This window comes from Felis catus, chromosome C1, assembly GCF_018350175.1.
Source record: "Felis catus isolate Fca126 chromosome C1, F.catus_Fca126_mat1.0, whole genome shotgun sequence".
Lineage (NCBI taxonomy): Eukaryota > Metazoa > Chordata > Mammalia > Carnivora > Felidae > Felis > Felis catus.
Genome location: NC_058375.1, coordinates 125,107,355 through 125,226,992, shown reverse-complemented (window position 1 = coordinate 125,226,992; position 119,638 = coordinate 125,107,355). Strand labels below are relative to the sequence as shown.

Below are 119,638 nucleotides of genomic sequence, written 5' to 3'. Positions count from 1 at the left end.
ATTTGGGGCAGCAGAGCCCCAGGAACCACTGGCGGGGACCAGATCCCATCCATCTGCCCTCAGTCACCTTCCTCGGGTACTTATATGGGGCCGTCACTGACTTCACATGCTGCTGCAGCTCCTGGGTGAGCTGGTCCTGGTCATGGGAGAGGAATTCAAGGGTCAGGACAATAAATGCCTTCACCACTCGCAGTGCAGAACCAGAGTGGAGTCTTAGGGTGAGTGGCAACCAATTGTATAGTTTAAAAAGTAAATGTTTATTAAATAAATGGAAAAACAACACTTGATTCAGTATGTGTTTATGCCAGGAATGAGCACATAGTTGCAACTATAGCTTCAATGTTATGAAATACAAAGTAAGCTTAAGTACACCAGATTTTTCCAGGGCACATTCTCAAACAAGTTTAGGTTTTTTTTTTCTCAAACCATACTGTTGGGGCGCCTGGGTGGCGCAGTCGGTTAAGCGTCCGACTTCAGCCAGGTCACGATCTCGCGGTCCGTGAGTTCGAGCCCCGCGTCAGGCTCTGGGCTGATGGCTCAGAGCCTGGAGCCTGTTTCCGATTCTGTGTCTCCCTCTCTCTCTGCCCCTCCCCCATTCATGCTCTGTCTCTCTCTGTCCCCCCAAAAATAAATAAACGTTGAAAAAAAATTAAAAAAAAAACCATACTGTTAAGTTTTGGAGTCCAATGATTCAAACCAAATATTAAAGAGTAAAAACAAATAAGAAGTCATTCTCATCAAAAGAACAAAATGAGAAGCCACAGACTGGGAGAAAATATTTGCAAAAGACACATCTGTAAAGGACTGTTATCAAAATACACAAAGAACTCTGTAAACTCAACAGTAAGAGAACAATCTAATTGAAAAATGGGGCAATGACCTTAAAAGACACCACACCAGAAAGACATACAGGTGGCAAATAAGCATATGAAAATGCGCTCTACATCATATGTCACAAGGGAAATGCAAATTAAAACAATAGAGAGGGAGCACCTGGGTGGCTCATTTGCTTGAGCATCTGACTTTGGCTCAGGTCATGATCTCATGGTTCATGAGTTCAATCCCCACATTGCTGCTGTGAGCACAGAGCCTGCTTTGGAATCTCTGTCCCCACCACCCACCCCACACCTCTCCTGGTCTCTCTCTCACAAATAAACATTTAAAAAATAATAAAATAAGACAACAGTGAGATACCACTACACATCTGTTAGAATAGCGGCAATGCAAAATGGTACGGCCACTTTGCAGACAGTTCAGTTGTTCTTACAAAACTCTTCCCCTACAGTCCAACAATTGATTGTGCTCCTTAGTATTTATCCAAACAGCTGAAAACTTTTATCCACACAGACACCTACACATGGATGTTTAGAACAGTTTTATTCATAATTTCCAACAGTGGGATTTAACCAAGATGTCTGTCAATAGGTGAATGGTTAAGTAAACTGTGGTATAGCTAACAATGGAATATTATTCCTGTAAAGAATATTATTCCTGTAAAGTACTGTAAAGAAATAAGCTATCGGGGCGCCTGGGTGGCTCAGTCGGTTAAGCGTCCGACTTCGGCTCAGGTCATGATCTCGCGGTCTGTGGGTTCGAGCCCCACGTCGGGCTCTGTGCTGACAGCTCAGAGCCTGGAAACTGTTTCAGATTCTGTGTCTCCTTTTTCTCTGACCCTCCCCTGTTCATGCTGTCTCAAAAATAAATAAATGTTAAAAAAAATTTAAAAAAAGAAAGAAGCTATCAAGCTCTGAAAAGACATGGAAGTGGGGTGCCTGGGTGGCGCAGTCGGTTGAGCGTCCGAATTCAGCCAGGTCACGATCTTGCGGTCCGTGAGTTGGAGCCCCGCGTCGGGCTCTGGACTGATGGCTCAGAGCCTGGAGCCTGTTTCCGATTCTGTGTCTCCCTCTCTCTCTGCCCCTTCCCCGTTCATGCTCTGTCTCTCTCTGTCCCAAAAATAAATAAACGTTGAAAAAAAAATTAAAAAAAAAAAGACATGGAAGAAAACCTAAAGAGATGTTATTAGGTGGAAGAAGCCAATCTGAAAAGGCTGCATACACTAGGATTCCAATTATATGACATTCTAGAAAAGGCATGATGATGGAGACAGTAAAAAGGTCAGTGACTATCAGGGCTTAAGGAAGAGGGAGGGGGAGGGATGAATAGGTGCAGCACAGAGGATGTTTAGAGCAGTGAAACTAGTGGGTATGAAACTATAATGGTGGATACATGTTATCAAAAATTTGTCCAATCCCACAGAATGAACAACCCAAGAATCAACCCTAATGAAATCTGTGGACTTTGGCTGGTAATGATGTGTCAATGTAGGTTCATTTATCTATTGTAATGAATGTACATCTCTGGTGGGAGACATGGATAGAGGGGAACCTATGCATGTAGAGGGCAGGAAGCATATAGGAAACTTCTGTACCTTCTGCTCAATGTTGCTGTAAACCTAAAACTGCTATTAAAAGAAAAAAAAAATAGCCTCAGACTTCTACTTCTTGGAAATCTCTGTTCTTAATTCCATTTGTGTCTTCCTATGTTCTTTATGCACAATCAAGCAAATAAATATCTGTATCCCCTCTTACACAAAGGTAGCCAATCTGTACGCTAATTTTCACCTTAAAACAAGGTGAAATTGTGGGGATATGGTATATGCATCTTTAATTTTATTAGACTGCCTTCCATACCTAAATTGTTTACTTGTTTGTACAGTTTATTCATTTTTAAGAATTTTTTTAAACATTTATTCCTTTTTTGAGAGACAGAGACAGTGTGAGCAGGGGAAGGACAGAGAGCGAGGGAGACACAGAATCTGAAGCAGGCTCCAGGCTCTGAGCTATCAGCACAGAGCCTGACACAGAGCTTGAACTCAGAATGGTGGGATCATGACCAGCTGAAGCTGGTGGCTCAACCGACTGAGCCACCCAGGCACCCCATGTACAGTTTATTCATTTTTGTATTGAAGTATAATCAACATACAGTGTTATGTTGTTTTCAGATGTACAGTATAATGATTCAAAAATTCTATATATTTCTCGGTGGTCCTCAAGATAAGTATACTCTCAGTCCCCTGTATCTGTTTCACATGTCCCTCACCCACCTCCCCTCTGGCAACCACCATTTTGTTCTCTGTATTTCAGAGTCTGGTTTTTTTTGTCTCTTTTTGGCTTGTACATTTGCTGTGTTTCTCCAATTGCACATGTCAGTGAAGTCATATGGTATTTGTCTTTCTCTGACTTATTTCACTTAGAATTATACCCTCTAGTTAATAAATTGTTGTTTTACCAATTTATGTTCACACTCCCACCAGCAATGTCTAAGAATGCCTGTTTCCCCTAAGTCTTGCTGACAGTGTGATCAAACTTGTGCATTTTCTGTATACCTAAGAGGTGAAAATGACATCTTAATTAGTTTTAATCTGTATGGAATCAAAACACCAAAGTGTTTCCCTTAGCAATTCCCACAAGGGGACAGAGTACACTGGGACCTGACCCCTCCATTCATTTTTGAGCTTGTCTTATACTTGCTACTGTCCTTTTTCAAACTGCAATGAGCTAAAGCCCATTCAAGGGACTTTTCAGGCAGGCAATTTCATCTAAATACAATTGAATATCATTGTTCCCTTCCCTGTTTTGGTTCCATTTTAGCTTAGGGTTTTTTTGTTTTTTGGGGTTTTTTTTGATGCTTTTTAATGGTTTCTTTTTATTTGCCTTTATATCAGTGATCCAAACTTTATAATAAATTCTCTGATTTTATTTATTGTATGCAAATTATATATACTTTAAGTTTTTAGTTTTAATTCCAGTATAGTTAACATGCAATGTTTTGTTAATTTCAGTTGTCCAATAGAGTGACTCAACAATGCTATACATTACTCAGTGCTTATCATGATAAGTGCACCTTTTAATCCCCATCACCTAATTTACCCATCCCCCAAGCAACTCCCCTTTGGTAACCATCAGCTTATTCTCTATAGTAAAAAAGTCTGTTTCTTGGTTTGTTTCTCTCTCCTTTTGTTCCACCCTTTGTTTGTTTCTTAAATTCCACATGTGAATAAAACCATACTGTATTTATCTTTCTCTGACTGGCTTATTTCACTTAGCCTTATACTCTCTAGTTCCATCCATGTTGTTGAAAATGGCAAGATTTCATTCTTTTTCATGGCTGAATAATATGGCTGTGTGTGTGTGTGTGTGTGTGTGTATATATATATATATATATATATATATATATATATATATATAACTTCTTTACCCATTCACACTAAAAGACAATCTACTGAATGGGAGAAGACATTTGCCAATGACAACTCTGATAAAGCAATCATATCCAAAATATATAAAGAACTTCCACAGCTCAATACCCAAAAAACTATAACCAGTCTTTTAAAAAGTGCTGAGCTTTAAAGCAATACTTTTTTAAAAAAAATTTTATACATTTATTTTTGATAGCGAGAGCATGCGCGCACAAGTTGGGGAGGGGCAGAGAGAGAAGGAGACACAGTATCTGAAGCAGGCTCCAGGCTCTGAGCTGTCAGCACAGATCCCAATGCCGGCTTCGAACTCACAGAGTGTGAGTCACCTGTTAATTTGTCACCTGTCATGAGCCAAAGTCAGATGCTCAACAGACCTAGCCACCCAGGCACCTGGGGATACATTATTTTTAAGCACACGTCATATGTTTACAAAAGTTTTTTTTTTTCTCATTTAAATTTCAGTTAACATAAGGGTGCAATATTGTTTTCAGGAGTAGAATTCAGTGATTCACCACTTACACACAACACCCAGTGCTCATCACAAATGCCCCCCTTAATACCCATCACTCATCCAGTGCATCTCCCACCCGCCTCCCTCCATCAACCCTGTTTATTCTCTATTGTTAAGAGTCTCTTGTGGTTTGTTTCCCTCTCTCCTCTTTCCCATAGTTTGCCCATAAAGCAAGTCTAAATATATTTCAAAAGAATGAAACCCACAGAGGATGTTCTTGGAACATAATTGCAAATGTGCAGAAACCGATAGATTATATTTTATATATATACACATAGAAATTGATAGAGTATTTCTGTATATATTTCTCTCCCTATATTTACATTTATTTTGTGTATTTATACATCTATATATTAATATTTATAATTAATTATATTTCTTATAATTATTATATTGATTATAATATACCATATTAAAATAATATATATTTGTGATAAATCACATACACAAAATACATAATACATAATTATAATATATTAATAAGTATTAATATAAGTGTTATTATAAAGTATTAATTTTTATAAATAACAATTCTGTATGTTAATATATTATGCATTAGATTTTAAAATTTATTTATAGTATTTGTAATATTTGTATTATTTACATTTAATTATATATAATATTAAAGTTTATATTTTGTATTCCCTAATATCTACTAGGAAAATATATTAAAGCATATTTTATTGTATCTATTTTAACTATTTATTTAACATATGTTTATATATACTACCTACATATATTTCTATATATGTCTATGTATATAATCTATATTAAGATGGCTTCCTGTTCAAATCTTCTGCATCCTTACTGATTTGGGGTCTGCTCATTATCAGTTGCTGAGAGAGGGCTGTGAAAAAATCTCCCACTCTGCTTGAGGATTTGATTCTTTTTGCAGTTTTTGGTATACTTCCCTTTATATGGTTGGCAGCCATGTAATTGGGGATGCACAACTTTTCCTTTCTTGGTGAACTATGCCTTTTATTACTTTGCACCAATTTTCTTTATATCTAGCAATGCTTTTTGCCTTCTGTATATTTTATCTGATATTACTATACCCAGAGCAGCTTTTCTTTGATTGGTGTTTGCATACTTTAGTTTTTTCCAGTGTCTTATTTTCAAAATGTCTATGACCTTGCATTTTAGATGAGTATCATGTCACCAGCTTATGGTTGCTGGTTGGTTGGTTGGTTTAGCTAGTTGTTGATTTTTAACAGGATCTTTTTATCCAGTGAATTCAATGTGACCTTCTTCTCTTGGACTTTACATTCACCACCAATATGTGAATTCTATTTGTCTATACTTTTCTGTTTTTTCTTCTCTTTTCAAAATCTTTTACTGTCTGATATTATGCCCTTCACACTGACCCTGCATCATGAGCCACATAACACAGCCTGGTTTCTTTGTAAGTTAGTTATTAAGTTCACTGTGGTTCCCACAGTCCATTTCCTATGCCCCAACATTATTTCACCCAACAACTTTAGCATCTACTGATAATTGGTGGCCAAATTGTTAGAATGATGGTTTTTAAAAGGTGATTTCTTATCTCCATTTTCTATTTCTACCTTTATTTGTGTGTAATCTTTTGTAAAGGTATTTCTCTTTTCTCCAATCCCCATTTAAAAAATGTTTTTTTAGGTATCACTGTAGACTCATGGATTGTTTATCATTCAGTATTGGGAAACCATTCTTGCCATGATTCATTTTGATGTTCAGGTTGTCTTGATCTGATCAGTGGCAATCCTTTCAGATGGTTCCTGTGTCTTTTTCATATGTCCCATCTACTGTTGAAGATTACCTTATTCTTGGGCACAGCCAGAAGTTCAGGCATGGAAACAAAGAGAGAGAGGAAGGATCCATCCATATCTGAATGATACAATGATTTCTCAGTCAAGTACCTCTAACTGACTAAGAGATTGTTATATCAATCAGAAATGGATCCTCCCTGTGGCTCCAAAACAGTATGATACTGAAGCAAAAACAGACACAGAGATCAATGGAACAGAATAGAAAACACAGGAATAATCCCACAATTATTGGATCAGTTAATCTTCAACAAAGCAGGAAAGATGATCCAATGGGAGAAAGTCTCTTCAACAAATGGTGTTGGGAAAACTTAACAACAACATGTGAAAGAATGAAACTGGACACTTTCTTACATCATACACATAAATAAATTCAAAATGAATTAAAACCCTAAATGTGAGACCTGAAACCATAAAAATCCTAGCAAAGAATATAGGTAGTAACTTCTTTGACATTGGACGTACCAACTTCTTTCTAGATACGCCTCCTTAGGCAAAGGAAATTAAAGGAAAAATAAATTACTGAGACTACACCAAAATAAAAACCTTCTGCACACCGAAGAAAACAATCAATAAAACTAAAGGGCAACAGACATTGGGCAACATCTTCTCCAAAGAAGGCATCCAGATGGCCAACAGATACATAAAAAGATGCTCATCTTCACTTATCATCAGGGAAATACAAATCAAAGCTACAATGAGAGGGGCGCCTGGGTGGCTCAGTCGGTTGGGCGTCCGACTTCGGCTCAGGTCATGATCTCGCAGTCCGTGAGTTTGAGCCCCGCATCGGGTTCTGGGCTGACAGCTCAGAGCGTGGAACCTGTTTCGGATTCTGTGTCTCCCTCTCTCTCTGACCCTCCTCTGCTCATGCTCTGTCTCTCTCTGTCTCAAAAATAAATAAATGTTAAAAAAAAAAAAAGCTACAATGAGATATCATTTCCCACCTGTCAGAATGGGTAAAATCAACAACACAGAAACAACAGGTGTTGGCAAGGATATGAGGAAAGGGGAACCCCTGTGCACTTATTGGTGGGAATGCAAACGTGGTGCAACCACTGTGGAAAAGAGTATGGAAGTTCCTCAAAAGGTTAAAAATAGAACTACCTTATGATCCAGCAATCACATTACTGGGTATTTACCCAAATAATACAAGAACACTAACTCAAAGGGATACATGTACCCTTATGTTTTTAGCAACATTTTTTACAACAGTCATATTATGGAAGCAGTTCAAGTGTTCATTATTGCTGAATGGATAAAGAAGGTGTGGTATATATAGATATATGCGATGGAATAGTATCAGCCATAAAAAGAATGAAATCCTGCCATTTGCACCAACACGGATAGACCTACAGAGTATTATACTAAGTGAAATAAATTAGAGAATGACAAATACCATATGATTTCACTCACAGGTGGAATTTAAGAAACAAAACAAATGAACACAGGGAGGAGATGGGGTGGGGAGGAAAGAGAGAGAAACCAAGAAACAGACTAGAAATTATAGAGAAACAAATGGTTACCAGAAGGGAGGTGGGTGGGAGATGGGTAAAATAAGTGATGGGGATTAAGGATTGCATTTCTGGTGATGAGCACCACCAGGTGTCATATGCAAGTGTTGAATCAGTATATTGTATACCTGGGGCTAATATTACACTGGATGTTAACTAACTGGAATTTGAATGAAGACTTTAAGTCTTAGATGTAGCAAAAGCTGATATAAGAGGGTAGGTTATAGCAATCAGGCCTACCTCAAGAAGAAAAATCTCAAAAAAACAAAACAAAACAAAACAAACAAACAACAACAAAAAAAAAAACAACTAACCTTAAGCCTAGAAGAACAAAGCCCAAATACAGAAGGGAGGAAATAATAAAAACTAAAGCAGAAATAAAGGAAATAAAAACACACACAAAAATAGAACACATCATGAAAACCAGAGCTGGTTGTTTGAAAAGATAAACCAAATTGATAAACTGTTATCCAGACTCATTAACAAAAGAAGAGAGGACAACAATAAATAAAATTAGAAAAGAAAGAGGTGAAATAACAGCCAACACCCTAGGAATACAATGTCTTAACATCAACTTCATATTATCCCCCACAGTAATCTATATCGCCCATGTTGGTACTATTCTTTTATTGTCGTTTTTGTCTTTATGAATACTAATTAGCCAATGCCATGGTAGGCACAAACTTTATAGAAAGTGCATCAGTGACACACCCATTCTAGATCAGAAATAATTATATATCATATGTTGTATATGTTTTATTATCTTAACATAAACTATAGAAACTAGATGTTTCTGTTTCTGTGAATTACATAATACTGTGTATCATTCAGTTTTCTATAACATAAATGTTATTATTTAAATAATAGTAAGAACTATAAGAGTAGATACTAGTCACTCAGGGCAGGACTAATTATGCCATATTATGTGTTAAAAACATAAACCAAGATTACTAATAAACTTTTAATTTTACAATAGGTTTGATTTACTGAATAAAAATTGTGGGGATAGTACTGAGAGTTTTCACATACCTAAGACTCAGTTTGTTGATTATTAATGTCACATGAGTTGGTATAGTAATCAAATATTGATACAATCGACCAATGTCTATTTTACTCAGATTTGCTGAGGTTTTAACTTTTCCTGTTCCAGACTCATCCCAGCTGGCACATTACATCCAGTCATCCTGTCTCCTTAGGCTCTACCTGCCTATAACAATTCTCAGACTTTCCATATTTTTCATGATCTGCAAAGTTTTGAGGGGTACTTTTGTAGAATGTATTTTGTGGGATGATCCTCAGTTGGTATACGTCTAATTTTTTTTTTAACGTTTATTCATTTTTGAGACACAGAGAAAGACAGAGTGTGAGTAAGGAAGGAGCAGAGAGAGAGAGAGACACGGAATCCAAAGCAGGCTTCAGGCTCCAAGCTGTCAGCACACAGCCCAATGTGGGGCTCAGACCCATGAACTGTGAGACCATGACCTGAGCCAAAGTCTGATGCTTAACCGACTGAGCCAACCAGGTGCCCCTCTAATGTTTTTTCAAATGACTATACTGGAGTTATGTGCTTGGTGGCACAAGATCACAGAGGCAACATGCCATCCTTATCGATTCATATCAAGAATGTTTACTCTCAAGATGGATTGCCACTGTTAATTTTATGTTTCATCACACGGCTGAGGTAGTGCTTTTCAGGTTTCTCCCCTGTCCATGATGTATGTTCTCTCTAGAGAAATAAGTGTACATCTCAAGAAGTGGGAAGTTACATGTCACCTCTTGGAGGACTGGGTATCTACATAATGCAAATGCTTTCAGCTTTGAAAATACTCATTTATTTGGTACCATATGGACTCTTTTTAAAATAAATCTAAAACTGTAATAATATTAGGGGCGCCTGGGTGGCTCAGTCGGTTGGGCGACCGACTTCGGCTCAGGTCATGATCTCACACTCCGTGAGCTCGAGCCCCGCATCGGGCTCTGTGCTGACAGCTCAGAGCCTGGAGCCTGTTTCCGATTCTGTGTCTCCCTCTCTCTCTCACCCTCCCCCGTTCATGCTCTGTCTCTCTATGTCTCAAAAATAAATAAACGTCAAATAAAAAAAATTTTTTTAAACTGTAATAATATTAAAAGTATATGAATAATCATTGTTTTAACACATGTAACTGCATAATGAGTTCTGTTATTTACTAACAGTTGACACTTATTCATTTTCATGATCTTACTGCTGTCTTATTTAAATAATAGCATGTATGTTATAAAAAATTGAATACACAATAAATATAATCGACAAAAGTAGCCATTTTACATATTTTACACTAAGATGATAACATATATGCCACATTGTATTCTATAGTATGGAATTATGTGTTTTCCTGATTTTCAAAGAGTGTGTCACTGGTGGGCTCACTATAAAGTTGGTGATCCTACAGCATGGACCTATTTAGATTCTGGATGATGTTTTGCACATCATGGCTTAACATTTTCCAAAAATGTACAAATGGCCAGGTGTTTCATTGTGACTAGCTCACTTATTCTAAAGAATCCTTGTTTTTAATTTGTTTCCATGCATCTTTTTAGCGGCAATACAACAGAATCAAATAATTCCAATTCAGAAAAACATTCAACGTTGGGAAGAATGTACGGTTGAGTTTAAGAGTTTTCAGGCTGAAGGAGAAAGATGTGACCATGAGGTGGCAGCAGCATGCAGGCAGCATTATTTGGGCCACCCTGACAGGTCTGCATGAGGGGAGGTCCTTCACAGCATCTGACCTTCCAGTGGCTACCACCCTGAAGTAGAAGAGGGCAAGGTAGCGTCTTAGGAAGAGGTAATGTGGAGAGGGTACTTACATGCCTACGTGTTATCTCTCAGCAGCCTGGCTGAGGGACTCGAGTTCAGAAGTCACCAGCAGCTTAGGGTCTTTGACAGCCAGAGGTGATCTTAATCTCTGATTAGCAGATGTTTGTCGTAATTTCACAGGCATGAAGATCAGGCAGACAGTGAAATGGCAAAAAAACAAAACAAAAAACAAAACAAAAAAAACAATTTATGGCTACTTAAAAAAAATTGTTTTAATGTTTATTTTTGAGACAGACAGAGAGAGACAGAGAGAGAGAGAGAGAGAAGGGGAGGAGCCAAGAGAAAGGGAGACACAGAATCCGAAGCAGGCTCCAGGCTCTGAGCTGTCAGCACAGAGCCCGACACAGCGCTCAAACCCATGAACCGCAAGATCGTGACCTGAGCTGAAGTTGGAGGATTAACCAACTGAGCCACCCAGACGCCCCTAGGGCTACTTAAAAACAACAACAACAACAACAACAACAACAACAACAACAACAAACTGGATGTATAAACATTTGAGCTTGGCACCAACAGGATATTGAGCAAATGGGACCAGCCTGCCAATATACAGCAGCCATTTTTAATTCATTTATATTACAGAATGGAAGAAGAATTAACATGAAGATATGATGCTTCATCAATATGTTTTTCAAACAGAAGTGTTTAAGAAAATCACTTAAAATCACAGTTTACGGGGCGCCTGGGTGGCGCAGTCGGTTAAGCGTCCGACTTCAGCCAGGTCACGATCTCGCGGTCCGTGAGTTCCAGCCCCGCGTCGGGCTCTGGGCTGATGGCTCAGAGCCTGGAGCCTGTTTCCGATTCTGTGTCTCCCTCTCTCTCTGCCCCTCCCCTGTTCATGCTCTGTCTCTCTCTGTCCCAAAAATAAATAAACGTTGAAAAAAAAAATCACAGTTTACTAGATGATGGTTGCAAGGGAAAAGATCATTTTTAAAATGAAAGAATGCTTTGGGAGTGATTGAGATGTTACATTTTGTGCAATAAATAACTTACAGTTTAGAAGATCACAAGAACATATTTGAAGCCCAAATACTAGGATGTTTCCAAATTTAAAGTAATTAGAGATTGCTATAATGAAGATCTATCTAACATATAGCTAGTGATGGGTGAGATTTGGTCATATTTTGTAATTAAATTCAAAGGAATTATAATGCTACTAGGAAATTATGTTACACCTGAAACGCTATTGAGAATATAAGAAGAAAAATACTTCCCCTAGATATTGATTTTAAAGCAGATGCAACCAATCATGACAAAATGCTTCCATTACAAGAGGACATCATAATAAGAATACTGTCATGCTGATAAATGGATAAAGAAGAAGTGGGATATATATTCAATGGAATACCACTTGGTGATCAAAAAGAACAAAATCTTACCATTTGCAACGTGGATAGAACTAGAGTTATTATGCTAAGCAAAATAAGTCAGTCAGAGAAAGAGAAATATCATTATGACTTCACGCATATGTGGAATTTAAGATACAAAACAGTAGAACATAAGGGAAGGGAAGCAAAAATAATATAAAAACAGAAACGGAGACCAACCAAAAGAGAATCTTAAATACAGAGAACAAACTGAGGGTTTCTGGTAGGGTGTTGGATGTGGGGAAAGGTTAAAGGGGTGAGGGGCATTAAGGAGGACACTGGTTGGGATGAGCACTGGGTGTTAAAGGTGTGATGAATCACTATTCTATTCCTGAAAAAAAATATTTTGATTAAAAAGTTTTTAAGTAAAAATATAAACTTAAAAATAAATAAGCAAATAAAATTGGGCAATCTATTTGGAAAAAGAATACTGTCATGAAGGATGCTGGGAAGATGGCAGTGTAGGAGGGTCCTAAGCTTACCTCATCTCATGGATGCACCTAGAAAACAGTCATATCAGGAGAACTAACCTAGAAAACAACCCCAAACCTGGCAGAGTGACTGTCCACACTTAATCGCTCAGAGGAGCTACACTGGAAAGGGTAGGGAAGCAGAAAAGCACGCTGGTACCGAACTCTTAAGGAGACCAAACACAAATGGGAGGGAGACCACAAAGACAGAGATGGGAGAGGAAGAGACCCCTCACCATGCATCCCAGATACGGGGAACCTCCACTGAGAAGATGAATCCCCATAATATTCGGCTTTGAAAATCATGGGGCTTAAATTCATAAGTTTATACAATCAGTGGGCCTTAAGTCCATGAACTTTAAAAATCAGAGGGCTTAGCTCTGGGAGAGCTGGAGAGCCATAGGAATCCCCTCCCTTTAATGAGCCACCATAGCAAACATCCAGGCCAGCAAACGCAGAGGCAGCCCTTTGAAAGGCGGCAACACAATAGAAGATTTGTTTACTCATCTCAGAACATGCCCAGCAGGGGCAGGGGTCTCCAGCCGACTTCTCCAAGAATGAAAGACCAGGTGGGTGCCATTTCTTGACCCTGCCCAAGCCTAGATATGCAGACACTTGCTGGAACCAGTGTGAACGCTCTTCACCTCCCTTGCTACACCTGGAGCCCTGTCCTGCATTCTCCCGGGGACTGTGCCATCCAGTCCCACCCAACCCAGCCAGAGTCCCTGCAAAGCTATTCTTGACATGACTCTTTCCGCAAACATCTCTGACAGCCTGTCCTGGCGCAGGGAGAGGGGAAGATAACCATGTACACCAGTGGGCTGCAGCCCCCGCAGTGGGCTGGAGGCAGACATCTGATGTGAATGCCGGCCTCAGCCACCAATAAAAACTTCAAAGGGGCTGCACAAGGAGAAAGTGTTGCACTTTGGGGGTCACTACAACCCCAACAGACAGACTGGTGGCAGATATCTGGGCTGACTGAAGGCTCTACTGACTAATGAGAGTCTCTCAGGGACAGGAAGAGCACCCTGCAGTTAGGGGTGACCATAGTCCCAACAAATGGATACATCTGGTCAGACCCAACTACAAGCCCAAGGCAGCAGCAGACTGGAATCTTACCGTAACAGGGACCAAACCCTGCTCGGAACAGGCAAAGTGGACCATTGCAGCTGACTGGGCTGAAAGCAAACATCGCTCAGCCACGACCATAAGTTGCATGTAACAGGCATATGAAACACCCAGGAAGTGCATGGTTCTGGTGAAAAGGGGATTGTCTGAACACATTAATTGCCTGACCAAAAAGAGGAAAACAATGACAATAACATTGATCCCACAAAGTTGAGGCATGGGAGGAGTCGGCCAGGCCAGGAGACTGGAGTGTGGAGTGTGGAGTGTGGGGTCATCCTCCCTGTGTTATTTACAGAAACACGCAGGAAAAGCCCTAAGGTCTTCAACCTGTAAGTTCTTCGAGATTCTAAACTTACCACAGAAAGACAATAAGCTGAATGAAAACAGAGAAGCCTGTGGGCTCCTGGGTTATGAGTGTGCATTTGGAAAACAAAGAATTAAACAGACATACCACACAACATGCAAAATGAGACAAGGCCAGGAGAGTGTGCTGTACAGAAAGAGGAGGGTTTCCCGAAAGACTTATAACTGAGAATGGCCCCAGCATTTACCTTGTCCTTGTCTGCATTCTTGGTACAGTCAGAGCTGCTGTAACTCACAGAGGTTTCAGAGTTTCTGGATCTACTAAAGACCCTAGAAGGGACAGAGGTTTATTCTGCTTTTAGAGGACTGTGCGGAATGAAAACAATCTCTCCTCTCATTCCTCAAATATCTTAAATTTTTCCCTACACGCAGGTCCCTGACCAGAGGCAGAGGGTATCCCACATGCCTCAGGTGACCCCCAAGGATAAGGGGGAGAACCATCCCCTCACCTTGATAAAGACCTCATGTTGCCTTAGTTCATGTTGTTTTGTAATTAATCAAATAACTGTGGACAGGTCAGGCTCAACTAGCAATCTAGAAGTCATCACTAAGACAGAGGTTTCTCAGTGTACATCATGGGAAATCACCATTCCATTACCGATTAAGAACAAAAATGAGGATGCCTGGGTGGCTCAGTCCGTTAAGCATCTGATTTTGGCTCAGGTCATGATCTCACAGTCCGTGGGTTCGAGCCCCACGTCGGGCTCTGTGCTGACAGCTCAGAGCCTGAAGTTTGCTTCAGATTCTGTGTCTCTTTCTCTCTCTGCCCCACCCCCACTCACACTCTCTCTCTACAAAGTAAATAAACATTAAAAATTTAACTAAAAAAAAAGAATACAAATGAGAGTATCGATTGGCGGATAACATCAAAGAACCCTCAATGGAAGAAAATGTGTGTGTTTCTTCTGGCTCCAGGTGGATTGTTCAATCCTTCAGCTTATATGTAAGCTGCCTTCTACATGTGAGCAGTTATTATATAACTATGTCTGAATAGAAATGTACTTAGACTAGTCTTATACTAATGAGAGAAGGAAAACTACAGAAATTTAGCAGTGCTGCTAGGGCACCAGAGGAGAACACCCTCCTGTCACCCCTTCAGACCACCTGCTATCCTTAGGTAGTGCTTGTGGTTCTGTCCAGGCCACACAATGATCACTGACAGGAACAGGCTTTGCAGTAGAAATTAGGCCAGTGCATGTCACAATGTTCTCCTTACCTCTCCTTGGAGGGTTCTGCATCTTTGGTCTTCCAGGCATTGGTTTCTGTCTCATGTGTCCCTCAGGCAGCCTCTTTCCTTCCATAACATCCAGTCTTGGATAGAGAAAAAGGATGGACTTCTGAAGAGTTACAACACCACATCCTCTACTAGATACTAAACAGCACAGCTGGCATCCCTTGAAATACCCATAAAACCACACGTCAAGGGGCGCCTGGGTGGCGCAGTCGGTTAAGCGTCCGACTTCAGCCAGGTCACGATCTCGCGGTCCGTGAGTTCGAGCCCCGCGTCAGGCTCTGGGCTGATGGCTCAGAGCCTGGAGCTGTTTCCGATTCTGTGTCTTCCTCTCTCTCTGCCCCTCCCCCATTCATGCTCTGTCTCTCTCTATCCCAGAAATAAATAAACGTTGAAAAAAAAAAAGAAAATTAAAAAAAAAAAACACACGTCAAGCTCCCACACCTGTTTCAAGTGGGCGACCTCCCTGCTCTGTTCTGCCATCTCCCTGTCCCAGATCTGAGTCTTGATCTGGGGGAGAAAAAACACATCCACCTTCAGTCTTGCCAGACGGTGCACCAAAGAAAGAGGAGGAAACAAGAAAGCACCAAGTTGTGCTGAGCATTCTTCTCATGAACTGCAATCTGAAAAAGCCAACAATGAAAAGCCCGTGTTTAGGGATTCCAAGGGCCACTACACTCACCTGCATGAGGTGCTTAGGGTTCAGCATGTCAGGCAGAACTCAGATTACCTGGTGTCTGAAGGTGAGCTCTGCCTGCTGCAGCTGTTCTTGTGTTTGTTCAATTTGCTGCCTGTGAGTTACAATTGCTTTTGTCAGATAAGGCCCAATATTGGGTATAATTTTAAATAATCTGCCCACATTCCCATCAACCTTATATCTGTCCCCTGATACAATTTATTCTTACATGACTATAAATGTACAGTAAGATCAAAGCTATTGTTACATCCTTTCCTTACTCATTATTCCATGCCTATAGGGTTCAGAGTTCATAGAATTCCTTCCCATTTTTAATCTTTCCCTAATTCATCATGTGACAAGTGTCTTTCATCATAAAGCTCTTTGTCCCTTAACATATATCTTCACCATATTTCCCAAAAACCAGGGCCATCAAATGGCACTACCATGTTGATGGGTATAATTCATCCTACCACACACTGCTTTCCTATAGATTATGAGAGTTGACACCACCCCTGAGGAATGTTGGCATGGATGAAGTTTCCACATGGTCAGGCCAATACTGGAGTTCTGGAAATGTTTAGTAACTTGACTGTTTTTTGTTCTTTCTAAACCTTATCTTTTTCTATCTGTTCATTCTCTATGGATATGTCCTCTGAATATGTATTTATATTACTTGTTAATTGAGTCTAAATTTGTACAAATGCGAAAAACAAGAAATGGACAGGGGTTTCATGAGCCACTGCTAATTAGTATCTGAACTCACTTGTACTTGTATATTTCCTCGTCAGCTATTTTCAAATTTTCCTCCGTAGCTTCAAGTTGATTCTCAATTGCCACCAGTTCACATTGTGCCATTTTCAGTTTCCTAAGATGAGAAAGATATATCCCTAATCCAGGAGCCAAGGTCCAGAAATTCTTCCTTTTTTACCTCCCAGCACTTTTGAAGGCCTAGATTCAAATATCCCTTCCCTCACCTCTCCCATAAATGCAGACTGACACCACAATCAGAGAAATGAACTGAACACCTCATTTAAGTTAAAATCAACCTCTGTCTGCTGCCACGTCTCTGCAATTGGAGGTGGCTTTCTAGTTTTCTGCTTCTACTCCTTCATCACAAAGTCATCAAATAACATTGCACTTTGTGCCTTCCCAGAGTTGGTCTTTTGTTTGGGATGGTGAAGACTCATTTCAGTTCAGTGTGAAAAACCATGTCTGATCAACTATACCCATTAGGATGGAGCAACAGATCATCATTAGTCTTACACCTCCACGGGGAGCCCTGACTTTTAGAAACTGACAAAAAAGCTCTAGACAGAGAAAGGCACGTGCATTTCCCTCTGGCTTCTCAGGCAGTCCTTCAGCAAATGCTTTCTGGAGTGGCTGTAATGTAGTGGCTCTGTTGTAAGAGGCTGAAGATAGAAAGGTGGTCAGGGCTCTGTACCCACTCCCAAAAAGAGCTTACAAATTACCAAAAACAAGATGCCAATGAGACACAGCAGCCCCCATCCCAGGTGTGGGAAGGACTATCATGAAACTGAGTCCCCAGGGAAGGGAAGGAAGAGTTTACTTTTCAACGTGAATGAGGGACTTTAAAGGCCCCGATATTCTGAGAGCAAAAGGAAATACTGCACAAAGGAGGAAACAAGTGAGTGAATGCACCAAATTTCTAACGACCCCATGAAGACACATGAGACCAAGATGGAGAAGAAGGAAGCCCAGGACAAAGCCAACCTGGCAGTTGGAGCCAGTCTCCCCAGGACTCATCAATACATTCGAGGACAGAAAACTGAACTGCAAAGCAGCTAAATAACTTTATGCACATAGATGTAGAAGTAAACAAGTGTAGTTGAGGGTCAGTCAGCAAAGATGAGCCCTAGTGAAGCTGCAGGTTTTGGTTGGAACCAAAGATTGTTACACATAAGAAATGCAGGGGGACAGGAAATACCCAGGCCTTCTTAGGGATTGGACCTGCAGTGAACAACCTCACTGGCAGACTGCATGAAGGGGTCCAGTACTGCTGGTGCCCCAACCCATTTTCCAGAAAGAAATTCCCATTGTTTCTGCAGCAATATAACTCAATTTCTCTTTATCCAATTAAAAAAAAAAATGTTTACTTATTTATTTTGAGAGAGAGAGACAGGGAAGGAGGGGTAGACAGAGAGGGAGAGAAAGAATCCCCAGCAGCTGCAGCATTTTCAGCGCAGAACCCAATGTGGGGCTCGAACTCACAAACCATGAGATCATGACCTGAGCCAAAATTAAGTGTCAGATGCTCAACCAATTGAACCACCCAGGCGTTCCCCCCTACATATTTTTTTTTAATTTTTTTTCAACGTTTTATTTTATTTTTGGGACAGAGAGAGACAGAGCATGAATGGGGGAGGGGCAGAGAGAGAGGGGAGACACAGAATCGGAAACAGGGTCCAGGCTCTGAGCCATCAGCCCAGAGCCCGACGTGGGGCTCGAACTCACGGACCGCGAGATCGTGACCTGGCTGAAGTCGGACGCTTAACCGACTGTGCCACCCAGGCGCCCCCCCCCCCCCCACATATTTTTGACCCATGTCTGGTGCTGAACAAAAATGACCTAATTCCCGGCTGAGAAGACAATGTGATAGGATTGAAATCCATGGGACAATGTAAATGGATCCAGAGGGCATCAGGGATCAGTGTTCTTAATGCTGGTACCTTCTCTCTTTGACCCTAAATACATGACACAATAATGTGTGACAAGCACTAAGGACAGAAAGGAAAATGCAGGTTACAGAAAGCAAGGTAGGAAGGTCAGGCACAATTCTACGGAATGCATTTGGCAAAAATTCTCTATACCGGCCACGACATTCATTCATACAACAGGATTTGTGACAATTAATATTTGAACATCTTACTCTTCTGCAGCCACTCTTCTTTGTTTATAGAATTCTTCAAGGATATGTGCTTTCTCCTTCAGCTGTTTGACTTTTGCTTCCTTGATTGCTTTCACAGACCTCAATGCATTACACTTGTCTTCTAAGGCCTTTTTATTTTCTGTAAAAAATGGATTTTCTTTATAAGTGTGCACATGACCTGAGAGTTGGCTTTGGTGTGACAGGAAAAGGGCAAGAACCATGAAGGCAAGAAGGCATTCTTTCCCTTCCCAATGCAAAGTCAGGTACTCATATGGGGATTTCTCCCCAACAGACAGCATACCTTCCAGTTCACAGTTATTGGACCTCAAGGTTCTCAGCTCTCAATCCTCGAATTCACCATTTCCATTCTTGTGACTTTAAGACAGATAGGAGAAAAGACATTCAAGAAATAATGATCACAAACAATGTGAATGCACCTAACACGACATGATTGTACACTGCAACAGAGAAAGATCCTGAGGCATATATATAACAAGGAGAAAGCCAACTTGGTAGAAAATAGTTTAAATCAAAGAGCTCACAAATGGCTTTCTTAGTGGAATGTATATCAATAGATAGATAGATAATAGATATCTCCTTCCCTATTCACATTGAAAATTATCTGTTCAGCATTAAGACAGGAAGGGACTATACAATTTGGCTAGTAATCACCCTTCATCTCTCAAATATCTTCTAGAATTTTCTTCATATCTTGGAGGGCAGAGCTGAAATGATGTGATAATTACCTAGTTGTGAAAACACAAGGTACTTCTTAGTCCTTGAAATAGCAAAACTCCTCATGGTGGTCCTAGTGAAATTCCAGCTCACATTGCAGATGGAGATTTGGCTCCCAGAGGCCCAATCTCTACTGTGGTAAACAGCAAGTGAACATACTGTGCTCACCTCACCCAATGAACAAAAAGCCTCCAAAGCCAAATTACAGTAAAAATCAGCAGTCAACTCTTACCAAGTCCTTATTCTTGACATTCTTCTCTCTCTCAGATTGCAAGGTAACACGTGCACTTTGAAGACTGTCACTTAAAATTTCATTAAAATATTCAACTGTTTTGATGTCCTCCTTCAACAAAATGCAATGGATCAGTAATAATAACTCACTATTTTCACTTCTGTTTTGAGAAAGCAATCCAGGCAAAGAAGGGATTCTTACCTTTAATTTAAGAGCTTCATCAGAAAGAAACTTAATTTCTCTTAGTTTCTTAAAGACATTTCTTTGATTCATTGATCTATAAAACATATGACAAAGGATTAGAATTCACAAATAGCATAGTGATAGACAAAACTATCTTTTAATGTGTGATTCCTTCCACAAATAAACAGACAGTGCTTGACACTTGTGAAGCTTGTCTTGAACTAGAACTGTTTATAGAACACATGAAATAGGTCAGAAGGATATACTACCAGAGGTACAAATAACCAAAATGAAATCAGAAAAAATCTTTGAAAGGGTAATGATCCCTTCTGCTCCCAAATGGATACTTCATCAGCAAGTTCTGTTTTCTTTTTAAATGTATTGATCTTCTCAGTTATTAGCTATAAACTCAAAGGAGAGAAAACAATTTCTAAGATTATTAGCAAACCCAGTAACATCGAATAATCTCAGTGCATTAGTACAGACACATTATCTGACGGGGGGTGTAAGTAACTTTTAGCTTTCCATTGTGCCTGAAGAAATCAAGTTTTAGCAGCATTTTAAACCTAAGAAAATCTTATTTCAATGAGATTCCTATTTAAAATATCGTCCAAAATGGAGAAATGCAATAAAATGTCTTCTCCTAATTTCTCTCCCATCTGGAAGCACCCTTCTTGGAAAATTCAATCACTCCAAGTACTTCTGTCACCACCAGAGATGAAAGAGAAAAATCAAATCCTATCAACTTATGTTTCTCTCCTCCAATCATAAAAGTACATAAATAGGTCCCTGCCAACAAACAAATAATCAAATCCATCATTTAGTCCTGGTTTGTGCCACTTCCACTTATAGGTGCTATTTGAATTCCACACAAGGAAAGCTCCAAATGTTGATTGATTGACTACCCAAAAGTCTTCAATGACTTCCTGCTGCTCACAGATTGCCTTTCATGAATCCTAGCTTGGGAGCTGTGGAGGACAAGGTCTTCAGAAAAAAACACACTTGCTGGAGGATCTGGATAACTCACAGCCCTTAAAAGAGAAGCTTTACATCCCAAAAAGAGAATGTTACCTCCCACCTTAGAGGAAAACAACACACACGAAGCACCCAATTACAGGTGGATAACACATGTAAGCTCTAGAAAGACTCCTCTAACAGGAATTAATTCTCTCATCTGACCACAAAGTGCAAACTTCTCTTCTGTTGACCCAGTGTGAGAGCTCTCATGCCCTGAGATCACTCTTCTCACTGCCACCACCGCTGCATTCACAGCGATGAATACCAACCAACCTTTGCGGGCTTGTTATGGGTCAGACAGCCACCCTCTCAAGACAGCACCACAGAATCACCACAGTCTATGGGGCCCATGCAGAATACATTACCCCCATTTGTATCACATTCACTTCTCATTCTCCCCTGGCATGATTGGCTCCCTCCACCTCAGACTCAAAACCTTGGTTTAAACCTCTCTTGTGACACACACCCTTCCTGGCAATATCTGGCTTCTTCTCTAAGCTTAGGCTTCTTGATAGACTCAAAGAAGGTTTTCTCATCTTCACATTTCATCAAGAGCCAGGTCATGGCAAAGTACTCACTCCAAACCTCAGGATCACATATCATCACTGGTTTCCTAACCATTTCTGTGCAGAATTACACTCATTCTGTTCTTCTTCCTCCTGTGATGTTTTCCTCCCCTTGTCTCTTATCTTAAGAGACCAAATCCCTCCACATTGTCACTTAGCCTCCTAACAGTCAATTAATTAGACATCAGAAGTCACCGTATTTATCCCTAGTTAAAAAATTAAAATCCACATCAAACACGAGTACTGAAAAAAAAATTACAAAGAATACTAAAACCTAAAATCTTACCTTGATATACTTGAGGCTGTACCTGAGAGAGGAAGAAACAAAATTAAGTTTGAGGTCAAAACATATTATTAGTGGGGCGCCTAGGTGGCTCAGTCGGTTGAGCATCCGACTTCAGCTCGGGTCATGATCTCACAGTCTGTGAGTTTGAGCCCCGCGTCGGGCTCTGTGCTGACAGCTCAGAGCCTGGGGCCTGTTTCAGATTCTGTGTCTCCCTCTCTCTCTGACCCTCCCCCATTCATGCTCTGTCTCTCTGTGTCTCAAAAATAAATAAGCATTAAAAAAAATTTTTAAAAAAACAACAAAACATATTATTAGTAAAAACTTATATACTCCTGATAAAATATTAAATGTAATCCAATGAAATTACAATCATCATTTTGTTCAGCATAATGAATTCATAAATTAAATATAAGAAAAAATTAGAATTTCATATTTAGTTCATGATTTTTTATAAACTATTTCTGATAAAAGCATAAAGATTCATGGCTTATTTTGACCAAAAGATAGATTTACATTCTATTAAATAAACATCAACATATTCAATTTTGTCAGTGCATAATGCAGAGAGTTTTAAAAATATATAATTAAGATATTTGCCTGATTTTTTTTCTCTTGTAGTCAAACCCAATATCCACACTGAAGTCCAGAACCTGGGATCATATGAAAGGACAAAAGAAAGAGAGAGAGAGAGAGAGAGAGAGAGAGAGAGAGAGAGAGAGAGAGAAGGAGAGAGAAAGAGAGAGAGAGGTGGAGGGGACAGGGAAGGGAGGGGAGGGCTGGGGAGGGAAGGGAAGGCAAGGCAAGGAGGAAGGGAGGGGAGAGGAAAGAAAAGGAAAACCTTTGTACTAAGATATGCCCCTTTCATTTTCCAGAAGGCTTTCTGAAATCTTACACAGGGTTGGCTGCTTTCTGAATCAATAAACAATTAAAACATGTCAGGTGCTATGATTTTCCTAGATCACTAAAAACAGAGGGTCTTCCAAAAAAAAAAAGTCATCAAATGAGAAAGAAAGAGAGTGAAACATGGCTAGAGAAAAAGCATAGGCAACAAAAGAAATGATGGCTAACATTTCAAAAAAAAAAAAAAAGAGCTCCCTGTGAGAGGGTATAAGAAAAGCAAGAGGAACTGAACTCCTAAAAGGGCACTGGTCTGAGGCAAGGATCAGAAGTTTCTATACCTCTTTCTGGAAAAGTGAACAAAAGAGAGATAACAGGTATCAGAGAGTAATGGTTGTCTGGGCAAAATCAGAAGTAGCAATTTAAAGCCTGACTGCACAAGTATTTCATTTTCTAGGAGCCCTAAATAAGAATGTCAACCATGGAAAAAGACATCCTGTGATTGTCTTGTGTCCACTGAAAAATAACAACCATAAAATAATGACTGTGGGACTGAAGGATGCTTCCCCACTCCCAGCCCCTCACCCTTTGGAAAAGTGCCTTTATAAGCCTGGCACACCACCCCTTCAGGGATCCATATTCCTCTTTCTTGTTGGCTCCATTGTATACAAGCTATCTCTAATAAACTCCGCCTGCTTTGTTTCCCTTGCATTCAGTATTCATTACTAAGACACTGAGACTTAAGAACCTGGTCTTGGTGGTTCAGTAACACCCAGACCCAAGTCATCCCCTGATGAATTATAGCTCAGTGAAATCCAGGCAAGACTCTACTTTAACAAAAGGTAGACACATTGTCCTGACCCCTAGAACGTATATCCCTATTCGAAAGTTTTAAATGATGATGTGATGTTGAAGCGAGCCCCAGCATCTTGCCAGGATATTGGAATATCATCAGGGTATCAAAAAGCTAGTCATAATGTTGTTATAAGAAAGTGTATCTATGGAGGGCAAACAGAAAAGCATGGATAGTCCATTAAGGTCACATGTTTCCTTTCCTAAGCAGGGAGAGATGGCCTTACAAATACTTAATATTCATATTTTCTTTTTGAAGGGAAAGATTTCTAAATTGGCAAAAAAAAAAAAAGAGGAAAAACAGCCATTTAGAAATAAACTCATGGTATTCTATTCTTCCTTAGAAGGTCTGTCCTCAAGAGAAACTTTTTCTCCAAAGCCTAATACGGGTTTTCCTAAAGATAAGCAATGCAGATGAAGGGAAATACTCAACTACAGTGCTCTTCCTCCTTCCTGTCTCACAGGGGAGTAAACTCAGCCTAAAACCTAGCCAGGTAAAGACAAAACTTCACACTAAAGGCCTATTCACCTCAGTTTCTTTAAACAAGAATGTGACCCCAAAGGGGGTGTTTCAAAGGAACTTACAAGGTACCCTAAGAGGAAAAACCACATATTTTGTTTTTTTTAATTCTGTGTTTAAAATTTTTTTTAATGTTTATTTATTTTGGACAGAGAGAGAGACAGAGCACAAGTCGGGGAGGGGCAGAGAGGGAAACACAGAATCCAAAGCAGGCTCCAGGCTCTGAGCTGTCAGTGCAGAGCCAGACACGGGGCTCAAACTCATGTACAGCGAGATAATGACCTGAGCCAAAGTCGGACACTCACCCGACTGAGCCACCCAGGTGCCCCCAAAACCACATATTTTGAACACAGAATGCAAGCATTAGAATCACACTTCCTATGGCAGACGGTGGGATAATCAGGCTGGGAATTTAAAATCGCTCTGATTAATAGGAGAATGACTCTAATGGAAAAAGTGGTCAGTATGCAAGAAGAGGTGGTGGATGTGAGCACAGAGGTGCTAACTCTAGGATCCAAAAGGACTTCTAGAAATGAAAGCACCATTAATAGTAATAAGGAATGTCTTTGGTGGATTTATTAACACACACAACATAGCTGAGGAAAGACTCAACAAGCAGAAGGAAATGTCAAGTAGAAATATCCAAAACAGAAACACAAAGAAAAAAATTAAAGCCACAACACAGAAAATCCAAGACCAGTGGAACAATTACGAAAGGTGTAACATACACAAATGGGAATACCTGGAGAAGAACTGAAAAGAAGATACATTTGAAGTGAAAATGAGAATTTTCCAAAATGAATGACAGTCACAAAACACAGATCCAGGAAACTCAAAGAATTCCAAGCAGGATAAATACCACCCCCCACCCCCCGCCAAAACAAAACAAAACAACAAAACTACCCCTAGACATATACTATTCAATCAACAGAAAACTGAAAACAAAGAGTTATGGAAGAAGCTAAGGGGTAGAGTTGGGGGCTGGAGTTGCAGGAGGCGGGGAGAAGTAACACCGTACCTAAGAGGAACCAGGACAAAAAATACTCAGAATTCAGAAACCATGCAATCAAGAAGACTGAAGTGTTTGTAGTGTTAAAAGAAAAGAACCCATCCACCTAGAATTCTGTGGCCAGTGAAATTATCCTTCAAAACATACTACAAAGTAAGGAAAATTATCAGAGATACTGAGGTCAACAGTAAAGGCTTACTTCTCCAGGAAAACATAATCCTTAATGTACATGCATAACAACAGAGTGTCAAAATACATGAGGCAAAAACTGACACAAGTGCTAGGACAAATAGACATATATATTATGATAGCTGAAAGAATTCAATAACATTTATCAGTCATTGACGGATTGAGGATACAGAAATTCAAATTTAAGAACACAGTTGGACTGAACTGTGTCATCAGTCACTTGTATTCTTACCATCTATAGAACACTTCAACAGTAGAAAAATACGCATTCTTCTCAAGTCACATAGAACATTCACTGACATGGACCATATTCAGGGTGATAAAATACAGCTTAACTTAAAGTAAACAAAATCATAGAAAATACATTCTCAGACCACAAATGCAAGCTAGACATCAATAATAGAAAGACAGCTGGAAAACTACAAAAAATATTAGTGATAAAACAACACTTCTAAAAGAAGTGGGTCAAAGAAGACATTTCAGAGAATTTTAAAAACATTTTCATCTAAATGATAATGAATATTGGAATTATTAAAATTTGTGGGATGCAGTGAACACAGTGCTGAAAGGGAAATTTGAAGTACTGAATGCATATAGAGGTCTAGTTAAAAATTTGTGCTTACCAAAAAAAAAAAAATTCTGCTTACTTAGGATTACAAGGCTATCTATAAGGTACTTTAGTATACTCACAGCAAGGACAACTCTCCAGAGGTAAATCAGACATGTGCAAATTGCAAGGGTGGCAGTAATAACAGTAAGCTTCCACGAAATTCCGATCACACGAGAGCCAACAGGGAAATGGTCAGCCAAACTATGGACAAGCTGAAATAATATTTGAGATAATGAAGAGTATCAAAGACATTTATAATATCTGTCACAAAGAGTCATCTTTATTAACAATCTTCAAACAGCCTCCAGGAGGTTATAAGCATACCTCTCAAATGCCTCCTCATGAAGGAGAGGGAGGAGAGAAGGTTTACAAAGGAGCAGGGGCAAACCTTTAGGAATGATGACTGTGTTTACCATCTTACTGTGGTGATGGCTTCATTGCTGCTTACCTATGTCACAGGTCAACAAAGTGTATTCTTTAAAAAGGTATTGTTATTATACATAAATTATACCACACTGAAGCTGCTGGGAAAATCTAATAGGCCACTCTTGGAGATTTTACTTTGCTGACAAACACATTGGAACTATTTTTAAATAGTTAGGAGAACTTAAGAATTTATAAGTCAACTTTACGGGCACCTGGATGGCTCAGTCGGTTAAGCATCCGACTTCGGTTCAGGTCATGATCTCACGGTTGGTGAGTTCAAGCCCCGCGTCAGCTCTGTGCTGACCGCTCAGAGCCTGGAGCCTGTTTCAGATTCTGTCTCTGTCTCTGTCTCTCTCTGTCTCTCTCTCTCTCTCTCTCTCTCTCTCTCTCTCTCTCTGCCCCTCCCCTGCTCATGTTCTATCTCTGTTTCTCTCAGAAATAAACATTAAAAATTTAAAAAGAGACAAAAAAGAAAAAAGAAAAAAGTAAAGGTAAACTTTTAGTAGACAAGAAATAAATGACTTCTGTTGTACATTCATGAAGTACCTGGATAAAATACTTTGGAACATTTCCAAAAATACGCCAAAATTTATGGAAGGATGAGAGAAAGTAACAATACAAATGTACTAGAGATTCAAATGAGATTGTTATAGAGACAGATGTTTACACATATGGATATAACTGAGAGAGATGGGCAGCTCCTATTATAATAATATAGGATTATTCCAGCAAAAATAAGTTCTACATTATTGTTTAGTTTCTACAAACACTGAGATTTCCTTTTTTTCTAAAGTTTATTTTTATTTAAAAAATTTTTTTTAACTTTTTTTTATTTTTGAGACAGAGAGAGACAGAGCATGAACATGGGAGGGTCAGAGAGAAAGGGAGACACAGAATCTGAAACAGGCTCCAGGCTCTGGGCTGTCAGCACAGAGCCCGACACAGGGCTCGAACTCACGGACCGCGAGATCATGACCTGAGCCAAAGTCGGACGCTTAATCGACTGAGCCACCCAGGCACCCCAAAGTTTATTTATTTTTAAAAGAGAGAGAGAGTGGGGGAGGAAAAGAGAGAGAGGGGAGACAGAGAATCCAAAGCAGGCTCCACGCTGTTAGCACACAGCCTGATGCTGGGCTCAAACTCACAAACCGTGAGATCATGACCTGAGCCAAAATCAAGAGTCAGATGCTTAACTGACTGAGCCACCCAGGCATTCCACGAGGTTTTATTTAAGGTTTACTCTGAATCTGAATCACAGCCCAAATTGTCAGATTTCTGAAGTTAATAAAGATTTGCATAATCAGGTGATCTTGTCTATTTTGATGAAATCTATGAGATTTTAAGTTACTTGAACACACATCTCCAAATAGCCAATACAATAAATTCAAGTTCCTATTTCACAGTGTTGCACCTAAATCAGTCAATAGCAATTACTACAATTACTTTCTAAAAGAATACAAAAGTCCTGGATATGGTCACCAAAACAACAGAACACATATCATTTTACTAAAACTAGACTTACCAGTGTTTTAGGAGAACATACACTCACAACACTCACGATGCAATTCATTCTAATTCACATACCAAACTTTAATTGTGTGCCAATAAGCCTCTCTAGAAAGTAGTCTCCAAAATGTGTACCATATGTATCTTCAGCTCTCAGAACTGAGGTCACTAAAATGTGTGCTGGTGGGAAATGAACACTGACTGGCTGAAAGAGAGCAGGAGCTGTCCGCACAATGATCATGGGGATCAAATGCACCAAAGACAGAGAGATCTTGACATGAATGGTAAACATCCTCAGTCCTGAGCACTCTTGATACCCCTGGCAGCTATCTGGATGCTGATATCAGTAGTTACTGTTAACTAGATTAGATCCAATGGGACCAATAACGCTAGGTTCTCACAGACAATGGCCATGACCAGATGGAGGTGGGAAATGCGACAAGTTAGTTTATCCAAGAATTCAGGTGGGGAGGCGGGAGAGGGAGAGCTGAACTCATCTATGATATGCAGTCTAGGTAGAGGGGGGAAATTCCAGTAAACAGAACCAAGAAATTTCCTCCTTCCTAGACTCAAAACAAACAGAATAGGCTCTTTTTTTGCCTGGAGGTACTCATGCAGGAGGATTCTGCCTCCATTTAGCTTGTCCTGACTTGGGACTTTGCAGATCCCTAAGAATCTGATGCATGCCAATCTAAAGAAATCTACTTCTTTCTATGGGTGTTCCCTGTCTCTCTGTCTCAGGCTCCTAGGAGTACAGGTTTTGCTTTTTAATGATAGAATAAAACATTCACACTGGGAACCAGGTATTTCTTTATAGCTGGAAAATCCTAAGGACATTCAAGACCCTTTTTGCTTTGGGTAAATCAACACCCTGTATGTACTTGGCTAAAGAAAGGACAAGAATTCATTCACTTTCTGATCACACCACTCCTAGTGACTTTCCTATTATAAGTGTTCAAACAGGGCAAGGCCACTTCATTTATGCTGAGCTTCTCATCAACCTGGTTGGACACAGAGTTCTTGGGGGCAGCCTCCAAGACCAGAGGGAGAGAGCTGCTTCACAAGCTCCTAAAAACAAACAAACCAGGAAGCACAGAGCACAAAGGACATTTCACTTTTTAACCCTCTAGTACCAACACCAAAGCTTCAGATACCACTGTTCCCAGGGCTACCAAACTTCACAAATATGAAAGATGTGCTGATAGGAAAACTAACTACATATAAAAGGGACCCTAAACTTACAAAGCTTGAAGCAGGATCTTTACAGGGCTTCCAGGAGCCAGTCAGTCTAATACTATGAAATACTATTAATAGTATTAAATGGCTCCTATTAAATAAGAGTTCCTGACATTTCTAAAAACGATTTTAGTAAGATATAATCCAAACATCATACGAGCCTGTTATTTAAGACAAAGATCTCAGTGGCTTTTAGTATCTTTACAGGTCCTTCTTTCTTGACACTATGAAGCTCTGGTTTCCATCTTGTCAATGGTACTCTTTTTGGACCAAGTGGCCCTGACAGGATCCACAACTTGATGTGGACAGTTGTAGCCAGAACCCCTACAAGCTGGTCAAGAAACCTTCTCGGTCTTCACAAACAACAGAGCTCTCATCACGGACCCCATGAAAAAATCATTTTTTAACTACAGTCTGAAAAAAAAAAAACAATAAAAAAGGGAAAAATCCACAGATGTCGGATGTGTACTCACATTCGTGTTTGGGTCACCGGGATGCCCAAGTAAGAGCATACAGAAAAATAGCTTCTGAACCTTCAATGTTCTGGTCCTTTAAGAGGCCAGAGAGGAAGTGCAGATGGGGGTGGAGAGGAGGTGGGGGTTGGCGGGGAAGGGAGGGGGTGGAAAATGGGGTGGTAATTGGGGTTGGAGGGGTTTAAATAGGGGTGAGATTGGGGAGGGGGTGTGTCAGGAGAAGAAGGGGGTCAGGGACAGTACCAGGATCAGATCAAGTAGAAGAGGGGAGGGAGGAGGGTTCAGACAGGTTAGTAGGCCAGCAGGTCAGTAAATCAATAGGTGAGCAGGACACAAACAGCAGGTTAAGTGGACTCTCAGGAGCAGGTGGAGCAGAGGAAGATCCCTCTTTATCCAAGTCTTCACCTGTTTAAGCATTGCCGTAGCAATCCGGATGCTCTATACTTTCTCCCCACCAATCAGCCGCCTTTGCCCCTGATTGATCACAACTGACACCCCGCGTGACTGCATATTTCAAAAGTCCCTTGTATCTGGTGGAATGTGTATCCCCAGGGAGTGTCTATGTATGTCTGGGTTTTGTACGCATGTATATTAGTTATAGGTGTGAATTTGTTGCCCCTTTGGGTCTTCCTGATTGTGTGTGTGTGTGTGTGTGTGTGTGTGTGTGTGTGTGCGCGTGTGTGTATTTTGTGTATGTCTCCACTGTGTGTAGGGTATGTCTCATGGCTCTGTGTGCATCTGTGTGTGTGTGTGTGTGTGTGTGTGTGTGTGTGTGTGTGTGTTCGTTCTCCTCAGGGTGTCACTGGCCATGTCTGTAGTGTGGGTCTGTGTGTGAGTCTGTCCGTAAGCCCCATACCTGAGTTTCCAGGTGAGGCTAGGTGTGATTCTGGACTTATGGTGTCTTTTTATTTCTCTGTGAGTATGGGTGTCTGTGAACCTCAGAAATGAGCTGCTGCAAAGGGGACTCCCCAAAGGTGACCCCCAGCGATGGGTGAATACGAGACCATCTATCTCTTCATTAGATATGTTGGGAAAACTGTATACCCACGTGCAAAAGAATGAAAGTGAACCTTTCCTTATAAAACACACAAAAATCTACTTGAAATGGCTTAAAAACTTAAATGTAACACCTGAAACCATCACACTTCCAGAAAGAATCAAGGAGGAAATGTCCTTAACTTTGGTCTAGGCAACAAGTTTTTGGGATTGGCACCAAAAGCATAAGCAACAAAAGCAAAAATGAACAACTGGGACCACATCAAACTAAAAAGCTCCTACACAGGGAAGGAAACCATCACCAAAATGAAAAAGCAACCTACAGAATGGGAGAATACATTTGCAGACCATATCCAAGAAAGGATTAATATCCAAACTATAAAAGGAGCTCATACGAATAGTGGACCTTAAAAATAAAACTGCCAGTTATGTTACCAGAAAAAAAAATTGGCTTATTCAGGAATAGCAGAGAACTGCCACTTGGGACAAGTAAGCTATAGCAAGTCTGGAGAACAAAGGAGAGGAATACTTTTATAGAGGAAAGGGGGAAGTTGGGAGGGCTATATTAAAAGAGGTAAACTGGGAGATCCAAGTAGAGAGGGTTTTCACTGCTTAAGTTGTGACAGTCTCTCATTGGCTGGGCTGTCATCAGGGAAGAAGAAAGACCTTTCTTCCTCTTGCTGGGGTAGTACAGCAGTAGCTGAAGGAGTATCAGTTTACAAGGTATGTCTCCTTCCACTGGGTCTGCAACAAATGACACGTGATAGAGCCTGTGAGCTTCCCCCTTCTGGCCCCCTGACTCCATTTTATAGTATTTTTTCTTTAATTTTTATTTTCTTTCCAGTTCATGAGCATACAGTGTTGCATTCATTTCAAGTATGCAATATAGTAATTCAACACTTCCATTTTAAATAAAGTTTCCTTTTGTAATTTTCACAAACTCAATAGCAAAGAAACCATATAACATGGTAGAAAAAGTGAGCAAGGACCCGAATAGACATTTTCTCAAAGAAGACACACAAAAGGCTAACAGGTATATGAAAAGATGCTCAACATCACTAATTATCAGGGAAATGCAAACCAAAACCACAATGAGCTATCACCTCACACCTGTTTATTAGGATGACTATTCCCCCAAAGTCAAAAGGTAACAAATGTGGGCAAGGATGTGGAGAAAAAGCAAACCCTTAAGCACTATTGTTGGGAATGTAAGTTGGGATAGCCATTATGGAAAACAGTTTGGAGGTTCTCAAAAAAATAAAAATAGAAATACCATATGATCCACCAATCCCACTTCTGGGTATATATCACTATCTCAATGAGACATCTGTACTCCCACGCTCACTGCAATATTATTCAGTAGCCAAGATATGGAAACAACTTAAGTGTCCAACACATAAAGAAAAATGGCCTATGCATTCAGTGGAATATTATCCAGCCATACAAAAGGAAGAAATTCTACCATTTCTGACAACATGGGTGAACCTGGAGGAGGTTATTCTAAGCGAAATTAGACACAAAAGTATGATCTCATGCACATGTGAAATCTTCATTTAAAGAAAGGTAAACCTGAAAAGACAGAGAATTGAAGGGTAGTTACCAGAGGCTGGGGGATGGGCAAAAGGGGGAGATGTTGATCAATGTACAAACCTTCCATTGTAAGATGCACATGTTCTAGAGACCTAATGTACAGCACGGTGACTACAGTTAATAATACCATATTGGATACTTGAAATTTACTAAGAGAGCAGACCTCAAGTGTTCTAACCACACCACAAAAACAAAGTAGCTATGGGTGGTGATGGATATGTTAACTAGTTTGATTGTGTTATCATTGTACAATATGCGTATATCAACACATCACATTGTACGTCTTAAATACATAAAATCTTTATCCATCAAAAATAAATAAATAAATAAATAAATAAATAAATAAATAAATAAATAAATACCAAAATAAAGAGACACATAACTAAAATTCCAATGTGTGGAAATGACTTCGCATAATGCCTGAAACACAGTAACAGCAACCAGAGATGCAAGAGGACCTGGGACATAGATATGCAAATGGTACTCATGTATGCTTGGAGCAAAAAGGTGAGGAGAAAAAACAGGCTTTTAAGAGATGAAGCTGGAGAAGTAACCAAAGGCTGTTTCTGCAGGACCTTGCAAACCAGTTAAGAACTTTGTGCTTTTTCCTGAAAGTACTGAGAAGCCATTGAAGAATTTTAATCATTCACTGGCTATTGCTGAGCTTTCATTTTTTTTTAATTGTATATTTTATTTTTTAAAATTTACATCCAAATTAGTTAGCATATAGTGAAACAATAATTTCAGGAGTAGATTCCTTAATGCCCCTTACCCATTTAGCCCATTCCCCCCTCCCACAACCCCTTCAGTAACCTCAGTTTGTTCTCCAGATTTATGAGTCTCTTCGGTTTTGTCCCCCTCCCCGTTTTTATATTGTTTTTGTTTCCCTTCCCTTATGTTCATCTGTTTTGTCCCTTAAAATCCTCATATGAGTGAAGTCATAGGATTTTTGTCTTTCTCTGACTGGCTAATTTCACTTAGCATAATAACCTCCAGTTCCATCCACATATTTGCAAATGGCAAGATTTCATTCTTTTTGATTGCCGAGTAACACTCCATTGTATATATGTACCACATCTTCTTTATCCATTCATCCCATCGATGGACATTTGGGCTCTTTCCATACTTTGGCTATTGTTGATAGTGCTGCTATAAACATGGGGGTGCACGTGCCCTTCAAAACAGCACACCTGTATCCCATGGACAAATGCCTAGTAGTGCAATTGCTGAGTCATAGGGTAGTTCTATTTTTAGTTTTTTGAGGACCCTCCATACTGTTTTCCAGAGTGGCTGCACCAGCTTGCATTCCCATCAACAATGCAAAAAAGATCCTCCTTCTCCGAACCCTCGCAACATCTGTTGTTGCCTGAGTTGTTAATGTTAGCCATTCTGACAGGTGTAAGGTGGTATCTCATTGTGGTTTTGATTTGTATTTCCCTGATGATGAGTGATGTTGAGCATTTTTTCATGTGTTGGCCATCTGGATGTCTTCCTTGGAGAAGTGTCTATTCATGTCTTTTGTCCATTTCTTCACTGGATTATTTGTTTTTTGGGTGTTGAGTTGTATAAGTTCTTTACAGATTTTGGATACTAACTCTTTATCTGATATGTCATTTGCAAATATCTTCTCCCATCCTGTCAGAAGCTTTTTATTTTGATGAGGTCCCCAGAGTTCATTTTTGCTTTTGTTTCCCTTACCTCCAGAGACATGTTGAGTAAGAAGTTGCTGCAGCCAAGATCAAAGAGGTTTTTGCCTTCTTTCTCCTCGAGGATATTAATGGCTTCCTGTCTTACATTGAGGTCTTTCATCCATTTTGAGTTTATTTTTGTGTATAGTGTAAGAAAGTGGTCCGGGTTCATTTTTCTGCATGTCGCTGTCCAGTTTTCCCAGCACCACTTGCTGAAAAGACTGTCTTTATTCCATTGGATATTCTTTCCTGCTTTGTCAAAGATTAGTTGGCCATATGTTTGTGGGTACATTTCTGGGTTCTCTATTCTATTCCATTGATCTGAGTGTCTGTTCTTGTACCAGTACCATACTGTCTTAATGATTACAGCTTTGTAGTATAGCTTGAAGTCGGGGATTGTGATGTCTCCTGCTTTGTTTTTTTTTTTTTTCAAGATCACTTTGGCTATTTGGGGTCTTTTCTGGTTCCATACAAATTTTAGGATTATTTGTTCTAGCTCTGTGAAGAATGCTGGTGTTACTTTGATAGGGATTGCATTGAATATGTAGATTGCTTTGGGTAGTATTGACATTTTAACAGTATTTGTTCTTCCTATCAAGGAGCATGGGATATTTTTCCTTTTTTTGTGTGTCTTCTTCAATTTCTTTCATAAGCTTTCTATAGTTTTCAGTGTATGGATTTTTCACCTCTTTGGTTAGATTTATTCCTAGGTATTTTATGGTTTCTTTGTGCAACTGCAAATGGGATCAGTTCCTTGATTTCTCTTTCTGTCACTTCATTGTTGGTGTGAGCTTTCATTTTTAAAAGATCACTCTAATTGGAGGTGGGGAATGGATTTACATGAAATGGAAGTGGGAGTTACAGTAAACAGGTCAATTTTAAGGCTGTGCATGAGATGATGGTGGCCTGGCCTATGTTAGTTGCATGAGACCGGAAGTAGTGGGAAGATTCAGCAATTGTTTCCAGACATAGAACTGAGAGGTCTTGCTGACTGGATATCTAGGTTGGGGGAGAGGGAGAGGTTTAATGCATCAGTTGATACAGTAGGATCGAGTAGGGCAAGAAAGAACTTGCATTAAGCTATGACAGGGTGACCTTGGTGGGAATGATACAACTGAGAGTTGAAGGCCAGGACCCAGATGACCCCATGTTGAGGACAGGGTGGGAAGAGAAGAGTGGAGTCAAGATTATTGACTTGTTGTCAACAGTATTGCTTGTTGCCATTTAACATCCATTCCCACCTTTGCTCTCATAGTCAGAGAATTCCTGATTTTTAGTTGGGTACATGGCTTTGTAGAATAAGACTTTAAATTACCATGAATTTGTAAGTTATGGTCAACAGAATGCAAATGGGGGTGATGTGTGCTATGGGCAATGGTGTTAAAAGAAAGGATATGCTCTCCACTCCCCATTTTCCCTCCCTGCTGGCTGCAAGAGGACCTGATGTGCTGAGTCATCTTTGACCTTGTAGGTAAGGAACAAGAGAGCAACAATACAGAATCCTGGGTACTTGATGCCATAGGGTAATCATTCCAGGTTTGAACATATGCCTAGAGTGTTACATGAAAGAAAAAAAGTACATATTTTGTTGAAGCCACCATTATTTATAGCCCCTGTTAGAGCAGCCCAATCTATATCCAAACTATTACAGAATTTGGTGCAAGAAGTGAGTGGCTGATAGTTTAGAACCCAAAATAAATGGCATATGTTTGGTGGGCAGGCAGTAAGTGGGGAGGCACAGATATTACAGGCTGAAACTTTGGTGACTCTTTTTATGTTGGGACAAAACACTAAGCTGTTGTCTATGATCATTTTCATGGCAGATCATATGCCATCAGAACCTGAAACTCAAGGAGAAATTAACAGAAATATTTGGAATGCTGTTGTGTGTTGGATGCATTTTGCCACATTCACCAGGAACCTTCCACAAGTAGATCTCAGGTCAGCCAGACTGCCAGCACCAATGCAAGGGTATACAGCCCTTCTAAGGAAGCTCTTTCTGCCTGCAGATGACAATCCAATTTGGTGGAGAGTACAGTGACTGGTGCCTCCAAGGACTGAAAGAGACACAAACTTCTGCACCCCAAACAGAAGCAATTATAAGTAGCTTTCAAGAGATAGGGACACCCAAGCCTTTCTCAGTCACGTCCCCAATACAGATAACTCAAAGCAAACTGGTTAAGGGCAAAATAGCTGTCATTAATTTGCTAGGAAGTCTTGGTAAATCCCAGAAGAAACTATATAGAAGATCAAAGTTTTCAGGCCCCAAAAACTATACCTGAACAAAATATTTCAGTATGATTATTTATATATGGAATTTGACAGACATAAAAGTAGACCAGACGCCTAAATGTTTGAAGGATATTTTTTTTTTTTTTTTGCAAATGCAATGATAAGCCTAGGAAAATGGGGAGAGAGCATATCCTTTCTTTTAACGCCATTGCCCATAAGGCATAGACTAGTTTGACCTCTAATACAATTCCCATGATCCCCTTTCTGTACTAGCAGGAAGTGGGCTGCAAAAAGCATGCTATCCTCAAGAAGGGTATGTTCTTCAAAATGGCCACTTCAGATTTGTCCACAGAGGATGATGAACATGAAATAATTTTCCAGAGGAAAAGACAAAAGCTAAAGATGACAGCAGAGGAAGGAATACCTCCCAGAGGGCAGAATCAGGACCTGCTGAATGAACTGAGACCTCAAACAGTGCCGGGACAGGGTGCTTTCATAATTCCTGCCCAGGGGAGTTGGATCATTGTCATGGACCTATGCTACCTCATTATTCATTCTTCTCTTTCCAATATTGGAGTTTGTTTTTTTTTTTAATTTTTTAATGTTTATTTATTTCTGAGACAGAGAGAAACAGAGCATGAGTGGGGGAGGGACAGAGAGAGAGGGAGATGCAGAATCTGAAGCAGGTTCCAGGCTCTGAGCTGTCAGCACAGAGCCAGATGTGGGGCTCGAACTCACAGACCACAAGATCATGACCTGAGTCGAAGCCAGACACTCAACCGACTGAGCCACCCAGGCGTAGGATATTTTAAAGCAATATCCTACTCCAGGGATATATGTTGGTTGGTCTGGAGAGTAGAGATAACTCATGCTTTAGTTTATAGTTTGTCAGATAGGGAGCTCTATCCCTATTGAATGGAGAGTACCAAACAATAACAAGAGATACTAAATTTTGACTCAGAGGTAGCCATTCTATGAGACTTTGAGGTTATATTTCTTGAAGATGACAATATTCTATGTATGGGGATAATGCTCTGTGTGTATTCATGGACAGTTGTTTAATCAAAGGGGTAGACCCTGACAGAAACTGGTAGCGGTCACTCAATAGTCATGCCTCAGCTCTCTCATAGAAATGGAATCCCCTATTTCTGGCTGAACACATAACCACACAAAAAGAAAAACCACATTTCCCAGCCTCTCATGAAGCTACGTACAGCCAGGTGACTAAGTTCAGACCAATGAAATGTCAGCAGAGGTGATATGTGAAACTTTCTGGTTGTTCACTGAAGCTAGAGACATGTCCTTCCTTTCCCACTTTCACTTTGCACTTCCTGGATGTGGACATGATGCAGAATCCTCTCAGTTCTACCCATGATGCTGAGTCCTCTCAGTTCTACCCTAGAGGTGGTGGAGCACCTTCACGGAAGGAACCTGAGTCCCTGACAGGGTGGAGCTGCTAAGCCAGCTATGGACTGCATATGCCCAGACAATTCTGGAAGGAAGGAATAAATTATTGTGTGTCTTTGTTGAAGCAACCAAACCTATATCTAACCAGACATTACTGTAAAGAATTTGTTCATATTAAAGGGAGTAGGAAGCTAATGACAGCATTGGAAGTCTCATGATTTGTTACAAGTATTTTTGTTCTAATGTTGAGTAAATTTATTATATGCCAGTATCGTCAAATCAAAATCACTAATCCTGAGTTTCTAGAACTTGAATTAATCTATAAATAACCCAAAGCAGTCATTGTTTACTCTTTTCTATGTTTGCAGACATGGGTGGGAATTAGGATGAAGAATATCAACCACGTGAAACAGGTAAATTTACACATCACACGGTTAGAAAAATAAAGTTAAAATTCCAACAAAAGGATACATGTTCAGTATTTTATATATTATGCTGCCCTCTCTCTCGTTCTCTCTCTCTCTCTTGGCTCCCCTCTCCCATTCACTTCTCCCCATCCCTGACCTGAGATCACAGAATTGAAACCACACAGCTCAGAGGCACTTATGCATGACTCTCTTCCATAGTAAGGTAAGAAAATGTGGCAATGGACTGGCCTGACTCTCCTCCAACCATGGAAACTTACAGAATTGTTATATTCAGATCTCAGCTGCTCAAGCATCCCATTTCCTAGAAACCATCCAAACGTTTTGGTGTAGAATTGGAACAAGGACTCCCCGGCTGCAGTGATGGCTCCCATCAAGGAGGCCTGCCTCTGAAAGCAAAATGGATCACCTTGGCACATAATGAGCTTACCACCAAAGAAGGTGATTAAGTAGGGCTAAGTTAACATTCATCCAGCAGCATTCTTCAAAGTTAGTTCTCCAGATGTTATTTCCTCTATATATCTAGAATTATCAGACAAAAAGATGTTTCCCCTAGATCTATTGGTTTGAAAACATTGACATGAATGCCATCATAAATGGCTTTATTGCGTGTATTCTCTGAGTCTTTAATTTGTTACCATGTTTCTGAAAATCTCCAAGAGGCAAGAGAGCATGAAGGTATCCCCAAATCTATTTAGCCAAGAAACTTTGGTTTTGTAGAACATCTCAGAGGACTAGTGTTCAGTGGAACACCCACTAGGAAGCATTAGTAGAAGGACAGATCAAGGGTGTTTGGGTGGCTCAGTCAGTTAAGCCTTCAATTCCACCTCAGGTCATGATCTCACAGTTCATGGGTTCGAGCCCCACGTTGAGCTCTGTGCTGATGGCTCAGAGCCTAGAGCCTGCTTCAGTGAGATTCTGTGTCTTCCTCTCTCTCTCTCTGCCCCTACCCCACTTGTGCTCTTTCTCTCTCTCTTTCAAAAATGAATAAATATTAAAGAAAAATTAAAAAAAAAAAAGGTCAGATGAACAATTGAGACACACTATAATAGATGTAAAGCATTTAACACAATGCCTAGTTACAGCAGGCTCTCAAAAATTGTAAAGACAGTTTATGGGGCACCTGGGTGCCTCAGTCAGTTAAGCATCTGACTTCAGCTCAGGTCATGATATCATAGTTCGTGAGTTTAAGCCCCATGTCGGGCTCTGTGCTGACAGCTCAGAGCCTGGAGCCCGCTTCAGATTCTGTGCCTCCTTCTCTCTCTCCACCCCTCACTGTCTCTCTCTCTCTCTCTCTCTCTCTCTCTCAAAAATAAACATTCAAACACATTTTTAATAAAAAACTGTAGAGACAGTTTATACTTAGTATCTCACTTTGTTCCTTCTCATTTCTGAATAGCCTTTCTCCACATTTACTACTATAACCCCTCCCCTTCCCTCACCAGACTCTTGCCATATTGGGCTTCCTTTAGTTCCGCAGGCATGGTGACGTATTTTCCTGCCTCAGGGCCTTTGCACATTCTGTTTTTTTCTGCTGCGAATACCATTTTTCCCCACCCTTCATTTGGGCGATTCCTTCTCATTCATCCTTAGGCTTTACTTGAATTGTCACCTCCTCAGTGATGCTACCTTTGTTATTCCTTATCCCATCACCTTCCTTGTTTCGCCCTATACACATCACAAATAATAATTCTTACTTTTATCTATTAAATATAAAAAGTTTTCCATCACTCACTTTGTAGGCTCCAGAGGTCAGAGATGTAGCTTGTTTTTGCTCCATTAGCACAGTGTTTAAACAAGATAATGCAAGACAAAGGTCTGTTGAATGAATGTGTAATACAGAAGTCATTCTCTATAGAAAGAATTGCACAATAGACTTGGCCCCATTTTCAACAGAATATTTACAAGAATCCATATGCATTCTTCATATTGCCCTTTGTTACATCAAGCATGATTAAAAAAATGAAAACAAACACAAGGATATACTATGAATACAGTCCTGGATTGGCATGCCTATAGGAAACTGTAAGTAATGCAGTTCTGATATGTAGTTTTATGGTGGTAAGACTTGCTACCTATAAATATGTTGAGAACCTAAGAGAACAGAAAGTTATCAAATGCCTCAAACTATCCATTCATGTATTCATTTATTCATTCAACAGAGATATGCTTATACTCAAATGTGCTACACATTCAAATGCCACATGTTAGGCAACACACACTTGAGGCCTTTCCAATCCATCAATCTGGTTTACATTCCCTCATTTTATATATATCTTCCCTCACTTATAAAATCGTAAGTCTTTTAAGGGGCTTTTATCATATGTGTTGCAGAAACAGGGGTAAACATAAACAGCACACAAACAGCAAACCCGGCTACTCAATCTCACCACTCATGCCCACCAAGCTTGAATACAGCCTCAAAGACCCTGGTAACACTCCACTTCAGGCAGACACTGGAGGTCATGAGTGATAGCACCCAAAAAGAACCCTAGGGCTGCTTATTCTGGGTGGAAGAAAGAGCCCCGGCTTTGCAGTCAGACTACATTGCATTTGTTTTTGTTTTTAATGTTTATTTTTGACAGAGAGAGAGAGAGAAAGAGAGAGACAGACAGAGAGAGAGAGAGAGCACAAGCATGAGTGGGGGAGGGACAGAGAGAGAGGGACACACAGAATCTGAAACAGGCTCCAGGCTCCGAGCTGTCAGCACAGAGCCCAATGTGGGGCTTGAACTCACGGACAGCGAGATCATGACCCGAGCCAAAGTCGGATGCTCAACAGACTGAGCCACCCAGGTGTCCCAGACCACACTGCATTTGAATCCATCTATCAGAAGGATAATCTGTACCTGGTTACTCTGTCAGATATAGATAATCCTACCCACTTTCTCTTTGGTAAGAGAATTAAATAATATATTTGAAATATCTGGCACACAACAGGTATCCAATAAATGCTTTTGGTGCTATTAGTTTTCCCCCAAGTAAGCCTCATAAGTGTTTCACATACAGTGATGGCTTAATAAGATGGGCTGGCATGAACAGAAACCTTCCTGAAGCAAGCACAATGGGTCACAAAGAATGAAAACCAAGAAAAGGGAACCAAAAAAAAAAAAAAAAAAAACAACTTCCTCTCTCCATACAACACATTCTATCTTATTTTCTTTCCAGACATTTACTAACAAGTATCCTGGGTGATAGGAGATGCTCAGAGAGTTCGTGATTGAAAATCCTAAGGCTGCATCTTTTGTTCTTAAGTGCTTTTCTTAGCTTGACCTGATTTTGTTCCAGAGGGGAGGATTGTAAGATCTGGTGGCATATTTGGGGCATTTGGGGACTCAGAGTCAAACGGTGGGTAAATACTTGATCAAACCCACGGATAAGCCAGGGCTTAGGGCCTGCCATTGGATGAATGCCCAATTACAGGATACGAAATGAATCTGTGGATCTGTGGTGACCTTTTCTCCCCCCTCATACCCACTACTTCCTCCCTCTGGGTTGTTAAGACTTCCTTTACAATTTTTTTAAATGTTTTTATTTATTTTTGAGACAGAGAGACAGAGCATGAGCAGGGGAGGGGCAGAGAGAGAGGGAGACACAGAATCTGAAGCAGGCTCCAGGCTCTGACCTGTCAGCACACAGCCCGATGTGGAGCTTGAACTCACGGACTGTGAGATCATGACCTGAGCTGAAGTCGGACGCTTAACTGACTGAGCCACCCAGGCACCCCAAGACTTCCTTTTAAATATAATAATTAAATGTGGAACATAGCTGCTGGAGATATAATACTCTGCTTGGCAATACATTTAAATTAATATTGTGATCCTACGCAGGATATGATTAAGGTTACTCTGCACCACCAGTCTTTTTTTAATTATCCATATCAAAACACCATAGCAATTGCATAACAATTAAACACACCCAACTCCTTCCTTAGTTTGCTTTTGGGCTGATGAAATTGAGAGTCAGCATGGATAGGACATTACATGGCCATCTATGACCCAAAGAGGCTGAAAGAAACAAACTGGGGGGAAATGCTAATGACAAAAATCAATTGTGATTAAATCGGTGGACTGGATTCTGAAAGCACTGTCTCTGTGTGACATTTCATAATTTCCAGGCAATGCTGGAATATCTTATCCACGATCTTTTAAATGATGCAACTTCTCTTGGCATGTAAGTTGGCATCTGCTAAGCTAAACTGATAACAACACTAAAGATTTAGTCCACAAGAAATAAAACCCCAATGAACTGACAGAGAAGTAAGAATAGCAAGTACTTGAAAATGTGCCCAGTCTTGTATTTTGACAGCATTCATTTGAGTAGTTTTTGTAGAGCACCCACCATGTGCCAGGTGCTACGCTAGGCATACAAGTGGGGATACAAGTGGGGAGCAAGACAGACAAGGTCCCTGATATCACGGACCTGACACTTTGGTGGGGAAGAAGCAAAGAAAACAAGTAAACAAGATAATTTTAGGTAATGTGCTATGATGAAAATAAAATGGCTGGGCACCTGGGTGGCTCAGTTGGTTAAGCATCCAACTATTGATTTTGGCTCAGGTCATGATCTCACGGTTCGTGGGATCGAGATCCACGTCAAGCTCTGCACTGATAGTATGGATTCTCTCTCTCTCTCTCTCTCTCTCTCTCTCTCTCTTCTGCCATCTCCCCTGTTTGCCTGCACACATGTGTGCACATGCTCTCTCTCTCTCTCTCTCAAATAAATGAACACTAAAAAAGAAAAGAAAATGGTGACCTAATAGAGAAGGATGGTGGTAGGATTCTTTATATAGGGTGGGCTACCTTCTATAAGGAAGGCTTCCCCAAAGAGATAACAGTTTAGCCAATCCCTGAATGGCAGGAAAGAGCATCCACTTGCAAAGATCTGGGGAAAAGTGTCACAGGCAGACGGAAGAGCAACAGTGAAGCTCCTAAGATGGCAGCAATCCTGACATGTTCAAAGTAGAAAAAAGAGAGCTTGCCCTGGTCGAGCAAGATGAAGAATAGAAGGGCAAGAGCTCAAGCAGGTTACTTAAGACCTTGCGGGCATGTGAGGAGTTTGATATTTTGTTTTTACTGCAATGGAAACAAGCAATGGAAAGCTCAACTGGTTAGTGTTAAGCAGGTAATGGAATTCGTGATGTAATGAAGTTAAGGTGAAAACCCCCCAAAAGTGGCCAGGCCTCAAAGGCAAGGGGGGCAATCAAAGCACTAGACTGGGGTTTGAGTCCTTGTTCTGTCCCTTAGCTTCGACCAGTCATGACAAGTTAAGTGGCAGGGCTTCAATAGTTTCTTTACCAAACATTTACTAATTGCCTACTGTGTGTTCAGGTCCAAATGCTGGGACCTAATCCCAGACCTCAAAGAGCTCACAGTCTAGTAGGATAAAATCACAACCGAATTAGCACATTTATGCATATATTTGGATATTCCTGGCTAGTAGGCTGTAGTCCCAGGTGATTCTTGTAAGAGTTAAATGAGATATATGCTTTGAAAACTGTGACTAATTAATAAAAGGTAGCTTTTGCTTACAGAAATCAGCACTCTTTCCATTGAAAGCGACAGAAATCAAGCTCAAGCTGATTAAGTTTGAAAGAAATTCATTCTCTTAGGTCACTAAAAATCTTACTTCGGGGGTGGCTGGATCCAGGAACTCAACCAATATCATCAGAACTAAACTCACTCGCTCCATTCTGCCTTCCTACACAATAGCTTTATTTCATGGAAGGTTTTCTGCCTTGCGGTGACAAGATGGCTTCCATCAACTCCAGGAGTACATCCTATCTTCCTTACAACCCTATCAGTAAGTTATTTTTCTCTCCAGTACAGAAACAAAGTTGTGAACCCAGTTCTTACTGGGTCAACTGCCCAGTCTTGACACCCATCGCTGTGCTCAAAACAACTATGATGAAAAATAACAAAGTTGTATGACCAACATTACATTATTCCAAAATTTAGAGTACACTGTGGGAATAGAATACATTTGTTGGCTTATGACAGAGTCAACACCTCATCCTTGGAATAGTAGGATGAGATGAGCTCCACCCAAAATGCAGATGAGAAATGGTTCACCCAACAGAAAAATCAGGTTGCTGTTGTTGCCCAAAAATGAGGCAATTTTAAGCAGGTAAAATTATAGGTGATTATTCAGTACTGTAATTAAATTGAGGTGACCAGCAAACTAATCTCTGAATTTCCTTCTAGTACCAAAATTCTATAAATTCATTCACTCATCTAGCACATACTAGATGAGTTACTTCTCATAACTCATAACTCATAACTTCTCATAACTCATAACTCATAACTAATGAGTTACTCATTACTCATTGAGCACATACTATGTGGCAGACCTTATTACAGGCACTGAAGACAGAACACTGAACAAAGTAGATGAAATTTAAGAATGTATATCATACATGGTAGTTACATGTTGAAATAAAATGAATATTCTAGTTTACATAGAATTGATAATTATATGGCTTAAGATCCTGTTTTGTTTTGTTTTTAATTTTTTTAATGTTTATTTACTTTTGAGAGAGAGAGACAGACAGAGCATGAGGAGGAGAGGGAGACACAGAATCTGAAGCAGGCTCCAGGCTCCGAGCTGTCAGCATAGAGCCTGACATGGAGCTCGAACCCACAAACTGCGAGATCATGACCTGAGCTGAAGTCAGTCGCCTAATTGAGCCACCAGGGTGCCCCAAGATCCTGTTATAAAGGAGCTATTAAGGACAGAAGCAAGAATTTTCAGTACCACATTAGATGAAAATTTCTATAATTATATGTATGTATGTAACAGTCGTAAGTAAAACAAAACAAGAAAACAATAAATACATCTTTTAAAGAAACATACCAGAATCTGAATCTAGCCACCTCTAAGCTGATTAGAGAAGAAAAATGTTCACAAGGAACAATTTTTAAAAACATGTTTGTGCAATGTCTTTGTTGGCTATTACCAAAGAATTGTTTGATGACCTTCTTTGACTTTGAATACATGTGCTAAAAATTTTTAAGTAATGCCTCTGAAGAATGAGGTGCTTTCTCCGTTCCTTGTTACTACTCAATAAACAAAGACAAATACCACATGCTGCCCTTATACAACTTCCAATTAATGGGCTTTTGACAAGTCAATATTTTGTTAAAAATGTTAAGAATATCTGAATATTTCAAAGAGGTCCTTTGGATTAGAGGTAAGGCATCAAACTAAACTAGTACTGTACCAATAGCCATAGTCTACTCCTACCCTTAACATCTTTAAGTCCATTTCAGAGAACTGTCAAGTAAATGTGTATTTGTGATCAGTTATTATGTCCTAAATATTCAATAATATTTTTAAGACAATATTAATCTCATGAGTTTCATTGTTGTGTAACTTTAAGAAAACCCACACATTTCCCTGGTCGTCAGTTTCATTATTCGTAAAATGCAAAGAATGGACTGAGTATAATGTCTAGGAAGGGATATATGCATATATACCTACATACTTACACACACACACATACACACACAGAGCCAATCTCTGTATCCCTAGCACCAAGCCCCAATAAAGTCAATAAAGACTCATTCAGTGAACAAAGCATTTAAGGAATAATCAATTATTCCTCAAACTGCAAATCCATGTTCTCATTCTCAACTTATTGGAGGCAGAGAGAAAGAGAAAGAGACAGAGACAGAGACAGAGAATAAGGACAGTGGAATGAATTTTTCATAAAACTAACACTGCATTTGATTTAGGAATTGTATTTGTTTTGAGAAAATACACATCTGCTGTTAAAATGCCCATATCATTTGTGAAATGATGGTGATAGTGTTTTATAGCTACTTTTTACAAAATTTCCTTTCTTGGCAAAATTGGAAGTTAGCACACTATGTTGATCCCCCAGTTCATAAGTTTCTTTAAAATTTTTAATCATCTTTGAAACCAGTAGTGTGGTGAACCAAAGGCAAGAATGATTCCTGACGTTCTCTCAAGCTCCAGCATTCTAGGAGATTAACTTTTCTTGCTGGGTACTTTGAACTATATAACAGCATCAGGGAGTGATTCAGCACCATGGACAGATCTCCAGATGTGGGGCCAAATGGGCTGGATTTAAATTAGTAGAAGACAGTGAAGGCTCTGCTTTGAGCATGGCAGTCTTCATGTGAGCACACAACTCCAGGCCTAATACCTAAATTAATGAGTTTAAGTCTCCATTGAATAAAATATTCAGAATATGATTACATTTAGTTTCATCAACTGCATTCTCAGAATGATGTGATGGGGTTTCCCTTTCAACTTGTAATTAACTTTACTGAGAATTCTTATCGGGGTTTTCAGGAAGCTTCCTAAAATCTTATTACAAATTATTTTAATATATGTATTATGATATTAAACTATGTTGCTCAAGTTTATATTGGCTGTTATTTTTTTTTTTTCAACGTTTATTTATTTTTGGGACAGAGAGAGACAGGGCATGAACGGGGGAGGGGCAGAGAGAGGGAGACACAGAATCGGAAACAGGCTCCAGGCTCCGAGCCATCAGCCCAGAGCCTGACGCGGGGCTCGAACTCACGGACCGCGAGATCGTGACCTGGCTGAAGTCAGACGCTTAACCGACTGCGCCACCCAGGCGCCCCTATTGGCTGTTATTTTTAAAAGAAGAAAAAAATTCAACACGAATCTTGAAGAACAGTGAGCTGATTGAACTGAAAACAGTACTTTGAAAAGGATCTGTACTCAACTCCTGACAGCTAATCCTGAAATTTCAGTCCTTCCATGTCAGATGTGGCATTTTCATTTTCTACCAAAAGGAGTGTGACCCTAACCAAAGAAAATCCCCTTCTCCATTAGATAATCTGTATAAAACTAATCAACCCTGCAAGAAAGACCTATATTCTAAGACTGATAGATCTTCCCTCAATAAAAGGTGAGGAAAATCAGTACATGAAAATTCTCTGGTTTCTTTCACTATTGGCTGTCTACAAGAGACTCATTTTAGACCTGAGGGCACCTTCAGACTGAAAGTGAGGGGATGGACAACTATCTATCATGCTACTGGAAGTCAGAAGAAAGCTGGAGTACCCATACTTATATCAGACAAACTAGACTTTAAATTAAAGGCTGTAACAAGAGATGAAGAAGGACATATATAATAATTACAGGGTCTATCCATCAGGAAGAGCTAACAATTATAAATGTCTACTCACCTAATACGGGAACCCCCAAAGATATAAAACAATTAATCACAAACATAAGCAACCTTACTGATAAGAATGTGATAATTGCAGGGGACTTTAATACCCCACTTATAGCAATGGATAGATCATCTAGACACAGGATCAATAAAGAAACAAGGGCCCTGAATGATACATGGGATCAGATGGACTTGACAGATATATTTAGAACTCTGCATCCCAAATCAACAGAATATACTTTCTTCTTGAGTGTACATGGGACATTCTCCAAGATAGATCACATACTGGGTCACAAAACAGCCCTCCATAAGTATAAAAGAATTGAGATCATACCATGCACACTTTCAGACCACAATGCTATGAAACTTGAAATCAACCACAGGAAAAAGTCTGGAAAACCTCCAAAAGCATGGAGGTTAAAGAACACCCTACTAAAGAATGAATGGGTCAACAAGGCAATTAGAGAAGAAATTAAATGTATACGGAAACAAATGAAAATGAAAATACAACAATCCAAATGCTTTGGGATGCAGCGAAGGCAGTCCTCAGAGGAAAATACATTGCAATCCAGGCCTATCTCAAGAAACAAGAAAGATCCCAAATACAAAATCTAACAGCACACCTAAAGGAAATAGAAGCAGAACAGCACAGACACCCCAAACCCAGCAGAAGAAGAGAAATAATAAAGATCAGAGCAGAAATAAACAATATAAAATCTAAAAAAACTGTAGAGCAGATCCATGAAACCAAGAGTTGTTTTTTTTTTTAAATAAACAAAATTGATAAACCTCTAGCCAGTCTTCTCAAAAAGGAAAGGGAGATGACCCAAACAGATAAAATCATGAATGAAAATGGAATTATTACAACTAGTCCCTCAGAAATACAAGCAATTATCAGGGAATACTATGAAAAATTATATGCCAACAAACTGGACAATCTGGAAGAAATGGACAAATTCCTAAGCACCCACACACTTCTAAAACTCAAACAGGAAGAAATAGAAAACTTGAACACTCCCATAACCAGCAAAGAAATTGAATCAGTTATCAAAAATCTCCCAACAAATAAGAGTCCAGGACCACATGTCTTCCCTGGGGAATTCTACCAGACATTTAAAGCAGAGATAATACCTATCCTTCTCAAGCTGTTCCAAAAAATAGAAAGGGAAGGAAAACTTCCAGACTCATTCAATGAAGCCAGCATTACTTTGATTCCCAAACCAGACAGAGACCCAGCAAAAAAAAAAGAGAACCACAGGCCAATATGGCCTGATGAATATGGATACAAATGCCAATTTGGCCTGATGAATGGAACTGATGAATCTGGATGCAAAAATTCTCAACAAGATACTAGCAAATTGAATTCAACAGCATATAAAAAGAATTATTTACCATGATCAAGTGGGATTCATTCCTGGGCTGCAGGACTGGTTCAACATTCTCAAATCAATCAATGTGATACATCACATTAATAAAAGAAAAGAAAAGAACCATATGATCCTGTCAATCGATGCAGAAAAAGCATTTGACAAAATTCAGCATCTTTCTTAATAAAAACCCTCAAGAAAGTCAGGATAGAAGGAACATACTTAAACATCATAAAAGCCATTTATGAAAAGTCCACAGCTAATATCGTCAATGGGGAAAAACTGAGAGCTTTCCCCCTGAGATCAGGAACACAACAGGGATGTCCACTCTCACCGCTGTTGTTTAACATAGTCTTGGAAGTTCTAACATCAGCAATCAGACAACAAAAGGAAATCAAAGGTATCAAAATGGCAATGACGAAGTTAAGCTTTCACTTTTTGCAGATGACATGATATTACACATGGAAAACCCGAAAGACTCCACCAAAAGTCTGCTAGAACTGATACATGAATTAAGCAAAGTCGCAGGACACAAAATTAATGTACAGAAATCAGTTGCATTCTTATACACTAATAATGAAACAACGGAAAGACAAATAACGAAACTGATCCCATTCACAACTGCACCAAGAATCATAAAATACCTAGGAATAAACCTAAACGAAGATTTAAAAGATCTGTATGCTGAAAACTAAAGAAAGCTTATGAAGGAAATTGAAGAAGATACAAAGAAATGGAAAAACATTCTGTGCTCATGGATTGAAAGAATAAATATTGTTATAATGTCAATACTACCCAAAGCAATCTACACATTCAATGCAATCCCAATCAAAATTGCACCAGCATTCTTCTTGAATCTAGAACAAGCAATCCTAAAATTTGTATGGAACCACAAAAGACCCCGAGTAGCCAAAGTAATGTTGAAGAAGAAGGCCAAAGCGGGAGGCATCACAATCCGACTTCAGCATCTACTACAGAGCTGTAATCATCAAGGCAGCATGGTATTGGCACAAAAACAGACACACAGACCAATGGAATAGAATAGAGACTCCAGAATTGGACCCACAAAAGTATGGCCAACTAATCTTTGACAAAGTAGGAAAGAATATCCGATGGAAACAAGACAGTCTCTTTAATAAACGGTGCTGGGAGAACTGGACAGCAACATGCAGAAGAATGAAACTAGACCACTTTCTTACACCATGCACAAAAATAAACTCAAAATGGATAAAGGACCTGAATGTGAGACAGGAAACCATAGCAGGGGGAAATATTATTTATTTATATATAGGTATAGGTTCACAAAAACAAGTTTTGCAATGAATGATATAGTTATAAGTCACCTCTATCTGCCATTGCAAGAACTACTTGAGCAACCACTGTTCTTTTTACCAAGATAGTCATTTTTAATTTTGTTTTATAATGGACATCAGTCATACAAAGTCTACAAAAGTAGAGAGAGAACAGTATAATAAACTACATGAACTCATTACTCAACAATGTTTGACTCAGAACTAGCCCTATTACATCTCTGTCCTCAGCTAACTCTCTGCCCTGCATCACTTTAAAACAAATCTCAGACATCATATCGTCTATAAATATTTCAGTAAGTGTCTCTAAAGGATTGTTTAAAATATAGTATCAAATCACACCTAAAAACTTAATAATTCTCATAAATCTAACCAAAGATATAAAAGATCTGTATGCTGAAAACTATAGAAAGCTTATGAAGGAAACTGAAGAAGATATAAGGAAATGGAAAAACATTCCATGCTCATGGATTGGAAGAATAAATATTGTCAAAATGTCAATACTACCCAAAGCTATCTACACATTCAATGCAATCCCAATCAAAATTGCACCAGCATTCTCCTCGAAACTAGAACAAGCAATCCTAAAATTCATATGGAACCACAAAAGGCCCCGAATAGCCAAAGTAATGTTGAAGAAGAAGACCAACGCAGGAGGCATCACAATCCCATACTTTAGCCTCTACTACAAAGCTGTAATCATCAAGACAGCATGGTATTGGCACAAAAACAGACACACAGACCAATGGAATAGAATAGAAACCCCAGAACTAGACCCACAAACGTATGGCCAACTCATCTTTGACAAGGCAGGAAAGAACATCCAATGGAAAAAAGACAGTCTCTTTAACAAATGGTGCTGGCAGAACTGGACAGCAACATGCAGAAGACTGAAACTAGACCACTTTCTCACACCATTCACAAAAATAAACTCAAAATGGATAAAGGACCTGAATGTGAGACAGGAAACCATCAAAACCCTAGAGGAGAAAGCAGGAAAAGACCTCTCTGACCTCAGCCGCAGCAATTTCTTACTTGACACATTCCCAAAGGCAAGGAAATTAAAAGCAAAAATGAACTACTGGGACCTTATGAAGATAAGAAGCTTCTGCACAGCAAATGAAACAACCAACAAAACTAAAAAGCAACCAATGGAATGGGAAAAGATATTTGCAAATGACATATCAGACAAAGGGCTAGTATCCAAAATCTATAAAGAGCTCACCTAACTCCACACCCGAAAAACAAATAATCCAGTGAAGAAATGGGCAGAAAACATGAATAGACACTTCTCTAAAGAAGACATCCAGATGGCCAACAGGCACATGAAAAGATGCTCAACATCGCTCCTCATCAGGGAAATACAAATCAAAACCACACTCAGATATCACCTCACACCAGTCAGAGTGGCCAAAATGAACAAATCAGGAGACTATAGATGTTAGCGAGGATGTGGAGAAATGGGAACCCTCTTGCACTGTTGGTGGGAATGCAAATTGGTGCAGCCACTCTGGAAAACAGTGTGGAGGTTCCTCAAAAAATTAAAAATAGACCTACCCTATCCAGCAATAGCGCTGCTAGGAATTTACCCAAGGGATACAGGAGTACTGATGCATAGGGGCACTTGCACCCCAATGTTTATAGCAGCACTCTCAACAATAGCCAAATTATGAAAAGAGCCTAAATGTCCATCAACTGATGAATGGATAAATTGTGGTTTATATACACAATGGAGTACTACGTGGCAATGAGAAAGAATGAAATATGGCCCTTTGTAGCAACATGGATGGAACTGGAGAGTGTTATGCTGAGTGAAATAAGCCATACAGAGAAAGACAGATACCATATGTTTTCACTCTTATGTGGATCCTGAGAAACTTAATAGAAACCCATGGGGGAGGGGAAGGAAAAAAAGAAAAGAGGGTAGAGTGGAAGAGAGCCAAAGCATAAGAGACTCTTAAAAACTGAGAACAAACTGAGGGTTGATGGCGGGTGGGAGGGAGGGGAGGGTTGGTGATGGGTACTGAGGAGGGCACCTTTTGGGATGAGCACTGGGTGTTGTATGGAAACCAATTTGACAATAAACTTCATATATTGAAAAAAACATTAAAATACTTAATAATTCTTTAATATCAAATAGTCAGTGTTCAAATTTCTAATTGAAACATATGGTTTGTTTATGGACTCAAAATGAAGACAAGATCCATACATTATGGCTGGTTGAACATTTCTTAACTTTCTTTCAATTCATAGTTTCCTCTGTTCATCTTCTTCTCATTCTTATCATTTATTTGTTGAAGAAACAAGCTCATTTATCTTCAGCTTCCCAGTCTGGATTTGCCATCTTCATTCCGTGATGTCTCCTGATGTGATCCTCTGTCCTCTGCATTTCCTATAAATTGGCGGCTGCTTCTAGAGGTTTGTTGAGATGCAAGTCTCATCCATTGGCAAAACTACCTCAAAGGTGGAGATGTATTCTTTGGTCAGGAGGCACATCATGCGTGGTTTCTTCTTTTTTTGTGATATTAGCAGCCACTCACGTTCAATGTCAAGATCCACTCATTGATTAGTGGTTCTAGCATGGTGTCATTCCAATGTTATCATTGCGTCTTCACTTAATAACTGGATACTTCTCTAAATATACATTTCCCATTATCTACTATTTGGTTACTCTGTGGTACAGTTTGTATAGGAAAGACAAAATTAGTATTTGATTCTTTCTTTAGTGTTCATAATTATGAGTTGGTTTCCTAGCATCCTTCAATGGTGAGCAGTTAGGGTTCTTTTCCCCTCTGATGTCATTTTGAATTCATGGATTTATTTATATGTGATGAATATCCATCCATTTAAGTTAATGTCCTTATTTGATCCTCAAATTGTTTCATCTTTGACCAGTGGAGCCTGGTTAAAGTTGACTCTTGAGTCCTTTTGCTATGATCCTAGTAACCCAATGTTTACAGCAGCACTTTCAATAATAGCCAAATTATGGAAACAACCTAAATGTCCATCAACTGATGAATGGATAAAGAAACTGTGGTTTATATACACAATGGAGTACTACGTGGCAATGAGAAAGAATGAAATATGGCGTTTTGTAGCAACATGGAGGGAACTGGAGAGTGTGATGCTAAGTGAAATAAGTCATACAGAGAAAGACAGATACCGTATGTTTTCACTCTTATGTGGATCCTGAGCAACTTAACAGAAGACCATGGGGGAGGGGAAGGGGAAAAAAAAGTTGGAGAGAGAAGGAAGCAAACCATAAGAGACTCTTAAAAACTGAGAATAAACTGAGGGTGATGGGGGGTGGGAGGGAGTGGAAGGTGGATGATGGGTATTGAGGAGGGCACCTGTTGGGATGAGCACTGGGTGTTGTATGGAAACCAATTTGACAATAAATTTCATATTAAAAAAAAAAAAGAAAGAAAGTGGTAGGGCTTTTTTTTCCCTGTTAAGTGCTCTGTTTCTGTGTTGCTCGCACATGCACACGCATGCACACACACACACACACACACACACACACACTCATGAATACACAATCTCATTTTTCTGGGTGAAAATACAAGACGTTTTTGAGACCATACAGATTCCTATGGGCCTGGTCTGCCATTGTAAATAAAATATTAAAACCAATATTCCTAACAGAACAAAAGATCATGTGTTTCAACGGGAATAGAAAAAAAAACATAAGACAGGAACAAATGGTTAAGAATAGGACAGCTTCTCCATCAGAACTATTTCCTTGGGAAGAAATTGACAGACTCTTTAGTTCTCATTGGCATCAAACACATTAGTAGTAACACACACACACACACACACACACACACACACACACACACACACTGTGTCACCAACTGACACACGCAGAGGGCAAACATTTTCACTTGAAATATCAACTGCACAATGAATTTGTGTGTTGTGTATCATTGCCCCCTCATTAATGGACCACATTAGCATGAATGTTCACTTGTTCCACAAATGATAAGAGTAAAGGCCAACATTTAGGTTACCGGCCACTATGCTAGGTTCACTATACGTGTTAATATATTTAATCCTCCCAAACAGTCTTGTATTTTGCTCCTTTTATAGAATGGGAAACTGAGGTTCAGAAAATGAAATTAATTTTCCCAAGATTACATACCCAATAGGTGACAGAGCAGATACCCAGTTATATCTACCTCCCAAGTCCATATGCCCCACTGCCTCGCTGCACAATCTCAAAGACATACTGGACATATTTAGTGGGCATCAACCACATGTGAGAGACCCTTCCATAACACTGAATAGTTCAAGAGAAAAACAGAACTTTTGATTTAAAAGCATACAAAAGTGACTCAAGCCATTGCACTGAACCTACAAATGTGTTTGGTAATCCACTACAGATCCAACCCCTAACTCTTACTAACGTCATCACTTACTGACCCATGTGCCAAAACCATAATAGTCATAGATCTTCAGGTGGAACAATTTTAGTCTGCCCGAATGGGGAAAAGAATGCTCACATTTCAGAAACAAGAGTGTTGGTAGCTATGGCCTCGTTCAAAAGAGAGCCTCACAAGAGTTGGAATTGGCCATGTTCCCTCAAAAGTCAAAATCCTAAGGGTCCTGCTAACGGGTTCCACTGGCTAGAGATTCATTCACCCGTGTAGGTGTTCGTTCATTCAACAAACACCTATTGAACACTGCGTCATTTCACTGGAGATACAGGGGTGAATAAAACAAACACAACCCCTGCCCCCTCCCCAACAAAGCTTAAATCAGCAATCTCCACCCCACTTCTCAAGCGTGGCCTTCTTGGAGAACCAGCTCCACCACAGCCATGAAAGAGGCTGAGATACTCTCCACCCGACTCAACTGACTGAACCAGGGTCAGACAGCTGATCCAGAGGAAGCCAGACCACTGGCTGGTCAAAAGCTCATCATATTTTCTCTCTCTGCAGAATATGAACTAAAAGACACAGCAGTTAAGTGCATTAAAGACAAAACTGATGCTTTACTCACTCCACCTACTAAAGTCCTGAAGGTAGCCCTGATTCCTACCCTTCCTGAGCCTGGATATTCACCAGAAGATACCCCATGTGTATCCAATAAAGTTCAGGCTATGTAGTCAGACAGACCTGGGGACAAATCCTTGTTCCGCTATTAACTATGACACCGTGGACAAGTTTTTTCGCTATTAATTTTATTGTGGATATCTTCAAATACACACAAAGATAGAATGGACTCCCATGTATTTGGCCACCAAATAATAATAATAAAAATATTTGTTAGTAGTAGTATGCAATGATATTTCCCCCCTTCTGTTGCACCTGCCCCCACAATTTTATATTTTCCTGGCAATTTTTAAAGTAAATCTCAGTCATCATGTTAAGTGAGTTCCTTAGTTTCTATGAATCTGTTTTCTCCTCCATGAGACAGGAATAATGATACCCCTTCCATAGTCTTTTTCATTCACTGGACAGAAATGGATGGGGCTGCTGCCATGAGCCAGCCCGGTTCCCACAGTATGGGATGCCACTCTGACAATACAAAGTATGTGCTCTCATGAAGTTTACATTGTAGTGGAAGAGGCATAAATAAGGAGGAAGACAATTTCAGAAAGAACAAAAGTCATGAAGAAAATCATGGGGGAAAGAGGAACAGTAGATAACTTGGGGGCCCAAGGGAGACAAGGAAGTCCTCTCCAATGAGGCAGCTTTGTGCATACGATGTAAAAGGGTAGAGGCCTGGGAGCAGGGTTCTGTAGGCAGGGAGCACAGCAAGTGCAAAGATCCTTGGGGCAGGGATGAGCAAGGCTGTTTGAGGGTTGTTTTCAGTACAAAATGAGCTAATGCGTCCAGAGCTTTAACACAATGCCTGGCATACAGCAAGTGCTCAATAAATGTTAGTTCCTGTTCCTCCTAAAGAAGGACTCATCACAAGACCTACACTGGAATGTGTTTTGGAAATAGCTCTTTCCTACAATGCCAATGGATCTTTTGGTTCACTTCACATATCCTTCAACCACTTCAACTCCTAGGGGGGAAGACTTCCCCCTTCTGCAAACACCTGTACCCAAAGGAGAGGTCACGTAGTATAGTGGTTAAAACATAGACCTTGGGGTCTGACTGGCCTGGTTTAAATCCCAGCTCCACCATTTAGTAGCTGTATGAACTTTGGATAAGTCATTTAACCTCTCTGAGCTCCAGTTTCCCCACCTTTATGATGGTGGAAATAACAGTACCAACCTAATAAGGTTTTGAACATTCAATGTGGAGGGAGGGGTTAGAATACTGCTTATATAAGTTACTGTTAATATTTCACTATCTTACATATTTTTTTTACTCTTATACACCTCCCCTGATTAGGAAATTCCCCCAATTTTTAAAAGATATTTGGCAATATCCCTGCCAGTGTCTCCAAAAGTCAAGTATAGGACATTTGGGTGTCTTGGTAAATATGGGAAATGAATGGAAATCCATCTGGCCCTAGATATGAGGTGCACAACATCTTCAGAAGCTAAATCATGAATCTGCTTTTCATCTGGTTCTTTGTAAACCCACTGGGAAATGGTTCTGGAGGTGAGCAGGGGAGTGGTCAGGGGAGAGCTGAGGCTGTAACGGGAGCCTGGTCTTTCAGATGGTTTCTGTGTCAGGAAACATCAAGCCAGTATTTATCCTCAGTTTGGTGTGAGATCTCACCTGCTAAGTAACATTGTAACATCAACCCAATTCAAAAGAGGGGTTGCATGTTTAGGTAGAACACTTAGGGGGACTCTGTCCCATGAGCCTATATGAGAGCATAGTCAAACATGAACTGATTCTATTCCAACACTGACCAGGTGAATAATTTTATGTGGATGCTTTTATAGACACTGGGAGACACTTTTTATACCGTGGCCATAAAGGCTCTGTAATTGCCTCTGACTTATTTGGTGTCGTTTTCAGTCTTTACCACATCACTAAGGAAGACCTCATAGCCAAAATTCTACTATCAAGCTGCCTGTACGAAATTCAATGTAGTATGCTGGAGTGGATCCTGGAACAGAAAAGGGACTTAAGAAAGGGAACTAGTGAAATCCAAACACTATCCACAGTTTAGCTAAAAATAATGTACTAATGTTGATGTCTTAGTTTTGACAGGTATACCACAGTAATGAAAGATGTTAACATTAGGGGGAAGTATGGGTGAGGAATATATACAACTCTGGGTATTACCTCTGCAACTTCTCTGTAAATATAAAATTAAAATTATATATATGTTTTAAAAAGTGTGCTGTTAGGGGCGCCTGGGTGGCTCAGTCAGTTGGGCGTCCGACTTCAGCTCAGATGATGATCTTGCAGTCCGTGAGAGTGAACCCCGCGTCGGCCTCTGCGTGGACAGCTCACTGGAGCCTGCTTCAGATTCTGTCTCCCTCTCTCTCTGCCCCTCCTCTACCTCTTTGATAGAGGTCGAGGCCCTTTTGATTATCAGACTAAATATTTTTAGGCAATATCACTGAATGCCTGGAAAGAACATGAACACTATCAGCTGAAGAAAAATTCATCTTCAGATAAAAAGGCAAGTCTTGCATATCACAGGAAAAATCAACCCTAGGAAATTTATAAAGGGAAGTTGACCACATTTCCCCACAATGAAGCTTTCTCCACCCCCCACCCCAATTTGCCTTTACCTTAGTCCTCTACTTCCTTCCTTCCAAATATCCAGATTTCTGCAGACTTTTGATTCTCTTAGCTTGATTAAGGCATAATGGAAAGATCAGAAAGGAGTCTAGCATTAGTATTAAGATGAGAAAAGAGGGGCGCCTGGGTGGCTCAGTCGGTTAAGTGTCTGACTTCAGCTCAGGTTCATGGTTCGTGGGTTTGAGCCCCGCGTCAGGCTCTGTGCTGACAGCTCAGAAACTGCAGCCTGCTTCAAATTCTGTATCTCCCTCTCTCTCTGCCCCTCCCTCGCTCGCACTCTGTCTCTCTCAAAAATAAATACTAAAAAAAAAACGATGAGGAAAGAGAAATAGATGGAGATGAGTACCCTCTGAAAGCTATGTTGAATGGGTCACTGAATAGAGATGAAAATTACATTCAAGTCTGGGTTATCGAAATCCCAGTCAGATCTGATAACTTGAATGTTTAGTGAAGAATACAGCAACAATGGCATGATGTGCCCCCTCTTGGTATATCACAAATGGATGCATCTTTCTTTCCATTTTTGGTAATGGTAAATCTTTGTTGCTCACAGTGTCCAGAGAAGAGTTCAATTCAATAGGTGCAATCTAATTCTGGCACCAAGAGCTGGTCTAACTTCTCACTTGGAATGAATTCCTTCTCTCCTGGTTCTCTATAGGTCAAAATGGGCTCTGGTGACTGCCTGGCCTCTTGAACCCCTAATAATGGACAAACATCAGTCATTTAGGCCTATCCTCTCAATGAACTCCCAAAATCATTCCCTCTTCTGAACATGTAAATTTTCCCTGTGTCTACAATATGTAAATAGCTCTAGTCAATCAATAAAAAGATAAAATCACTCCAAGGAAGGCTATCTTTACTACCAACTACTAAATTAATTGTAAAAATTAAATTGATTAAGGGGCCCCTCAGTAGCTCAATTGGTTAAGCGTCTGACTATTGGTTTCAGTTCAGGTCATGATCTCACAGTTTGTGAGTTCAAGCCCCCCATCAGGCTCTGTACTGATAGTGTGAAGCCTGCTTGGGATTCTCTATCTCTCTCTCTGCCCCTTCCCTGCTCACTCTGTCTCTCTCTCAAAAATAAATAAATTAATTTTAAAAGTTTTTGAATAAAATTAAACTGATTAATGTAAATCGGTGGAAGAGCTATATGCTTCTTATCTTTCCAGATCTTCCCAAAAATTCTAGGAAATAAGAACTGGATTAACCCAGCAGCAGTGTAGGAAACTAACATCGTGTAAGAATGCAGTAAATGTTTGTGTACACTTGGCATTCTCTTCTGTAGTCCACCAGCAATGCTCTGGCATACACCTACCCAGTAGAATATTACAAGACACTTTTTAATTGGTATAAATATCTCTGATTACTGAGACTCAGACATAGACCAAAAGCAAGAATCATAAATAAATCAAGTTAGTCTGTCACAAGAGACTTCTGGATTCCTCAGTGCCTAGACACTCATCTCTGAGCAGTAATTTGTTTTCAGTACAACTTTAAACAGAAGTCCCTTACTTAAACAAGATTCATTAATGTACCTTGCCCTTTGGCCTGATAAAAATGAGTTCAATGAGTTTGTTATTTCCTTTGAGTGTTGACTCAAAAACCATCTTAAAGCTTATAACTTCACATGAGAAACTTGTTAACAGTCTCCCTGGATAGCCACAGACTCCACACCATTTCACCTTTGTCTATTTCACAATCATATTCTCTCATGTGTGACGTCTGGGACCCACATACAGCTAGGTTCTGCTTACTTCCCAGTGACATCTGAAAGGGAATGTGCTCATTTCTATCAGAGCCAGAACAGGACTCAGTGATTGCCATTTGTGAGTTGGTGCAATTTACTGTATCTTTCAGGGCTGTGAGATTTGGTCATAAAACTTCCAATTGCTGACGTATTTTGCTCTAAGATGTGGCCATTCCTCATGCCGTTCTATGGCCCGATTCATAAATAAATAATGCCAAATCACTGAATACAATGAAACTTAGGACATTCTATTTAGTAGCCCATTTCCAAACCATGTAAACATTGACTTGATACTTATGTGGCAACATTTCCAAGGCTATGGAAAATTATCACAGTGCAGAATCGGAGAATCCACATCACCTGTGTCTAATACCGCCTATTTATTCCTCTACCCAGCAAGCATAAAAATTTGCAGCCAAACAGTCCAAAACGATGATTCAGCAAATAAGATACCAATGCAGCTCTTGTAATGGGGCTTCAGCAAAGGCCACCCAGATTATAAAATGTGCCATGTTTTTAAGAACCTCCAGCCACAACTAAATGCATCCTTTAAACTGTCTGGCTTGTGTTATTTTAAATGAAGCCCTCCACATTACTTTAATGTGGGGGTAACCTGAAAACATAATAGCAAGGAATAAGCACCCCAAACCATCATAACCACAACTCAACACCCCACACACAAATGCATGTGTATGTGCATGCGTGCATACTCACACAGAGTAGTTTGGGATTATTTTTATGAAACTCTATTTTTATGAAAAAGTGATCAAATTCTTCTGAACTACTATCTGTTCATTGAAAACAGCATGAAGATCAAAGGTCATAACTGATCCACCTCAGGAAGCAGACAAATAAGCAAATGGACCGTTGGTTAACCGATTTCCCGATCAAGATGAACCAACAAAATGGGTTATTGCCAAATAGATTAACTACGTGAAGTGAAACAACCAAGTAACCCATTGGTTAACTAAGTACCCATGATGAACCAACCAAGAGGGCCATTAGTTACCAGAAGAACCAACCATAAGAAGCCAACCAAATGGATCAATCTTTAACAGAGACACCAACCAAGTGAAATCTGATGATGTCAAACATTCCGGAGAGATGAAAGAAAACTTCTAACTAGTCAACAAACAGAAAAGCTCTTAATGAACCCAAACACACCCCATGAAATCTGGACACGTGACCACTGCCTGGGTCACCAAGTGGGGCTGGAAACGGACTGCACAGCTATACTTACGAAGATTATTTATGGGAGTTCTGGTATCCATGTTTTCATAATGCTGGACTGAACCACAATGTTGAGGTCCCTCTCCATGGGGTCAGTGTTGCAGTGGCCCTGTGGCCTCATGACATCTGCAAGAGCCCTGAAAGGAGAAAGAATTTAAATCTGTTCATTCCAAACACAATGATTGGGACCTGTTGTGTTCTGAGCACTGTGCTTATGAGGACAAGGCCCCTTACTCCACGGAGTTGCATGCTCGTTAGAGGTGGAATGGAGAAAAAGACAGCAGGAAGTTACCAAAGATCACTGCAATTACAGATTACATAAGGACTTCATGCAAAAAAGTCCACACGTTCCTCACAATAGATGTGTAATTAGCAGTATCACCCACCCTGCAGAGCTGTGGAGAAGATTTAATGACAAATATACGTAATGTGTCTGCACCCCATAAACTCAGTCCCCCCCCATAGCTAACGCCCGATACCACACTCCATGTACAGCAATGGCCCACCATTAACCACAAATAACATTCATGGAGTGCTTACCATAAGCGGGGCACCATGCCGATCACATTACAAGCCTTAATTCAACTAAGTAGTTTACAAACACTTTATGAGGTTTATTACTCCTTCTTTGCAGATGAGCAGACCAAGGCTCAGAGAGGTGAATTAACCTGCTCAAAGTCACACAGCCAGTCGTACAGGGCTTTGAACAAGAGTCTGTTTTCACAGCTCTGTACACTGAGTGCACTGGGTTTCCTGTAGTTAGGGAGGATTTGGCATGATCCATCCACACCCCCCCCCCCAGGTTGGTGCCCCTCTTAATCAGTAGCTGGGATGGAGGGCAAGGTTACAACCTGAGTCACCAACTGTGTTTTATCATCATGTTTCATCTCCTTGACATTCATCCAAGGGTCAATATTCTTTTTACTATTATTTGACAAGAAAATAAGTTGAGAAGTGTTAAGTGACTGTATTAGTTTCTCCCAGCTGCTGTAACAAAGTACCCCAAACTAAGTGGCTTCAAACCATGGAAATGCACTGTCTCACAGTTCCGGAGGCCAGAAGTCCAAAACCAAGACGTTAGGGGACTCCTCCCTTCCCTCTTCCTGGCTTCTGGTGGATTTCTGGTGGAAATCTCTGGCATTTGCTAGCTCGCAGCTGTCTCACCCCAGGCTCTTCCTCCATCTTCACCTGATGTGTCTTCTGGAGGCTCTGTCTTCCCATGAAGACCTGCTTTTAAGGACACGAGTCATACTGGGTTAGGGGTGCACTCTCCTCCAGGATAACCTCATCTCAAGTCATTACATCCGCAAAATCCTATTTCTAAACAACGTCACATTCTGAGGACCACTTTCTGAGGATCACTAAAAAAGACCAGGACTTTTAAAAAAATTTTGTTATGGGGCGGGGGTACACAATTCACCCAGAACAGTGACCTTCACAATTAGATGTAACCTTAGTAAAGCAGCTCAGTGTTTGCACAGAGAGCAGAACACAGGTAAGTGTCAAGCATATATCACATCTAAGGTCAGACCTCACCACCCCATTTCTTTCCCTTCACCTATGCTCCACCATGTCTTTACCGAGACAGGATTATCCTTGAACGATATATACTATTGTAGGTATAATTGCATAGTGTGTATCTTTGACACGAGTAGTGTTTTGACCACAAACCTCATTCTGTTTCTTCCTCTTTGCACGACATGAGAGCTAGTCAAAGTTCTAAGTGTGGATCTCCTTTACCCAGTGGTTTCATGGTGAAGTGGAAGAATATCAGCCCTGCTTATCCAGTTCCCCAATTATGGACACCTAGATGGTCACCGCCTCCCTGCCTCTGAACACAACACAGCAATAGGCGTCCTCATCCATGCCTCCTCTTGGACCAGGGAGAGCTTCTCAGGGTATACACTCACAAGTGACACTGCCATGGTTTAGGATACATCCAGATGCTCTTAACAAACCAGAACCCTCTGAGTCCGCATCAAGGGAGACAGAGAAGGAAGGGGAGCTGTCTGAGTGAGGCCACCCTGCCTGCTGCAATTTACCCCCTCAATAGCACCAATTCTCAAATAATGTCTCCCAACCCACGGCAATAGCATCACCTGGGAGCACGTTAAAAAGCAAATTTTCACATCCACCCAGACCTACTGATTCAGAAACTCTGGAGTTAGCTACCTGTGCTTTCAAGTGCACGTTCAAGTCTGAGCCTGTGCTAGGCTCACAGAAGCCCCAAGCTTGGGGACTGAGTGGTTGCTCAGGGGGCAATGAGACAATGGCCCAAAAACCACAGCTGGTGAAAAGTGTCAGATGTGAAATACAGATAACACAGCAAGAGTCCCACAAGAATTAGAGGAGTGTGCCAAGACACAAGAGAATAACAACAGCTCCCAATCATTCATTCATTCACTCAACAAACATTCATTGCCTACTATGTGCCAGGCACTAGTCAAAGCTCTGGGAACACAGCCAGTGTGCAAGATGCACAAGATCGCTGTCTTCCTGGAGCTTGTATTCTAGGGGACAGGATAAAAAAATATATGCATATTAAATAAATTTGAAAAAGTGTAACATGATCAAGCGACACCGGCACATAGCAGCCTTATTTGCAACAGCCCAAAAGTGGAAACAACCCAAATCAGCTAATGAATGGACACACAGAATGTGTGATATGCAGTGGAGTATGATTTGGCCATGATAAGGAAGGAAGCATTGATACCTGCTACAACATGGATGGAACCTGGAAGCTTGAGGCTCCTGCAAAGGACCCAAAAAGCCACAGGGTATGTGATTCTATTTCCATCGAGTGTTCAGAATAGGCTAATCCACAGAGATACAAAGTAGACCAGTGGTGGCCAGGGGCTGGAGATAGGGAGGACTGGGGAGTGGCTCTGGAATGTATACAGACTTTCAACCATGAAAATGTTCTGGAATCAGATAGTAGTGATAGTTGCTCAACTTTGTGAATATGCCAAAAATCAATGAATTGTACACTTTTCTAAAATTCTAAATAAACTGAGAGACAGACACACACACACACAAGGTGATCAGGAAAAGCTTTCCTGAAGAGTTGATATTTGAGCTGAGCCCTGAACGGTAAGAAGGAGTAAGTCATGTAAAGATGATGGAAAGAACCTTCCCGGCAGAGGGAACAGCAAGTACAAAGGCCCTGGGGCAGGAAAGAGTTCAGATATTTGAGATATAAGCCAAAAGGCCAATGAAGCTGGAGGATAGCCAATAAGGAAGGGAGCATTTAAGGTGAGGAAAACCTACCCATTTTATGGAGCTAAAAAACTGTTCAAGTTCACCTGGCACATCAATGCAGGGACTGACATACAAAACTGAGTGTCTCTGAAATCGGAGTTCAGCCTCCTTCCTCACTCTGTGCTGTAAGCAGAGTCTGAAACTCAAGGAGGCTGCAGGAAAGGGAATGTTTGAGGTAAAGCAGGCCCTCCAAACCTGATTTGCCTTTTTCACTTCTAAACAGGTTCTTCATCATGAGTTTCAGGGGGTCCCTGGACCCCTTGGGAGTTGAGTGGAAATTTTGTTTGTGCATTTTTCTCAAGCAAGAAGCCATAGCTTTCACCAGTTTCTCTAAGGAGTCCCCCCCCCTCCCCATAATTCCATGTTATTCAGGCTTTCAAGAGGTTCGCATAGTAAGTTATCAGGACAGCTACCATGAACTTGGTCAGCACTACTATCTGCAGATCCCTTGGGCTTCTCCAGAGTGCTGAAATTCCTGAAAAGCCAAGGATGCTTTTCCCCAAGGCAGCCCTTCCCAGGGCATGCAATGGAGATGAGAGTTCTTAAGAGGCCTCCATATCCTGGAAAAGCAGTCTTCAAAGTAGAGTCCACTCACTCTACAGACCACATAAAATGATTCGGCATAGGGACAGGAAATCTGAGAACTCCTGCGTACGGTCTTTAGTCGTCAAAGTGGGGAATCAATGCAATATATGTATGAATGCTGGCACCCTCACTTGATATGCCTGCGTCAGACAGTGACAATCAGGAAGCTCAGACTAAGAACGATGACTGGCAGTGGCACCATCGGTGGGGTATGTTGCCCATATTACAGCTATGTGCCCCGCTAAAGGAGATATGCAGATTCATTATCTAGGGTTAGTGAGGCTAACCATCACTAAGCAGGCACATGGCTTAAACCACTACCCCCACCCCCTGCCATAACAAAACCACAGACTCAAGAAAATATTGATAGAGGAAGCACAAGAAAACAATTGTGTTGACTCTCCCCATCTCTTGAACAGCTAGCTTGTCACAAGGTTAAAAACAATGATGTTCTATTCAGATCAAAGCAAAGTCAGCCAAGAATAATCAAAACTCTCATGAAAAATATTCAAAATATGGACTGTTTATTAATGCTAAGTTTCATCCTCAACATACATCATGCTTTGACATTAGCTAATGATTGCACGATGTCATCGTGCTTACCAACAAATTTTACAATAATATTTACTGCACCTTCAGCTCAGTTTAAAATTTGTTGTTATGTACGCTTTATAATGTACCTAATAACTGTTCACTGGTACATGCACATACTTATTAGTATAACAGATGTGTATGGATTGGGGTACATACTAAAAAACATGTGAAAATACATGTACAAAAAGCTTCATAAATAACACAGTGGAAATCACCAACTATGTGCTATAAACCAAACAAACTCCCAAGGATTTGCCATCTATTTGTAACACATAGTTTGAGTGCTTCTCAAACGATATGCATTCATGCTACCTAGGGGCCTTGATAAAATGCAGATTCTATTTCAGTAAGTCTGAGGCATGGCATAACATTCTTCTGCTCAAGCTCCCAGGTCATGAAAATGAGGCTGCTCCAAAGGACACACCCTGAATACTAAGTTCCTAAAAGAACTATAATGGTAACTTTTAAGTGTCCACTTCACTGGGCCACAGGGTGCCCAAATATTTGGTCAAAGGTCATTCTGGATGCATCTGAGAATGTGTGTTTGGATGAAATGAACATTGACATTCAACAGACTGAGTAGACTGCCCTCCATCATTCGGGTGGGCCTCGTCTAATCAGTTGAAAGCATGCACAGACCAAAAGGCCGACCCTCTCCTGAGTAAAGGGGAATTTTCCTGTCTGACAGCCTTCAACTGTATATATGTATATATAAATATAGTCCTCTTTCTCTGGGGAACCCTAACTAATACAGGTACCTTACTAAAGAAACTAGAATTTTCCTTGATATCCCTTGTCCCAGTTCAGAACAATTTGGTTCAGACATTGCCATTTGGGCGGTCAAGGATGATTGAATATTGGCAATTTCATAAGGTTCAATTTAGTGTCAATTTCCTTCTATATGTACTTGTGTGTTACTTGTCTTGGGCCATTTGACTGTTAGTTCTTTGAGCGCAGGGAATGTGTCTGTACTGCCACTATTCTCTTCTAGCTCTCAAAACAGTGCTAGGTATGCCATAGGTGCTCCATAAATACCTATTAAATGAATAGGTGAATGGGTGAATGAATGAATGAATGAATGAATAAAAGAGGAGGTACTTTCTTTTGTAAACTGGGATGTCAGAAACCAGAATTCCTCTGTGCCAGATACTGTTCCAGGCACTGAGGATACAACAGAACAGATTTGTGGAGTGTCCCTGCACTCCTCACTGTGGACAGTAATGCAAACAGAGAGATAATCAAGTAGCAAACCAGGAAATTAATAAGTTAATTTTAAACTATCATGTGAAATGAAGCAAGGAACACCAAGCAATGGGCTGGAGGGGGTGGGTGGGGGGCAGTGGTAACTGAGCCTGGGTCATCCGTCAGGGACGACTTCTCGGAGAAGGCGACATTGGAGCGGAGACCTCAATGGCGAGGGAGCCAGCATGTGAGGTCTGATGGAGGAGAATTCAAGCCAAGCCAACACAACAGCTCCAAGGTAGCAATGAGCTTGATATATTTGAGAAACGAAAAGAGAACACAGTGTTCCTTCATTTTCCAATTACGGCGAGCAAATAAAAGACCCCAGCATTCCCAAACAGAGCTCAGAACCTCCTCATCTTGCTTCCAAGGTTCCAGGAGTCCCAAGGTCTAAACCGTGTTCTGACATTTAAACACTTGAATAGGATTCTGGAGCATTTCCTGTTGTACCAGAAGCATCTTTTAAGTCTTTCAAGAAAGCAAGGGTTGTGGGAATGAGGTAACTTTCTGGAGCGGTGGTTATACAGGTACGGGCAAAGCTCCTCAAACCACACTTAAAATGTGTGCCTTTTAATGTATAAAGTATACCCCACTGAAGGTGACTGCTAAAATGCAAGGACTCCATTGCCCAAAGAGAAGTAACCTTCCATGAAAAAGAATATAAAGAGACTACTCCATGGGCAAGGAGATGTGCCTGCAAGGGTTTCTCCAAGCTGGGGAGCTGGTCAAAGCCACAGGGTAACCACAGACATGCAGGAAAAAGGGGAAACAGGAGGAAGAGAGAAAAGGCAAAAGAAGGGAAGACATTTATCCCTTGATGCCACTTCTTTAAAAGGGACTCCAGCTCTTCTGAAGTGTGTTTGAAAAGCACCCACGACACTGTGCTGTGTAATGTGCCACTTGGATTTCTGATTCTGTTTGAAGGTGGGCAAAATAATGGCATGTGTTCCCTACTGGCCCCAAGTGTATGGAGCTTCAAACAGGCATTCCTGCCCCCAAGGTCATTTCTCATCAATGCCTCCTCCAAGGGTGCTGGCCCTGCCAGGGGCAGATGCAGGAAACACTCCTTGTCTTGATCTTACAGTGGCTTCTTGATCTGCCCCCCCCCCCCCCCCGGCACGTGCTGCCATTTGCAGAACTGCAAGCACTTCTAGGTGATCTGAGAGCACAGAAGTCCTGCACATGTCCGCTCAAAGGCCGTGCAGCCTAGTGGTCAAGAACCTGTGCTCTGGCCTCAGACTGTCTGGGTTGGAAGTCTGACTCCTCCACTCCCCAGGGCCTTGTTCATCCTCATGGAAAGCAATCTGTGCCTCTTCAAAGGCACATGTCCTAACGCCTGCCTCACTGGGGCAGAGCCTGAAATTAAATGAGAACTTATACCAAATATCAGGCTGGACAAGAGTTCTTTAATATCACCCAGGCCAACACTTTGCAAGGCATTCAATGTGGCCATACCTGGGTCTTCTCTCCTATTCTGAACCTGTTACCCTCCGCTGCTTATGTCTGAAGGAGTTAGGAGCCTTGACCAATGTCACATAGCTAAAAAGATATAACAGAGTGAGGGCTAGGAACCGAGTTTCAGACTACAACATTTACCCCTCTGGCAGGTAAGGGGTAGAAAATTCCAATAATAAGGGTCATGGCAAAGCGGTAAAATTTGCAGAGCAGTGACCATAAAGAGGTCCTATGCTAAGGGCCTCCTAAGCCCAGTCTCAATGAAACCTTCACACAAGCCTAGGACATAGGGATCGCCGTGGTCTCGTTTTACAAACAAGAAACTAAAAGAGAGGTGAAGTCACTTTCGCAAGGCCACACAACTCTTAAGTGGCCAGGCTGGATGGAATCTCCGGCCATCTGACTTGAGGTCGGCCTGACCGCGTCTCCAGGCACTGCAGGGACCTGCACTAAGTGAACTGGGTGGGGGGTGGAGACAGAGGTGAACCTGAGAGCTTCCTAAGGAGGGAAGTCACCACTGGGTGGCAACCAACAGCTTCCCTGTGAAAATGCACGTCCGGTGTTGTAGGTTCTACCAATTTCTCAAGAGAAGTCAGAAATCGGGATTTCTATGTGAAATCTCCTTGGTTCTAAGTTGGTTTTAAAACACAATATATAACAGACACTGAAGATATTTTACAGCCCAGATGCAGTGAGCCTTGACTGGATCTGAGTTTGGCAGTCCAAGCTCCAGAGGACATTTCTGCATGACCAGGAAAATGTTACCATGATTGGCTATTTGATGGTATTGCAGAGTTTCTGTCCTTCTTCTTGAGTGTGATCCTGGGATTGTGTCATGTGGGAGAATGTCCTTGTTCTTAGGTGATCCACACTGAAGGATTTAGGGATGAAGTGCCATGTCTGTGATTTCTTTTCAAATGTTTCCACCAAGAAACAGAGGAAAAAGAAACGGAGGGAGAAAGGGAGAGAGAAAATGAAAATATAGAGTGTGTTAAAGCAGATATGACAAAATACTAGTAATTGTGTGGTCTAGATCTGTAACTCGCAACTGGGGGTGATTCTACCCCCGGATGACATGTGGCTATGACTGAGGACCTTTTTTTTTTAACTGTCACAGCTGGGTTGTAAGGGGGGTGCTACTGGCGCCTAGTGGGGGGAGTCGAAGCAGGCTGCCAGACACCCTACAACACACAGAACAGCCCCCCACAGCCGAGAATGAGCCAGCCCCAATGGCAGTCGTACCGGGAGTGACAAACCCTGAAGACATTCCTGTCCTTCTTTTAAGTTTTTTCTTTTGTATGTGTAAAATGTTTCACAGTAAGAAAAGAGAGAGAGAAAGAGAAACTAAAAATAAGAATACATAAATAGGGGCGTCTGGGTGGTTCAGTCGGTTGGGCATCCGACCTCCGCCTAGGTCATGATCCCATCATTCCTGGATTCGACCCCTGTGTTGGGCTCTGTGCTGATGGCTCAGAGCCTGGAGCCTGTTTTGGATTCTGTGTCTCCTTCTCTTTCTCTCTGCCCCTCTCCTGCTCATGCTCTGTCTCTCTCTCTCAAAAATAAATAAACATTTAAAAAATTTTTTAAAAAGAATACATAAATAGCAATACCTTGCAGACCAAACAAAACATGTCTGCGTGGATGGGTAACCACAGCTCACCACTGTTTGCAGTCACTTGTTCCAATACATAGTTGCTGGATGTAAGGCTGCTGTGGCTGGTGAATGAGGGTCTCTAAAGTTCTTCAGAAGAAAACCCCCACAGCTCCTGGAATTAGCGACTTTCTCTTGTTTTCAGGTCCCAGTTGGCCCAGAAAGGAGCAGCCGACATGCCTAGGACTCTGGGTCTGAAAACTGACATCACGGAGGTCTCTTCTGGGATACCACAAGTGCGTGGGTCACCAGAAGCAGTTGGTGACGTGGGGGTGCTTTCCGATGAAATGAGAATGAACCCTTCATCTCAGTGACCCACACAGCCCAAGACAAATTAAAAGGCTGTGGCCGAGATGTTAATTTCACCCGGAAGCTCTCAGGTGGCTGAGTATATGCCACCCAGGTACCCCCTGACCTGTGGCTGGGACTTGAAATGATTAACTGCATACACAGTGCAACATGCATTTGGACGGTCCTTGGGGCAGCCCCCAGCACCACAAATACACAAGCAGAAATATGTGCAGAAAACACACAACCAAATGCAAATGAGAGAGTGGCACTGGATTAATGCATCCATCTCCAAGACTGTAAAATAGTCCCAAACTCAAGAACAGTCTTCCTTAAATGTGTAGACCACTTTTGAGGAGCAATTCGAGGAGGCTGTTACATGCGGATTTCTGGGGCTCATCTCAGACCTTTACTGACCCGGAATCTTTCCCTTTCCGGACAGAACACAAGAATGTGTGTTCTAGGAAGCCCCCCACCCCCACCCATTGGTCACCCAAACTGGAAACACAGTTGAAATCAGGGGGCTGGGGACTGCAGTTTTATAACTAACTGTGTGACATTGCAGAAGCCACCCAACCTGAGCCATGATTTTCTTCTATAAGTGGCAACTGACAGCACCTGTCTCCTAAGGCAGTCATGCACACTAAAGGAATGTTTACACACTCACGCATGTGAGTACACACACACACAGACACACACACCTCTAGTGCTGTGCTTCACAAATGTTCCTTCCTTTTCCGTAATAGTAACTGGCTACACACAGGAAAGCCTAGAGAGCTTTACAGAAGTATACAGACTCAGGAACCCTAGAGATTCTGATCTAAATTGCCTAGGGCGGGGCCCCTAGCAACACGTTTTTGTTTTTTTTTTTTTATTTTTTTAAAGCACTCCAGGTGCTAAACAGCAGCTGGGGTCAAAAACCACACCGGGGAAACTGCCAATAAAAACCAACTATCCTTTCTCTTCAAGAGAATGTACTTCACCGCATTCTGGAATTCCCAAACTGTGTCCAGGGAGAGTCTTGTGTCCAGGCAGAGTCTGTTATCAGAGGACTGGGTGCCCCGAGATTCCACCCCCAAGCAGCCCTTTGTGGTCCCTGCAAAAGTGGCTGCAACCCCTGGGGGGATTCTTTTTCTCCAGACAGAGCTTCAAGGTGACAGGACAGGAACATGAGTCCCTCCTGGGCCGTGAGGTCGGCGGTGGAGCGCTGTCTCAACAGGAATACCCAGATCACACAGAGCCTGAAGATCACACATCACCTCCCCGCCCCCGCGACAGGCCAAAGGGAGCCGCCCACCCTTAACTCCACTGAACCTTCCCACCTTTCCTACCCTCCTCCACCCCCCACCCAAACACCCAGGAGGGCTCCTGGAAACGCTGGTTTGCAAGAAAGGCTCAGGGGATATACTTCAGCAGAGGAATTAATACGAATCTGCAAGGGAGCCTACCTATCCCTGGGGGACTCTCTCCCTACCAAGGAGACACCCGTCTGCCGCAGTCCTGCCTTGGTACTCTTCCTTCACCTTAACACAGACCCTGGGAAGCTACAGGGACTGGTGGGGACTGCGGGGAAGTGAAACTGGCCTGTGGGGCTGGCGACAGGGCATGTTGAGGGTGCAGGAGGTGGGCGGGGCCAGCGTGTTACTCTCTCAGTTGGTCAGAGTATCCTGAATCCCCTGAAGCTAACTTTTGTGCGTCAAGACCCCAACATCCACCCACACCTCCCTGCTGACCCAAACCAAGAGGAACTTCCTCACCTCTTGCCCCAAATCCCTCCCCTCTGGGGGGGGGGGGTGGAAATCATCGGATACTCTGCGTATAAGTAGAAAATAATGACTAGTGAGGCGGTAATGTTGCTTCGCCTGTTTTGGGTGGGTCTCTTTCAGATTTTTTAGGCAGGCGCAGGGAGCTGGTGCATTCACACGAGCACACATGGGCCCCCGCCGGAGGTGTGGGGAGGGTGTGTGTCTGTGTGTAGGGAGGGTAGGGGGACACATGGCGACCCCGCTGCCCACACTCGGCCAGATCGAGCTAGCTAGCACCCAGCCATCCACCTGTTCCAAGACCGCCAGTCACTCGCCAACCCCACCCGCCCAGACCTCACGCCAACCCTGGCCTGCGACGCGTCTGGGGGATGCTTCCCTGTGGCTGCGTCCTCTGCCTCCAGAGTTACTGGGTCGTGCGAATCAATTCAGACACTTTTTTTAAAAAGCAAAAGCAGGGGCGCCTGGGTGGCTCAGTTGGTTGAACAACCGACTTGGGCTCAGGTCATGATCTCGCGGTTTTTGAGTTCGAGCCCCGCGTGGGGGCTCTGTGCTGACAGCTCAGAGCCTGGAACCTGCTTCGGATTCTGTGTCTCCCCCTTTCTATGCCCCTCCCCTGCTCATGCTCTGTCTCTGTCTCTCAATAATAAATAAACGTAAAAAAAAAAAAAAAAGCAAAAGGCAAATCGCTCCATTAATCCCCAAATGCCTTCTCCCATCTGCTGCAACTCGCTCCCGCTGGGACTTGCATAATGAATAAAGCAAACTGGAAAGTTGAGGAATCAGGGGGGCTCCCGCCCATGGAGTCTGGGCCAACCCTGCAAGGGGCGAGGTGGAGGCCCTGACCCCCAGCAGGGAGAAGTGGCGCCAGCGGAAAGCAGGGAGGGGTCAGGAAAGACAGGAAGGCAACCAAGGTCCCAATTCCAGGGACCTGGCAGCTCAGGGAGAGAGGCGGCCGCTCCAGGCAAGGCTTTTGTTCTCGCCCTCTCTCTCTCTACCTCCCTCGCCTCTTCTTCACGAGCCTTACGAGTTGCAGGCGGCACACACTCCTTCCCTCCCTTACACAGGCCGCCCTTCCCTTTGGGCCCGCCTGCCCTGTTTACCTAGAACCTAGCAACTGGAATACGAGGGGTCGACCCTTCGCCAAAACCCAAGACTCCGGGGCCGTGGGCTTCCGGGCTGTGTGTGTGTCTCAGATCCGCTTCAATCCTAGGCGGGAGGGGGCGGCGAGAGGGGGAAGGAGGAGGGCAGAGACATACACACACGCGCTCGAGTCCACACCTGTCCGGAGCCCAGCGCCCCCTCTCCGAGCTGGGAGACCAAGTTGGCTTCCTGGGCGACCTCCTCCAGCGGAGATACGGGGGGTGGGGGAAGCGCCATTGCGCAGGCAAAGGTGGAGAGGAAAGAGGAGGGAGAGCGGCGCCTGGAGGGGAGGGGGGAGGGGTTGCAGCCCACCTGGACACTTGCTCCCTTTGCCACCGGTGCGCTTTCTCCAGCCCCCGCTTGGTGAAGATGCCGACAAGCACCATGACGTCCCACCCGCAGATGATGTAAAGGATCAGGGTGGTCTTGTCCTTCGTGGGGTGGTGTGGGGAGTCGTCCTTGCGCGCGGGGCCTTGCGGGTGTTGAGCCACAGCGGAGTGTCGTAGTTGGTGGAGGTGGCTCAGTCGCCCCTTCTTAAATGTACAGCAGAACCGGAAGTCACAAGTCCCGCAGCAGAAGATGAAGTCGCCCGAGTGAACCGCTGGTTCCACTGGCCCATGACATCGAAGTAGCCCCGGTAGAAGTCCGGCGTGGACGCTCTGGTAGGTGGCTCGTCCGAGACCCCCGGGTACTCGCCGGCCTCTCCCGAGGTGGCCCCGGAGCAGTTGCCCTCCCCCCACCTCCACCAGTACTACCACGCCTCCAGCTGCGCCAGCTGCCCGCGCCCCGCTCGCTCCTGCGCCCGGCACACGCGGGCGCACAGCTCGGGGAGGAAGCAGCCGAGGAGAAGCCGTGGGACGCGACGAAATCATGTCTCTCAGCCTGGGCTCGGTCGCTCGGCCGCCGCCAGAGCCGCTGCAGCCGCCTCTTGAGGTGCGGCCGAAGCTGCCGAGGCTGCTGCCGGGGGCTGCGAGCCGCCGCGGGCCGGACAGGCAGGGAGCTGCGCGGGCGGCTCAGCGGTGGGCGGTCACTGCACTGGGCTCAGCCTGCGTTCGCCTCCCGCCCGCCGCGCGCTGCGCGCCGAGGGGGAGGGGCCGGACGGGGAGGAGGAGTGGGGACAAGGGCTGGGTGTGGGTCCGGCGGGCTACGGGGAGAGGCGGGAACAGGCGGGGAGAGGCAGGGAGAGGCGGGGCGGGGTGGGGGGCGGAGAGCAGCGGAGAGTCGATCTGTCAGCGCCTCGCCTAGGCGGGAGGCTCCGGACTAGCCGCCCTGCGCCCGCTCTCAGGATCCCTATCCCTCTCACCTCTCCAGCTCGCCAAGTGCCCTGGAGAGAGCCAAGCAACGCTTGTGGGATGAAGGGAAGGCAGGAGGAAAGGGGGAGGGGGACGAGGGAATGGGGGAAGGGGGTTGAAAGGGCGCGAGCTCCAGAGGGGCGGGGGCGCGGAAGAGGTGACTCCGGAGGGCTAACGGGAGCGAATTGGGGGGCGTGCGGAGCTGAGCTAGGCTAGCGGGCGGGGAGGAGGGAGCTTAGGCAGCCACTGGGGCTGAAGGCAGCGCTCGGGTTTCCCAGCAGGTGGAGGATGGCTGCGGGATCTCCCGCGCCCTCTCCGGGAGGGAGTCGCGGCTCAGACCAGTTCCGGGCGAAGAGGCGGGCTCCGCCCGTGGCTTTTTCAGGCGTGAGTGCGCAGAAGCTGCGGCTCGAATCTGCCCTCCAGGGAAGGGGGGGGACTCGGCGGGGTTAGGTAGGGACAGACTAAGTGGCTTCCACTCCAAGGCAGACTGGGACACAGTCTGATCATGATCGCCCCTCCATAGTGCCCGGGGCCGTTTCGCCTCGCCCTTCCCTTCTCCCGACTGCGCCCTCTAGTCAGGCGCGCGCGTCCGGGATGGTTCTACTCCCCGGGACTTGCGGAGGACCGAGGCTGTGCTGGGAAGGCGGGGTGGCAAGCCACTGGCCCCGGGGTAAGCACCCCCGGGAGAGGGCCGTGGGAGGAACTGAAGTCAAAGAAGCGCAGGGGGTAGGGAGAGGCAGTAGACCAGGCCCAGGCAGGGACACGTCCCACGTGCCGGAAGGTCTTTCCTTGGGATTCTCCCAGGCCCCAGGACCTGCCACTTCTGTCCCTTTACGACCTCGCGGTAGCGTTCCTTGCGTTCCACAGGAGGGCACACCGCCGCGCCGCCTCTGCGCGCCCAGATCGGTGCAGCGCAAGGCCTGGACACCTAGCTTCAGCCACCCTCCCGCGCGTGGGTCTCCGGAGACGGCTGGCCCTTGTGCTCACGGAGCTCCCCAGACATCCTCACCGGATGTGGTGCAGTCCGGCCTTGTTTCCTTGGCTTTCAGCCTCCGGTCGTCGCCCGTCAGCATTTCCAAATCTTCCCTGTCCACTCAGCCGATTCCAGCCATCCGTCAGCCCTCTCTCATGTCTACCACTTCTTTCCTCTGCTTGAATTTGACTCCAATAGCCCCAAAAACAGGATTTGCACCAAAGCTGCTACACCGAATTTAGATCTCCACACGCCCCTGCGTTTTGTTTTGTTTTTAATTGCATTAATTAAGTATACACTTTGCAGTCAGCTGGGCCGTTTGCAGAGAAATGATATCTCCACCACCCCAGCCCCCCCATTGGGCTTCAGTTAGGGGCGTCTCGGGTCATTTTCATTTTCAAAGCATCAAAAAGTTGGGTCACATAGAAAATGACATAGTGGGTTCTCTTTGAAAAAGCATGGTTGGGGAGGCGGTTATTGGACTCTATGGCAAGTTTTCTCAAAATGACAGGGAGCTTGGAGAATTAATTGTGCCTTCTCTTCAAAGAATGTCACCTCCTGTCTTCTGAAAGACTAGCATAGAATGACCCTTTTCCAGCAAAAAATGAACCAGGCCGACACTGACCCAGCATATCCAGAAGTATGCCAGCCCTGGGAGATTCATTGAATTGAGGGCTGTATTATGTCCCAAACCACCTGGGCAAGGTGTGCGATTGTTTAGTCTAAATGCATCAGAGCCATCGGAATGAGATTTCCAAAATAAGGTAGTGTGGATGTCTGTCGACCCACGCCCACCACCACTGTGTGAGCCTCTACAAACACAAGCATTGGTATGTGAGAGCTAATGATAGCTGACATTTATTTGATGCTTACAACATACCCACTAAGCTTATCTTTTCTAAAATCACCTCCTCACAGATGCTCAAAGCAGTGCCTGGCATCTCACAGACAATCTGGGAATAGTTGCTCAACCACTGGAGTGATTGATCTCATTTAACTCTATCTCTAGGTACTACTACCAGGCCCATACAACAGAGGGAGAGACTGAGGCCCAAAGCAGTTAAACCAGTTGCCCACAGTAGCACAACAAGTGATGCTACACAGTTGGCATTTGACCCCAGAAATGTGACTCTTAGGTCTGTGTTCTAACCACTGCAGGTAGTGCCTTCCTAAAATAGGCCCTTAGACTCTCTGTCCATTTGACATTACATTATATATTTGGTTTGTGCCTGTCTCCGCACATTGAATGGTAAATTCCAGGGCAGAAAGGGGCCTTGACTCCTGCAGCATCTCCCAGCACCTACAGCAGCGAGAAGCATGAGAAACACTCAAAAACTATTTATAGGCTGTTTTGTTTAACTTATTAAGCCCTTATGCAAGACCTTGGTGTGAAACCAAGGGAGAACTGACAATGGAGTTTCTGCTGTCGGGACCACACAGAGGGATTGGTCTAAGCACTAAATCTAGGCACTAAATCAGAACCTGAAAGGACTGTTCCAGCACGCCTGCCAAGGTCCAAGAAGCTGAGGCTCAGAGAGGTTAAGGGCTTTGTCCCAAGGTCACATGGTCAACAAATGGGAAAGCCAAGGCTGGGTGCAGAATGCTAGACTCCTAACCTCTGTTTTCCTGCCTGGCCACCCCTACTGCACCCCACCGAGGCACCTCCCAGCAAGCATCGGAGCTGGGAGCCTAGGGCAAGGACCTGGTAGAAGAATAGGTCACAGACACCTTCCCGCAAGAGTTGGGGGTGTTCGGACACTTCTAAATTTGATTTTAAAAAAGAGAGACAGAAAACACCTTCATGAAAAGAGACAAACTCTAGACAGAAAAGTCCATTTTAGAATCGGTCTCCAATCTGTAAAATATTGCTTGTCACCAGAACATTTGAGTCCGGTCCTCAGAGGAGACTCACTCTGCCTGCTGTTCCCGGCTTTAATTAAGAGACTGTCCCCTGTTTGTCACAAGGAGAGTGCAGGGAGCCTGTTTTGGAAAGAAGCCAACCCGATAGACCGACCCTTCATGGCTTATTTGCCAGATCCCAAACTTTAAACCTGCTAGCCCTGTGAACTTTAACCAAACCAAATTCCCTTGTTGTTCCGGCCTGGAATATTGCCCACACCTGTTTCCCAAGCCTTTGAAAAATATGTACAAGAAGGAGAGAATCAGGGTCATATTACTCTTTGAAGGAAGAAAGCCACTTTCCTCTGGGTATGTCAACTCAGTAAATAGAGTCACTGCTTCCTAATAGATGTGTGATTATTGAAAACATGTCCCCATTTAGGACATGTGGTTGAGAAAGCATTTCTCTCAGGGTTTCTGGCAGGGAGGGGTGCGGCGTGTGTGTGTGTGTGTGTGTGTGTGTGTGTGTGTGTGTGTGTGTGTGTGGAGGGGGGGTGGTTATTTACTTCCTAATTGAAACACCTGTCAAATTCATAGAAGATGTAAAATCATCATCAAAGACCACCCCCACCACTACCCAAATGAATTCATGTAAATGTGTTGAAATTAAAACGCAGCTCTTCAGGAAAGTGCTTTCTATGAAAGAGATGATGACATTAGTATTTACAACACAGGCACTTTTAATATCAAAGGAAGAATCTTGTTTGCTCTAGGCTTAACTATGTCAGTCTGCAGCACAATTAGCAAGGAGCCTGCAATCATACTCCCCAACAATTAAGGGGAAGGAGCGATGTTACAAAGGGGGTCTGTTCACCAAGACTTGGAGCCCGCGTCCGTCTATACGCAACTCCACAAATTAGACTGTGTTGTGGCCGAAGGCGTTGATTGTTAATAGTCCTCATCTGGTGACTTTTAGGGTTTCAAAAATGTTTCTTAGCAACTGTTAGCCTTGAGAAAAAAGAGATGACACAGAAGCTGTTGGTTGGGAACCTTAAGAGCTACCTGGGGGCTGGGGGGCGGGGGGGGGGGGTTCAAAACTGGACCCCCGTATACAGAGGGCAAGGAGAGACCAAAGAAGGAGGCAGATTCTCAGATGGGTGGGTGATGGGGGTAATAAGCAAGGGAACTTACAAGGCCTGCCCTGGGCCCTGCAAGGCAAGTGGATCTCTGCACCTGCCTGCCAGAATCTTTCAAGTTTATATTACACACAACCCAAAACGGAGGTCAGTAGTATATCGTCCAGATGGTCTTAACAGCACTTCGCTCTCTCAACGCTGCATCCCTGAAGCAGACTCCTAGTGCCAGTACAGTGTTTGGAGTATACATTGCAAGGACAGGGGAGGGGGTGTTGAGCCTCCGATTGCCCACCTCCAGCTCAGGGGTCAACTGAAGGTCATGTCCCCTTGATGACTTTCTCCAACAGAAGCCAAAATGTGGCTAGCACCTTGCCGTGCTGGGGCAACACGCTGGTTTGATATATTTTATTCTTTTGTTCTGAAAAGATAAAGGAAACTACAAGAGAAGTGAAATGGGTCTAAATTTTGGTTCCCCCAGACCACAAGTAGTAGGTGAGATGATTTTTGGTGGTACCCAAACATGTTTTTTTAATAATTTTATATTTATTTTTAATGTGTGTCAGAAAAAAATTTATGACACATCAAACACTTGGCTTCATGGGCAGAAACATTTAAGGTGCACATCAATTTAAAGTCCATTTAAGAAGAATAATAAATACATTATAGTATTTATTAATAAAGTATAAATAAATAAAATAAAATGAAGTGTCTTATGTTTGGGAAACATGGGTTTTGGTGTGAGTACAGGGTTTTTCAGCTTAAATGCTATTGACATTTTATTTTTTTAATGTTTATTTATTTTTGAGAGAGAGAGACAGAGCGTGAGCAAAGCAGGGACAGAGAGAGAGAGAGAAAGAGAGAGAGGAAGACACAGAATCTGAAGCAGGCTCCAGGCTCTGAACTGTCAGCACAGACCCGGATGAGTGGCTCAAACTCACGGACTGTGAGAACATGACCTGAGCCAAAGTCAGTAGCTTAACCGGCTGAGCCACCCAGGTGCCCCAATGCTATTGACATTTTACAGGGGATCATTCTGTGATGTGGGGGGCTGTCCTGTGCCTTGTAGAAGGTTCAGCAGCATCTCTGCGCTCTACTCACTAGATGCCAGTAGCACCTCCCAGTTGCCACAACCAAACACTGTTGATGAGCAGACATTGCAAAACCAATTGAGAACCGCCCCGTGTTTAAATCCTAGTTCTTTCTATAGGAGATTTATGACCTCAAATGAGTCGCTTAACCTCTCTAAGCCTCAGTTTCCCCATCTATGAGATGTGGATATGAATGGTGCTTTCTTGGGGCACCTGTGTGGCTCAGTCGGTTAAGCCTCTCTGACTCTTGATTTTAGCTGAGATCATGATCTCATGGTCGGTGAATTCAAGCCCCATGTTGGGCTCCATGCTGACAGTGTGGAGCCTGCTTAGAATTCTTTCTCTCTCCCTGCCCCTTCCCCATGCGCTTCCTTGCTCTCTCTCTTTCAATCAATCAATCAATCAATCAATCAAAACTGTAAAAAAGGAATGGTGCTTTACCCAGGGATATTTCAAACACTCCATATCTACTAATATTACAAACACCCCATATCTTCTAATCTTACAAACACTCCATATCTTGCATAGAGCACTTAGTACAGTGAAATGGAACTTTGGCAGTGCTTAGTAAACAGTCACTCTTATGACAGGAATCCTGAAGAAGCCTAGCAGGTGTCAGGCACTACCCTGAGCCCTGGGGAGACAGAAGGCTGAGACGACATCCTTGCTCTCCAGGATCTCAGATCTCCAGGACAAGATAGAATATAGAGGCAGGGCAAGCTTCCTGGGCATGCAGTCTGTACAGTCTTACAGCAACCCATGCTCAGGAGGGCCCCATGCTTCGTCTGCTGCTCTGCCATTGCTGTAAAACTCTTAAATGATTTCTGAACACGGGGCCTCACCAATTCTGCAGCCAGTCCTCTATGTAGGGGATGCAACTCTGGCAGAAAGAGAGGTCAAGCATATGGGAATTTACAGGAGGATGTTTCGCTCCGCCTACACAGGCAAAGGCTTCTCTCAAAGTGTTGACATCCCAGCAGTCCCAGCGTACATGTGTGTAAGCATTCTCAGCAACATAGCAAGATGAATTTTTTTTTTCTAAGTAGGCTTTATGCCTAGTGTGGAGTCCAATGCTGTTCTTGAACTCACAACCCTGAGATCAAGACCTGAGTTGAGATCAAGTTTAACCAACAAAGCCAACCAGGCACCCCCATAGCAGGAAGAAATTTGGTAGATTCTCTTTAAAAATAGTTCTCGGGGCACCTGGGTGACTCAGTCAGTTAAGTATACAGCTCCTGATCTCGGCTCAGGGTATGATCTCACAGTTCCTGAGATCAAGCCCCACATGGGACTCTGTGCTGACAGTGTAGAGACTGCTTGGGATTCTCTCTCTCCCTCTCTTTCTGCCCCCCAAAATAAATAAATAAAAAAACAACAGGTAGTTCTCAAATGTCAGTCCTAAGAACAATACTGAAGTTTTCCATAGTTAACTTTCTAGTCCATAGAAAATTGAGAAAAATTATGGTTGATGAAATAGGTATTCTATAAGCACCTCTTTTAAAGCTGTATAGTTTATTTGTGTCACAGTTCACTTCTAAATTATGTTAGTCTTATATTTATGTATGTGTGTGTGTGTAAATATTTCTTACCAGGGAAAAAATGGTAAACTTATCATGCCTAGTTTTTGGTCATTTTACTATAGATGAAATCCCAGAGTTTGGGATGACTAATTTAAGAACCTCAAAGTAGGTTTTGTTCACAAGTAAAGTGGTAGTTTGAGGCAATTCTCTGAATAATTTAAGTCCCTCCAACTGTGCTGTGAAACCAAAATTGGTTTTAGGGTCATGCATTTTCCAGCTAGCTACATTGGCTAAAATGATGAGGTGCATCTCCAGGAATCAGCTATGGCTGGACGCAAACCACACAACTCCCCAGACCCATGTCTCTCTGTTCCAATAAATGCCTATAAATACAGATTGTATCAGTTAGTTTTTTCCATGTAACAAATCATCCCAACATTTAATGGCTTAAAATAATAACTATTTATTTAACTAACAGTTCCATAGATTGGCAACTTAGGTTGGCCTCAACTGGATGGTTCCTCTGGTCTTGGTTGGACTCACTTTTGCATTTGCTGCTAACTGCCAGGTCACCAGGGTGCTGGTTGGTCTGGAAGAGCCTTCATTTGGGACAGTTCCTCTCTGTCCCATGAGATTTCTCATAAGCCATCAGGCTAGCCCAGGCTTTTTCACATGATGCCTGAGCAAGGATCCTAGTCACTAAAATAAAGCACATAAGACTTATTGAGACCCAGGGTCAGAGCAGGCACATTATCACTGTTCTTTTGGTACAAAAGAATATCACATTCTTTTGGCACAAAACAAACTACAAAGGCAATCCATATTCAAGGAGAATATGGAGGAGTGGCAAAGTTGCATTGCAAAGGGACATGCATGTGGTGCCTGGGTGGCTCAGTCAGTTAAGCATCTGACTCTTGATCTCAGCTTGGGGCATAATCTCACAGTTTGTGAGTTCGAGCCCTGTGTCGGGCTCTGTGTTGACAGCGTGGAGTCTGTTTGCGATTCTGTCTCTCCCTCTCTCTGCCCCTTGACCACTCACACTCTCTCTCTCTGAAAATAAAAAAAAGAAAGAAAGAAAGAAAGAAAGAAAGAAAGAAAGAAAGAAAGAAAGAAAGAAAGAAAAGGGACATGCATGCAGAATGTATGAATCACTGTACCTTTTTTTTCCTTTTTTTTTTTTATCAACTGTCTTAGTCCATTTGGGCTGCTATAACAAAATGTCATACACTGGGTGGTTTGGAAATAGTAGAAATCTATTTCTCACAGTTCTGGAAGCTGGCAAGATCAAGACACAAGCATGGACACATTTTGATGACAGCCCTCTTCCTGGTTCATAGCCGGCACCTTTTCACTGTGTCCTCACATGGTGGAAGGGATGATGGAGCTCTGTGGGGTCTCTTTTATAAGAAGAGTGATTTCACTTGTGAAGATCCACCCTCATGACCCAACCACCTCCCACAGGCCCTACCTTCTAATATCATCATATTGGTTATTAGGGTTCCAGATGGGAATTTTGAGAGGACACAAACATTTAGAGGATAGCTTCAACCTACCAAACAGTTCAAATGCCATTACTCCCAACCACGGTAGAATGAAAATCTCCCTATCACCAAGACTGCCCCACCGACAGTATTCCAGGAGAAACTTTATACACACGGATTTTACTGTCAGCAAAGAAGCAACAGTCACATAAAGTTATACAAGCTGGGGGCGCCTGGGTGGCGCAGTCGGTTAAGCGTCCGACTTCAGCCAGGTCACGATCTCGCGGTCCGGGAGTTCGAGCCCCGCGTCAGGCTCTGGTCTGATGGCTCAGAGCCTGGAGCCTGTTTCCGATTCTGTGTCTCTCTCTCTCTCTGCCCCTCCCCTGTTCATGCTCTGTCTCTCTCTGTCCCAAAAATAAATAAACGTTGAAAAAAAATTAAAAAAAAAAGAAAGTTATACAAGCTGTGTTTCACTGACATAATCAGAACAACCCCTGTAACATTAGAAAGTTCGGTGCACCAGCAGCCAACCATGTGTCCCAACCAGTAAACTGGGTGGCCCTTGGTGCCTCCCTTTGTCTCATCTCCCATATCCTGTTGGTCACCAAGTTCTGTTAATTCTCCCTCCTGAACAAACATCAGATCCTTCCTTCCTGTCATCCCTGTTCCTCCTGTTTCACTTCAGCCCTCATCATCTCTCATGGTGACGGTGACACTTTTCCCTAATTTTGCCTACCCCTCCCTTCATGTCCTCATCCTGAATCCGGTTGCCTTTCATTCACTTAGCAAGCCTTTATTGAATGCTCACATTCTGCCAAGCACTCTGCTGGTGGTGGCAGATACAACAGGAAATAACAGAGCCCATAGTTTGCTAAAGGAAAGAAGCAAAAAAGACTTAATTTATTTGTCAGGGTAGGTCATGTGCTGTACTGCATAACCGCAAAATCTGTGGCTTAACCCAGTAAATGGTGACTTAGGAATCCAGATCCCTCCCATCAGGTAGCTCCACCATCACAAAATCATTTACTTTCAGCCATGTGGAAGCCATGCAGAGGCAATATGGAGCCATAGAGGAAAGAACAGAAGGATGGAGTGAGGTAGTTTATGGCCATGCCTAGGAAGTGGCATACATCTTTCCCACCGTATTCCATTAGCTGATCTCGGTCACATGGTCCCAACTTAAGCACGAAGGAGTCTGGGAACTGTAGTATTCCTACATACTCAGAGGAGGAAAGAGAGCTGGTGAGTGTATAACCAGTCCTTTCCTCAATGGATGATTGTCATGCATATAACCGGGAAGTATGGCATCCTAAGGGAACCAGGGGAAGATCTAATGTATTTACTATATCCTTGGATTCAGGATGGCAGGGCAGTGGGCTACATAATGGCCCCTGAAGATATCCAAGTCCTAATCCCTGGAATCTCAAACCTGGCAGGAAGGACTTTGTAGATGTAATTAAGTTAAGGATCTTGAGACAGAGAAATTGTTCTGGATTATCCAAGGGGGCCCTAACTGTAATCATTAAGTGTTCTTCTAACAGGTAGATGGAGGGAGATTTGACCAGGGAAGAGAAAAAGGAGACGGGATGACAGAAGCAGAGATTGGAGTGATGTTCTTTGAAGATGGAGGAAAAGTCCACAAGTCCCAGAAACTGAAAAGCTGAGAAAGGCAAGGAAGAGATTATCTCTTGGAACCTCCAGAAGGAATCAGCCTGCTGACACCTTGATTTTAGCCTGTTAAGGCTCAATTTGAACTTCTGGCCTCCACAAGTATAAGAGAATACAGTTTTCTTGCTTTAAAACACCGAATTTGTGGTCATTTGTGACAACAGCGAGAGGAAACTAATACAAGCAGTAATGCCTAGGTTGAGTTCCAGATAAGGATCACTCATTAGTGAGCTAGGCAAAAAGACTGGACAGCAGGGCCAGAAGTGGAAGTTAAGACTGAAGGGTAGCAAGGTCCAGATCCAACAGGAGAGGGAGTGGAGGGGAGGAGGGAGGTTAGTGAATTTAAACCTGAGGGTACCAGGAAGGCTTTGAAGCAGAAGTGACCTGACCAAGATTTGCATTTTTGCAAGAGGACCCCACCTGCTCTGTGGAGTGCAGATCAGGGTAACCAGTGCTGGCGGCAGAAGACAGTCATTTGCTTTATCCCAGGAGAAAAGTAGAAAGGCAATAATTCAGGGTCCTGGCAATATGTAGTGAAATCAACAGGACTTGGTGATGGCCCGCCTCTGATAAGAGACATCCACTCCATCACCAACATCAGCTGCACCAATTCTGGTGGTTAATGGTACCTGCAGAGGACATAACCTGCTTATCCACCTATCCGGAATAGAGACAAACTAGGGAAGTCTAAAGGAACAGGGAAGGTGCCTGTGAGGACCAGGTGCTACCTACTGGATGCCTTCTTTCAAATCCTGTAGTTGCCACGACCATCATGTCCTTTGTAATTTGAGTAAAATAGTTACAGCACCATCCCCATATAAAGGGAAATCCAGCATTAACCTTCATCACCACCCACACCACGATCAAGTGATTTCTGTTTCTCCTAATCTCTTCTGACTCTGATTTCCTGCTTCGGCTTGTACACCTATGTTGATGTGCACTCCACAAAGATGTCCCCAACCGATGGGTGAGCTGGGGCTGAAATCCAACCTGCAACTGTCCTGGCCAAGTGATGCACTCTTGGTGTCTACAGAAAATGATTTGATGCTTGGCATGGCCAGAACTTGGAGCTTTTGAGGAGAAAAGACTGGAAATAAACGTCAAGTAGGGGGTCAGCTTAAAGTGTTTCAAAGCCTTGCTAAGGGGTTCAAGACTGCTTCCTATAATGATGGTACCTTGTCTAACAATGTAAAGCAAAGAGAGACACATCCATTCAGATTTGCATCTTTTGCAGATCACTTCGCCAGCCAATCTGGTCCTCATCACCCATCTGGGACCGAGAAAAGGCAAACCAGTCTGAGGTGAGAATGTCTATACCGAGTCCTGCGGGGAATCCCATTGGCCTCCATGCACAGACAGGATCCAACAGTGCTGGGAAACAGAAAGGGAAAATGGATCTGATTGCAGAGAGAAGCAGAAACAAGACAAAAAGAAACTTAACTACCTTGTTGATGGCTTTCTGGATCCTGAGATTTGGGGGTTCTGCATGCTACTACTGGATCTTCCAATGCAGTCCTCCTACCTTCCTCCTGTTTTTGCCCAAATTGACTCAAGTTGATTCCTATTATAATTCTGACCTGGATACTGTGTGTCCGGTTTCTGTCTTCAGGCCTTCACCACATCACCAACAAGTGTCACATTTTGTGTCTCTCCTCCCCAATGCCATGAGTTGGCCAGATGGAGAGGAGAAGGAGAGGTCAGGGGAAGGCAGGGGTGGGGAGAAGAGGCAAGAAAAGGGGAGGAGGAGAGGGGAGAAGAGAGAAAGGTGTCGTTGCATACATAGATGTAGAAAAGTGTTCATTATGGCAGTTTGTGATAGCAAAGGACTGAAAACAACATCCATCGGTGAGAGACCTGATAGTCTCCCAGAGAGATCTCTCCATCAGTGAGGTATTGGCTAAATCACAGAACTTCCATATTGGAATACTGTATAGCAGTTACAAAAAATGAGCAGTGAAGAAAAATTCTAGCGGTGCCTAGGTGGCTCAGTCAGTTGAGCATTCGACTTTTGATATTGGCTCAGGTCGTGATCTTGCCATTCGTGGGATTGAGCCCTGTGTAGGGGTCTGAGCTGACAGCTCAAAGACTGCTTGGGATTCTCTTTCCCTTTCTCTCTGCCCTTCCCCCATCTCTCTCTCAACATAATTCAATAAAAAAAAAAATCCAGAACAAAGTTTAACATTATTGCCTTACTTACATATTTAATAAATAAATATGTTTATATTCTAAAGATGGTTTAAATTCTAATAAATCATAATTCACATTATTATACATCTAAATGTATTTTATAAAAATATATAATAAATATACTGTCCTTTATTAAAATATGTAAAAAATATAAGTATATTTATTATATGAATGTATTTATATAAATAACACAAATATTAAACTTCGAAGTAAATTTATATTTATAATAATAATATACATATATTATATGTAAAGCAGAAATACAAGCACACTTACTTTAAAATTTTTTTAATGTTTATTTATTTTTGAGACAGAGAATGAGTGGGGGAGGGGCAGAGAGAAGGAGGCACAGAATCTGAGGCAGGCTCCAGGCTCTGAGCTGTCAGCACAGAGCCCCATGCGGGGCTTGAACTCATCAGCTGCCAGATCATGCCCTGAGCCGAAGTCAGACAGACACTCAACCCACTGAGCCACCCAGTCGCCCCAAGCACACTTACTTTTAGAATGCACAGACTGTTTCTGGGAATCTTCCTATGCACTAGAAGAAGTCGTGACCCTCAGGAACTGGAAGGGTGGGGAGGCACATTGCTCTTCCCTGCATGCTTCTGTGTACTGTTGTTTAAACCATCTAAATGCTTCAACTATTCCAGCAAAGTAATCAATTAAAATGTTTTTTTTTTTTAATTTTTTTAATGTTTATTTATTTTTGAGACAGAGACAGAGCATGAACGGGGGAGGGTCAGAGAGAGGGAGACACAGAATCTGAAATAGGCTCCAGGCTCTGAGCTGTCAGCACAGAGCCCGACGCGGGGCTCGAACTCACGGACCGTGAGATCATGACCTGGGCCGAAGCCGGCCGCTTAACCGACTGAGCCACCCAGGCGGCCCAGTAATCAATTAAAATGTTTTTAAAAGCAAAGAAAACAAGCAAATGCACTGAACAAAGGGTAGATGAGAAAGAAAAGAGCACCAAACAGCTCAACAACCACCACCTGAGTTCCAGTCTCAGCCCCTCCATGATGGATCCTTGACCTTGACTAAACCATTTCCCTTCCTTGGGCCTCGGTTTTTTTCATCTGCAAAATAGGTCCGTAGAATCCAATGGTCTCTAAGGTCTCGGCTCCAAAAAACGTCTGCTAATTGCTCGGGCAGAACTTTCTTTCAAATGAAAGCAGTAATTGTCCTAGCTTCCCACAACAGCATAGGATGTTACCATTATAATACGAAATGGCTTTTTCTTTATTAGAGTTATCTTTGGAATATGGTGCCTTAAAGGATATAAAATGAATCATAAATAACATTTTTGCAAATCATGTAGAATAAGATGATTTTTTACAAGAGGCACATTTGGGCGCCTAATCAACCCCGTACCCTCTGCAGAGAAAAGTCCTCCATAGCCTGGCCAGAGATGGACGTAGATGCCTGACCCAGGAGGATCCAGTCAATTGTAATGCTGCCTAAAGCCAATTAGATTTGTCCTCAAGAACTTGAGCTAAGAAAACACAGACAGGGGGTGGGCAGTCCCATTACCTTAATGCTTAGGAACCAGACAAAGTTGCATGAGAGCAGGAATTGTACAATCTTCCTCCTGCTGTATGCCCAGTGCTTACCACCACCCTGGCACATACTAGGTGCTCAATAAATATTTGTTGAGGGGTGCCAGGATGGCTCAGTCAGTTGAGCGTCTGACTCTTGATTTCGGCTCAGGCGATGATCCCAGGGTCATGGGATGGAGCCCCATGCTCAGTTGAGCATGGAGCCTACTTGGGTTTCTCTCCTCTCTCCCTCTGCCCCTCTCTTCTGCGTGCTCTCTCTCTCAAATTATATATAAATATATATATATACACACACACATCTATACACACACACACACACACACACACATACATATACAGCTGAAGATTCCCTGGTACCGCCCAGTTTCTTACTCTGAGAGACCTAGATTTCTAGATTTTCTTGGGATTTTGACCTTTCTTTAAAAACCCACTTCCACCTAAGCTAATCTGAACAGATTTGGGGTTCTTTCATCCAAAAGAGCCCTAAGACAACTATTCTTTGTTTTCTCAAAACACGACTCATTTTTTCCAGAGATTACTTTCCTTTAATTAAATACCATCAAAATTCATAGTAATATGTTCCATGGTTCAATTCCCCGCAGCAAACGTGTGTTGAGCTAGAAACTATGTGAGACCTGAAAGATGAATGGGGCAAGTCGTGGCCACCCGGACATTACATTCAGATACAGAAAGGCAGACATACAGTTAAGTCCTTCGAAGAGCAGGTCATGTGAAAGAGAAGGTTTCAACAGTGCACTCTGGGTATAAGTGAGAGAAAGAGATCAATATCCGGGAAGACTTCATGGAAGAGATGACCATATACAGGGGTTGTGAAGAATGAGCAGGATGCTTATGGTAAGGGTTAGGTCACCCTCGCAACCCTGCTTGGCCCAGGGCGAAGGCGAAGGGGAGGGAGAGGGAGGCGGATCACGCTTGCGCCGTCGTCTCATTCAGGCGGGGGTTCACGCATGCCCCCCGCCCACCCTCAGCGATGGAGAGGGGACATGCATGCTCCACGCCCCCCTTTGGCGCGGGAGGGGTGGTCACGCATGCGCCCCGCCCATAGTCGAGGGAGGGGGAACACGCATGCACACGCCCCCTCCGGGAGAGAGGATGTCTCGCATGTGCCCCCTCTGGGCGAGGGTGGTGGGTCACGCTTGGGCCCCCAGCTTGGGGAGGGAGGGGGGTCACGCTTGCGCTGCCACCTCGGCGCGGGAGGGGGCAAGCGCCCCTCTCCCCACTCGGAGGGGGGAGTCACGCATGTGCCCCGCCCCCCCTCGGCTTGGGGGGGGAGTTCACAAATGCGCCCCACCCCCTTCGACGGCACAGTGGGGTCACGCATGCGCCCCACCCCCCCTTGGCACTGGAGGGTGTTCACGCATGTGCCCTGCCTGCCCCCTTGGCTCGGGAAGGGGGTCATGCATGTGTCCCCACCCCCAACCTCCCCGCGATGGAGGCGTCATGCATGCGTCTATTCTTCGCCCTTTCATCGAGGATGTAGTAGTGATGTTGGTTTTAAGTGAGATGTTTTCTGTGGCATGTTGGTAGTTTAGTGGGTTAAGAGTTTCATTTTGGCTCGAGACGCCCTGAGTCGGCCTCGGTGCTGACGGCTTTGAACCTGGAGCCTGCTTTAGATACGGTGTGTCTCATTCTCTCTCTGCCCCTTCCCCAATTGTGTTCTGTCTCCCTCTCAAAAAAATATACCGAAAAACATTTTAAATCAGAGGTTTCCTGGATGGCAGGCATCTGTCTCGTCTATTGTTCTTTTGTTATCTTTGGGATAGTTGACATATACAACATTTCCCCAGACAGCATCAGGGACGTGCAGCATTTCTTCTACCAGCTGGACACCTTTCATCCACTGTGACTCTGCATTCCTCTAGCGCATCCCACATGCCTCTGGAAACTGGACTGTAACTGTGGACAGCAGCACTGACCCATTGTCTTCTGATGGTATTTCAGTAGGCTCCTCATTCACATCTTTGGTTACCTGAGTGTCTTCTGACATCTCTTATTTTTCCGCTAAGGCGCTGCTAGGACGCCGGACAGGGAATCTGAAGCAGTGAGGGATCCAGGAGCAGCCCAGCTACTGCTTGGCTCTCACAAAATGGTCCCCTTGTAACTCTTTATAGGAGAGGAGAAAACACTGCCACCACCACCATTTCATAATCTTGCACTAATGTGGAGACAACAACCACCCACCCTGAAAAGGAAACTCTAGCAGGGTATGTGTATAGTATCTACAGTGTTGATCAACTATTCTGGACCAATAAGTGATGTACTTTTGACTGGTAAGTGTAAATCTAAATCCCTCAGAGGGAATTTTATTCTCTGAGGTCACCCCAACCTAAATTATTGGCCCATGGGGAGACTTGTTGTCCATGTTGGTTGTATTGGTGTATTCTCTTTGTTCCAGTGAATTAAAGCTCCATAGGGTCTTCTTGTCCTATTCCTGCCTTTTCACAGGAAGGTCCATTTCACCGATTGGAAGAGACGGTAAAACCCTCCTGTGGCCATTCATAGGAGTCACTATTTAGGGAACAAGTGATTATGCTACCTGTGCTGAGTCGGGATACCATGGCTGTTTCACGAGGTTCCTGGGCAGGCAGGGCCTCCAATACTAGAAATATTAGAGGTGGTATGATTGGTAAACAAGCGGGGTTTGTGTTCATTGAGTTCCTTTTACTTATTTTCATTTTTCTTTCATTGCCTATCTCTGTTGGGTCAACAATTGGGTTCATGTTGACTTTATACTTAGGTTATTTTTGTCTTATTGTTAACTGTCCTTGGTTATCCGCGCTGAAAGAAACTTATGCAAGGACATTTATTGTTGCACATACCAGCATTATTGCTTTTATTGTGAAATTCTTCTTAAGAATTGGTTGTCTATTTTTGGTATTCAGATCTTAAGATCATATACCAATGCCTGAGCCCTCCTATCAATGCTCATGGCCACAGCCCTAACATCTGCCTACAGTATGCAAATCATATTTTTCGCCCTTCTAGGACAGCCTCGATACACCTACATCAGCAATGCATAGGTGTCATTCTTGAACCCCTAATCGGGGATGAAAGGGTGTCACGCTTACACCCCCCCCATCTTTGAGGGAGTAGTGATGCCACTATTAAATCTGACGTTTCCTGAATAGCTTTTTTCACTTTCAGAGCTGAAGAAGCAGGCATATGTTACTGTTAGGGTTAGGGTTAGAGTTAGGGGTTTGGGTAAGGATTAGGTCACACCTGCACCCCAGCTTCAGCGGGGGAGGGAGGTCACTTATGCACCTTGCACCCCTTGGCACTGGAAGGGGTCACCCATGGGCCTTGCCCCACCTCAGCGAGGGAGTAGTGATGCCACTATTAAATTTGACGTGTGGCTCTTCTCAGTTTCACAGCTGAAGAAGCAGGCATCTCTTAAGGTAAGGGGTAGGGTTAGGATTACTCTTTGGGGTTAGGGTAAGGGTTAGGTCATGCGTGCACTCCCCTTTGGCAAGGGAGGGAGGTCACACCTGACCCCACCCCCTCGTGCTGGAGGGTGTTCAGGCATGTGCCCCCCCCCCCCCCCCGCAAGAGAGTAGTGATGCTATTATTAAATCTGAGGGTTCATGACTGGCTCTTTTCTCTCTCACAGCTGAAGAAGCAGGCATCTCCTATGGTAAGGGTTATGGTTAGGATTACCTTTAGAGTAAGAGGTCAAACTTACTTCCCTGCCTCCAGGCACGGGAGGGCTTCAGGCATTACCCCGCACCCCTCTGCACCCAGGGTGTTGATGCATGCGCCCCGGCCCCGCTCCTCAGGAGGGTATTCACGCATGAGCACAGCACGCCCTTAGGGCGGAATGATGTTCAGGCATGTGCACCACCACCCATCTGCGAGGGAGGGCGTACCTGCATGCATCGCACACCCCTCATGGCGGGAGGATTTCACACATTAGCCCCGTCCCCCCTCAGCAAGGAAGGGTGTTCATGCGCTCCACCCCCCCGCTTTGGCACAGAAGGTTGTTGACATATATGCCTCACCCGCTCAGCACGGGAGAACATTCACCCATGCGCCCCGACCCCCCCCCCCCCCCTCCCGTGCGAGGGAAGGTGTTCAGGCATGCACCCTGCCCCCTGGGCGCCAGAGGGTGTACACGCATGCGCACAGTGCCCCCTGGTGGCAGAAGGGTGTTCACCCATGAGCCCCGGCCCCCCTTGGTGCCCTAGGTGGTTCATACATGCTCCCCGTTCCCCTCGGCACGGGAGGGGGTCACACATGTGTAGCGCCACTCCTCAGCGAGGGAGTATTGATGCCGCTAGTAATTGTGACTTTGCATAAATGGCTGTTTTCACTTCCACAGCTGAAGAAGCAGGCATCTCTTAAGGGAAGAGTTAGGGTTAGCATTACTGTTGGGGGTTAGGGTAAGGGTTAGATCTCACTTGCACCCCTCCTTTGGAGTGGGAGGGTTTCACACCATCAGTCTTGCCATACAACGCAGCCGGGTTAAAAATCCTGCCTTTGCCTCTTAGTACTTGCCAACAGATGGAAGCAACTTAACTTCTTTGAGCCTGTTTCCTTGTCTGTAAAGTGAGTATGATAAATATGATATGGGATGATAAAATGGTAATAATACCAACTTCTCAGAGTTTTTACAAATATCAGTGTTGTAATATATGTACTATGCTTGGCATGGGGTGAACATTCAACACTGGTAATAATAATTATTATTAACTATTAATTGTTATTTTCATCAAAACCCTTTGTACATCTTTCCATGCCATGACAGTTATTCGATGAACCCTTCTTCTCCCTCCCAGACCCCATTCCTCTTGATGGAAGAGATCAGGATTTGCTCATCTTTGTACTTTCCCAAAAATGTCATCAGTCCTTGGAGGTTGTCAGTCTTCAATTAGTAATAAATTCAAATGTACAAAATCAATTGTTTGTTGGTCTTGTTTTGTCGTCTGTAAAATGGAGAGGAATCTGTACTGAAGTCATCTTCAAGGCCTCTTCCAACTCCAACGGCATCAGCCTATGAGCCCACTCACCACATCCCTGTGGTACAGCATGCTTGTTGTCTGTGTGCACGTGTGCTCATTTGCACATGCATGTGGGAGGGGGAAATAAACATGAAACCGGATAGCCTGGACAGAATAAAATCTGCAAAAGTACACTGTGGGCTCTTGGATGCTGCTGGGCTGCTCTTCTCCATTCTAACTTTGAAGATGGTATGCTACTTCAGGAGGTAACTCTTTTTATCTAAATCTGAAAATTAGTACTTTTCTTAACATCATTATTAAAGGAACATACCCTGGATATGAATCCCCTCTTACTATCTGTTTGGCCCTAGGAAAATGACTTAGTCTCTCTCTTAGGATTTTCCATCAGAGAAATGGAGTTCACAGTGTTGTCGGGTGGATAGAATAAGTTACCACAGGTACTTAGGATGTGGCATATGAAAAGTATTTGATAACTGTTAGCTATCCCCATCACCAGCATCACTATCGCCTCCCTCATCATCATCACTTTAACATTCTTTTTTTAAGTTCATTTATTTTAAGAGAGAGAGAGAGAGAGAGCTTGAGCAAGGGGGAGGGGCACAGAGAGAGAAAGAATCCCAAGCAGGCTCCGTGTCAGTGCACAGCCCCATTCCAGTGTCGAACTCATGAACCATCACATCATGACCTGAGCCAAAACCCAGAGTGGGTTGTTTTATCGACTGAGCCACTCAGGTCCCCCATCATCATCATCATCATCATCATCATCATCATCAATTTAATTTCATGTTTACTAAGAACCAAGCAGGACCAACATTATGTTTTGTCCATGAATTGACCATACCTTATTGTGAGGGCTTGGTTTCTCCTTCCTCCATTCTTAATTGCCTATTCCTGAGCAACTCCTAACCTATTATACCGTTAGGACTTGCCTCCATAATGAAAGAGAAAGCCTTACTAGGGGTAAGCAGATAGGAGAGACTTTTGTCATTAAGACTCTGCTGCTTATTAGATGTCCTAACAATATTATGTATCTCAATGGAAGGGAATAGTTACTTTTTCCGCAGCGTCCAGGCTGAGAGGCAGACACCGCCGGTCTCAAAAGCCTTTTGGGAAACACCTGATTCAAAGATCCTGACCTACCCATTCCCACCACTAGATTGCGCTGTGCCCCCAGTTTTAGATTCTTCATCATCGCTTTAGAAGAACTAAAGCAGGACAAAAATATACAGAGGTTTCTCGACAGGATTACTCAGTGTGAAAAGGTACCTCCCAGGATTAAATTAAGAGCTTTTAGATACAGCTGGTGGATTTTGGAACAGTTTAAACCCCTTTTTCGTGTTTTCTTAATTCCCAGTAAGATAATTGTTAGCCAGCAAGCAAAAAATTTTTGAAATTCCTGCATTAGTTCTCTTGATGAAATAGCAATCATTTCTTCACCCCACCCTCCTTCTCCCTTTTAATCCTGAAATATAATCTTCCCACCTGGGCAAATGGAACTTTGAGCTTATTTTTAAAAATGGCTCTTAAGTGATACCAACAAAATGGTGCAGATTAGATTAATACCTAAAGAGCTGAAACGAATTAAGCAATTAAAGATACTTTCCTTCATGATTTCCCTTTTGGATACAGGAATTTTAATCAGCAAGAACACCTGGAATTTGCAAACAAGGAGGTCATATACGTGAAAGTAATTTGTAAAATGTAAAGTGTAGTTGATCTATTAATGCTATTTTTAATTACATTTGTCTCATTGAACACATGAGGATTGTTTATTGAATTGTGATTTTGATAATTACCAGATAAAGTTGTGGTTAGGTGAGAAAATAACCACAATGAAGAGGGGAGAAGATGAGTGAGAGAGAATGAAGAATCTATGGACCCTCTGAGTGAATTAGACATTAAAATTTTTTTTAATGTTTATTTTTGAAAGAGAGAGACAGATATTGAGTGGGGGAGGGGCAGAGAGAGAGGCAGACACAGAATCCAAAGCAGGCTTGAGGCTCCGAGTTGTCAGCACAGAGCCCAATGCGGGGCTTGAACTCGCAAACCGCAAGATCATGTCCTGAGCTGAAGTTGGACACTTAACAGACTAAGCCACCCAGGTGCCCCTTAATTAGACATTTTGGAGGAGAGAACTGAAAAAGCAGACCCAAAGAAAGGATGTGTCTCTGATTTCTTCTCTTGAGAATTTATAGTGTAAGGCGAGACATAAAACATCAGTAGTAATTTGGTAAGATTTACAGAAGCAAATGTCAATTAATTTAGGGTAAAGTAGAGCGTGTACCTAATGCTAGTAGGCTGCATATTGACCTGATTAAAAGGAAAAGGCTCAATGACTGAAAGCCTCACAGTATGAATGGATTTCAAGTTTCGTAAAATGGAAGAGAGAGCCATGTTTTGGTGAAGCCTGGGATAATGGCGGTTGGGGGGGGGGGATTTGTGTGTTGGGGAGAAACATGGGAACCTCTGAAGATTGAGCAATGAAAGGAAGACGCATGAGAAGGGATGTCCTGCTGATTTATCGAGTCCCCACAGTAGATGCAAACTTTAGAGTGAAAACTGTCTTTTTTGGAGCATGCCAATTCACCCTTAGAACTAGGTGTGCTGCTCACCTCTGAGGAAATTTCAGTAGGGTTTTGGCTTTCAGCTCTCAACCCTCTCATCTAATGCTCTCTTCTTAAAAGCATGATGCCTTGCACACAGGCACATTCACTCAAGATGGAGTTATTGGTTGAGTGCTCAGTGGCTCTTTGAAAAATAGATCTGCTTTAGAAATGAGATCCAAGGTATTTTTGCTTTTTTGTTTTCTTTTTCTTTCTCTTCTCCCTTTCCTCCCCTCCCCCCCCCCCACCCCTTTCCAGGTTATTCCCATTGAGGAAGTGCTATGTGTTTTCCTCTTCAGGTTATTCCCATCTTCACATGACTGAGAACAAGTGGTGGAGGCACAATAATTACTCGAAATAAAGTACGAGAGAGGAGCCCTCTGAGTCAGGGGCTGTGTTTCAGCCACTTACAGGATTGTAATGCATTGTCTCCTCTAGGCCTTAGTTTCTTCATCTGTGCGATGGAAATATTACCTGATGTTGCTGGCCACATGGTTGCGGAGTGGTAAACCGAAGTGCAAACTCTCTGAGATTTGAAGATGGTGCAAAACAAAGGTGAGTCTATTTAAAAAGCTGTGATAGATATTAACGATGTCTTCCTTTAAATGCCTCCTATAGGAAAATACTCTTAGCATTGGATCAAATGTTGTATTTTTATGACCTTTAGATCCATAACATTATAAAACTTGTATTTATTGAGCACTTATTATGTATAAAGGTCCTTTTCTTTTATCAGAGAACAAAAGAGATTCAAACTTGTTCAATATTTTTATTATGACATTATTACTTCGGTTCCCTGTCCCCCCCTCTTTTTAGGGCTGGAGAAATATAGAAAATTGGTTGTAAGAATGGCATGATTGTAAGAATTTTTTAAAAGTGTATTTGGGTGCTCATTAAATGTATCGAATTACATCATTGCTGAATGCGTCAGCTCATAATTGCAGTGAGTTTCGTATAGCATCTTAAAGCTGCATATGGTCCTTTATTGGCCTCCTGGGTGCTGTCTGGGGCCTATCTCTTTAAGCTGGCAGTGCCTCGTAGAACCCTCAGAGGCAGTGGCAGTGGTGACTGCTGCTTTATGTTTGGCTGCTCTTTTGAATGTGCCTCTTGGTGAAGTTTAAGTGTTTTAATTAATTTCACTCTTTAATCATGCAAGTTTTCATGGTTTCTGAAATGAAGGGCCTGAGTTTTGGAAAAGAAAAATCCACCACTATCTGTTCAAGTCTGTGTGGTTTTATCCATGGATAAGAGGCACACTGCTTTCAAAATAGGAAGGGATCTGGCCCCCACTTCTGAGCCACAGTAGGGAGGGTATTGGATTAGTGGTATAGTCCAAGGTCAAGAACAAAAGGCTGACTAATCAAACACACAAGCAATGCAGAAGCAGGGATAGGGGGTGTTGAGAACATGGGGACTGGTCATTTTGTGGAAGCAGCCCAAATGTCAAAAAGTGAGGTTGGGACTTGTGGAGGTCAGCACCCAGAGCACCCTGGGGAAGCTCATAGTTCACACTCAAGGACCGGAGCAGTGTGGGGACCTAGAATCAGATCAGCTGGCGGACAGACTCTGTGGCCCTCCAATATCTGCTGGACCTGGTCCCCTCAGTTGGGAGGTCAATTCTAGCTTTTGTCTTCCTGTCTACCCGCCGTCCCCACTAACCACCCTTGATGGAGGCAGAGGCCCACAGAGGTAGAGGAGGCTCAGAACAATAGCTTCAAGATGCCTGAGGCTTAATGTAGATGTGCTTTGTCTGGGACTGTGCTCCTCCCATGCTTGTCCAATGCCTGCAAATGCTCCTGGACTCAGTTTCTGTGTTCCCTTTCCCAGACAGTTTCCCTGGGCAGGTCCCTCGCATCCCTGCATTTACGGTGGCCATGGCACGTTCTTTTGCAATGCCTCTCTTGCCTCACTACCCTTAGCCTGTGAACTCCCCAAGGACAGGTCCTCCTTGACCCGGCATGGTGCTTGGAGTCAAGGATGTGCTCAGTGTTCGCTGAGAACATGACATGGGTCTAAATCAGATTTTTCAAAAGTGCAGCTATTTTGATGTCCCTGTCACAATTTTTGCCATGTCTGCGGACCTCCTCATCAAATTGTTTTTAAATCCAATCACTTTTTGAAAATCCAGTTTTGTTGTAAGCACTGATATCTATGGAATGAGAGGCCGGCTATGCTGGCAGTCATTTTTCTAAATATATTAAAATGAATGCCTAAAAATGAGAGCAGAGTGTTCTACCTGTATGCTCATCTTGTGAACCACTTTGGCTGACTGTGCGTGCTCCAGGATGCTTATGCTAGTCCCAGAGGACCACGCTCCTTGCCACTGTTGATAGCATCACCGTTACTCTGCTACTGCCCCAGATGACACAGACCCTTTCACCCACTATCACCCACCTGCTTGCTCTCAGTGACCTCAGATCCACAGGCCTTTTCTGCCTTTCTCTTTGCAGACAGCCTCCTATTCCCACATGACCTTGCTCTCTGCAGGGTGTATGTGGGTGGTAGATTTTGATCCATGACAAGGCATTAAAGGTTAATAAGGTGATACAAATTAACGTCAAGCATGGGCTCCAGGAAATGGAATTTTTAGGCACATGCGGCAGATTATCAAAGGAAGAAATTTGTAGCAGAAAGACCCTTTTGGCATCTTTCGTTACTTCTGCACAACCACCCAGAGATATGTCTTGACTCTTCAATTGAGAATTACTTACTATATGACCATAAACTTTCCTATTTCAGGATTAAACCATCCTAGCTTCCCTAACTTTGTGTTGTACTGATTATTTCGTATTCCTGTTTTTCTGATTCCCCCTTATTTTCCTTCAAGTGTTCTTCTTGGTAAATGGGAGTTAGCAGATTGATCAGTGGCTTCTGGGGAAGTGGAGGACTCAGGGTGTGGGTTTGTGCATGTAATTGTGCCCGTTTCCTGGGCACAGGTCTCTGTGTACGAGAAACACACACAGCTGCTTTATGAACCCTGGTCCACAAAGGCTAATAGGATGAGTGTTTCCCCCTGGGGTTTTTCCTGGAGTGCAGATCCAGATCTGGCCTCTGTGAATTCTAGCTCTTTGACTTTGAGTAAACCATTGATCTTCTCTTATTCTTGTTTTTTTTTAATCTGTAAAACAGGGATAGTGATATTTTCCATGTCCTGTTCACGCAGGAGTGAGGGAGTATACCCTGTCATGTACCTACCTGTGTGCTTGACCTGGTGCCTGGGCCTTGCTGTGCTATAAATGTTGGCCGACTCAGCCAAGGGCGACGAAAGTCTCTTCTCTTACCTGATGTCCATCTTACAGAGATGGTGTTTTTATGGTTGCTTCAGACACTGCGCGAGACCCAGGGGAAGATGTCAAATGTTCTGAAATGCTTTCAACCTTTAGAATCACTGTACCTTACAAGGAGTTGTAATGCAGTTGATAACAGACTATAATATTTTTCTTATCCTTTGAATTGGATGTATGTTGAGCCATTACATTTTACTGTCTCCTTGTGTTGATTCCACTGCTTTACAAAGTCTGTAGAGCAGGCCCTGAGCCAAATCGTGGGCAGCGTCTGCCAGGGCTGTCTGAAAGCCAAGTACAAGCCTCCTGGGTCAACAGTGGTTTTGGCCCAGGGAGGCCACAACACCTCATATCCAGCAGGGAGGGGAACCCACTGCCCGTAAAACTCAGTGGAAAAGAACAAAAAGAGACATTGAAGTCTATATAACTCAGAGGGAGTTTCAATGTAGTCTGGCAGATAGAGGCTCAAATTATGGAATCTTAGGTCAGATTGTTGCCTCCAGTCACAGAGGTGACACTCCCAGGTACTTAGTGACCTCATTTTGCTCCGGAGAGACATGATAGGTATCACAAGACTCTCATCTGACTAGGTCTGAATGGTAGCCTCTGTTTAAAGACAGAGGTCTGATAGGACTAGCTGGGATGATGTAGGATGTCAAGACAGCCCTGACAAGACAGAGGGGCCACTCAAACAGTGCTTTTCTGTGTGCTGGCTGGAACTAGTGCGAGGGGTCCGGACGCTCATTTCACAAGCTTCTTCTTCCCCCCCTTTCCCACTGCCAAGCGAAATGATGTAATTGTGTTAAATAACCACAATGAGCATCCTGGCCTGCATAAATCTATCCTTGTTATTTGTGCTTAGTTTGAAACCTTTGTCATCACAGATCACGCCTAATCCAAATACATGCCTAAACGTAGTTCTCGACCAGCAATGTTATTAGTGAATTATGTCGGTTTGAGGTGAGGGTGATATATTATTAGCAGGCTAGTCAGCTAGAGGAGGGAACACTGGGTGTTTCCATAAGACCTGAATGAAAACATGAGGCCGGATATTTCAGCAAGTGCCCCCCTTCCAGAACCATTCCCAAACCCGGCCATTAGGGTTGCTGTTGGAATCCTGGCACATTCTTTCTGCCTCATTGCTGGGAATCATTTGTGAAGTGATGTTGTGGCCATGTACTAGAATGATACTAATCATGTCCAACTCTGTTATTTCTTTCACAGGAGGGACTGTGGATTAGTAACCAACTCAGAGCCTATCATAAAAATCTATTTTTCTCTGTGACTTTAGGATGGAATTTCTTCTTTAAAAAATCATGCATTTTGATTACTGCTGACCCTTTTCTGGTCTAGAGATAAACTCGGACCAGAAACTATCAGTCTGAGAGATACTTCCAGGAGCATTTCTTGGCCTGAGTTTTTCTTTAGGGAAAGAATTGAATGAGTAGGGAATGTAGAATGCATGTACTTTGGAGCAGCATTAAATCTGACTGTTACAAGTGGTTTAATTCTATGAAATGATTATTGTCTTTTTCTAATTAAAAATTTGGGGGGACTTGGGGCAACTGGGTGGTTCAGTCAGTTAAGTGTCTGACTTCGGCTCAGGTCAGGATCTCACCATTCATGAGTTTGAGCCCCATATCGGGCTCTGTGCTGACAGCTCAGAGCCTGGATCCTGCTTCAGATTCTATGTCTCCCTCTCTCTCTCCCCCTCCCCCACTAGTGCTCTGTCTCTGTCTGTCAAAAATGAATAGACGTTAAAAAATTTTTTTTAAATGGGGGGGGTACTAGATAACTCTTGAACATTGTAAAAACTTCTAATGGTACCAAAAAATATACAAAGTGACAGTGACACTTATACTCCTGACTTTCAGCCCTGCAGTGCATCTGCTCCAGGCAGCAATTGTTACTGTTTCTTTGTTGTCATTGCAGAGATGGTCTATGCATAGCAAGTGGGTTAGACTGTAAGCTTGGGGTCCTACATTTTATCTTGTTCACCACCGAATCCCCAGCTTCTAGAATAGTTCTGGGCACATAGGAGATCAACAAGCATTTGTTGAACAAACTGATGAATAAGAAGGAATGCAAGCACATACACGTACATACAATTGGTAGTATGCTATTTATATTTCTCTGCACTTTGTTTTTTTCACTGTATGTATTTTATAGCTATACCTAAAGAGTTGGGTCATTCTATTAACAGTTGCCTAGTACATTCATAGTAGGAATGTACATAATCTATTTCTACTATTCCACCAGTAATGAGCATTTAGGCTGTGTTTCTTCTTTCCTCCATTGGAAAATAAGTTGCCATAATATCTGTGTGTCTATGTCTTCATGTACATTTTGAATTTATCCATAAGATATATTTCTAGTTAGGCTCTGAGATAGCTGTAAGTAAAAATTCTTGGAATTACTTGGTCAAAGTGTATGCATATGAAATGCCTAATTTCTAAGTAAGTAGCTGGTGCAAATTCCAAGGGGAATTTTCTATTTTCATTGGTAATGCAAAACTTTTCTCTTTCGTTCCCTTTGCCTAGAATCACCTTCTCAGGCTCCATAATTGCAGGATTCCTAGTTAGCTTTTTGGAACCACTCAAATATCACCACTTCCATGGAAATCTTCATAACACATTAATTATTATTTATTTATGCACCAGTTTCTCTAACTAGACCAAGAACTCCTTGGGGACTAGGGCTGTGTATTATTTCAGTTCTATGTCCCCAATGACTAGTATTATGCCTGCCGTATTGTAGGTACTGATGAATATTTGTTTGATGGTGAATGTGACATTGAATTTTGGAAAGTCCATGTAGAAAAAAAAAAGTAAAAGTACTACACAAGGCTGTGACTTTGGCGATGGTAGGAAGAGGAGACTTACTCAAAGTTAGTACTCTGAGGCTCACAAAAAACTAGAAGGCTGGGCCAAGGGAGAACCTAGATGGCCAGTTATCAGGAGCTTGGAAGCCAAGTGTGCAGCCTGTTGGTAGGTCAAAGTTGGGCAGCTGGCCTGGAACCATGTGGATGCAGATTCAAGAAGAGAATGAGATTAGTCCTAACCCAGGCAGAGCAAATGGAATGGAAACAGCGTCAGGAATCAAGGTGAGTTGTTGAGGCTCCAGGGGAAGTTGTCTTTAAGGATTGACTGACTGCAGTGGCTTAGTTTCAGCTAAACTTAGTCTAGGACTAAACTTAGTCCTTTCAGCCAGAAGAAACAAAGTCATATTCAAATCATTTCCAGGAAGTAGGTGCTTTTTAGAAAGAAGCTTATAGGGCAATAAATAGAGCAGAGATCTCCCAGGAGTGAAGAAAGTATATTAGTTACCTATTGCTCCATTACAACTCACTGTAAAACTTAGTAGTTTAAAACAACAAACATTTATATCTGTCAGTGTCTGTGGGTCAGAAATCCAAGAGCAGCCTAATGGTGTGGTTCTGGCTCTAGGTCTCTTATAAAGTTGCTGTCCAGCAGTCATCTTAAGGTAGGATTTACTTCCAAGCTGGCTCACATTGTTGTCGACAGGCCTTACCTCACAGGCTGTTGGCTGACAATCTCTGTTCTTCCAGGCATGCCTCTTCGTGGGCTGCCTGAGAGTCCTTATGACATGGCAGCTGGCCTTTCTCAGAGTGAGTAATCTAAGAAAGGAAGGCCAAGACAGAAGCCACAGTCTTTTATAACCTAATCCTGGTTTTAACACCTAACAGGCTTTTATAATCTAATCCCAGAAGTGACATACCATCACTTCTGCCATGTTTTATTATCATACATACCAACCCTGTGGGAGGCACCTCTGCAAGGATGTGACTAGCAGGAGCTGGGGATCACTGGGTGCCACCTTGAAGGTTGGCTTCCAGAGAATGTCCAGATCTCATAGGAACAGGAAGAGGAAGAACATAAAGTAACAGATCTACTCTTTTATTGACTCCTTAGTATTGCTGTTACTTTCTGTATATCTGTCCATCCACCTCTAGACTTATTCATTGACTTTCTTTCCATCAGTTGGCTTACACACAGCCCTACAAGTGCTCTATGGTCCAACCCCACTCATGCTCATATAACTTTGTTTTTTTCTAACTGCTCAGTGCCTTGGATACCCAATGTTAAATTTCCACAAGATTAATCTGACTGTTCCAGCTCATCTTCTTACATCAAATCATAGGTAGGGAGTCAGTCTCTAGTAGGACAACATGTGTGTTAAATGCTCACTTCCCAGCCATCAGCCGCTGTTAGTGGCTTGGATTAGGTGGTTCCAACAGGGCATCTGAGACGTGAATATCCAAGATTGGTGTCAAGTGTCCTAGAAGCTAGGGCAAACACTGACTGACACCTTTAGTGACTAAGAACACAGACTTGGAAGCCTACCAAAGATGGGCCTAAATCTTGGTCCCCAACTTGTTAGCCAGGCACATATGTCATCTCTGCAAAATAGATATAATAATAATAATAATAATAATAATAATAATAATAATAATATGGTACTCGATAACATTGTCATGAAAATTAAATGAGATTATGCATTTAACGTGCTTGGCACAGTGCTAGGAATATAATAAGCTTCAAAAAATACTAGGTGTCATTTCTATTGATATAGCTTATTTTGGGTGATGTTTTTGGAGACCAATGGATGGAGGCAAATGGGATGTCACTATCAGTTTCATTCATGAATTCATTAATTCAACAGATACTTAGTGATAACTCTTCTTTTCTGTGGGAATTTGCCTTCTGGTTATAGCATCTGTGTTGAAATTGTACCTATTGTTGACTCATTACCACATTAGTCACAAAAGCTTTTTCAAGCTTTTTTCCTTTTTAAAAATTCTCTCCAGGAGCCCAGTTCCCCTGGAAACTTGTCTCACTTTTCATAGGTAACATCTTGCCTCCTTTATCAAAAAGAGGCAACAATAGGTAATGGAAAGAATGCTGGACTTGGCATAGGAAGATGTGGATTTGAATCTTGGCTCTGCCTCTGATTGGTAGGCAAGTTTCTCGTTTTCACTGAACTAGTTTTCTCTTCTGTAAGGTGGTTCCAATAAAACTTACCTCACCTCACGTCAGACGCCACAGGGCATGGTGGTGGAGAACATGGATTCTGGAGCCAAATCAGCAGGTTCAAGGTCTGGATCTCCTTTTCACAAGCTGACCTTGCATGGGTCACTGAACCTTGTGGTGCCTTTGTATCTTTCCCTATAAAATGGGATGATAATACCAGCGCCATGCCCATCAGGTTGGAGTCGGAGAGCTCAATGAGCCAATGTCAGTAAGACACTTAGAACAAACTGGCAATGGTAACTGCTGCATAAGTATCATCTATTTTTGTATAGTTTTGCTCACGCTCTAAGAGCCAGTGATAGTAACATTTTACTATTTCCTTCAGACACAAGAGTAAAACAAAGAACAGACATTCAGAGGTTGGAAGTCAGAAGTCTCTCATTCCCCTATGTCTCTCCCAGGAGTGTTTTGTATCATAACCTTTCTCTCTTGCAATATTAAAAAAATATGTCCTAAGCTGCTACTACCTGTTTCTAACTCTCCCTCACCAGTTTCATGAAAAGAGAGCCATAGTCACACTTCATTTTTAACCACTTTGGCCTCCGCTGACCTTGAGGTCTGACCTCTAGCCTCTGCCTGCCTTCATTCACTCTTTGCTGGAGGAATGTCCTTGCAGGGAACTAAGGGCTTCCTCTTCAGGCATAGCTTAGACTTCTCCAGGGCTCCCTCCTTCTTAGGATCCATCTGGAATTCTGTCCTACACCTCACCTCCTTCTTAAAAGTTATGCCCTTTTATTTTCTCTTTTTTTTTTTTTTTGGTTTTTAATATGATTTCCTTGTTGTATCCTCTTAGTTCCCAAGTCTGTTCTCAACAGCATGCTCATGGAATATTCCTTTTGCATTATAGGACTCTCCTGTCCAATGGCTTCAATGCTCATCACTGTGGAGAGGGCTTCCAATCTGTAGTTCTGACTCCAGCTTTCCTTTAAGAGTTCGAGTCCTTTGGATTGTAGACTCAGTGAGTCTGAAGCAAAGTGCATCATCCACCTTTCAATCTAACATCTCACATCTCCTTACTTTTATAAGTGACATCACATTTGCAATGGTCACCAAAAGTTTAGAGTCATCCGTTCATTGCTCATCCAGCTATTTCAGTGTCTATTGTGTGACAAGAATTTTGCTAGGCACGGAGAATGCAAGCATATGTTTGACACAGTTCTTGAGCTGGGGAGAGCTAGGCATGGTGGTGGAAGTATGGTGCCGGAGACATTGACAAGTATGCCCGGAGGTGAAGGAGGAGGAGGAGGAGAAGGAGGAGGAGGAGGAGGAAAAGGGCACTCCCTGTATGCCTGGAGACGGGTGGCACTCAGAAAGAGCTGCAAGAAGGAGGTGAAGCTTGACCAGAATGTTATAGGTGAGAAGATATTCAAAAGGAGGTACGAAAATCCAAACAAAGGAGAATTTCAGCCAAGACAAGAGAAGAGGAACAGCCAAGAGCTGTCAGGACCTGAGCGACTGCCCAGCCAGGCACTCGGCCAGGGGCTAGGTGTCCCTGCAGGCCTACACAGATATGTCTCTGGCACCTTGTCTCTCTTTCCTCGGCTCCTTATTCAGTCCTTCATGGCTTTCTTATTGTTTTGATTTTACTATTAACATTTTATTATGGAACATTTAAATCACATGCAAAAGTAAATTTTTAAGAAACATAACCACAAAATATTATGTACAGCTCAAACAAGAGATTAACAATAGTTTCTTCATATTATTATGTACTTAAAATCTCATAAATGGTTTTATTCTTCCCAGTTTGTTTCTACCAGGATCCATTTAAGGTCCACATTTGTGAATGTTTGATAGCACTTTTAAGTGTTCTTTAAGCTACAGGTTTTCCATTCATCTCCCTTTTTCTTTCCCTTGCAGTGTATTTGTTTAAGAATTCGGGCCTTTTATCTTTAGGTTTTTTCCGCGGTCTGAATCTTGCTAATTGTATCCTGTGATGTCATTAGACATGTTCCTCTGTGCCTTTTATTTCCCATTAATTGATTGGTAGGTCTACAGATTTGATTTACAGATTATTTTTTGGCAAGACTTCTTTAGAATGGCATAAGAAGTACATAACATCTGTTCGTCTCTCCTTTAATGGTGATGCTTAGAACCATTCATTCATAAGAAGTGGCAAAATGGTGATATTCTAAATTTTATCATTCCTTATGTGTTTACCAGCATTAGAAGATAAACTTCGTTTCATTGAACATGTGGGTTCCCAGTGGCACATTTCATGTGGGAAAGATAAGTGCATGATCTTTTCCCTTACTTAACAGTTGGTTTTCCAGTATCTTTCAACAGTGACCAATTAATGCTTTTCTTTTAAATAAGAGGTTGTAGATTTAATATGTGTGATGTACTTTGATTCCCTTTAGTTGTGTTCCTGATATGGTGCTTGAATTGCGCTGTGTTTGGCCTGTGGTAGCTTCTCCAAGTTGGTTTCAAGTTCTTTTTACACAATTCAATAGTCTGACATAACAAGATATTCCAGACCCATCTTGTATATCTCCTGCCCCAGACTGGGAGCCAATCACATCTCCAAGGACTCCTGGTTTCTTGTACTGGGAAATGTATGTCAAGACCACAATTTGGATACTAGTGGTCTCCATTACTTTAAATCTCAACTGCGATAGCAAACTTGACCCACCTATAATTCCTATAATCATCACAACTACTGCATTTTTTGCTGCCAGATCTTCCTGAAGGCCAGAACTAGTTGGTTCCTGCTTTCATGTAGTCATTTCACTGGTCTCCCTGATCCATCAGGTCCATCACCTGGGCATTCCACATATGTTTCCCTGCCTACCCTAACCTGAGTCCCTAGCTGTGACCCTGCTTCTCCCTTGTGTGCCCTGCCATGTACCAGCCCAGCTGACCTACTAGCTTTTTCATGACCCTGCCTCCTATTTCCCCACCTTTGTGCTGTTGTTCATGCTATGCACTCACCTGGACCACTCTTCCTTCTAGACCTCTGTTTTTAGATGTCCTTGAAGACATGGATGATTCCAAGTCTGGGACAGGAAATGTGCAAACTCTCCCTTAATGTCACCTGTGCTTTAGAAGCTGGTCTAATCACCTCATAATGAATTTTTTTGTGTAATTTTTTGTGACTCTGTCTTATGGCACCAGACATAGATGTATCCTTAATGGGACTATGAATTCCTAGAATGCTGGGATCCTGGCTTATTTATGTTTTAAATTCCCAGTGCTAAACATTTTGTCCTGACACATAGCAGATCATCCAATACATGTCTTTAGAATGAAAGACATGTGATGACTGAATGAAGTACTTACGTTCTGCTTGGTGTTAGGGGTATTAGGTGGCAATCCTGTTCTTACCCACTTTCAGTCTTATCAGACCATAATCTCCTTGAAGGCAGGGATGACACTTCTCCACCTTTGTCTCCTAACACAATGACTAGCTTATCTTGGAGGAGCTGCCCACTGCCTACTAGGTGAGTTGAATTTATGGGGGAAAAAAAAAGATGAATTTAAATCCAAAGACTCAATCTCTTGTCTCAGCCAACAAAGAGTTGAGCTTTTGACCTGTTCTTTTCTGTCTTAGTGGCAGAGAATTTCAGAGCCAAAGGAAGGCAAAATTTCATTTTCCCAGTTGTGCCATTAAGCAGTTTGGGATAGACCAGCTTAATACTAACATTGCAATTCTTTAAGTTTTTTTCTTCTTGCTTTTCTTTTTTTTACTGTCTGAGATACCCTGTGTGATTGAGGCTCTTCTAAGCTCACTGCAGAGACTCAGCATGGCAGTAAAAAAGCTTCCCAGAAAACACTCCAAGAACAAACAACTAGTGACCCTGGGGATGATAGCACAAAAATGCTATTGATAAAAGATGGGCAGAGAGCAGTTGCCTTTATTTGGACAGAGTGAGGAAAAGAACTCGAAGTAAGTCTGTTGGCCAAGTACACCCTGGGTGTTCTATTACTCTTTTGGGGAGAGTTGCATGCCTATGATATCTGGAATTAGGAGACAGCTCTTAGCAGCTGTGGAAGGGCTTCTGATTGCAGACATGGAGATGGGTGATATTACTTGGACCAAGACACCCAGCCTGGTGGCCAGAGTTGGGACTTGGATTCCATAGGCTGAAATTTTAGGCCCATGAACTTTGTGCCATACCAATCTTCCTTTTCTTTTCCTTTTATGAGGAGGCCAAGGTCACTTTTTTATTTTTCTTATTATTTTTCTTCTTCTTCTTCTTATTTTTTTGCCTGATGAAATGCAAGAGCCAGCTGGATATTGTGGATCCTGGGTGTCCCTGAAATCTGCTCTTTAATTCCCGTTCTTTCACAAACTGTTGCAAGACACTAGTCCTCTGGACATTCTTTTCCCCAGTCTCTTTATACACCTATTATCTGCTCTGTTATCCTGAAAGTCCTTTCTAATTCTGAACACTTTTTATTAAATTTCCGGCTTTCCTGATTAATTTTTAAAGGGGCCTTTAGAATGTTTCAGCTGATGATTTTAAAGAAATCATCAGCTCTGGAACTCTCACCTCTCATTTTCAGGCCTGGTCTTAAAATGTGGAATTTTAAACACGAAGGGAGAGTTTCCCAAACAACAGTACATGGCCTGCACTTTGTTCTCCTGGCCAACCTATAAAAGCTCTGCCCTTTTAGCTTCCTTGTGCTCTCTCAAATGGAGAGCACACCCCCTCGTGCTCAGGATATTTCAAGCACTTGAATCAAGAGAAAGATGTCTGGCCACCTGGGTCTCCTATGAACATTGAAGTTGTTCCCTGACTTCCTCAAGTGTAAAGTTCAGCAGAATGGAGCTGCTTTTGCAAAGGGAATGTTGACAATATTCATTTCCTACATGCCTCCTGTGTGCTAGGCACAGGACTACCTGCTTTATGTAGAGTCTGAAATTCAATTCTCACAAGAAATCTGTGAAGTGGCTGTTATTTTCCTTGATTTACTCATGAGCCTGGTAGAGAGAAGGTGCTCACCAAAACGTTACTATGAAGAAGAAGGAAAAAAAAAAGAGCAGTGGGGGAAGGAGGAACAACAGAAAAGTCATTTGCTCAAAACCACATAGAAGAATATTCTCTGAAACCAGGTCTGTCTGATTCCAAATGCAGTGTTTTATTTCCTCCTGACTGTTACATTCAGAAAGGCCTGTGAATACCTCTCTTTTCTATTTAGCATTTTCTGGGTTAGGTCACTGAAGGGCTGTGTGAAAATGCAAATGTTTCCTTTGAGAGGAAAGAGATGGGAAGCCTCTCTCTTTCTTGCCTTTCAGAGGAAGATTCCTTGATCAGATTAGTTTCACCTTCCATGTTCTGAGGCAAAGGCTTCATTTGAGAATGGATCCGAGGGAAGGCAAGCCACTCAGGCACTGGGGAAGCATCAGGAAGGGGATCATCTCATCCTTCTTGAGACACAGGCCTGAAGAGTAGTGCGATAGGTCCCCAGACATTTCTTTTTGCCTGTACCCTGCTTCAGGGTGATGTGTCATATCTCTGTCCTATGCTCTTAATTTACCAAATGTGGCTCATCTCCATTACGTGGTAAAACCTAACTGCTGATTAGAACAGTATGCTTTTGATTTACTCAGCTGGGCCTTATTCTAGGAATCTTCCTCCCTCAATTTGCTGCTGACAATAAACAGTCTGACTTTTATCAGTGCCTATGTCCTCTCCTTAGAATAGATAGACACAGACATTGTATTTTTAGATCTTGTGGGGGGGGGCATTCAAAAAGCCACATTTAGTCATTGTTCCTCAATGCTGTGGGCCAGCGTTTGTGTGCTCCATTTTAGTGTGAATTGGTCAACATTGTTTTCATGACTCTGGGCTACCCTTTCAACCCCAACCAGCCAGCTTGCAACACCATGAGGTGTGCATGGGACCAGAATGCTAATGACTCAAGACAACTCTTTGTCTCTATGGGTGAAGTCATTGATTTCACACGCTCCCCTGACAGAGACTCTCCACCCCACATTCCTCCTGCACTGAGAAAGAAATTCTTTCTTAAAGGGAAAACTGAGATGGCCTGAGATAGCACTGGAAGCAGCTGAGGATCTGCCTCTACTTTCCTCCCCCACCACCCCAAGCCAGTACCAGCTCCTTACCAGCATATCTTGGGCAGGGCTGGGAAGTAGTGCTACTGCCTCTTGAATACTTTGGCCCCAGCATGGACAAAGTTCCTTTCACTTCAAACCTTTTCATGAAACGGACACAAGATTTTTGATCATTTGAATATAAGGCTATGGACAGCTGAAGACCATGTCCTGCTTACTCCAATATGGTTGTAGATTGGAGATAGGTTGTAGATAGGCCAATGTGGAAATGGAGCCCCGTTTCAGCAGCGTTGCCTTGTTCTCTATTCAGGTCAGCTTTCTGACCTTGCTTCCACCATGTCCCTGTGGTTGGTTTCCTAGTAATGATATCCAATCTCTTTGGGTTTTATCTGCTCTAGACAAACTTCCAGAAGTAGACTTCCAGCCCACTTTTACTGATGTCCTTCAAAATGGCACCAACCCTCAGGTTTGGCCCTGATGTGACTTTAGAGAATTGGGCTCACCAGTAGTCTCACAGTTTCCACTCATCCCTGTGGTCCTATATTTCAACTTCTGGTAGCTGATTTCCCACCCCCCCCCGCCTCCCCTCCCCCTCCAGTTTCTACCATGGAGACTAGGGGAGCTGGCCTGATGGCCCAATTTGGTCAGGATTACATTGGAAAGTAAGAGTACCACTACCCACAACTGCCTCATGTAGGGTCAGAGGGTGAAGGTCAGAACTAGGATTGTGAGAACAAGGAGATCTGATAAAAATTTCAGAAGCCACTGGGTGTTGTCAGGTTGGGTTAGTGTCTCAGAGGAAAGAAGATGAAAATGAGAAACAGTGAGCAGGAATGAACAGATGGCACAGCCCCTAAAGCAGTGCATGTCCCCTCAGCATTGGAGTTTGCACATTTTCATCAGAGTTTGTGTGGATGGGGCAGATCCATTCACAACAATGGGGCATGTTGTGCCTCTAGCAGATAAACTCATAATTCTGGGTCAAGTCACTGCTGAACTTGGATCTGACACTGTGGGTTAATAATGAGAAGAGTGAAATCATAATGAAAGCATATGGCAACCACATATAATATCTGTTTTCTTATTCTGGGGATCTCATAGAAATGGATGGGAAGAATATCTTTTCTTCCTTTTCTAGATGCCAAAAGTCTGGCTCTAGTTTTCTTTAGCAGTTGACTTTGTCAAGCTTACTCCCATAGAATAGCCTTTTGTGTATTTTTTTCCACCAAATCCCCTTGGCCTCTGAACTAAAGCAAACTCCACTGAATGTTATTGCTGAATAGCTCATGGCATGTTTATGATATGTATGACTTTCTCTGGCTGACCTCGCTGAAGGGGGCTGTTGCTTAGCCAGGGACCCATTTAGAGTGGCAGGGGATGAGGAATTATAGACCATCCAGCCTAACCTCAGAGGTAGGCAGATCTGAGAGACATTAAGAAGGAATGAGATCACAAAACATCTGGAGAAATATGAACTGACAAAAAAACTAGCTATTGTGGTTTTGTAAAGGGTAAATCTTGTTTGACAAATGTGGTGGGGATAAAAAAGAGAGAAAGAGTATGAAGGAGATAATGTGGAAAGCAGAGGGTTATGAGACAATGAACTTAAACTATTAGGATTTCCAAAAGACTTTGCACAAGATGTTGCTAAATAGGCTCACACATTGGGTGACATCTTTAGGCTTTCTAAAGTAGTGAATTTCAAACATTGCAATGAAGAGCTCAAGTCAAATTATAATTATCCCATTTCTTTTCCTAAGGGTACTATCTCAAATCCTCAGTTATTATACACTTGGGTAGTGAGACTAGAGCCAAGTAGGATTGTGTAGTTTAAGACCTCCAACGTCTCCTGCAAGGTGGTTAGAATAATAGGTTGGCTTTGGTATGTCTACAGAAGCTATTCTGGAAAGATAGCTGGGCCTCTTGAGTAGGACCATCAAGCCATCAATGAAATAGATTTCTAGTTCAGGGGTTGGCCAACTACAGCCCATAGGCCAAATCCACCTGTGTTTATAAATAAAGTTTTATTGGAACACAGCCATCCATACCCATTCGTTTATATATTGTCGAAGGCTGCTTTCATGCTGCAGTGGCAAAGCTGAGTACAGATGGTGCCCAATTTACAATGGCTTAACTTAAGTTGTTGTTGTTGTTTTTTACTCTGTGATGATACAAAAGGGATATGCATTTGGTAGAAACCCTGCTTCAAATTTTGAAGTTTGATCTTTTCCTGTGCTAGTGATAGGCTGTATGACAGTCTCTAGTGAGGCTGGAAAGTGGCAGCAAGCCACAGCTCGGCCACACAATTATAAGTCGGCCACATAATTATAAGAATAAATAATTGGTACACGTATAACAATTCTGTATCCCTACAACCATTCTGTTTGTCACATTCAGTACAGTAGTCAGAAAATTACGTGGGATAGTTAACACTTTATTGTAAAATAGATTTTATATTAGATGATTTTGACCAACCATAGGCTAATCTGAGTGTTCTGAGTACATTTAAGAAAGGCTAGGCTAAGCTATGATAGTCAGTAGGTGAGGTATATTAAATGCATTTTTGATACGGTATTTTCAACTTAGGATCAGTTTATCAGGATAATATCCCTATTGCTGAGTTGAAGAAGTTTCAACGTTGCAATTATATGGTCCACAAAGCTTAAAATATTTACTGTCTGGCAATTTACAGAAAACATTACTGATTTCTCTATTTAGTTTATCTGCAGCCTTCTCCAATTAGCCATTTTCGGGAACTTTGTCATTTCCTTCTGTCCTACTTTCTTTATAGCATGTTTCACTATCTAAACTATCTTGTTAAGTTATTTACTTATTTTATTTTATTTTTTTTTTTAGCATGAGCAGGGGAGAGGCAGAGAGAAAGAGAGAGAGAATCCCAAGCAGGCTCCTTGCTGTCAGCTCAGAGCCTGATGCGGGTTTCAATCCCACCAACTGTGAGATCATTACCTGAGCTGAAATCAAGAGTCAGACATTTAATTGACTGAGCCACCAGGTGTCCTTATTTACTTACATTTTGACTAGTTCTTCCAATCAGAAGGGAAGCTCCTTGAAAGCAGAGGTCTTGCTCATCCTGTTCAACACAGTGTATCCCCAGCCATTGACATACAGAAGTTGTTCAACCACTAGTTATTGCATGAATGAATGAATGAATGAATGAATGAGAAAGAAAGAAAGAAAGAAAAAGAAAGAAAGAAAAAGAAAGAAAGAAAGAAAGAAAGAAAGAAAGAAAGAAAGAAAGAAAGAAAGAAAGAAAGAGAATGCTTGCAGGTGAGAAAAAAATGGTGAGGGAAGGGTGAAAGAAAATGAGACAATGAAGATGCTTAGTGACTGAGGGGAAACAGAATGATCATATATAGGTGCACTTCATTTTATTGTGCTTCACTTTATTAAGCTTTGCACATATTGTGTTTTTTACAAGTTAAAGGTTTAGGAAAACCGAGCATTGAGCAAATCTATTGATGCCTTTTTTCCCCAACAGTATGGGCTCAATTTGTGTCTCTGTGTCACGTTTTGGTAATTCTCAAAACATTTCAAACTATTTCATTATTATTATATTTGTTATGATGATCTGTGATCAGGGATCTTTGATGGTACTATTGTAATTGTTTTGGGGTGCTATGAACCACACCCATATAAGATGACAAATTTAATAGATGAATGCTCTGTGTGTTCTGACCAGTCAGTCCTTTGTCTCCCTCCCTCTTCTTGGGCATCCCTATTTCCTGAGACATAACAATATTGAAATTATCCAGTTCATAATTCTATAATGGCCTTTAAGTATGCAAGTGAAAGAGTCAAATGTCTCTCACTTTAGATAAAATGCTAGAAATGATTAAGCTTAGTGAGGAAGGAATATTGAAAACTGAGAAAGACCAAAAGCTAGGCCTCTTGTGCCAAAGAGTTAGCCAAGTCGTGAATGAAAAGAAAAACTTCTTGAAGGAAAATAAAAGTGCTATTCTATTGAACATATGAATGATAAGAAAGTGAAACAGCCTTATTGTTGATATGGAGAAAGTTTGAGTGGTCTGGATAGATCAGACCAGCTACAATATTCCTGTAATCAAAGCCTAATTCAGAGCAAAGTCCTCACTCTCGTCAATTCTATGAAGGTGAGAGAGGTGAGGAAGCTGCAGAAGAAAAGTTTGAAGCTAGCAGAGATTGGTTCATGAGGTTTAAGGAAAAGAAGCCATCTCTATAGCATGAAAGTTCAAGATGAAGCAGCAAGTATTGATGGAGTAGAAGCAGCAAGTTATGTGGTAGATCTAGCTAAGATCATTAATGAAGCTGGTTACAATAAATGACAGATTTTCAATGTAGATGAAATAGCCTTCCATTGGAAGCAGATGTCATCTAGGACTTGATAGCTAGAGAGGAGAAGTCAATGGCTGATTTTAAAGCTTCAAAGGACAGACTGAATGTTAGGGGCTAATGTAGCTGGTGACTTTAAGTTGAAGCCAATGTTCATTTACCATTCTTAAAATCCTAGGGCTCTTAAGAATTATGTTAAATATATCTGCTTGTGTTTTATAAATGTAACAATAGATCCTGGATGACAGCACATGTGTTTATAATATAGTTTACTAAATATATTAAGCCCACTATTGAGGCCTGTTGTTCAGAAAAAAGAAAAAAAAAACTTTCAAAGTGTTACTGCTCATTGACAATGTACCTGGTCACCCAAGAACTCTGATGGAGATGTACAACAAGATTAATAGTTTTCAGGCTTGCTAACATAGCATCCATTCTACAGCCCATGGATCAAGGAGATATTTCCACTTTCAAGTCTTATGGAAGAAATGCATTTCATAAAGCTATAGCTGCCATAGATAGTGGTTACTCTGATGGATCTGGGCAAAGTAAATTGAAAACCTTCTGGAAAATATTCGCTGTCCTAGATGCCATTAAGAACATGATTCATGAGAAGGGGTCAAAATTCAGCATTCACAGGAATTTAGAAGAAGTCAACTCTAACTCTCATGAATGACTTTGAGGGGTTCAGGACTTCCGTGGAGAAAAGCACTGCAGACATGGTGGAAATAACAAGAGAACTCGAATCAGGAGTGGAGCCTGAAGATGTGATGAAGTCCTGCAATTTCATGATCAAACTTGAATGGATGAGGAGTGGCTGCTTATGGCTGAGCAAGGAAAGTGGTTTTTGAGATGTAATCATCTCCTATGCTGTGAAGATTGTTGAAATGACAACAAATGATATATATGTAAAATTTTAAAATACTATATAAAATTAGTTGATAAAGCAGCAGCAGGGTTTGACAAGACTGACTCCAATTTTGAAAGAAGTTCTACTGTGGGTAAAATGCTATCAGACAGCATCACAGTGAAATTGTTTGTGAGAGGAAGAGTCACTGATGCGGCAAGCTTCATTGTATTATTTTAAGAAATTGTGATGGGGCGCCTGGGTGGTGCAGTCGGTTAAGCGTCCAACTTCAGCCAGGTCACGATCTCGTGGTCCAGGAGTTCGAGCCCCGCGTCGGGCTCTGGGCTGATGGCTCAGAGCCTGGAGCCTGTTTCCGATTCTGTGTCTCCCTCTCTCTCTGCCCCTCCCCCGTTCATGCTCTCTCTCTCTCTGTCCCAAAAATAAATAAAAACATTAAAAACAAGAAATTGTCACAGCCCCAGCCTTCAACAAACACCACCCTTATCAGTCAGTAGCTTTCAACATTGAGGAAAGAAAGACTGTCTATGAACAAAAAGGTAATGATTCATTGAAATATCAGATGATGGTTAGCATTTTTCAGCAATAAAATGTTTTTGATTGAAGTATATACTTTGTTTTAGAGACAATGCTATTACACACTTAATAAACTATAGTGTAGTGTAAACATAACTTTTATATGCATTGGGAAACCAATTCATTTGACTTGCTTTTTTGGAGAGTGGGGAGAGAGAGAATGCGAGTGAGCAGGGGAGGTACAGAGGGAGAGGGAGAGAATCTTAAGCAGGCTCTGTTCACAGAGCAGAGCCCTACGCAGGGCTGAGTCTCATGACTGTGAGATCATGACCTGAGCTGACACCACGAGTCTGACATTTAACCAATGAGACACCCAGGTGCCCCCATTTAACTTGCTTTATTATGATACTTGCTTTATTATGGTAGTCTGGAAGTGAACACATAATATCTCCAAGATATGCCTGTGTTTGTGCTTTCTGCTTAACTGGTTAGACAACATTAGTCCCACACTAGTTGGAAGAAAAATTAAATTGATCTACCCACTCTGTTATGGTAAAGTATAATCCACCTTAAGTTATCCAAGTCACATCTTGTCTCCATGATTTGTAAACATTTTTGGGAATGGATATTGCACACTAAACAGTGGTGGCTTGGTGCCTTCCTTGTCCTTTTGTGGCTCTCTCATTGTTGAGCCCTCGATGTCTGGGCCATTCCCCCAGGATGGGATTATTACCCACTTCTAGGTGGAAGGAGGTAAAGAGAAGTCGGGCCATAGGATCATCTTGACTAACCCCATTTGCCAGTTGGAATTTGGGCATTATCTACATTATATTTACTTTTACTTCCAGAAGGAATCATTGCAAAATTGACTACTGCAATTATATACTCTTGCAAACTAATGATCAAGCCAAATGCAGGTTTGTAGTCTCAAGAAAACAATAATGTAAGCTGCATAGTTAATAAAACACCCTCATATTTCCTGAGTGCTTGACAACTATCTGCAAGATAAAAGGGTATGGCTCTAGCCCTTGGGTTCCAGTTTTTTTCCTGTAGCATTTCTCAGGGAATTCTCTGAATCAAGTGAAGTTCAGTGAGTAGCATGGCATAATTAGACATGCTACCATCTGGGAGAAAAGAGAGGTGCTTATCTGCATAAAAGTTCTCTTTATTCTGTGACTTTTAATTTGTCTTAATGTAACTGTCATGGGTTACTAGGATCATAGCAAAAGGACTCAAGAGTCAACTTTAACCAGGCTCCACTGGTCAAAGATGAAACAATTTGAGGATCAAATAAGGACATTAACTTGAATGGATGGATATTCATCACATATAAATAAATCCATGAATTCAAAATGACATCAGAGGGGAAAAGAACCCTAACTGCTCACCATTGAAGGATGCTAGGGAACCAACTCATAATTATGAACACTAAAGAAAGAATCAAATATTAATTTTGTCTTTCCTATACAAACTGCACCACTGAGTAACCAAATAGTAGATAATGGGAAATGTATATTTAGAGAAGTATCCAGTTAATAAGTGAAGACGCAATGATAACATTGGAATGACACCATGCTAGAACCACTAATCAATGAGTGGATCTTGACATTGAGCATGAGTGGCTACTAATATCACAAAAAAAGAAGAAACCACGCATGATGTGCCTCCTGACCAAAGAATACATCTCCACCTTTGAGGTAGTTTTGCCAATGGATGAAACTTGCATCTCAACAAACCTCTAGAAGCAGCCGCCAATTTACAGGAAATGCAGAGGACAGAGGATCACATCAGGAGACATCACGGAATGAAGATGGCAAATCCAGACTGGGAAGCTCAAGATAAATGAGCTTGTTTCTTCAACAAATAAATGATAAGAACGAGAAGAAGATGAAGAGAGGAAACTATGAATTGAAAGAAAGTTTAGAAATGTTCAAGCAGCCATAATGTATGGATCTTGTCTTCATTTTGAGTCCATAAACAAAGCATATGTTTCAATTAGAAATTTGAACACTGACTAAATATTTGATATTAAAGAATTATTAAGTTTTTAAGTGTGATTTGATACTATATTTTAAAAAATCCTTTAGAGGGGCTCCTGGGTGGCTCAGTCAGTTAAGCGTCTGACTTCGGCTCAGGTCATGATCTCTCGGCCCGTGAGTTCGAGCCCCGTGTTGGGCTCTGTGCTGACCGCTCAGAGCCTGCAGCCTGTTTCGGATTCTGTGTCTCCCTCTCTCTCTGCCCCTCCCCTGTTCATGCTCTGTCTCTCTCTGTCTCAAAAATTAATAAACGTTAAAAAAAATCAAAAAAATAAAAAATCCTTTAGAGACACTTACTGAAATATTTATAGATGATATGATGTCTGAGATTTGTTTAAAAGTGATGCAGGGCAGAGAGTTAGCTGAGGACAGAGATGTAATAGGACTAGTTCTGATCAAACATTGTTGAGTAATGAGTTCATGTGGTTTATTATACTGTTCTCTCTCTACTTTTGTGTATGACTGATGTTCCTTATAAAACAAAATTAAAAATGACTATCTTGGTAAAAAGAACAGTGGTTGCTCAAGTAGTTCTTGCAATGGCAGATAGAGGTGACTTATAACTATATCATTCATTGCAAAACTTGTTTTTGTGAACCTATACCTATATATAAATAAATAATATTTCCCCCTGCCCTATCCTGTAGGGTTTTGATGATTTCCTGTCTCACATTCAGGTCCTTTATCCATTTTGAGTTTATTTTTGTGAGTGGGGTAAGAAAGTGGTCTAGTTTCATTCTTCTGCATGTTGCTGTCCAGTTCTCCCAGCACCGTTTGTTAAAGAGACTGTCTTATTTTTATTGGATATTCTTTCCTGCTTTGTCAAAGATTAGTTGGCCACACTTTTGTGGGTCCAATTCTGGAGTCTCTATTCTATTCCATTGGTCTGTGTGTCTGTTTTTGTGCCAATACCATGCTGTCTTGATGATTACAGCTCTGTAGTAGAGGCTGAAGTCGGATTGTGATGCCTCCCGCTTTGGTCTTCTTCTTCAACATTACTTTGGCTACTCGGGGTCTTTTGTGGTTCCATACAAATTTTAGGATTGCTTGTTCTAGATTCAAGAAGAATGCTGGTGCAATTTTGATTGGGATTGCATTGAATGTGTAGATTGCTTTGGGTAGTATTGACATTTTAACAATATTTATTCTTTCAATCCATGAGCACGGAATGTTTTTCCATTTCTCCATTTTCCAATATTATCTTCTTCAGTTTCCTTCATAAGCTTTCTATAGTTTTCAGCATACATATCTTTTACATCTTTGGTTAGGTTTATTCCTAGGTATTTTATGATTCTTGGTGCAGTTGTGAATGGGATCAGTTTCGTTATTTGTCTTTCTGTTGCTTCATTATTAGTGTATAAGAATGTAACTGATTTTTGTACATTGATTTTGTATCCTGCGACTTTGCTGAATTCATGTATCAGTTCTAGCAGACTTTTGGTGGAGTCTATTGGGTTTTCCATGTATAATATCATGTGTGCAAAAAGTGATACTGCAAAAAGTGAAAGCTTGACTTCATCTTTGCCATTTTGATACCTTTGATTTCCTTTTGTTGTCTGATTGTTGATGCTAGCACTTCCAACACTATGTTAAACAACAGCAGTGAGAGTGGACATCCCTGTCGTGTTCCTGATTTCAGGGGGAAAACTCTCAGTTTTTCCCCATTGAGGATGATATTAGCTGTGGGCTTTTCGTAAATGGCTTTATGACACATCTCCAAAGGCAAGGGAATTAAAAGCGAAAATGAACTATTGGGACCTCACAAAGATAAAAAGCTTCTGCACTGCAATGGAAACAATCAACAAAACTAAAAGGCAACCAACAGAATGGGAAAAGATACTTGCAAATGACATATCAGACAAAGGACTAATATCCAAAATCTATAAAGAACTCACCAAACTCCACACCCAAAAAACAAATAATCCAGTGAAGAAATGGGCAGAAAACATAGACACTTCTCTAAAGAAGATATCCAGATGGCCAACAGGCACATGAAAAGATGCTCAACGTACAAATCAAAACCACACTCAGATATCACCTCACGCCAGTCAGAGTGGCCAAAATGAACAAATCAGGAGACTATAGATGCTGGCAAGGATGTGGAGAAAAGGGAACCCTCTTGCACTGTTGGTGGGAATGCAAACTGGTGCAGCCACTCTGGAAAACAGTGTGGAGTTTCCTCAGAAAATTAAAAATAGATCTACCCTATGACCCAGCAATAGCACTGCTAGGAATTCACCCAAGGGATACAGGAGTGCTGATGCATAGGGGCACTTGTACCCAATGTTTATAGCAGCACTTTCAACAATAGCCAAATTATGGAACTGTCCATCAACTGATGAATGGATAAAGAAGATATGGTTTATATACACAATGGAATACTACTTGGCAATGAGAAAGAATGAAGTATGGCCTTTTGTAGCAACGTGGAGGGAACTGGAGAGTGTTATGCTAAGTGAAATAAGTCATACAGAGGAAGACAGATACCATATGTTTTCACTCTTATGTGGATCCTGAGCAACCTAACAGAAGACCATGGGGGAGGGGAAGGGGAAAAAAAAAGTTAGAGTGGGAGGGAGACAAACCATAAGAGACTCTTAAAAACTGAGAACAAACTGAGGGTTGATGGGGGGTGGGAGGAAGGGGAAAGTGGGTGATGGGTATTGAGGAGGCCA

At 42.3% G+C, this 119,638-nt stretch overlaps 1 protein-coding gene across 14 annotated transcripts; it reads right to left on the bottom strand.

Annotated features, from left to right (window-relative positions):
* Positions 1-5,428: 5,428 nt before the first annotated feature.
* Positions 5,429-73,685, bottom strand: LOC105260851 (protein shisa-9-like). Of its 14 annotated transcripts, none has more exons than XR_006583128.1 (16): positions 72,857-73,676; positions 61,610-61,792; positions 60,576-60,702; positions 26,181-26,312; positions 22,084-22,105; positions 20,233-20,308; positions 20,032-20,142; positions 19,366-19,439; positions 19,065-19,203; positions 16,941-17,042; positions 16,229-16,289; positions 15,943-16,121; positions 15,484-15,578; positions 14,456-14,537; positions 10,930-11,027; positions 5,429-6,570 (listed from the first exon to the last, which is right to left on the bottom strand). XR_006583128.1 is itself a non-coding variant. In XM_045033704.1 (6 exons), the coding sequence occupies exons 2-6, from the start codon at positions 26,212-26,214 to the stop codon at positions 19,419-19,421; spliced, it is 264 nt and encodes an 87-aa protein (XP_044889639.1). In that variant the 5' UTR covers positions 26,215-26,312; positions 72,857-73,675; the 3' UTR covers positions 19,366-19,418. The 14 variants fall into 14 exon arrangements, 5 of the variants coding, with proteins under 5 accessions (XP_044889639.1, XP_044889635.1, XP_044889637.1 ...); XR_006583127.1 differs by lacking the exon at positions 5,429-6,570 and adding an exon at positions 7,394-7,453; XR_006583131.1 differs by lacking the exons at positions 5,429-6,570; positions 14,456-14,537 and adding an exon at positions 7,394-7,453 and having other exon boundaries at positions 72,857-73,677.
* Between the last annotated feature and the right edge of the window lie 45,953 nt (positions 73,686-119,638).

Bases quoted from the DNA above. Each gene is read 5' to 3' on its own strand.
- LOC105260851 (XM_045033700.1), bottom strand. From the start codon at position 73,416: ATGATTTCGTCGCGTCCCACGGCTTCTCCTCGGCTGCTTCCTCCCCGA. The intron at 60,703-72,856 runs GTGGGCTGCAAC...TTCTCCTTTCAG, and splicing joins CAAAGGGAGCAAGTGTCCAG to GGCTCTTGCAGATGTCATGA.